The sequence below is a fragment of the Fundulus heteroclitus genome, unplaced genomic scaffold, assembly GCF_011125445.2.
Source record: "Fundulus heteroclitus isolate FHET01 unplaced genomic scaffold, MU-UCD_Fhet_4.1 scaffold_42, whole genome shotgun sequence".
Lineage (NCBI taxonomy): Eukaryota > Metazoa > Chordata > Actinopteri > Cyprinodontiformes > Fundulidae > Fundulus > Fundulus heteroclitus.
In genome coordinates, this window is record NW_023396835.1 from 938,301 (window position 1) to 1,076,085 (window position 137,785).

General features: G+C 41.4%; 2 protein-coding genes across 5 annotated transcripts in view; both read left to right on the forward strand.

Moving 5' to 3' along the window:
- The window catches only part of lrrc6 (leucine rich repeat containing 6), a 58,124-nt gene extending 48,383 nt beyond the window's left edge, over positions 1 to 9,741 (forward strand). For 2 of the 3 annotated variants that reach the window (XM_021310657.2, XM_036131358.1), the window contains exons 10-12: positions 1,385 to 1,480; positions 3,814 to 3,902; positions 9,266 to 9,741. In XM_021310657.2, the coding sequence (XP_021166332.2) occupies positions 1,385 to 1,480; positions 3,814 to 3,902; positions 9,266 to 9,440 (360 nt within the window). In that variant the 3' untranslated portion in view covers positions 9,441 to 9,741. The remainder of the gene's footprint in view (positions 1 to 1,384; positions 1,481 to 3,813; positions 3,903 to 9,265) is intronic. The other variant, XM_021310656.2, reaches the window with a different exon arrangement.
- Positions 9,742 to 26,568: 16,827 nt separating this feature from the next.
- Positions 26,569 to 121,604, forward strand: kcnq3 (potassium voltage-gated channel, KQT-like subfamily, member 3). Of its 2 annotated transcripts, XM_012852639.3 has the most exons (16): positions 26,569 to 26,664; positions 27,034 to 27,474; positions 97,178 to 97,268; positions 97,369 to 97,495; positions 99,797 to 99,969; positions 100,484 to 100,657; positions 101,967 to 102,077; positions 104,681 to 104,776; positions 104,907 to 105,001; positions 106,695 to 106,721; positions 113,612 to 113,811; positions 113,900 to 114,005; positions 118,505 to 118,636; positions 118,723 to 118,818; positions 118,918 to 119,005; positions 120,662 to 121,318. In XM_012852639.3, exons 2-16 carry the CDS (start codon positions 27,155 to 27,157, stop codon positions 121,316 to 121,318), a joined length of 2,493 nt encoding a protein of 830 aa, XP_012708093.2. In that variant the 5' UTR covers positions 26,569 to 26,664; positions 27,034 to 27,154. The 2 variants fall into 2 exon arrangements, with proteins under 2 accessions (XP_012708093.2, XP_035987203.1); XM_036131310.1 differs by lacking the exon at positions 26,569 to 26,664 and having other exon boundaries at positions 27,155 to 27,474; positions 120,662 to 121,604.
- Positions 121,605 to 137,785: the final 16,181 nt, after the last annotated feature.

Here is a 137,785-nt window from a genome sequence, read left to right on the forward strand (position 1 = left end):
GTTAGCCGTTCATTGTAGCTCCGCTGCTCTCACCGTGGACTTTGACCATGGCTGAGAGTCACAAGAAGAAAACTACATTTATGTTTAAACTATATTTTCTAATCTTTTTATTATGTCACCATGAGTTTCTGTTTAGAAACAAAAAATTGAGCTTGAATTAAACCCAAAACAGTCGTCAGTCTATATTTTACATAAAAATAAAGCAGAAGCAGAGGCACAAGTCTGTACATAACCCCTACTGTCCCAATTCTCCAATTTTGCACACTTTATGTGCACACTTCCTAGAGGGGCGTAGTGCGAGTATTGGGACTGGGCTTTAGGCTCCCAACGTTTTTTACTTGAACTGTGTGTCAAACCTGTAAACGCTGCTTTAAGGGCGTAAAGTCCCACTTTTTGTGCCGTGTTTCTGCTGGAAAGTCTGACAGAGCTACATGTTGTCACTACTTTGACCAAAGCTTTGTTCTTTCTAAAAAAATTACCTCCTTTTTTATATGTTATTTTAATTTACTGCAAATAAAATTCACACACGAGCTTCTGCCTAAAGCAGTGCTGGGAGAAGTAGGAAGCCAGAAATCATAATAAAAATAAGATTTTTTACTTCTGGGCTTTTGGACTGGCACATTGAAAACTCTTTAATAAAAAACAAAACTAAATATGAAAAAAAGATGTAATTTCTTTTACATCAGCCGGTGTGCTGCTGGATCCGGCCACGTGTTTCTTGTCTGGTGCTCCTACTCGGCCTCTGCTGCGTTATGACGGAGGACAGCTCATCTCCTCCTGCAGCTTTTAAACCAGCCGCTCCGAGGAAACCTGCTCAACATTTTAATCTCCCACAAACACTCGTCGGTGACCTGTAAGCCTAATCAAATCATCAGAAGCATGGAGAGCGTTTGTTTTCATCCTCTAAGAAGCGTTTCGTCTCGTCGGCCCAGGATTCCTGCAGGTGGGAGTCCTGAATGCCACGGCTCGTCTCTCAGGATTTATGCGTGCGTGTTTTATGCCAGGAATCAGCCTGATTGGACGGGCGGGTTGATTGATGCTGCGATGCATCAACTCCGGCTTTCATAAAGTCTCTCTTTAATGTGAGCTCCTTCTGATGAGCAGGAGGAGGCCACCGTGGAGTTTCCTTCTCCCCCTGCTGCTGTCAGCTCAGATCCCACTAAATCCAGCCTCCCAGTCTGGAATTACTTCCCAGTTCTCTCTGTGCTCCGACAGGAACGCTCTTTAGTTTTCCTACCGCTGCAGAGCTATTCTGGTCCCTCTCACTGCCTTCCTATAAAAAGATCTTCTAATGATTAAAGTCATTTGACACACGAGGACAGCGTCAGCGCCGGGTCGCCGCATTAATCTCACTAATTACTCCTCTGAATAATTTACTTTGCAGATATTTCAGGTGGTTCTTCCCGCCGAGGTGAAGCCCGACAGCTCGACGGCCCAGAGGTCCCAAACCACCGGGCACCTGGTGCTGAGGATGCCCCTGGTACGTAGCGCTGAGTCTACCAACCAGAAACTTCAACATTTAATGCGACAGGAGGACGGAGAGTGATGCACAGCAGGCAGGGAACGACAGATTTTACTAAGAAAGAGCTGAGATACCCATGTTTACTGGGGGATCCAACAGTAAACACCAAAACACCGTGGTGCAGGTGGGGACGGTCACGGCTGCCAGAATAATCCTCAGACTATGGAAATCTTCAACTGTTCCGAATGTTAAAAGCTGGTTGGGATTAATGTTGGAAATGGTGTCATATGAACAAATGCTGGCTAAGCTAAATGATGACTTAGAAAACTTCAAGAAATCTTGGAACTATTTTCTTTCCTGCAATACTGGGACAAGTAAACTTCTTTGATGAACATCTGTTTTGAAAGTATTGTTTACTGTGGATGTTTCTGCTAACATCGAGGATATTTGTAAATGTCAATTTTCTGTGAAACTTATTGATTTGATATGCGCTGGCCTGGTTGCTTTGGTTGTTTTTTGGGGTTTTTGTTTTGTTTTGTGAGGGGGGTTGGGAGGGGTTATATACTTATGTTCTGAAAAATAATAAACACTTTAATAATAAATAAAGAGCTGAGAAGGATTTGGCCAACGTCTCCAGCAGCTTATAGTTCAGGCTCACATGAGATCAAGTCTGCGAACATCAACCTTCAAGTGTTAAGGTCAGGACTTTGACTAGGCCATTCTAACACATGGCTCTGCTTTGATCTAAACCCTTCTGGCTGCACATGTTCAGCTTCCCTCTCTCTGCTGAAGCAACCCCCCCCCCCCCCCCCCCATCATGATGATGCCACAGCCGTGTTTCACCCAGGGGATGCTATGTTCAGGGAAATGGGAACTTTTAGCTCTGACCCTTGATCAGAAAGTTGCATTTTGGTCTCAACTGACCAGAAGCCCAGCTGGTAGAAAGCTGAAAACGGGACTTTTTGTGTTTTTTTTGTCACGACTGTTGCATAAAGACTAGATTTATGGAGCTCACGACTCATAGCTGACCAGCTGAGAGGCTCTGCAGCTCCTCCAGAGGCACCGTGGGCCTCCTGCTTCTCTGATTAATGCTCTCCTTGTCCAGCCTGTCAGTGCAGGTGGACGTCTATCTCTCAGTGATGGGGGATTGATCAGAGCTCTGAGATGTTGTTGTAGAACATGAGCTTGTTTTAAACTGGACCAGAACTTCCTCCCTGACCCGTCTGCTGGCTCCTCTGGTCTTCATGCAGCTGGAAACAGGACAGCAGCATTTAAACTCAGAATAAAGGACACAGACTGGGACTCCTTACTGATCAGGTGACTTCTAGACGTGCTGGACTTTATTTGGGGGTGTCACGGTAAACCTGCACTGCAAAAACAGAACTAAAAATAAGTAAAATCTTCTTGAAATTAGTGCATTTGTCCTTGATTTCAGCAGGTAAATAAGATGATCTGCCAATGGAATGAGTATTTTGACCCCTAAAATAAGATAATTAGATATACTGCACCTGAAATCAGATGATGGAGATGAGTTGCTCCTAATTTAAGTGTAAAAATCTAATTCCATTGGCAAATCATCTTATTTATCTGCTCAAATCAAGGACAATTGCACTAATTTCAAGAAGATTTTTGCAGTGTGGACGACTCCAGATGGAAAGGCCTTTTTTTCAGATTTCATTCATAAATCAACAAATGTGAATCATGTGACCCTTTCTGCATAAATATCCACTAGTCTGTGTTTGTGAATCACAAAACAAGTCCCAGTTAAATACATTAAAGTCTGAGGTGGAATCAAAATGTGGAAAAGAGAGAAAGGAGCAGACAGGCTGGAGCAGCAGGACGGATAAATAAACACCGGGCAGAATTAATGAGACATAAACCTTAACCAGAGGTGCCTGACAGGATAACGTGTTCATTTGAACTAACATCCAGTGTTTTGTTCCCTCCATGGTGCAGAAACGACGGCGCAGACGTTCCTGACAGCAGCAGCTACTTTCTGCATTCTCAGACCCACAGATCTGCTGATGACTCTGGGATTGCTGTTATTGCTGCAGGCCAAATATCGCGTTATTAAGTGAAGATTTCCAAACGTAGGTGGCGGCATCGGAAAAAGAAAAACACCAAAATGCACCTTTTTGTTGTTAAAAGGAAAAACTTCCACACATTTGGTTTGCGACCAGTGACAGTCACTATTTTCCTCTTTCAGCTTCACTCTTTGTCGCGTCTATAAACAGAGGCGAGCGATAAGTGAAGCTGCAGCTATTAATCAGCTGCGTGGCTCCGCTTACGTCCTACAGCTCAGCAGAATAATCAGAGCGTCCCGCTGATCTTTGTCCTCCTCGTTCCTTCAGGCCGGGGGAGAACTCGCCGTGAAGAAGACGACTCCACGTCCGCAGAGACAGAGCCAGCGCTGCAGCGGCTCCGCAGACGACCAGAACCGGTAATCAAGTGTCCGCTGACAGGAAAACTTTTACTTTACCTTCCAAACGAGCTGAACAGAGACTTCCTGAACAAAAGCTGCTCTGACACGGAGCCTCTCGGCTTTCTTGGATAGTTTAATCAGAACTACGAGGCTCCTGAGCGCAGCAGCGGGTCTAAAATGGGTCCGATGCTAAAGTTGCATCTGAGCCTGCAGGTAAAACTTCTTCTCTGTGATTCACTGGCTGCTCCATGGGAACAGGCTCGTTACGCTGCAAAGAGGGAACTAAAACTAAGTGAAATTTACCTGAAATGATTGTATTTTTCCTTGATTTGAGCAGGTAAATAAGATCATTTGCCAATGGAATAAGATTTTTGCACTTAAAATTGAAACAACTCATCTCCATCTCATGTCAAGTGCAGGAAATCTAATAATCTTATTTTAGAGATGAATTGATCCTTAGTGCAAAAATCTCATTCCATTGGCAAATGATCTAATTTACCTGCTCAAATCAAGGAAAAATACAATGATTTCAGGTAAATTTCACTTACTTTTAGTTCCCTTTTTGCAGTGGATGAATCTGTGGACTTAATCCCTGACCTGTCCCTGAACATGCAGGGTAACTTTTCCAGAATTAACTGGACACGCCCAGCTTTCCCTCAACTCACAGTTTATGTTACTTTGATTTATTTCCTTTTCAGAAATAACACGGTGCTTTCAGAAAGTTAAAGGTTACTTTCCCCGAACCTCCCGAGCTGCTTTTACAAAAGATACAGATTCATTTGACAGAAATAATGAATTTTAGTTTACTGTCTCTGATTTTACAAGTTACTGTATAAAAAAAGTCACATTTGATCATTTTAGAAATTACAAGATGCTTTCCACATTCTGGAGTTACAGGTTGTATTTCCAAACATACAGTTTTTCTTAAACAGAGATAATATTAGCCATTCCTCCTTGATGTTTTTTTTTTTATTGTTGGGGGGAGGAGAGAAAGTGACTCTGGCCCTCTGAGCAGAAACCAACAGGCTAAAACAAATTAATCGGTGGAACAACAGCCTGACGGAGCTTCAGAACGTCCTCCGCTCCTCTGGCTGATCCAGCAGCGCTCCGCTTCACTAATAAACCCTGAACACATAACGCTGAAGGTCTGAACATCTCAGGTGGACCTCTCCTCACCTGCAGTCGTCTGGTCAGAGGGCTTCACCTCTCAGCGGCCATTACGGCTCACGCTGCTCCATTCGGGGCCCTCGCCTGGAGAAACCCCCATCATCACGCCATCACCGTTCTCCTTTTATGACAGCCGCTTCCTGTCCTTCAGCCGGCGCCATCAGGCTCAGTGAAGCTGCTGCAAGTGTACGACCTTTGACCCCAGGCTCTGCCGCTGATGCATTTTTCCTGCAGCCGACCACTGAGCTATATTATACACTGGAGTGCTAATCGCTGCCTGTTAGAACGAGTCGCTGTGAAGCCACCAGCCGCCATATTGGTACTCCCTATTTCCCCCCAGTAACTAGGGAATATGTGCGCTACAGCATCAAATAACGAGGATTTTCTCATGTTCAGGGGGGACTTAAGACTTTTAAAATGTCAAATGCCATATACTTTTATGTTATGTTTTAAAACTATCAAGTACTGAGAAAGTCATGTGCTGAAATATTTAGCATTTTATTCATTTAAATATATATGTTTAACATTTATAAATATATAAATAACAATATACAAAAGCATATATTTACATATGTGTATACATATATATATATATACATATACATATACTTATATATATATATATATATATATATATATATATATATATATATATATATATATATATATATATATATATATATTTAATATGAATAACATGTAAAATATTTCAGCACCTAATTTCCTAGTAGTTGATAGTGTTAGTACATCCACTGACTGTAGAATTACCTGTGAAACGTTTTCACTCAGCCAGAAAACTGCTTGTTGTTGCAACCAAATCCTGTGGGATTCTGTGAGAGTAGGGAGTAGCAAGATGGCGGCCAGTGACTTCAGTTTTTCGGCAAAATCAGCACTCCATTGTATTATATAGCTCAGTGCAGCCGACACCAGCGGGACTGGATCTGAAGGACAGGATGAGGCCTGAAGTGGACGATGCAGAGCAAGGAGAGAAGAATAACTGGATATCACACATTATGTCCAACCTGCAGCTTCCTGTCTGTGAAGCTGATCTGTGGGAGTAAAAAAGGAGCCAAATTCAGAGTCCTGATGGTTCGTTTGCCCACAAAACTTAAAAATGGTAAAAAGGAATAAATAAAAGACACTTCCTCAAAGGTCAGAACCGTCCGATAAGTTGTCAGAGCGTCACCGTGGTCCACACACTGCAAAAACAGAATTTAAAATAAGTAAAATGTTCTTAAAATGTGTGTATTTGTCCTTGATTTGAGCAGGTAAATAAGATGGTCTGCCAATGGATTTTTGACCTTAAAATAGGAACAACTCATCTCCATCATCTTATTTCAAGTGCAGGATGTCTAATTATCTTATTTTAGGGGTCAAAATACTCATTCCATTGGCAAATAATCTTATTTACCTGCTTAAATCAAGGACCATTAAGAACATTTAGCTTATTTTTAGATCTGTTTTTGCAGTGCAGAGCAACGTGAGGCTCAATCATCTCAGCTTTCTGCAGATTACTGTACGCCATAAATCTGAGTTATCCTAAAGATTTCTATTTCTGGCTCTAAAAGGTAATTAAGTCCTGTTAGAAGCTCTGCAGCTAAACCACAATGAAACAATTAATCGGTTCTGTTGGTGTCAGCATATCTGTAATTAATGGTAACAACCGTATTTAATTACCTTCCTGACACATTCACTTTCTATTCATGTAAAAACCATTCGTGACGACAGTCTAGTAATGGATTTACTGTTATAGTATAAGTCAGCGCATCGTGAGCACATGCCTGGCATAGAATGCTGGTTTTGGTTCGGGAGTCTGATGAAAAGCTGTGGGTAAACTGTAACTGTGGAGCTCTATGTTCGCAATAATCAGTGGGACAAGATCGTTCTTTAGAGCAATATTGTAAAAAGAAAAATATTCCTTTACCAATCAAATTCTGTGATAAACGTGTCTATATACATAATTTTGCCAGAATACTGACAAGCTCAGTAGCTAAATCCTCTATTAGGGCACCTTGATGTTGGGGCGTTTGTTTAAATGATGAAGATCTGAAGTCGCAGGATGTAACAGATCTCTGGACGTCTCTACAGCTCCAACAATAACGTCACAACAAGCAGAAACTTCTCCTTCTCTCAGGAAGAAAGGTCTCATCCCAAACAACAACAAACTGTGCCAGGACTCCTCCTAAACTCCCCGTCAACTCAAACACAGACTTAAAAAACATTTAAAAGTTCAAACTGAGCGTCAGAATAGAGGACGGGGGTTTAGTTGACTTTTAAGAGCTGCGTGGTTGTTGGTGTTTCATAAACGGCTGAATCTACTGGGATGTTCCCACACAAGGTTCACAGAGGAAATATGGGCACGCTGAGGAAAAGGCCGTGTTGGTGTCCGGGGAGATCGGGCCGCCTGGGTCCAAACAGGAAACCGGATATCGTGGAACCATGAAAAGGGACGGCAGCAGATCTTAGCGCTGCGTGGCTCTCCTGTCAGCTCAGAACAGGAAATCAGGGAGAAATTCACACAGACTCACCAGAACTGAATCAGAGAAAAGACGAGCCGGACAATCTCACATTTTCTGGATCTTCTGAACTTTAAACAACATGAAAGCATGAATCCGTTCTTTGTTGTGTAAACAGCTGCTCCACGATCCCCAGATCTCAGTAACAGAACCTTTAGGACTTTTGCATGTTATTTAAGCCATTATAAGGCCGTTGTTTGGCAATGGTATAAAGCTTGTTACTCCACATTACTCCAGACTTTTTGAATTGAGAAAGCTTCCTGGAGAGGAAGCGAAACGTCTTCAACTACGGAAAACAAGTCCAGTTGCTTTGTTTTTTACTTCTTTTTGGAATGATCATGACCTGGATGACTGAGAATCTTCACCAGCAACCTTTAGGACAGATATTCCTGTGCGGCTGACACACCTGCTGTGGTCCTGATACGTTATTGAAGAACCCAGGAGGTTCTGAAGGGTCTGAGCCATTACCAGCCATCTGGACCTAATGAAGCGGCTGCTTAGCCCAGAACACATCAACAGTTCCTGACCTTCAGGTCGTCACATCGACCTTCTCCCTGTCTGGTTCTTATCTTATCCAACAATCAGATTCCTCCTAAACCCGATCCGCCGTCGATCCGCAGACACTGAACAGAACCCGCCCGTCCCATAACAACTCAATTAGAGTCTCGTTAGCGAAGCTGGAGCGATGACCTCACAGGAGCGCAGACGTCGTCAGCCATGCTGTCTTCTCACACCCCTCTGGGCTTTATTTAGGATTCTGACCGTTGTTCAGGAAGCCGCTGGAGCTAAACGCTCGTTTTAGGTTCTCTCACACCGACAACATTCAGAGCTGCCTCAGTCTGGACAAGAAACGCAGATTTAAAACGGAGCCTGGTCTCTTCTCTATCAGATGAAACCCGTTTCTCTGGTTCAGATGGTAACTTTCCTGCTTTCCTGTGCTTCCCATACAGCTTCTCCTCTGGAAGCTTAATTCCCCTCTTAATAAACAAGCGGCAGAAGGCAATGATGGTTTTCTTCTCCCGCTGCTGTTTGCAGTCAGACGCTGTGCACAGATTATATGAGAAGAGCGCCACGCTTTCAGGAAGATCAGCAACTCTCACTCAGCTTCTCTCAGTCATGATCTTTGTTTTTCACGACCGTCAGTTTAGCGGCGGTTCAGGCTGCAGACGTGCTCCGTGTCTGGAGAAGAGAGGGAAACTGATTTACTGCTGCTGTCTACGGAGCCTCGTTTCTACCACAGCAAATAAGACTAAAACACAGACGTTCCAAAAAAAGTAAAAACAAAGCAACTGGACTTGATTTTCGTAGTTGAAGACGTCGTTAGGGTCGTTATTGGCCTAAAACAACCAATAGGCCAATAATGACCCTAACGACGCCCTGTTACAAAGGAGTGGACCAATTTCTGCTGAATCTGCATGTTATCTAAGTCATTACAAGGCCTTTGTTTTGCAATGGTATAAAGCTTGTTACTCCACATTACTTCAGACTTTTTGAATTATGAAAGCTTCCTGGATAGGAAGCAAAACGTCTTCAAACTTCAGAAAACAAGTCCAGTTGTTTTGTTTTTACTTTTTTTGGAATGACCATGACCTGGATGACTGAGAATCTTCACCAGCATAAAACACAGACGCTTTCACGTTTAGAGTATCAGCATCTAAACTTGTTGTAACAACCCTTTTCCTGTTTTTCACTTGACAGAAAAAATAAACTTCCTGAGAGGCTGGAGGTGGATCCCAGTAAGCGTACCTCTGTTGATATCGCAAACATCGTGCGGAGCAGCGGAGACGGCCCGCTGGAAACGTCCAGGACCGTTCACCCAGACGACCTTTCTGAGGGTTTTTTAGACGACCCTGAGGTCCCTCCACTCATATAAGGTGTTTTAAGGAATAAAAATACACAACTCTAGTTCTGAGCGCCTGAAGAAATGCAAAGGAAAATCTTGATGGAATGTTTCAGGTCTGGTTTAGTGATTTTTTTAAACATTGTCTTACAGCAAAATAAATGTCTAGGAGTAACAAAACTTCATGTGATTCTGTCAGAAAAGTCAGATTTTGTTTTAGGATTTCATTAAAAAATATCTTGTTTTGGAGCATTTCTGGTATTTTACTTTATTTTGTCTAAATAAAAAAAGTACTGAGGCTATGCTTTGCCCCAAGTTGGTAAAACACAGAATAAATGCATGTTTTAAATAGTGTTGCACCGATACCGATACCAGTATGGGACAGGGCCCCGATCCAGCACTAAAATGGTGGTATCGGTATCGGCGAGTACCAACAAATAGAAACCGATACCATTTTGATGTTTGTATGTCACTTGAAAGCAGCCTTCTCTCTCCCGACTAGTATTATACATGTTATATACGTTCATGAAAGTTGCACTATTTTGGCCTTTGAGAGCCAAAAGTTTATTAAACTTATTGTCACCCATTCCAGGTAGGCAATAAAAAGTTCTACTACCCTAAGTAGTATGCAGTTCTTCATATATACACACACATCAATTTCAAACAGATGGTATCGGTATCGTGGCCAAAAAATGGCATCGGCGCAACACTAGTTTTAAATATCAAGACCAGATATAATTGACCCCTCACCAACAGGATGGACATAAATATTACTTAAATCTGCCGTAACATATGGAGAAACATTCAAACCACCCTCACTTTAATTGTTTTTTAACCTTACCTGATGGCCTTTAGTTGCAGTAAATGACTTCTGTATGCCTCCATAAAAAGATGCCATGTTGTCACTTTAATACCGTATTTTTCAAACTATAATTTGCAGTTATTTAGAAAGTTATTTCACTCAATCCACGACTAATAACTGACTTTTAATCTGGTAAACACAGCCGCCTCCTTAATGGGCTGAATGATATGAAACAGGCCTGGGAGGTTGAATGTGGTAAATTAGCTCAACAAGCCACCAACCCAGAAAGTTCTCATTTCAACGTATCAGCCCGTTACGCTGAAAGTTGTCAAACTGAAATTAGACCGTGAGCGTAACGGTGCTACGTGCTAAGCTAACTGTACACCACAGATGTTTCAGAGCAACATAAAGCTCACGTACATCAGAGAAGTTGTAACCCGCCTGAACAACAGAGCTATAAGCTAGCGCTAGCTGCTGTTAGCTTCACAGACAGCCCAGTAACAGGTTCTGTGGCGGTCTGAGTCCTTCAAGCTGCACCACACAACGCTCCGCTGTGTGAATGCAGACTGAGAAACAACATACAAACGTTTGTTCAGTCTTTGTTGCCTATAAGTTAATGTTTCAATTCATTGTTAAGTGTTTTTTATAGGTTTCACAGGCCTAGAGCGCCCTCTTGTGGCTATAGACGGTAATGTTTACTCCTTGGTTCATGCTGGTCAGTATGATGTACCATTTAAAACTAATATATGTCGCATTACTTACATATCAATATACAATATTTCTGTTTATTTTATGTGTTTTGTATTTAAAATCTCTTCATTGGGAGCAAAGTGGAAGAAAAACTTGGCAGTTCGACGTTATTCTGATATTAGATTAAATGTTATCCTAACTCTTAGTTAATAGCTAATTTGACAGTAAAGTCAGCGATTAGCTCGACTGATGAATATTTGTACAGCAGGTAGCTTAAATTCCCCATGAGTAATTATATCTCTCTCTTTTCAAACTAAGATCACTTTAAGAAAAGTCCTACCCTCTGTTTAGGTATGTTTGACTTTGCTGTGAGACCTCAGGTAAAATTATTCCTATCATCATTTCTTCGACTACTAAAATGCTGATGTCTTCTCTTCCCTGATGTTTCTTTTACTTTTAAACTGCAGCTGAAGGAAAATGGCTGACCTGAGCTTTGCCTGTGGCCTGTTTGCTTCTATTTCTTGGCTGCGGTTGTAGATTGCTTTGTTGTTTTCTCCTTGTAACGCTCCCTCCAGCCCCCTCAGATCCAGTCTCTTTGCCAGACTTTGATCAGAACCCTCTCTGTGCCCAGAGGACTTGGGTTTAAACTTATTCTCAAACTCGCTCCCCTACCCTTGAATCTCCTCCGAGGTCTCCTGGGTCTTCACTTTCCTCCGAGTTGTCACCTTAAAACGCTGAGAGGTCACACCTCCTCTTCCTCCTCTTCCTCCCCCTCCTCCTGGTTGGGCCTGCAGGAATCCTTCTGCCATCCTGACAGTTTCACTCTTTTATTACCCAGGCTATATTTGGCCTGTGCTGTATGCACCATACAGGGGATCCAGATGTTTGTGCTTTTACTGCACGCTCCATATACAGCAAACATATTCTCAGCAAATACCAGCGTCTGTTATGAAATTCTGGGTCCTCATATTTTTCCAGCATTCACTGAAAGTCCAAAAAATGACTTTCTTGATTAAATGGACAGTTTGGTTATATCTTTTTCTCCAGTTGTACAGAAGAACATCTTTATTAATTATTTTGACCCAGATCTCAGTAGATAACTGACAGCATAAACGGATCTGTACTTTGCTGGCAGCAGATTTCTGCTCAGCTTCGTTATTTATTGATGAGAAATCTCCTGCTCTGACGTCTGCTGGCAAAGCAATAAATCGTGGCATTCGTCCTGAGCTGGCTGAAATAAAACACATTTGCATCTGCTTTCACATTTTATAGAAAATGAATACGTGTTTTATTTTTAGGCAAAACAAATGTGTTACTCGTCAGCTTCACCTACTGTAAGGGGTAAGAAGAAACAAAAACAACTTCAAGAAAGCAAAGTTCGGATCAGGAACTGTTTATTACGATCAATCGTGATGTGAATTTTATAAAATAAAATAGTTTGGTGTAAAATTAATCAAAGGTTAATGAAATCAGTCAGTGTGGACTAGGGTTGACACAATACTAAAATTTTCAACTCGATATCGATACTCAGCAATATATTCAATACTTGATACCATTTTCGATACCACAAGAATAAAAACAAAGACCCCAAAATGTAACAGAAATATTTTTATTAATAAATAAAATACAAATAAATAAATATATACAATAAACAATAAGAACACTATTTTGAGGTTGTATGCTGTGCACAATATTAAGCAAGCTTGATTAAAAAAAAGTGTTCCTTCCTAGGCTATGCTTTACACACATAACAATGACACTAGCCAAAGCAGTTAACAAACAAAAATAAAAGCTGTATTCTCAGCAGCTGCACCGGTTACAAAAAAAGTCTGAAACTGAAAAGTGCACAGAATTATTCAACCACAGTGTTCAGAAAATGCATTTTCCTCTACTCTGCACTCTAGGTGAATGACTGTTTAGGTGCCACTGGTGGTAGCTTTGGCCTGAATTTTCTTTGCTGCTTGCAGATTTTTTTGCCAAGTCCCCCGCTTCTGGGGGACTTGGCAAAAAAACACCCCCCACACCGCGGTATCGATACTTTTGAAAATGAGTATTGTATCCGGATACAATGTTTTAGTATCGATACTTTTTTGAGTATCGATACTTTTGACAACCCTAGTGTGGACAGTTCTTGTCACTATTAGGACGTCCTAACATATGTAATTTATACCTAAAACATCAGCTATGTTAAAGTCAGTTGTAGGTAAAACAGATTTTTTTTTACCAATTTTAGGAAACATTTGAAACAAAGTCTTTAATTACTGTATTTTTCTTCTGATATTCGTCTTTGAAGCAAGTCCAGTCCAGCCGTGTCTGGTATTCTCCCTCTGCGATAACGCAGCATCACTGTTGGCATCTGAGCCATTGTTTGCACACAAGGCCATAATTTCTCATCAACGCTGGCTGCAGGCAGCTGGGAAACCATCATCGGTAACATTTAACAACTCATTTAACTTGCAGTTATTATGGCACTGGGAGCATTATGTCAACGTGGTTTTGGGCTCAGAGCTCTTTGAGGCTTCGCTCATCCTGACCCGCTGGTCTTTGTGGTCAGATGCTTCATTTCCTTCCAGTTACTCTGCCTGGAAGGTGTGAGCAGCACATCCGCCGTACTCATGTAACGTCTGAAGAAAACGCTCCATTGTTCTTCATACTTTATCTGTTGTCTACATAAGATGAAGCAGGGAAATTTGCGATAGATTTTTTACCAGCGTGACCCACATTTTCAGCGCTGTGTGTTTTATTTCTGACTTAAGGTTTTATGATAAGCGCTCGATCGATGAGACACTGTACACAAACTACTGTTAGCCTCATTTCTACGTGACAGACGCTCCAGCCACATGCATAATTCAGCCTGAGTGTCTGCGGTTGAATCTGCAATCATCCAGGAGGTTCTAAAGGTCAATCCGATGCATTAATAAAAAGTCCAAGCTGTTGATTATGGAATCATAAACCTCTTCCATTGGGGTGATGGGTCCCACATACCTACATGTGCGATCAATCTCAGATATTTGCAGCTTTATTATATTATCACTGCGCCAACACAGCGTGGGAACGCCGCTCTGATGCTTCCAGATCTGTGAAATTCCTGCTGTTAGATTCAGCTGTAAAGATTCTCAGTCCTGAACTTCATCAGACTTTACTTTTCCTGTCCTCCTCTTCTGCTCTCCATCTTTTCTCCTTCTCGCTCCGAGATGAATTATTCAACCTCTCTCCAGCTCCTCCCCCCGTCTTCAACTTTGCTGGGCCAAGGACAGGAGCAGACATACGGCGGGTTTTACTCTGCAGCAGCACCATGAGAAGTAACCAATCAGAGGAAGGCTGTGTCCATATCTGCCCTTACATTAAAAGACTTCACTCTTCACTTTTGACGAGAAAACAAAAGATCAATTATTTTTTTATTAATTAAAAATCGTAGTCTACTTGAAAAATTTAGACTTTACCGTCGCCTAAACAAAGTTTCTTCTAGAACTTGGCTGTAGGTTTGGGAGTTTATTGTCAATCTATCTTCAAGGTCCAGCCAGTTAACTTTACCAATTGACAATAACAGGTCATGCCAGTACCCCCCCCCCCCCCCCACTCCACCTTGCTGTCATCTGAGCTTCTCCATCCCTCTGGTCTGTCAAGAGTCACGTCATCTCATCAGTCCATAAAACCTTAGAAAATCTCTCTTCAGACGTTTCTTGGCCCAGTCTTGGAGATTTAAATTATGTGATTTTTCAGTGATGTTTGCTTCCTGCCATATCTTTACTCGTCTCTGAGCAACTTGTGAAAACGGGCCCTACAGGTTCTGGCTGGAGAACAACGGGTTCCTGGTAGCTTCACGTGCAAACTCAAGGCATGCTAACAGTATGCTAATCCCATTCATGAGTGATGGAAAGATGGAGTGGGAACTAGCAACTGAATGCTAAAGCTAACGTTCACGTCTACTCGTTCAAGATCCAAAAGCTCAACAGTTCTCCAGTCCTGTGGGTCAGATCATTTTCAGACGCTGAAATTATCTGTAAATTATGAGTAAATCCCCTCAGATTTAAAGAGGTATTTTTGCTGCATCCTGTTAGTCTTTATCTCTGCAGAATAAAACGTTAACAATTCCTCAGAACAAATAATAAGACAGCCTCTTTACTCAGTTCCAGCGGCTCTTATTGTTAGCAGACACCATGATCAGAGAGCTGTCTGTGGGAGAGAAAGATGGCAATGTTCAAACTGGGAGAAAATTGAAAATCAATGCTGACTGATCCATAAACATTAGGACTGTCTGGAAGAAGGAAAAAGTCAACAGCGGACCGCTGATTGGAGCACAGAAAACATTTTAAGAGCTTGAGAAAAGTGGAAGCTGCATAGTCGTTTTTGTTTGTTTCTGGGGTTTTTTTTGTTTGTTTTTTTACATTATAAGGAAGTTTTACTCTATATTATTCTTGTTCTCATTGGTTTTTAGTCCATAGAAGGTTAAAAATTCATGAAAACGTCTATGAACGATCATTAGCAAACACTGCCGGTTCCATCCATCTAGTTTTTATTCCACTTATCTGAGATCGGATCAGCGTGGTAACAGGTCCAGGAGGGGAACCCCCCCATAATGGGGTGGAGGATATTTGTGCCTCATGATCCTGAGAACTATGGTGTCCAGAACTTCAGCTTCTGGTGAGGTCTCCCATGGCAAATTGGCCTCGGAGGAGCGGTCCAGTGATTGCGAACAGCCTGGATTGGTGAAACCAGGGAACCCTCAGGCCAGCAGGCCTGGGGGAAAATCTGCGACAAGCGTCTGGTTGTCTAGCCTTTGCTTCTGGGACTCGGCCAGTCGCAGCCTGAACAAGCTGCAGTAACCCTCCTCCACCTGCAGTTAGGGATGTTGGTATGTTAACAACAACAACTGTAACCACAACTGTAATAACTAATGTGCAATAATCCTGAAGTAGTGACTTCTGCTGCTGTCAACACCTAAACATATGTCAGTACACATGTATGCACGTATGTATATGCACATATATACATGTAGGTACGTATGTATGCAGGCGAATAGGTATATGTATATATATGTATATATGTTTATATATATATATATATATATATATATCCATCCATCCATTTTCCAAACCGCTTTATCCCTCATGGGGTCGCGGGGGTTGCTGGTGCCTATCTCCAGCGTTCACCGGGCGAGAGGCGGGGTACACCCTGGACAGGTCGCCAGTCTGTCGCAGGGCAACACAGAGGGACAAACAGGACAAACAACCATTCACGCACACACTCACACCTAAGGACAATTTGGAGAAGCTAATTAACCTAACAGTCATGTTTTTGGACTGTGGGAGGAAGCCGGAGTACCCGGAGAGAACCCATATATATATATATATATATATATATATATATATATATATATATATATATATATATATATATATATATATATATATATATATATAAAAAGATCACTATGAATGTAAAGATCACTATGAATGTAAATGAGACATCATATGCCCATTCCTATTTCTTTTTGTATTTTTTTTGTGTGTGTTCTTTTTGATCCATTGTAGATATGAAGATTCACTGTATATAACTGAATGCACCTTCCCTACTCTGCACCTTCTTGTATGAGCCGACAAGCTGGCCGACAAGCTGGCTCATATTGTGAGATCAATAAAGACCATCTTATGTGGTTCACCATGGAAGCTGGGTGGCAGGCTGGGGGGGTCTCTTAGCATGATTCTTTGGTTTTTGGTGCAGTGTTGCAGAAAAAAAACCCTCAGAATTTCTCTGGACAACAAAGATAAACACCTTTTCTACCTCTAATACTCCTCTGCCAAGGTCCTACCCTGGTGATTGGCTGCCGGTTTCCTAACACTGAAAAAATAACAATCAAGGCCGTAAAATATTTGATCTGAAAGTCAAACTAATCCTCGTTGATTTTCACATTGAAGCAATCAATGTCTCTCAATATGTCCAGAGGTCGACTGTAGCTGTTCAGTAACCCTTTTTTTCAGTTCCATCCCTCAAAGCAGAATCCCTGACGCTCCTGTTAAACTTGAAATCAACATGATGCAGAGCCAAGGGACGCTTACCATAGAAGCTTCACCAGGTAATAAGCAGTAATTTCCCTCTGGGATTATTAAAGTATGTCTGATTCTGATTCCGGTAAAACCTTTTGGCTTCTGGTTTCAGCTCCGGGTTTGTTCACACATGTTTGTGCACCTGTCGTTGTTGTGGGAGGTCCCGTGTTGATTAATGCCACTCAGAGGGAGATTGATGTGTTTATTTCAGCGTTTGTGCTGAATTGTCAGATCTGATCCGGTGTCAGTCCTGCAGCCGCTCCGTCCTCCACAAGACGACAGCTGGACTCATTTTTCATGTCAGCAGCTTGATTCATGGCGGCTCTAAGTCCACGTCCGTCAGATTCACGCAGGAAAATCCACCGTTCATCTCAAGAAGGTCAAGATACACCAGCAATAGCTGCCAACGCATGAATGGATAAATAGTCAATGTATAGTAAAACAGAACAAAGAAATTATGAGGTGCAATCATTAAAAGTAACAACACTACATAACAATATATACAAAATTTATGTAAATGAGTACCAGGCCCACACAAATTAATCAGTAGCATATTAAATTATGTTAATAAGGAAAATTATTTAGTCAATGCCTAATTTAATGTCTCTTTCTACTTTAAACTTTTGATCTAGTATCTAGAGTCTATAAACCTATAAAACAGTGAATTAGTTTTGCTAATGGATAGTTGGTACATCATTAAGCCTTAGCAGTCCTTCAGGTTTCAGTAAATCAGATGCAATAAAACTAGAAAGGCGTGTTTAAATCAGAATTTGGTTCCACTGCAGCTTCATGGGCTTTGGTGCTGTTTTTCTTTCTAAACAGTGAGTAAAGTGACAAATACCAGCCAACAGATCACAGAATTATTCATTAGACCCGATCCCTCATTCATGGTACCAAAGCCTTCAATAACAGGGAAGAAATAAACATTTCAGATGAATGGTCACGTGAATGTTAAGAGAAGTACAAAAAACTAAAGACAAACGAAATAACATTTCAAAATAATCAATAAAAACATAATAAAACAAAAATGAAAACTGATAAAATCCTCTTTAACAATGCTGACACGCTAACAATGCTAACTAGCTAGCACACTAATTAACATGTGGCTTGTATTGTGTTGTTTCGAAATTAGCATGATTATCTAAGACAAAAGCTGCAAATCGTTGTAGTTACTTTAGGAATCCATAATTTCCAGAACCAAAATCAAGATGTGGACCTCAGCATTAACCACAGAAATCTTTTTGGACCTATTAATGATGCACAGAGTCGGGTGAGCATGTGCTCCTGTTACCCTTCTCCTTTGCATGAACACCCAGGTATTGATACACCTCCACTTCCTCCCCCATGGTGGAAAAAGTCGTGACATCCTCCTGATTCTCCTGAAATCTATTAGATGAGACGTTTATTTCCACACTTTGCCACAACGCTGCCGACCAACTCTCTGTACTCGACTTCTGGTCCGTCTCCAATAAACCCGACAGCGGTTAGATTAATGACATTAATTTATCTGTCATAAGTTAATAAACAAAGCAAAGATTTGTTTTATTATTAAACTCTTGCGCGACGACCCAGTTTCTATAGCAACACCAAACTACTTTGCAGCATTGTTTTCTGTGTGTCCTGCCCAAAATGCTAAAGCAGCTGGTTGTGTCACAGTTATGGTTCTGTTTTAGTTTGGTTTTGGACTTAAGAGGATATTTTCTGTTTACCCTGTCACTGTTCAGCCACCAGCAGATAAGCAATCAGTTCAGTCCACCTCATGTCGTCACCACTCTTCCTTACATTAGCTCCACCTGTTACCAGTAATTAGTAATCACCTGTTTAGCCAGCTATTTATATCAGCCTCAGTTTACTCACAGTTGCCAGAACGTCTCACTTCTTCAAGCTTCCTGCTAGGATTGTCATCGCTAGCCTTCCGCTATTCAACACTCTAAATAAACCTTTTAATCGTAACTCAGTGTCTGGTTGAATATCGGGTTCCCCTGCAGTAATCGTTACAGGTTGTGTCTAGTACCCTTGCAATATGTCAGCTTTGCTCCTTTAAAGCTGCTGTAGGTAACTTGTGTATATTTATTTTTAGATGTTTGTTAAAACTCTCACTATGTCTTGACAGTAAAATCTGAGACTGATAATTTGTGGAAGAAAATTTAGCTCCTCTGGCTCCTGTCATTGGCAGAATTACACCGCTCCCGGTCGGAAACAACCAATCAGAGCCTGGCTCTGTGAGATTAGCTCAATCAGAGCCTGGCTCTGATTGGTTGTTTGTCTGATTATAGCAGAGAGCAACGAGGAGAGACCTGTAAGGTATCCTTGTTCAAATTTTCGGGCTACGTCACTGTTTTCTCAGAACGTCTTACTGCAGCTTTAAAGGGGGAAAAAATTGTATGTTTTAAAGTAACATGCCTGTGAAAAGTCTCAGTAAAATATGAGACGGATAATCTGTGAACAAAATCAAGCTCCCCTTGCTCCTCCCAGTGGTCCCACTGCCATTTGCAGAAATACACCGCTCCCGGTAAGAAATAACCAATCAGAGCTTTTCTTATTTTAAAACAAGAAAAAGTGTTGATGTATTGTCCTTTTTTCCAGTTGCTACTTTATTAAAACCCTTCTGTTGTTTTACACTCATACCTGTAAAAATAGACTATTAATACATATAAATCTGTATATGTTCACATATGTGTGTTTGTGCATTTTTTTACCCTCTGCTTTAATATAAAGTGCTGTTCTTTTTTTTCCCACCAGAGAAGGCGATTGGTGGAGGTCGCCTCTGTGTCATAATTCTACAATGAGTCGACATTAACCCCACATCTTCAGCTGTATCTGGGATAACAATAAAAACCCGTAAAAGCCTTTCTCTACACTTTCACTAATGCTCCAATCTGCTGCCTGCAGACCCGCATCCTTAAAATGATTTCACTCTCTGAGATCAGCTCATTCTGACAGCTGTGGGAAGAGTTAGCACAAAGAATAACAAGTAAAGCTTCCCTCTATAAAATCCCTGAATCTAAAAAATAAATTAATCTGAATTTAAGGTTTTTAGAGGAATGGGGAACTTCTCCCAGAAGTATCCAGAATATGCTGCATTTGTTAACCTGTCTCAGCATCGCATATATGCCGATTTAATTACCCCCAATTTAGTAAGAATTAGCAGTTTCACAGACTAGACTGGGCAGGATTTGTATCGACGTCAAGGTTTTCAATTCCAACTCAACTCTGGTTTCACCCTTTTCTTGCTCTCTTGGCTTAGACCCAGTTTTCTGACAATGTTTAGAGTTGTTACTGCTGACCTAATACTACGGAGAGGGAATGCTGTGTAAAATAAAATGATATTCTTATTTCCTTCACCTCTTCCTGAGCTGTTCCTGTCGTTGAGGTCGTCTCCACATGTGCTGTCTTTGTGTCTTTTAACCTCGTGCAGTAAAAGTTGGATGAGGTGAATGAATAAAAGATGCGGGCTGTGCTGCTGAAGAGTCGGCCACATCATGCAGATATAACGCAATGCTGTAATGCCTTCAATTATTCACCAGCTGGATCTCTGACAAAGACCCTGCGACTCCGCAGGAAAGATTCCTCGCTGTCTATGTAAACAGGAAACACTCCAGCACCTGCAGTCAGACCAGTGTGCAGCAGCATGTTGGGAAAACAGTTCTTCAGATTGCTAGAAGGTACAAAATGTTGTGCTGTGATTTTGTTTTATTTTGGTATATGGCATTTTAATTGAGTGTTTGTTTAATGAGGCCCAACTTCTTAGATTGAATCCGTCACATAAATCGTTTTACTGTGAGTCATTTCATCTCATCTTCCACACGATGCGAAAACAACACACCTGTGGTTGTTTTATAACTAATTAACTGCCTTTTACACTTCATCTAAACTAATTTAAAACTATATTTTTAACTCTTATTAGGTCTAGGAATTAAAATCTAATTCACCGCTTTGCTTTGCATAGCAACAGGATCACTTGAGGTAGTTAAGCAACATGGTTCTGACGTCAGGAAAATGGTCAGTAGTTTAAGAAAACGGTCTATTAGCCTAACTTAGTAGCTACTTTAGCATTAAGCAATTGTAGCTTTTTAAAAAGGTAATTGAGCTTAGCCTCACTTAGTCACGGGTTTAGTTATCTTAGCAATATGGTTATTTAATAACAGCTTTCCAATGTGGTAATTTAGCTTAACTTGAGTTAGCAAAAGGGTAATTTAGTTTAGTGAAGCAATAAAGTCAATATATTTAGTTAAGTGATAACATTTCTTTGTTTAGTTTTGCAATATGGTAATTTAGCTTATCCAAGGTTAGTACCAGAGTCAGGTAACTTTGTTTAGTGATAACGTTGTTTAGCTTTGCAATGATGTCAGTTAGCTTAGCTTAGCAGTTAGCTTAGCAACATTTAGCAATGTAACATTTCTTTGTTTATTTTTGTAACATGATCATTTAGCTTATCCAAGATTAACAGGGTCAGGTAACAGCTCAGCAATAATGTCAATAAGCTTAGTTTAGCTTACCCTTTATACATATAAATATACTTAATTATAAATATAAGCTTAAGTCCGAGTTTTAATATACTTCATCTTAGACTTCTTTTCAGCATAAGTTAAATACACTTCACTATAATGTTGTTAAGTATATGAAATATACTTATAAAAAGTAAACTTCAAGTACACTGCCTCATTTTAAGTATGAAATAATAATTATACTTGTAGTACGCTTCAATAAACTACTGTTTGCTAAGAGTAGCTTAGCAATAAGGTGATTTTAGTCAAGGCTAGTTTGTTTAGTTTAAAAATAATGTCTCTTATCTTTCCAATGTGGTGAGTTTGCTTTTTTTAGATGTAGTTTCCATGAATAAAAACACAATGTCGCCTGAAGACGCTAGAGCGTCTATATAAAGCGTTGGTATAAATGAAGATACCACAAACTAAAAGCCAGACTTTTCTGCTGTTCCCAGGTGTTTATTTTTCTTGCCATTTTTCCTGCTGCTTCCATAAACACACTGTTAGTAAGTTTTGAAAGACATGTTTCTATCCTGCTGGGAACTCCTGGTGTGGCATCATCAGCGAGGATCCAACCCGGTCCACTCTGATGTCCACTCTGGAGGCCTCAGAACGCTCCTGTCATTCCGATGTCCAGCTCAGCCTCAAAGTCCTCACCACTCAGCCGTGAACGTTTCAGGAGAGCAGGATAAAACATTCAAAACCTTCTGAAACACCTGTAAGGTGACAAGTCCTGACGTCTGGAAGACCAGGAGAAACCCAGGGGGACACATGAAACTCATTTCAGATCAGGTTGGTTAAAGAACACAATGTCAAGAAATAATATGAATGAAAAAGTGAAATAATTGTAAAATCGTGTGAAGAAATTAGAACATCCTACAACAGTATTTTTTATGTGTTTGACTATGCAGCAATTAAATAATAAATTTAATGGACTATTAAGAATTTCCTGTAAAATGTAATTTTAAAAGGCTATTTCTTGTGAGGACTAAATCAGAACACTCCTAAATTTATTCTTCACTTGAAATGTCTAAAATCACACAGGTATTCCCATGCTGTGATGAAAACATCTGTATTTGGTGTTTTTTAAGGAGGCGTGGCCTATTTAACCCTCATTAAGTTTGGTGCTTCTGACAGCTTCAGTGTTGTGTGGCATTAACGGTAGAGTAAAAGCATAAAGAAATAATTTAACAGAAATACAAATAATGTTTGTATTACTGTATATGCAAGGATGTCTTGGTAAGAATAGTTTTTAAGGATAAAATAATCCACTGAGATGAAAATCTGGATCACAGATCAGGCTGAACTAAAATGCAGTTTCAGTTTCTCTCTGCCCTGTAAAAGTATCGGTGAGTGTGTTTGTGTTCTTGTAGCTGAGCGATACATTTTAGTAAAGTGACTTCTGATCATGAAGTCCTAAAAGAGGTCCTCACTTTTTTATGTGCTAGGGGTTTGGACTAACACTATGGTGTCTTTAAGTGGAAGAAGATTAAAACTGGCCAGGTCTGGCCTTCCAAGCAAGTTTAAGAAGTAATAATCTTTATTTATCATTATAACATACATCACAGCCATTGTTGGCAGGATTTGAACCTGAGTGGGGAGACTAATTTAGCTTCGGCGTCCTGCAGCTTGGACTACAAAATAATGTCAGAAAAAATATAAATGTCGGCTTTGCGAAACTGGTAAGCCTAAAGTCCACGACTTTGTTTATCAGTTCAGAAGCAAATGCTGTGACATAATTGTTCAAAAAAATTTAATAAAGAACAGAAAAAAAACTGAACAGCTTGAAAAATATGACCCCCAAAAAAATATGAAGATATCTACTCAGCTGCCGGACAGAGTACGTTCAGATTTTTGGCACTTTTAGAGACTCTAAGTACACAAAAAGATGCATCATATGTCCCATTTGAATATATAGCTAGTTTAGCAATTTAGTTCAGCATTTAGTTCAGTTTAACAAAATGATCGTCCAGCAAAGTGGTCCCTTGGCTCCGCAGTGTTAGGGTCACTGCAGGTTTATAAATATTACAGTTTAGTTTAATTTAGCAATTTATCTTAGACTGACACAATAGTCACTGATCCTGATTTGAAAAAAAAAATCTCATCTTGTTCAGCAATTAACACAAAAACACTAAAATAAGGAGTCTGGATTTGACCTGATCTATAAAGCAATGAGTCCACAGTCAGCCTGTCTTTATGTTTGTAGGACATGATCTATCACCATGTTTATACATTTTAAACATGGTGATAGATCCAGAAATAAACAGGTTGCATAATCTGTCAGTGTCACGTATAACTGTACAGCCTAATGTTTATAGTGCACGGCGCCACAAGATAAAACTTTTTCATCGCCTGTTTATATAATCCAAAACTACTGAAGACAGGGAAACATCCTCAGCTCTTCACCATTAGGGGGGTTTTGTGGGAAACGAGCCTCCAGAATATATATAAATATATAAAAATTAATAAAAACAATCACTTTAACTTCATTTTAGTCACTTTTTAATTGCCTGGAGTTCATGAGGTGACTTTTCTGGCTCAAAGCTCTTCAGTGGAACCGATTGTCTCTATTTTGTCTTTTAATGCTTCAATCATCCTGAAAGCTGCTCACAGTAGATTCAGCGTAACTTACTGGTGCAACTATTGATGTGAATGTTGTTAATCACCAAGCCGTTTGCACCCACGCACTGACTTAAAGGGAGCTGTTAAGAGTTTTCCTGGACCCTTTACTGTGTGCTAAAGAAACTGGAAGAAAACATACAAGTTTTAAATTACTTTGATTTTTTTTTTTTTCCTGTTCCAGTTATTTTTTGTTTTCAGAATTCAAAAAGATTCCAGGAACTTCAAGGACATATTTAGCAGGTATGAAGGCAGCAGAAAATGCTGCAGTGAAGGCTAAAAAAAGAGAAAGGGCAGCAGGGGGATTGATTTTTATGAGAAGCTGTAAGAAGCAGCTCGGACTCGGACTCCCGGCCGTCCCTGGGAGGCGATTCGGAGCGGCCCTGACTCACCGGATCGTCCTGTGCTGCAGCATCCGCAGACAGTCACAGTCAAATTATTGCTTTTTCAATTACAGACCCGTTCAGCCGTTTCTCAGCCGGATAATTAGACGAATCCACCGACCGGCAGCGTTTAAGTAGAAATACTAAAGGGCAACCAGACGTCCAATCAATCTATTTTAAGATTTCTCTGTTCTGTTCCTCTGGGTAAATCCTGTTAGTGTGCTGATGCAGATGACTTCTTCCTGAAAGACCGGGTTCTGAGTCAGCTCTTTACTCTGGACCATGTCTGGGACTGTTTTTAATCCGGATTTTTACTCCAATTAACGCAGCAATCACTTTGTTTCCATGCTGAAGCATTTTTTAAGCCTAAATAAAGACACAAAGTGGCAGCATGGTGATTAAAATGTGGACATGAAACCTGCGGATGTGATAATCAGCAGGTCACGGGCCCAGAGGATAAAAATCTTCTTATTTTATTAAACTGACATCTATGAACCAGTGTTTTATGTTCCATCATAATGCAGAGCGGCAATATGGCTGCCGCATCAGAACACGATGTAATGTACCCAGTTGCAGCTTATTCTAAATATATCGTAGTTTATGTTTGACCATTTTTCTTTAAACATTTTAATCTTTTTTTTCCATAAACATTTTCACAAGTATATAATTTTTCTTTTGTCTGGATAATCTCTGCATGAAGGCCTCTGTAGAGTTCAGGCAGTGGTGCTCAGTTGTAGCTAATTGCTATTTTTGCTGTATTTGTCTCTGTTGGTTAATCTACACCGACAAATTGTTTAGTTGCTGTATTTACCACATCCAGGACTTGAGGTCAGGGGTCAGGGGTCATGCACAGGGCAGCTAACATCTCTGCAGACCCCACACATCCTGCACACAAACTGTTCAGACTTTTACCTTCAGCTAGCTACAAAAACCAGCAGCTTCCAGCCTGAAGCATGTTGCACAATCACGACCAGCCTTTAAACCATCCCAAGTACAGAAAACTGTGAACATGCATACAGTTTGCTATTGTTTATCAATTATATCACATCCTCCACACTTTGGGTAGTTGTGTCAACCTGGAGCCAAATTCCTTGTTTCTGCACACAGCCTTGGCCAACAAAGCCGATTCTGACGTGCAAAACAGGGGCGGGTCTAGACAGGGGCCGACGGGGGCCAGTGCCACTGTTATGGCCCCTGTACTAAAGACATGACATTAAATACACTTCTTACGATGATATATGCTAACAAAGATATCGTAACTGATTGGTTTCTTGGACCAATTGTATCTTTTACCTTTCCAGTTTTACTCTAACATTAAATTAAGCTGTTTCACGTTTAGCTTGAGCCATACTGAGACCAGGGGTCTGCAACCTGCAGTCCCAGAGCCACTTTGGCTCTTTGGCTCATTTAATATATTAAACGATGAAATATTGACCTGTTTAGCTTTCTTTCACAATCTTTGACTCTCACCCCTCACCCCCTTGCTAAATTTGCTGTAGAACCGCCACTGGTGCCAAGTACTGGCGAGCTGCACCAGGAGAATGAGCCAATGGTTCGTTATGGCGTTTGCTGGCAGACTGACCTGAATTTGTGCTGATTTCAGGTCATTTTGAAAGCAAACTGGATGAAAACAGATGTAAACTCATGCATAATGGTTGGCAGAAAAAGGCTTAATCACGTCAAACTGAAAGCCTTTTACAATCTGATGGTAACTGTTTTAAGAAACATTTCCTTCACAGCGGGGCAGACCAGTTTTCAGACTCGCTGGTTTCATCTTTTCTGTGACTTCTCCAGTTTTTTCCCATGAAACCAACCAGCTTCATCTTTCTCAGCCATCACGTCTCCTCAGAGAAAAGCCCCCCACGCGTGTTTACATCAGAGAGAGCGCGCGCACGTGGACGTGACAATGCGTGGCGAGTCGTCGAGAGCGCGCATCCTCACATCTGCTTCTTCCTCCTCTTTTTTTTTTTTTTTTTTCACAGCCGTGAACGCGTCAAGGTGTGCGCGGCGTTCCTTTCGCGGGCGCACGCACGTCACGTCGTTGCCGGTGCTGATGAAGGCTGGCTCGCCACCTCATCTTCTTCAGTTTCAGCATCGAGCTCCTTCAGGCAGCATCTCCGCTCTGCATCCCCCGGTCTCCACCCTCCTCCTCCTCCTCCTCGGTTCCTCTGCAGGTGGATGGAGGCTGGCAGCCCCGGAGACGCGCACCATGGACGGACGCGGCAGCTGGTAGGACTCGCTGTTTCGCTCTGGTCGCTCTGTGCTGGGGGAGGGAATGGGTGGAGGAGGCTGCACGGAAACCGTAATTATTGTTTAATAATTTCAGGGTTTGGACACACGGAACAGATTAATATGCATGTTGCTGAGATGCGGTGAGTTTATTAGTTTGTGGTGATCTATCGCAGCTCCTCCGACAGTCAGGGCGTGTTTTACGCACAGCTCGGATCTGATTCCCGCTGGCGGCAGATGCCGATGCTTTCTGAAATCGCTGCCTCTCTCTCTCCTCCTCCTCCTCCTCCTCCATCGATCCTCCATCGCTCCGTGTTTTCTGGTCCTGCTCTCTCTCTCATCATTCCTCCATCCCTCTGCCCCCCCCAGGCCCACCGCTGAGGACCTCCCCGCTCCCTGGAGAACTGATGCCGGAACGACCCGCGGCTGAACCCTGGGTGTCTGGTCCGGATCATGGCATGCTGGCCACACCGGCCCTCTCGCACTGACCATGGGGCTCCGGTCCAGGACCGTCGCTAGCGGCTCCGAGGAGCAGAAGAAGACCTCCGGCGCTGCCGCTGCTCCTTCTGGAGACCTGCTGGACCAAAGCGGAGGGGCGGGAGCGGACAAGGATGGGGCTCTGCTGCTTATGGGCCGGGAGGACTTCAAGCGGGGCGCTCAGGGCATCACCATCGGGCTGCTGGCCAAAACCCCCCTGAGCTACACCCGGCCCGTGAAGAGGAATAACATCCGCAGGAGGAAGATCCAGAACCTGATCTATGACGCGCTGGAGAGGCCGAGGGGCTGGGCGCTGCTCTACCACGCGTTCGTGTGAGTACCAGCTGCAGGTCTCTGCAACATGTGCGCTGGCGGAATCCAGTTAGGCTCTAACCCGATACTGGGAATGAATAGCTGCTTACGCAACCGCGCAGCTTGCAGGTGTTTGCTGAACATTTCTCTGCTCTGCTGGTGTGAAGTGAAGCTGCGCGTCCTGAGGAGGACTCCTGTGGGTTCTGTGAAACTTCTGAGCCGCTTTAAAAGCAACAAATGACATAATCTGAGCTGCAGCTGGTGCGCAACCAGTCCGGGTTGGTTCCAGGGGTGGGTGGTCCTGATCAGGCTGGATGCTGGATGCAGTGGCCCCGGCCTCTGATCAGGGGTTTTTTTGGGCTTAAAAGTCAAAGATAAGGATGGAGGCAGGGCGGCAGGATGCCAATAAAACCTGAAAGTAGGATGTTGTTGTTGAATGTCTCCATGCTGGTGTTTTAAGTCACTCTGGCTCCTCTGTGCCGCCTTGGGCTTCAGCATCTGACTAAGATCTGCATCGTTTGGGCTCCAAAGAGCCGTAGAGCCCATCTGACTGATCGGCCTGCAGAGTTTGAACGCATGGAGCTTAAAATATTAAAATCTGGCAAAAACTGCAGTCAAGCAGATATTTTGCTAATTCACAGATTGCAGTAAAAGACTTGATGTGTTTATATGAATCTACTCTTTAAGAAAGTCCTCAAACACTTTGTTTCCTTTAACAGGGAAATGTTTGTCTTACGACGCTGAACCTAAACTTTTTGCGATGAGATACAGAGACGTGCTAAAGTATTCACACCCCTTCAAGTAATTCATATTTAGTGACGTGACAAACTTAGATGTGTTAATTTTGTGATAAAACGTCTCAAAGTGCTGCCTTATAGTGAGGTAGAAGAAAAATCATGGATGGTTTTCAACGTAAACAAAAAAAAAAAACTTAAATCTGAAAAATAAATTAGTATTTTTTTCTCTGATACCCTAAAATCAACCCCCAGCTGTACTGAGAAGTCACTTAATAAGTACATTTTTATTATTAATCCTTTATTTATACAGGTTAGTCCCTTGAGACTGAGTGTCTGGATTTACAACAGCATAAGGTTTAAAATTTCATGACAAAAGCTACAAATGTGTAAATATAACAAGTAGAATTCGCTACAGAGCCTACCTCCAGTCCCGTATGTGACGTAATAATAATAATAATAATAATAATAATAATAATAGTCTAACGGCGGCTGATTGTTGGAGAACGTTAGAGAACACGGACGAAAGAACCCAGCAGACCTGAGCTATAGTCTGGTCTGTGGCATAAAATCCCAACAGCGTCCACGGCGGTGGTGGATTTTAGCTGAACGACCACGTTCATAAAGCGCTGTGTCTGAGTACAAAGACTCGTTTATGACCATGAATTGATGAATTTCTATGGGTCCACGCCGACTGAACAGGTAGAGGAAGCTGTAGAATCTCAGGTTTGGTTGAAAATGAATGCAGCATAACCGTGATGGATGAATCTACAGGGCTGCTTCCTGCAGGTATGGACGGTCTCTGTCAGGTAGCTTTTTGGGTCGGTGCTGAGTCAGCGGTTCATCCCGGCACCTGATGCCTGCATGGCTGACTGGACCGTCTGAAGCAGTCAGTGATTAATGTTCTGTTCCTCGGCGCTGTTGGCCGTTGTTGGACTGGGTTCTGGGCTCTTGAACGCGGCGGGGAAAAGCACTTATTGTAGCCATTAGGTCCTGTTTTTTATTGTTTGTTTAATTCAAAGTTGTTGTCTGTGACTCACAGAGGTGCAAACTCATCGAAGCTCAGAGTGTTCAGCTGAATTTCAGGTGAATTTCCTATCAAAACTGTAAATTCACTGCGTCGTTGACATTTGATCCTGGAAAAAAAAGGCAAAAATGTTTCAGTTTAGCTTTACCAAAAAGCAGTTTGGTCCACTAATTATTCAAAAACATGAATTTATTTAATTTTCTCAATCTTCAATTCAATTCAATTCAACTCAATTTTATTTATATAGCGCCAAATCATGAAACATGTCATCTCGAGGCACTTTACAAAGTCAAGTTCAATCATATTATACAGATTGGGTCAGATTATGCAGATTGGTCAAAAATGTCCTATATAAGGAAACCAGTTGATTGCATCAAAGTCCCGACAAGCAGCATTCACTCCTGGGGAACCGTAGAGCCACAGGGAGAGTCATCTGCATTGTACATGGCTTTGCTGCAATCCCTCATACTGAGCAAGCATGAAGCGACAGTGGGAAGAAAAACCACCCATTAACGGGAAGGAAAAACCTCCAGCAGAACCAGGCTCAGTATGAACGGTCATCTGCCTCGACCGACTGGGGTTACAGAAGACAGAACAGAGACACAACAAGAGAAACAAAAAAGCACAGAAGCACACATTGATCTAGTAATCTGTTCTACATTAGATGGTAGTAGCGGGTGAGCCGTCTTCTCTGGATGATGTCACAGTTAACAGAACGCCAGACCAGGTGTACCTACTATGATACTATCTTACAGGTCGTATAACAGCCGGGTTTCATTTTCCGGTCATTTCTCTGCGGCTGTTTTGGGTCTTTGGTGGAAATGGGTTCATGGTTCAGTTCCTCTCCACTGAAAAGATTAACGGTGAATTATAAAAAAAAACTAATCTACCTCTTTTCATCTTTTTGGGTCTCTTTATCTTTTGCTCTTCGGGTTTTTTTACCCTGATGGATGATTTTGCTCCTACCAGAGGGTTAAAGAAGCCCTCTGGTCTCGTTGTCATGACTGCTCATTTCTTTGCTGCGGGTAACCTTGAATAGAAACGTGGCGCATGTGTTGTTGTCATGTTGCCTTCTGCCTGCTCACCGAGGCGTGCAGCCGCCGGTTTCTCCTCCTGCCTGCTGCCGGGTCCTCATCAAAGTGACCCCATGTGTCGGTTCTGCTGTGAAATCCTCTGGTCTCCACAGGGTGCACCAAACGCACGGCTCCGTTTTCCCTCCCTCTGTGATTTAATCGCCAGCGTGTGGGTTTTTTTACGCTGTGAGGAAAAAAAATCATAAAAATGCATCCAGATATACCCGATTTACTGAAGTTATTCACAGAATATGTTTCCCGCGTGGCACATCGAGGCGTAAGGAGGCGTGACTCAGAAGGCTGAAGGTGTTTGCACCTTCTGTCCTGCTGGGATTCCTGCACCATCTGCACCATCGCTGCAGATCTGCTTTATTGGGGAATACTCTGGTGGGCGGCGATGTCGTCTGGAAGTGTCTCCAGCTTCAGCACAAGACCTACGTTTACATTTATAATGTTGAAACTAAGAGTAGAAGAACCTGCAGGTCCCCAAAGAAAGGATCCAACCAACGCTGACCCCTCACCCGCTATTCACTTAAATAGATTCACTTCTAGATCGTCTCCCCAGAGTTAGATTATCGAACGTGACGTAGGGCTGGGCGATAAATCGATTTAATCGATTAATTCCAATTTACAATTCTTTAAGATTTCATTTTTGGAAAATCTGGATTTTATTTTGCCAATACACTCATTGGGTTTCCGTGAAGAGAACAGCATGTGATGCTGAATATATGTTTAGGCAAATGTATTGTCAAAATATTGTTAAGTGGAAACTTTTTTTTACCATAATACGAGGTACTTCATTTACTTATTTACTTTTTTTTTTAACTTAGTTTGAAGTTCACAAGTGCAGTGAAGCCTGTTCTTAGCTCAATGTGTAATACCACTAGCAGCAAATGTTTTGTTATATTTTCATTGTTTATAATGGCACGGCTGCCATCTTGTTTTACAAGCATGTTTCACAGCTTGTTTTTACAGGGTGCTTGCGCAAGTCTTGAAAGTCTTAATAAGTATGGAATTTTGAAACACTGTTTTCCAGACCTTGAAAAGTCTTGAATTTTGTGTGAAAGTCTTAATAAAGTATGGGGTAGAATTTTACAGTATGCTCAAAGGCATTGTGAAATGAGAAATAGGAAGGTAGGCTATAAAACTATAATTTTACTAACTGGTCACGTACTGTATTAGCCTAATGGAATCAAACACTTGTTTGATGTGAAATTCATGTACTTGTGATTTTCATGTTTTGAAACGTTTTCATCAGTAAAAGCATAATTTACTGTGAATAATGCATTTGTTCATTGAATACTAGCCTATAAAAATAAACATTTCTAATAAACAGTTTGTACAATCTCAACCAATGAAGTAGGCACACAAGTATACAAGTACATAAAGTTAAGGTCTTGGGGAAAAAAAATATCAGTTTTAAAAAAGTCTGGAAAAAGTCTGGAATTTTAATTTGGAAAAAGAGCAAGCACCCTGTTTTAGTTGCACTTTGAATTCAGGTCAACTCCCTGATGAAATGCTTGACATAAAAGCAAGGTTTTAAAATAATTTCCTAAATTTCTTTTTATGAAACAAAAAGGAGGAAAAAATCGATTAATCGGATTTGGTATGATAAAATCGGAGATTTATTTTTTTAATCCATATCGCCCTTCCCTAATGTAACGGCCACCTCGTTCTTTAAGTAACGGTTTAGGGTCATGTTGAAGGTTTTCCTCCTCAGCTGAAGGCAGAAAAACGATCTAAAGCTTCTGAAGGGACGGTGAATAAAGAGTCGTTTCATCTTCTCAGCTGTGGAAGGTGTTCTAGTGCAGAACGGAGGATGTGGCCTCAGGTTCCATCCTCCCAGCACCTTCTCTGCAGACACGCCCCCCCCCCCCCCCCCCACGGCGGGTTTTACGGTAATTAACACCTCGGGACACGAGAACGAGACCAAAAGGTTTGAACCGTCAAGCAACAACGGCACCAACATGGAGCACCATGTTCAGAACCAAAGGAGCCCTTTTTTTGGGTGAGAGGCAAAACGTCTCTGAGGAACAAAGGAAGTCCCGTTGCCTTCCAGTGGAGGAATTGGACCCCTGCATCAGCTTTTAGCTTTAATGTCATGTTTTCCACCTGAATCAGTGACGTCTGAACGGCCCGGTGGTTCCAGCGGGTCAATGCTTGTTGGACCGGTTCCTCTGTGAACATCTGCCAGGTCCTTTTCCAAACGCTCACAATTTTTATTCATTGCTGCTCCAGATCCGGTTCTTTGTTATATTTTATGTCCTCTGGATGCCAAAAAACGTAACCGCTTATTTTTGTTAGCTTGTCAAATGGGAACAAAGAGCCTTAATTCCTCTGTCACTTGCTGGTTTTTATCTTTATCATCCGAAGTGAACGCTGGTTCTGCACCGTTTTCTTTACAATCTTTGACAGCTTTAAGTTGTTTTTTTGTCAGTATCTTGCAAAATGACAATTTTTCTTACATTTATTAAATTTTGAAGAATTGTCTTGAGCTTAAATATTGAAGACTTTATATTAATTTGTAGAACCACACATTTAGAGCTGCTGTCATGATGTGTGATGATGGGCTTTAGTGTGCAGATCTACTCTTGTTGTGCGTTGAGGCTTAATTTTTCTGCCACTTCACCTCCAGAATAGTCTAATGGTGCAAAAACGTATCAAAAATGTGGTTTCTGCTGCCTGAGCTGCTGGACTGAACACCATTCATCGAAATGTACATAGATGACATGCATTAAGTCGCATTCAGAAATTTTAGGGGAAATTGTAAGACTTCGATGTACAGAATTAAATTAAAATTTATTTGCAAAGCGAAACAAATCAGGGAAATGCAAACGATTTATCCCATATACTCAGCCAGGAGCATAATGAAATAATCGGTTTGATCAAAAGTGTGACTGACAGGCATTGTTACAGCATCTGCGGCTTTAAACTGCTGCTCACTGGATGACTTGCTCAAGGGCACTTCAGTGGCTCATTTTTGACAGCAGGAGAAAACATTACTCACGCTCTGCACCCACAGATTATGATGCACACGCAGCACTTCAACATGACTTGTATGAAAACCGAGAGGGAAGTGGGATGCGGATTAAAGCGGAGAAACGGTTCAGCGAGCTGCGATAAGGAAACGCAGAAACATGAAGAGGTGGACAGAGAGAGAGAGAGCAGATATTTCTCACTCTGGTTTGTTTGGCACTGAAAGTCTGATAAAGGGGAGATAAAAATAGCTCATGACCCAAATACAACCAAACATTCTGCAGTTTTCTGTGTTTTTAGATGATCAGGATGCTGAAACCCAATCATCTAGTCTGTAAATCACCGTAACAAGCGTAGCTTTCACCATGCTAACGTTAGCGTTAGCATGCTAACAACAATTTGACTTTGGGCGACTCCCGTTCTGCTTTGGTTCCACTTTGCTCTTAATAAAGACCGTTTTAAATGTAAATATACTGTGTTTGTGCACAGTTTAAGCAAGGAAGACAAGGTTAAATTGGTGCAATATGCATGTAGTCGGTCTAACACTTGTGTTAGCCTGGAAACATTAGCTTTAGCCCCCTACCATTAGCCAAAGCATTAGCTTTAGTATTCTAGGGTTAGTTTTGTAGTTTGCAAAGGTTGGACAAGGTTAGATTTGTGCAATAAGCATTTTATTGATCTGGGCTGTCTTGACTGAGTGTTCCTACGATGGACAGCCTGGGGGGAAGAAACTGTTTCTGTGCAAACAGTCTTCTGTGTTGCCGACGTGGACGTTCACGTCTAGACAACTTGTGTGCAGGATGTGTGGGATCAGCAGAAACGTTAGATGGTTTTCTTCTTGAATTCAGGGGATCTCCAACTGCATAAAGTGAGAAGAGGACCTATCTGAAAGGTTCAGAATGCCGTCTTTAACATGCATCAAACCAGGTCACAATACAAGATGAAGATCTGAATGAAATCTACTTTAATCAAAAATTGAGGCACAATTGTTGGTTGTTTTGTAAGAAATAAGAAATAATGAAATATCCTTGATAGAAACATAACTATATGAGAAGTCAAGAAATATGAAGTGTGCAGCAACGACAGCCCAATAAATGAATATATATAATTTCATGGCAGGTTATTAGCAGGTCAAGTATAAAAAGTTACATTTTATTCTCCTGTTCATCTAATGCATCCAATTAAAAACATTTTTACTATGTAAACACATCAACTATCACAATGTTAGTTTGATAAAAATCTAGTAATGTTTCGACATGTACTGTGTGCTTTGATGCAGAAAACGTTATAAAGTAGCCAAAAGGGAACTTAGATATCTGAAATCAGACTAAAAACCAGTCCAAGCGTCAATGATCCAAAGTTTAATTCTATAAATGGTTCAAAATTAGATCTGAATCCAGGTCTTAGACCTGGTTCTGGCCCAGATTGAATGAACTGAGCTGCTCTGTGTGTAAAGCGGAGCTTCTCTTTTCTGTAGATATAAATCTGTGACCGTCTGCACAGGTACGGCTTCTGTTCAGCAGCTGGCCTCGGTTCCTCTACATCCGCCCGGTGCCAAACCAGCCGCAGGAGGCGGAGCGGTGAGGGGTATTTCAGGTCAGAGTCTGGTACCCAAATACCGGTTTCCATGGCAACGCAGAGACGAGAGCGCTCCGAATCGGCTCGGGTCGGGCGGAGCGAGCGCGCGGGAAAAAGCCGAGGGAGCGGCGGGGAGAGACGGCAGATCTGGGCCGTCAGCAGTTCTGGTGGCAGATCGCTGCTGATCTCTGGCCTCCTGCAGACGTCCAGACACCAGGCTGACAGCAGAGCCGCTTCCCAGAACGAAGCCCCGCATAAATAAATCACCCCCCCACCCCAATGCTGCTTCCTTACTCACAAAAGATGCATCAGCAGTCCAGATTGTCCAGATAAAGCGAAACCATAGATTCAGTCTTTGACAGTGCAGTGCGTGTGTATAATGTAACGCTGCCTGTGACATGGATTAAAAAAAGCAATCTTTAGCTGAACATGTTAAAAAAAAATTTTAATTTCCGTGAGCACAAACTTTTTCCTGTTTGGGATCATCGTTCTGTTCATAACCCGGTTCTGGCCGAACTGTTTTACCTCAGATTATGAGGGGAGATCGTAGTCCATTCATGGCTGCCAGATGCCCTCCACCACCATGTTGGTATGAGGCGCTGGTGCCGATGCGCTGTTTGTTTGCTCTGCTCTGCGTTTTGATCAAACATCCGTCATTAACCTGTAGAAGGCATTCATCCAGAACTCGTTTCATTCAGAAACAGCTCTGCAAACTCCAGTTGTAACTGCTTTGTCTTAATCTAGCTGTTAACGAGCTCTGCTCTGTTTCTCATTTCTCTGAACACTGCAGACTCTGACTGCGTGTCTAAAGTGTTGGTTATCTGTGAATGAGCTTTCTCTCTGTGGAACGATGGAGCCTTAGATGGTTTAGAACCCGCAACCCTTCCAGGAACGGTCAGCAGCGGTTGCTCTAAGGTCCCGGCTGATGGCACTGATGTAGTTTGTAGTTTTTTTGGCGCTCTGTGCTAATGAACGCAGTGAGCAGGATTATCAGGGAGCATCGGGGATCTGCGTGATCTCGTTAAGCGGCAGAAACCACCGTCAGCTCCAGCCACGATGCAGGCGGAGACTTTTTACTGAACAACTTTAATATTCAGATTGAGTAAATGCTGATTTAGGGGAAGGACTTTAAACTCGTTGTAAGCTGAAAGTGTTCTTTCCCTGCATCAGCTGGTTCTTTAATATTTGAAGAGTTTGAGGCAGAAGTTGCAGAAAAAGTGGATTTTCCTCTGAAAACACGTTTAGAAATCTGGACGTTTGTCCTGATAAGAAGAACGTGGAAGCTGCTGATCTCTGGGAAGCTTTAGTCTGACAGTGAGATTTGTCCAAATGAGAGTTATTTGATGCTTTGACGAGTTAAACACTGACTCAGTTTATCCTTGTTTTAGGTCCTTTTTTCTGATTTATTAGGACTTTGCATATTTACCATTATGTGTTTTTTTCTGAGCATCGTAGAGCATTGATTAAAGAGCAGCTCTTTCCACAGCATTGAGCCACGCAGCTCACTCTGAATTTAATGAGTTACTCACCTGAAATAAAAGCTGAAGGCCAACATCACTGACTCTGGAGAACATACCTGCAGCATCCAGTCAGCCCAAAACGCATGCTGCCTTCAGGTACGGCTGGGACACCATGCTGTCTGAAGCTCAAAGCAATTCCTAAGGGATTTAAACGTCTTTATCCAGAAACTCGGCCACAGTCTTATCCAGACATCCTCAACAACCACATTGCTGTAACAATGCCTGTCAGTTCCTTTTTTAGGTTTTAGCACATAATTTAATCAAATTACCTTCAGAACGCAACAAACCAGGATTTTAAAACCTGAAAAACCGTTAAACAAGTAAATATTACCACATTTACTCTGATGATGTCCCAATCTTGGGTTTTAACATCTGAAATAGATTTTAAAAGCCTTCATTTCCACGGTTTTATCTTAGCATGTAATATTTATACATCAGAACATCTAAGTTTTGCTCTGCTGTCGCCTGCTGCTGGAAAAGTTCTGGTTTTTGGTCCGATCCGCTCAGATTACGGCGCATCCTGACCCAAACCTCAACTCTCTAACCTGTGCAGCTCTGAATTCTTAGTTTAATGTCTTTTTTCTCTTCTATCTGTCTGCCTGTGATCTCACGCCTTTATAAATGTCATACATGCATATATATATATTAGGGCTGGGCAACGATTAAAATATTTAATCGCGATTAATCGCACTGATTAATCGCGATTAATCGCGATTAATCGCATTGTATTTACAAACTCCAAGAATGAATTCAAAAGTAGTGTAAAGAGCACTTTTATTTTAATGTTCTGCTGCCATATGAACAAAAGTGTTGTAACATTTGTAGCACTTATCAGTAACACATATTTAGTGTAAAGCTCAACTTAAACATGTAAAACAAAAAATAGCAATAATAATAAATTAAAGCTTATTGCCACTGACAGGGAATTCTCTTTATGGGGAAAAAATCTACCAAAAACAGGCAATTTCTGAGGTAACAGCAGGGAGCAGCATTACCATTTTATGTTCAATACCAAAGTTTAACTTGGCAGTGGTTACAACTAACTTGTTTCTGTCATATTCGTTGCTGGAAGAACTTTAAACTGAAATGCTTGCTAACTCGATATGCTTGCGTTTATTTGACGTTGACACGCGGTTTTTTGTTGTTGCTTTCTCGCGCGCATATAGTGAATGGCAGGGAAAAACAGGCAAAAATACATGGATACTTTGAAACGAGAAGCGACTTCACCGACGGCGTCTAAGCAGACCCCCCCCGCTCCGCTCCGCACAAAAGTTGTTCCGGCCGCCAACTCACCGCCTCGCCTCGCCTCGCCTAAGCTCGCTCGCGGTACCTGCGGGAAACACCGCCTTCCGCATGTCGGCTTTGTTTTTTTCCGGCCAGCACCTTTCTTCCTCTTTGAATCTGAGGCTGGGCTGACAGCGAGGTTATTGGCGCATTATCGCCACTTACTGTTCTGATTCAAACCCCTACGCCGCAGCAACAGACCTTTACAAAATAAAAGCATCTGAGCAACATGCGTTAATGCGCGTTAAAGAAAATATCGCCGTTAATAGTCTAATGAGTTAACGCGAAATTAACGCGTTAACTTGCCCAGCCCTAATATATATATATATATATATATATATATATATATATATATAGTATATATATATGTATATAGAGTATATATATATGTATATATATATATATATATATATATATGTATATATAGTATATATATATGTATATATATATATGTATATATATATGTATATATATATATATGTCTCTATATATATGTATATATATATATATATATCTATCTATATGTCTCTCTATATCTATATATATATATATGTATATATATATATATATATATATATATATATATATATATATATATATATATATATATATATATACAAATAAATATGTAAACTGTTAGACTTACAGAACATGAGAAAATAACTTCACCTGTTGGAAAACAATGAAAGGATGAAGGGATTTCTGCACCAAAGAATAAAGAAATTATACATTTTAAGGGAGTTCCTGGTAAAAAAGCTGCAGATAAGGCTGTGTAAAGACCCTGGTATATCCACTTTAGTCAAAGTTTGTCCATTTGCGTCAAAAGAGCCAAAGTTACATTATTAATATTTATTTTGATTTATTTAACTTTAAATTAAATAAAAGCAGCGGATTTTAAAGACGTTCTTTTGAGTCTGAACGATGTAAAAAAGAATCTGGATGTTGTGACAAATGAAAGCTATTTGACATGAACCAAACCGCTCTGAGGCAGAATTTCTCCCGTTAAGGCGCCACAGCGTCTCTATTTCCTGCAGGAAACCCAGATCCAGTGGTTCTGGTCCTGACCCAGAATCCAGGCTGACGGTGGATGACCTGTTTATGTTTACCAGCTGTGGATCGGGTTCACTAATGGACTCTGTGGTTTGGCCTAATCACATCCGTCCTCCTCAAACATCTCTCCGCTGGGAGAGCCGCCGCGTCGGCACGACCCAAACCCGCCGTCAGGGAAACGTCTCGGTCGGTGCGACACGTTTAAAACCAATAAATTCTATATTTTGTCTCTTATAGCTGAACATCCGCTCAGAGAATGCAGGTGCTGGTCACAGAATGAGAATATCATGAAAAAGTAGATTTATTTTTTACAGTAATTCCACTCAAAAAGTGAAACTTGTATATTATATTAATTCATTAGAGCCAGACTCAAATTGCTCAAAGTGTTTATTTCTTTTAATATTGATGATTATAACTAACAGCAAATGAAATAAAAGGATTTTAGGTAAGCAGAAAATTATGAACATGAAAAGTCTGAGTATGAAATAGGGCTGGACGATATAGAAAAAAAAGCGTATCGATAAAATAGAAATCATATTGATTGATATTGATAATTATCAACAAATTGAATACATATTTTAAGTGCAGCCCTGACCATTTTATGCTGTTGCTTAGCAACCTTTTTTTTTAGATACAGACACACAAACACTGAATTCAAACTCAACCTTTTGTTGAACCAACTTTTTACCAAAACTGCAAGTTTTTAAAAAAGTCAAACGAACACCTGCTCTCTGAACTCTTTGAAGGGGGCGGAGCTTGATGACAGAGCGTTCCTGGGTCTGCGTTGTGATTGGTTGGGAGAATGCAATGACTTCAATATTAACCTACATGATAGGCTAGAATGCAAGAGGAAGGAAAACTGTTATTCTGTTGAACTTTTTATTGACCCTGTTTTTCTATCATCGATATACGTCTATCGATCGATATATATTGTTATTGAATTATCATCAAGCCCTAGCATGAAAAGTCTGAGCATGTGCAGCACTTCTCCTTTTCCCTGGATTCCTGCAGCCATGCAGCGTGGCATGGAGTCCATCAGTCTGCTCAGGTGTTATTAGAGCTCAGGTTGCTCTGATTGTGGTCTTCAGCTCTTCTGCATCGTTAGGTCTGGTCTATCACATCTTCCTCGTGTAACAGGTTTAATTTGTTATGATTCCACTTGTCATTATTTTTCATTCGGCTCACTATATTATGGGGAAACAGCGCCCTCTATTGGTGGTCGGCTACGATAAGAGCAGTGTCTACAGCTACCTCGTTGCCATTATATGCAAGACGGGCACGAGGTGAGTTCTTCGCTGTTAGCACAGTGGTAAAGTATGATGTATTATGAGCCATTGTCAATTGTATGATCCCTGGCGGGATGTATTTATGGCAAATGAGGTACTACATGCATTTTATTATCGTTATAACACTGTGCTACACTGTGTTTGGAAATAACAGCTAGTTTGATGCTAATTGCTAATGCTGTTCCTCGTAGAGGTGCTGTTGCTGCTGTGAAGAGCCTATATGTGACCAGTACATATCCTGTTCCACGCAGGTATTTGTTTTATTTTGCTGCCTTTCTTTTAAATATAAATGTATTATTGTGGCCATTATATGCAAGACGGGCACGAGAGGTGCTGTGACTGCTGTGAAGAGCCTATATGTGACCAGTACATATCCTGTTCCACGCAGATTAAACGCATCATCCCACATCTTCCGTCTCTTGGCCATCTTTAAAACACAACGCGGAGGTATTATACTAGGAAAACAAGACTACTTCTATCTGGACCGAGCTGAACGAACAGACGGCCAAGTTCAGTACGGTTACACTCGTCACAATAACCATATATTTTCTGTGGGGTTGAGGTCAGACGTGTTTGCTGTTTAACGTTCCTCTCCAGGGTGGACCATCCCTGTTGGTTTTACACTTTTTTTCTACCATCTTTTCCTTCGCCTCTATTAATGTGCTTGGCTCTCAGCTCTGTGTCCAAGCTGTTCATTAGTGGGATTACTGAAGTAAATCAGCCTTTTAATGATGTTCTAATTATATGAGCGGCACCTGTCGTCCCGGAGATGATTGGTTCCTTCCTGGGTTAGGCTTCTTTTTATCATCTCCTCAACTCTTTAGGCTGGCTGAGTGACTTTAGGGGCAACTTGAGGGAATGATTAGGTTTTATGTGAGGGTTCTGGGTTCTGGAGCTGCCTGCCATCGCAGGGAACTGAAATCCGGACACCGGTTCCAAACTTCCTGGTTTTCTGCTGCCGTTTCTTCATGTCCTGCTCTGATGGGAGGACGGTACTTCCTGCTGCAGAGAATCGTCCTCCACGATGTCTTAGGGTTACCGGCGGTTAGCGACATGAAGCCCGGGGTTTATTCCTGTAAACGCTGCAGTAAACGCTGCAGGCCTCAGCTCTGAGAATCGAGGCGGTGTTCATCTCTGGGTCCTGATCCGATATGAGCCGCTCGTTTCAGCGCCCCGACCTTTCCGGTCCACGCCGCCGGGGCTTCTGGGAGGTTTCCTCTGGGACTCGGCGTGTTTTATTCGCCCTCTCTGTGATTACACCAAACAGCAGAGGAAATTCAATTGTCCTGCTCTTATCAGTCCGTTCTACCCGGCCTCATTACCTTCCTCTCCGGTTCCCCGCTGAACCCAGACAGCCGTAATGTTCGTGGCGCCCTGAGGCTGCTTTCCTCAGGCTCAGCTCCGGTTCTGCAGAACCTCCGGCCAGTCAGAGTCTCTCGTCTGAGGCCCGGGATGTTGCACTGCAAAAACGGATCTAAAAAATACGTAAAATGTTCTTAAAATTAATGTTTTTGTCCTTGATTTGAGCAGGTAAATAAGATTATCTGCCATTAGAATGAGTATTTTGACCCCTAAAATAAGATAATTAGACATCCTGCACTTGAAATAAGATGATGGAGATGAATTGCTCCTATTTTAAGTGCAAAAATCTTATTCTATTGGCAAATCATCTTATTTACCTGCTCAAATCAAGGAAAATGCACAAATTTTAAGAACATTTTACTTATTTTTAGTTCCCTTTTTGCAGTGTAGAATTAATGATAGCTGGAAACTTTCTTTCATCTGCTGCTTATGTTCAAGTTAAGCTTTTGTTTTGGCTTTATTTCATGAATTACCCTCCAGTCCATCAGTAACAACCAGGTGCATTTGACCGACGTCCAGTTTTTTCCTCTATGTCTCTCCTAAAATACATAAAATATACCATATCGAAAAACATCTGTTGGAACAATCAATACACTACAAAAAGGGGACTAAAAGTGAGTAAAATGTTCTTGAAATTGGTGTATTTTTCTTTGATTTGAGCGGGTAAATAAGGTAACTTGCCAATGAAATTAGCTTTTTGCACTTAAAATAGGAACAGTTCACCTCCATCGTCTTATTTCGATTGCAGGATATCTAATTATCTTATTTTTGGGGTAAAAATACTAATTCCATTGGCAAATAATGTTATTTAGCTGCTCAAATCAATGACAAATACCCTCATTTCAAGACAATTTTACTTACTTTTAGTTCCCTTTTTGCAGTGTGAGGCTGCGGACACGTTTCTCTGTCAAGGAGAGGTTTTCTGCTGAAGCATCTAGAAAACCCGAAGCCTCGGAATTTTCCATACCCGTTGTGTATAAAGTAATCTTTTAAATTTACCATCATGTTTCCTGGGTTTCTGGACGTATTATTAACGTTTTGGTGCGGCCCAGCCCCCAGACTTGAATCTAGTAGAGAGTTTTTGGAGGGAGCTGAAGATTAGGGTGATGGGAAGGAGGCCTTCTGAACTCAGAGACTTGCTGCTCGTCCCTAAACTAAAGTTAGCAGATAAAGTGGAAACCTGCAGTTAAAGCAATAACAGGAAACTTTTCTTTGCTTCAATGCAAATAAAGATGTTTTCCATTGATTAAGAAGTGAATGGACAATAAATAAATAGTTTTTCATTGTTTTATGCTAAAGAGACGACCTGCATAATTTCCTGTCAGAAACAAACTTTGTGGTCGAATGAAAACCATTTTAAATTTATTAAGTTTATAAATAGTTACTTTTTTTCTTTTTGCATGGAATAACTTCTGTTATTATGTTTCTAAGTCCTGTTATTTCTGACCTCTGCTGATGTTTTTGGCTGTTTTTGATTCTTGTTCTGGTCATTTTGGACCCTTTGGAGCCTTTTTCCCTTCTTACTGTTGGACCATCCAGGATTAAAAAGGCACAAAGCTGCAGGTTGAGCCGCTCAGTAAGGAGTAACCGAGCATATTTAGTCTTTAAAGCTTCACTTTTGACATGACTGTATTTATCAAGGTTTGAAGTTCACTCTGCGGCATTATGTGGCATTTCAAAGATGATTTGTCTTTTTGTCCTAAATGCTCATGGCTGCAGCTGTTATCCGTATACCTGGATCGATGGGTGCAGTTGGAGCAGCCGGACCCTGAGGAGGATGCTCTTACTGGGAGGAGAAACCAGATCCTGCCTCTGGAAAGGGACCCTCTGCATAATCCTCCAAACCTCCCCACTTACTCTGCACATGTGTGTTTATGTGGGGGGGTTCACACGATCGGGGTGTGTGTGGAACCATTACCGGCTGTAATTTCAGTCACACCCAAATCTGCCATGTTGGGGATTTTCCGCCCACAGAATCACTCGGCTTCCAGCAACATGGTGGCAGAGACTCTGCCAAACATGCTGGTCTTCAGCCGGCTTGCTGTAAATCATTTGAGACATTTTATGGTTCATGCAGCAGTTATTTTGTCAGGTTTTAGTAAAATCACGTCACCATTTAGCATTTTTAATGCATTTCTGTTCATAATGAATATTGAGAAACATATTTAAGCTATTTTGAGTAATCCTGGTCAGAAACATTTTTCGTTATACTGGGTGAAATGGTCCTTCCATCCTTACAGTAGTCAATGTGTTATGCATTCAGAAATGGGAAGAAAAAAAAAATCCTTCTCTGTGGGAGCTGCAGGTCTGTAAAAACTGACCAATCCCTGCCGCGCAGATCGGACCGTTCGAAGGGCAGTGATTGGTCAGAGTTTTGTTCCTGCTGTCACCCCCCCCCCCCTCTGTCCCTCAAATCTTCATCGTATCTCCTTATTTACTGGTTGTCCAACATGCCATCATTCTGATGCGTTACACACGTAAACATTAGTGACCGTGCTCTTTCCTTCATAGTTTCTGCTTGCTGGCTGCGTATGCGCATTTCTAGTGTTTACGTACCTGGTTAGCTTAGCAACTAGCTTAGCGGTTAGCTTAGCAGTTAGCTTTGGTGTTAGCCGTTCATTGTAGCTTCACTGCGCTCACCGTAGACATGGCTGAGAGTCGCAAGAAGCAAACCTCTGTAGAAAGAAATAAGACCAGAGTGGATTTGGGTGGACTTGTCCATTTCTTACTTACATTTCTGAAAGAAATCGCCGACTCTACCTTTAAAGGTATACTATGCAACCGGGGTTGATTTTCCAGCGAGGCTCCCCCCAGAGGGCGAAAGTAAAAGTGCACTGTTGTAAAGATGCTCAGCTGTTCTGGTTTCTCCATCAAGCCAGGCGCGGTTGTTTTGAGCTTAGCAGACAGGCGAACGCAACGAAACGTGGAAAAAACCCGCAGTACAAACAATGACTAACACAGTGGAAGTATGAACATCAAGCTTCCCGCAGCGCTATCTTGGCAACGCAACCGCCTCGCCAAACTCACGCTACCGCCTCGCCAACATTAAAAAATAAATAAATAAATAAATAAACAAATAATAATAATAAAACTCGATATGCTTGCATGTTTATTTGATGTTAACACGCGGTTCTTTGTTGTTGCTTTTGCGCGTGCATATAGTGAATGGCAGGGCAAAAACACATGGAGTTCTCGCCGTAAAGCAAGACCGACTCTCGCGATGCACGAGACTTCTGAGCCTGTGAGTGCGGGCCGAGAGCTCTTGCAATTGCAAGTACGGTATTTCCCCCACAGACCACCAGGGCGGCCGAGAAAACCTTTGTTCCACCTGAAATGACTCATTTAATCATCCAAAACGGTATGGAACACATTAATTAACTGAAAAATGTTGCATAGTATGCCTTTAAGCGGTTCTCCCCTTTGGTGCGTTTTCGTTTTTATCCGTTATGTATATTTGTATCTATTAATTCCTTCCTGGTATTTTTAGCTCTACCTTTTTCAGCAGCGCTACATCAGATGTAATTACTGGTGTGGTGCTGTGTGTGTGTCGGGGCTCGGGCCACATCACAGGGTGGTGGGACCCTGCCTGGGGGCCAGAGGCTCTCCGATGTGTCGGGTCGACTGTCGGCTGCAGGGATAAACTGAGCTCCGGTGGGAGTCCCTCTCTCTCTGTTACTGGGGCTCACAGGGCGACGGCACGGTCTCCCACCCATGGTACACCTAAGTTCCTGCCACCGCTCGGAGGGGGATTTCTCCTCCTTGGTGCTGGTTCTGCTGCCGGGGGCTTCTCTGCTACCCTGTTGCTCTTCCTTGGCATCAGGCTCTTCTGTGGGGGTGCCCCAGGAGCTGAGACTTCCTGCACACCTGCATCCACCCCTGGAAACACAGGAAACACAATTAGTTCCTGCTATTCTGAATCTTCTGGTATTTTAACAGCTGTTTCTAAATTGGAGCCATTGAAACAGAAACAAACTCTCCAAGGAGAAAACCGTTCAGAGGGAAAAATTTTACCCAGTCCCCCTCGTTCATGCAAAAGCCAAAGAAAAGGTGTCCTCGCTGCATGGATGCGCTCTGCTGATGCCACAAATGAACCGCCGTGGTGAGGAGAACCTCAGACGGATTCCTGTGGCCGTCTTTGGCGTTCCAGTCTGATCTCAGGAGGCGTGAAGACGAACACCCGGTTACTAATCTGCGTTTCTGTCTGCCGGCTGCAGGGCTGCTGAGTCAGAGAGCTGCAGCTCTGTGGACACGTTCAGCCTGGAGTCATTTAACACTCTCTGTTTACATCCTCACCACAGATCAGTGTTATCTTGGAAAGTGCCAGAGCCTACGCGGCAGGGAGGCGGGCTGGTGCTGCAAAACATCTCTGAAGATTTTCCTGCCTTCTCCTGCTCGATGCCGATTCATCTGTAGTGAAATGAACACATTAGCCAATAAATTAGCTTTACAACAGTCTGTAATCCACATTCAGTTGCAGTTTGAGGTTCCGGGCCTCGGGGCGAGACCCAAATGAAGGTTTTATGGTTAGTTTGAGATAAAATCTGCAGGATTTGTTCCAGCGCTGCTGTGTCATGTTGAATATTAACCTGATTTGTGCTCATTTGGCTCCGAGACAACAGCGGTTCTGCTCAGGTCGGGCACCTGGCAGTAAAGAAATCTAACTTATTACCTCATTAAGTCAGTCTGGTGTCGCTCTGGATTAGATCATGGCGCTGTTTGAGAGTCTGGGATGGGAAGTGTCTCTCCACGGCTGGCCGGCGTTGGTTTGATCCAGTCGGAGCGCTCGCAGCTCCATCCCGGTATTAATGAGCTGCTGAGCGTGCTGCAGGGAAGGAAGCCGGCTCTGGCTGTGTGGGAGCTTCTGATACAGTCTGCGTGTTAACAATGAATTTGCACTTAATTATGTGGTGCAGCTGCTTTCTCCTGTAGCTCGGCTTGTGTGTGTTGGTGCACATTAGTGGAGTAATTCCCTAGTTGTGTTGGGTGGGGGTGAATGTGTCTGTATCCGCAGTTGTTAAACACACAAACATTTTTATTCTGATAAACACTGAACAAAAAAACAGTATAAAAGCTGCATTTGTTGTCCCTGGTGTCTTTTTAAGATGCATCTCAGCAGTGTAACGTGTTGCAATCTTGATTTAACGCTCTGAAAGCTTAAAAACGTCATAAACACACAGAAACAGAGACCAGTTGTGAGAGCAACATTAAATCATATCAGGTGAAAACATCATTATGTTGGTCAGCAGCTCTGAACAGGAGGGTTTACAGTCTGATTTAAAGGAACTCAGAGTTTCTGCTGATTTATAGTTTTATGGAAGTTTGTTCCAGATTTGTGGAGCATAGGAACTAAATGTTGCTTCTCCATGTTTGGTTCTGGTTCTACAGATTAGACCAGAACCAGAAGTTCTTAGTGGTCTGCAGGGTTGATGCAGCAACAACAGGTCTATATTGTATTTATGTGCTAAGCTGTTCAGTGATTTATATAAACTAACAGAAGGAATTTAAAGTCTGAGCTACAGGGAGCCAGTGGAGGGACTTTAGAACCGGGTCCATGTTCTATCTTCCTGGTTTTAGTCAGAACGTGAACAGCAGCATTCTGGATCAGCTGCAGTAGATTTTTATGGCAGAACTGTGAAAACACCGTTGCTGTGATTAATGTGACTAAAGATAAACATATGGAGGAGTTTCTCTCATTGGGACGTCAGTTCTTTAATTCTAGAAATGTTCTCCAGGTGGTAGAAGGTCCACTTTGTGACGTCTTTATGTTGCCTAGAAGGTTCAGGTCTGAGTCCATCACTACACCCAGATTTCAGGCCTGATCTCTAGTTTGTAGCTGTAATAACTGAAGCTGCTGCTGACTCTGGTTTGTTCCTCTTTAGGTCCAAAGAGAATAATTTTAGTTTTGTTTCTGTTCAGCTGGAGAACGTTGTGGCTCATCCATGCATTTATTGGTTCTAAGCATCCATTCAGGTCATGGATGGTTCATCATGATGTAGAGCTGAGCATCATCTGCATAGTTATGGTAACTAATCTTGTTTATTGTTATAATCTCAGCTAGTGGGAGCGTATACATATTGAATAGAAGGGGTCCCAGGATTAAACCTTGGTGAACCCCACATGTGACTTTTGTCCACTCAGATGAGAAGTTACCTGTTGACACAGAGAAGTCTTTGTTCTTTAGGTAGGTTTTGAACTTATAGGGTCCCACCTTGTCCACCCATTAAACCCAATCAGTCTCAACCCATCCAGCTTTGCAGCAGAATCAGACGCAAATAACCAAAACATATCCATACACCCTTCAATCCTTCCAAATCTATACATCCAACTCATCTTTACATCCATCCCAGTTGGTCTCCATCCCTCCCTCCCCTAAGCACTTGCTAATCTGACTTTAGATCTCTGAGATGAAGAGTAAAACATCTCCAGTGTAATAAGATCAGAAAAGATAGAACCTCTCACAATCACATGATTTCATCAGTTATTATGCAGATTTGTCGTCATCGGGATTCATTTCAACAAGACTCAGATTTTTAGTCTGTAAAAGTGATCAGCAACAGTTGGTGTTTTCATTTTGTCTGATTTTGTCTTTTTATCTTTTTTTTTTTTTTTTTTAAAGAAGCTTCCATCTGGTCTGTTCACCCCATAATTTATCTAATTTGTCTCCATAGCAGCAAGTCTGAGCCCTGAAATTAAATTATGTGCTCAGATAATGTTGTTTAGCGTCTCCTAAAAGAAGTCTGGTTAAAGAAATGCGACTGATTTTATGTCCATGCGCCAGCAGATTCTCTGCTGCCCACCGCTGCTCTGGTTCTGGGTCAACTTACCTCCTAATCGGACCGGTCCAGCTGCATCCACATAATATTCACACTTTCTCAACACATCCTAATATTATCACGCTGGATTAAACTCTTGTTTGGTGTATTTACTGCAGCGGTTCTCAAACATAGCAGCGGTAAAATGTTTCCAAGGATCTCTTTAGATTCCTGATGCTGATAGTATTTCTTAAACAGCCCTTTGTTCTGTTAAATACATTCAGAATTATGTATGTTTTTAAAAATATATATAAATACACCTAATATTAGAGATTTTGTGGAGATTAGATCCTCATTCTGGATGTAACTGTTGCCATACTTCCTAATTTCAGAAGATTTGGCTTTTACCTTCCTTGATGCAGTGGACAGAGTTAAATTATTGTCCATTTTGTTACTTAGGTCAACCTCGACAACGTGCGTTTCACGGACCCTCAACCCGTGGTTCGCGGACCCCCGGGGGTCCGGGGACCCCAGGTTGAGGGGCCACTGATTTACTGGACGTTATTCGGTTATTTGAAGACATAAATGTTGGGTTAAAGTAAAAATGTTACAGCATGAACTGAAATCCATAATTTTTAAAGGTGCAATGAGACAACGTGGTGGTTGATAAGAGATAAGATAAGATTAGATGGTCTTTATTGATCTCACAATGGAGAAATTCACTCGTCACATCGGCTCATACAAGAAGGTGCACAGTAGAAAAGGTGCATTCAGTTATATACAGTGAATCTTCATATATACAATGGATCAAGAAGAATACCAAAAAATACAAAAAAGGAAATAGGAATGGGCATATGATGTCTCATTTACATTCTTAGTGGTCTATATATATATATATATATATATATATATATATATATATATATATATATATATATATATATATACATATATATATATATATATATATATATATATAAACATATCTATATACTTAAATATATACATATATCTATCCGCCTACATACATACGTACCTACGCATATATATGTGCATATACATTGTATACATTTGTACATACATACATACATACATGTGTACTGACTTATGTTCAGGTGTTGATAGCAGCAGAAGTCACTACATCAGGATTATTGCACGGGTTGTAGTACAGTGTATTAATTAGATTATTGCACATTACTTATTACAGTTATGGTCACAGTTACAGTGCAGCATTGTAAAATCTGATAGCAGCAGGAATGAATGACCTGCAGTATTTCTGATGGTCTCACGATGCAGCTAAGAAGATCCAGTCACGTCATTTATAAGCATGGAAGAACCTCCCTGGGACGTTATTCGCAGCGCAGCTTTTAGGTTCTGAGCTGGACGGCACTGGACCCGATCCTCTGTGGTTCATAATCAAAAATGCACCGACTGGTCAAACCTGAACTGGATTATTCTACCGTTGGATGTTTTATTTATTTCAAACCAGAACCATCATAGGCTGAGGATTCAGATCACAGTTAAACATCTCCTGCATGAATTAAAGCCTCTTTTAATGAATGTTTCCATGTTCTAACCGGATAGTTTCCTCCCCCCTGACTGACTGTGTGCTACGCTGGCCTTTCCTACGCCCTGAATATCAAAGATTAATGCTCTACTACGTCTCTGCTGCCCTGCGCTACGGTTTAGTGTTTCTGTGCTCTCAGATCTGGACCCAGTTCTTGGTTCAGGCCCATTTTTTTTAGGTTTGCAGCGACTGTTTTTTTGCGGCTGCAGCATCGGGTTGCAGAGCTCGCCTACAGCTGACCCTCCTGCAGCTCGCAGAGCACTCAGCTCCCATGTGAACTCTGCTCTCATCATTTATTAATGCCGGCTTTTGCACCAGGAACCATTAGTTCTGTGCGTTCTGCGCCACGCCCCGGACCCTCTTCTTTCTCCGTGCCATAATGGAGGAGCTTCACTCCCGGTCCCCCAGGGGCCCGTCTTGAGGAAACGTCTCTCTTTATGATCCTGCAGGTTCCCTGAGCCTCAGGTGATTGGCCGTGCCGGAGAGTTTGGTCTTCCTCCCTTTCTGCCCTGGAAGTTTTTAAGCCTCGGCTAAAACCCGACAGAACGAGACTCCTGGTGTCTGTAGAGGCTCATCTTGTTTTTTCTCTGAAGCTCTGGGAAGATTCGAGTCAACAGCAGGAGCTGCTCTTCTTGTCGGAGCTGAGAGGTGAAACAGGCACTGGTGCAGACAAGACGCCGAACCCTTGATTTTCCATCATGGACTGCGAGGAACGGCGACTAATGTTGGCATTGGCTTGAAATCATCGCCACTATTAATCCACACGTTTAATTGAGTCAGTCTAATGAAGGCAGATGTCAGATAGGATTACTAAATCTGATTTTATGTGATAAATACCAGACGGAGGAGACAGAGATAGATTTGTTTAGGAAATATTTTTATTAGTCTCTTAATTCAGAAACTTACATGCACTTCCTCTGCATTTGTTAGGATTTCCCTTCAGATGATGTGACTTGTTCACATGTTTTGGCTTTTCCACAAGCTTCTTTATAATTTTGGCCCATTTCTCCTGACAGAACTGCTGTAACCGGGTCAGATCTGCAGCCTGCCTTGCTCACCAACAGCCTGTCAGCCCTGTCCACTCATTTTCTCTGGGACTGAGATCAGGGTTTAAAGATGGCTTCCTCAAAACTTTGACTTTGCTGTCCTCCAGCCACTTTGTAGCTAGTTTCCTGGTGTATTTCAGCTCCTCCTCCGTCTAGCAGACCCAAGCCTTAACCTCCTGACTGATGGTGCTTCAATATTTCCACATAATCTGTTTTGTGACGTCCACCTGTCCCTCCTGCAGCAGCTCACTTCACCATTGGGATTGTGTTAACAGACTCCTCCTTTCGTTCAGTCAAACATAACGACGGACAGAAACGCTCAGGCCACAGGACATGTCTCCACCCTGACTGTAATCTGGCTTCTTTGTAGGTTTTGGAGAAATGGCCTCTTCCTCCCTGAGTGGCTTTTCAGCCCGTGATGGTAAAAGTGTCATAACTGGACCAGGGAATCTAATATTCAAGCCGGTCACCGTGATGTGTTTCCCTAAAAGGTTTATTTAAGGGTGTAAGGTGGTAGCAGGCCAGACAGGCAGATAGTAGCTGGACCGGCTGGTGAAGCCTGATGGCAGGAGCTGACAGAGACCAACGTAAACAGCAGTGTAGTGAGGGCAGGGCGAGCACAGGTCCACAGGACAATTAGGAAAACTCATGCAGGTATGAGAGGCAGGTGTAAACGGGTGGAGCCACAGGTGAAAAGACCTGATGCTGATTGGCAGCAGCAGGTGAAGCAGATCAAGGTGAGAGGAGCGGTGTGTGGGAAGGGGAGAAAACAGCCAATTAGCCCCAAAAAACACCAACAGAGGCCCAAACCGTGACAAAAAGACTTATTTCACTGCGGATATGAGACTTTTTTAATTTGTGCCGCTGTTTTCACGCCGTATAAACTTGTTCTGATGTTGGTGCAGACGTTTTAGACCAAAAACCCGTTCATGTCTGGGACACAGAACCCGTCGCCTTCCTGACTGGTTCAATGTCCGGACATCCAGGCGGAAAAGGCACCTGGACGTTGTTCCCTGTTGAGATGCATGTTTTCATGCATCTTTTAGATATATTTGTACTTCCAACACCGGGAGAAACAAAGAGTGGCAAAACATTTTGGATCAGACGGAGGAGGACATGTGGAGGATATAGTTGTGTTTATAATTTGGATACAAGGATTCCCCAAGACTCTGAAACCTCCAGAGCCTGAACATTTTACTGTATCATATCACAAACATTCTGTTAGTATTCTAATTGTACTTTTTGAAATTAAGATTAAATTTTACAAAAGAGAATAACCCTAAATGATCGTCTCGGTTTAAAGTTTGAGCTTCTTGGTGTAAAATCCAGGATGGTGCGTTCAGGTGCCGCTGTAAACCAGCTGAAAGCTCTCATTATAAATTATGATTAAATAAATTTTTAAAGCTTTTCTCACTCTTCTTGCCTCATTACACTTTCACTGCTGTGTGTCTCGGCTTAAACATCAGGACCTTAATAAGGCAATAGGGGGTCTCAAAGTCTCTTTCTGGGAAAGGTTAGAAATACCAATAATTACTATAATTACTCATCAGTTTGCAAAAGAGATTGAGTTGAGTTCAAAGTGCTTGAAAACTTAGTATATTGGTACATTTTGGAATTTAAAGTAATCTTTTATGATCTTAAAGACCTTTATTTAACTTCTAAAGGGGTCACACAGTTTCTAGCCTTTGAATAATGAGCAAAGAGCTGACAAATCTGGTCCTGATGATCCTTTTTGTCGCCTGCAGATTACCAGCTTTAAGGAATTTTGTGTCTTTCTAGCCGGGAAGGTGAGCTGCTGGACTCAGGAGGAGGTCTGACAATTGTAGCGCGGATAATAAGTGGATCAGCAGCTGCAGGGACGGTACATCCGGTGATATTCCCCACAAACTGAAACCAAATCACCAGCAGGGATCCATACGTGGTGTTTAGAGGACACGGCTGGAGACCGAGGTGGAGATGTTCAGAGACGCTGATGTGACCGCGGGTTCTCTCCCCTTCAGAAAGGACAGGAGCTTTCAATGGCACCTAATTAGGTTTTTCTACCAAATGATTCAAGCATTGAACCGGCGGTACCTTCATCCCTTCAGCAACCCAGCGGTGCATCATCGTGTCACTATGAGGGCTTCATCCTGTGGACTTTGACCCTTCGCCTATTTCTGAGTGTTCGTACAGCATCATAGAGCTTGGAGACAGTTTATCAACACAAAACGCTTAAGTTATTACAAACTAATTGCTTATTAACAGCGTTTTAAACTTCAGGTGGCGTTTGGTGACGTTTATAATCCCCATGCAGGCGATCTCTGGCCTGATCACCAACAGCAGAGAGTTAAACCGCATTAAAATCCTGATTCATCGACACCACCTGGTTATACTTGCTATAGTGGAAAATATCAGCTGTAATTGGAGCTTAAAGCAGAGCTTTGGTGTTTTTGTTTTTCCTGAGTGATTGTTCACTGCAAAAACGGACCTAAAAATAAGTAAAATGTTCTTAAAATTTGTGTTTTTGATCCGTTTTTGCAGTGTTGGATGCAGCAGGAGATGGAGGGACGGATCAAGGCTCGTCTGCCTTAATTAGGACATTTCACTGGTCTGTCTTTGTGAACCTCCGTCTGTGTTTAAGCTCTAAATTAATGTCATAGAGATGGATCTTGGACAAAAGAACATGTTGTTGTTTTTTAGGAGTGATTGAAAGGAGCTCCATCTGTACAGTTTCCAGGCTCTGACATGGAGATGGTGGTAGAACGCTGCAAAAACAGAAACAAAAATAAGTAAAATTTTCTTAAAATTAGTGTATCTGTCCTTGATTTAAGAAGGTAAATAAGATGATCTGCCAATAGAATAAGATTTGTGCCCTTAAAATAGAAACAACTCATCTCAATCATCTTATTTCAAGTGTAGGATGTCTAATTATCTTAATTTACGGTTCAAAATACTCATTCTGTTGGCAAATTATCATATTTACCTGCTCAGATCAAGGACAAAAACACTATGTTTAAGAACATTTTGCTTATTTTTATATCCGTTTTTGCAGTGAAGTTGGGATGGAGATGCTGCTCCTCCCCATCAGAAGCCAGCTAAGTAGGTTTGGGAATCTGATGGGGATTCCTGCCTTATTGCAGGTTCTCCTGGCTTATCTAACTGGAAGGAGACCCAGATCTGACCTGGGAACGCTGTGAAAGGTTGCAGGAGTGAACAGCGTCTGTCATCTCCCTCCTGGACTTAATATCCTGCCCACCTGGGCTTGGACAAGCAGAAGATGATGGATTAATATTTGGTGATCCATGTTGTCTGACAACCATTTTAACAGAAATGTATTATGGAATTGTGCATTGTTTTCAAATTTATGTATTTTTATCTCTAAATAAAAACATGACTTATAGTAATTTTTTTCAGAGACGTGAAAGAATGTCAAACATTTTCATTTTAGTTTAAAAAAGTGTGATTACAGCCGTTTCCTTTCATTAGGAAAAAAGCTAAACTCCTCCCAATTTTGAAGCTTTAAACATATTATTTAAGATCTGGAAAACATCTGGGCTCTGGAACGTGCAGATGTTTTTCCCTGCAGAGCACTAAACAAAAAGATTCACATCTTTCTTAGGATTGTGTCTCATGAGCTCGTGTTTGTCGTTTGGTTTCATGTTGACAATAAAAGCGACAAATGTTAACCTGGATAGAAAAAGCTCAGCAATATTTTTCCTCTTTGAAAACAAAACATTGAGGTTGCTTTGTTATTTTCTGGCTGAGAAAACAGAAGCCAACAAGAAAAGCCAAAGATAGACGGTAATAACCAGGTTGAGTATGTCTTAAACAAAGATGTCAGCCATTTTATCTAATTAAAGCTGCTGCAAGTGTACAAAAAATGCAAAAATGGACTCCAGGAACCAGTTTAAACATATTAGTCGTTTAACTTAAGTCTAAAATGCTCTATGTTCTCAGAAATAAGGCTTATTTTATGATTAAGTATTTTTTATCTGCATTTCCAACTACCACCTAGCAAGAAGAGCTAACTGCGTAATTTAAGACCTTTTAAAGCTGAAATCCGATTAACAGAGAAGCTGGAAGTTGGATGAGGGAATTCTGTCCCTTCAGATTTTGTTCTTTTCTTAAAATAAAAACCCAACAACTGCTGAGATTTGCTAATTGCTTAGCTCTGTGGGTTAGCTAACTGCTGCTAGCCAACTGCTGCTAGCTACCAGCGATGGCTAGCAGCAGTTAGCTACAGCATGTAGTTTACAGCAATAACAATAAACTCCAGTTAAAGATGAATTCTTCTACTTGCCTGCTGCTGGTTATACGTCCTTTATCTGCTTTCTGTCACCCAGTGAAAGCCTGGTGAAATAATTTTATAAATAAATGATGAAATTTTCTCTGGCTGCACCATTCTCTACTGTCCAGTCTTTGCTGTCTGACTCCTCTCATGTTTGCATGTTTATCAGACTTTCACGCTCACTTGTCTCAGCTGCCTGGTGTGTGGCTCACAGGTATCATGAATTAATCTGATTGGATGAAGGATGACACAAAAATCACTGATGTATCGTTTTCTCCCTTCTCTCTCCTCTCTCTTTTTGACCTTTTCTCCTTTTTTCCTCTCCTACCTTCTTGTGTCAGTGTCCATTTAACATGAAATATTCCCTTTATTAATTATAATAAAGCTTCTTGCATATATAAATCAAGCGGAGCACCACGGTGAAAGCAGTAAGGAAAGTCAAATCTGTTGGCCTCTTTTTGGCATTAAGACAACAATGCTTAATGCCACATTGCCAGACAGGACACTATAAAATAAATATATATTTTTACAAAATACCAGAGATCTGGAGCGATGTGGAGCCGACATTTACTGTAAACTACGGCATATTTCACATGAAAAGCTCCACCTCATTTCTAAAGGCGCTGCAGGGGTTCTTCCAGGACACAGGAAAGAGGCCTCCTTCCCTTCTACCTGATAGACCTGAAGCGTGAAGAGGCAGAGCCGGCTGACATTTCCCAGCCGTCCCCGGCTCCTGAATTATTGATCACAGGCCTCACATCTCGGTCTGTTTGCCTCCTCAATCGCTCCATCGGTTGTCCGCCCTGCCGGTGCTGTGGTCTGCCAATCATCCTCTGCTCTGGTGTAATCCACAGGTCCTCCCCAGCTTTTTAATCCTGCTGCGTAAATGTAACGGTGAAGTGGGGAACGCTGCCTGTAAGTCGGCTCCCACTGAACACCTGCTTCTTTTTTTTGTCCGGGTTCTGGTTTGAACTATTTTCTCAGGGTTTGCAGCCGACTCGCTGCTCTTTTATCAGCCTCCTGTCACCGCGCTCTCAGCTCCCCGCCGCCAGCCGTCGCTTATTTCTGCTCCTCTGTTCCTTCCTCGTCCCCCAGCAGCCTTTTATTCCTGCCCCTCGCCCCACTTTGGTTTGGTTTCCTCTTCCAAAGTCTCAACCTCACCTCCGTCTTCTTCTGCTGGCAGCCTTTTTAGGATCAGTTAAAAAAAACCTCCTTTATCTGTATTTTTTGTATCATGCTAGGTAGAGTTTGTAGCAAAGCAAAAGGTATTTTCCTGACTTAAGCAATAACTTTTGTCCTTTTTAAACTTAGAAATGTATAAATATTCTCCTGAAGATAGATAGATAGATAGATAGATAGATAGATAGATAGATAGATAGATAGATATCTTTATTGTCATTTGTATGCACAAAGTGCGTACAGAACGAAATTTCGTTTGCATACAGCTTGAGAAGAATCACTCTGGAAATCACAGTAGATTGCACTATTTTTCAGGATAAAGATGCAGCAGGGATTTATGTAAACAATTTAGATGAAAAAACAATGTAACACTGTAGGCAATAGTCTATTTGTGGCTTCATCAGTTCAGCAGCATGAAGCATGTGTGCAAATGTGTAAATGTGCAGTTATGGGAGTGTGGTGCAGTGTCCATTTTTGGTTTCAGCTGTTCACAGTCCAGCAGGTATTTTATTTATTTTAGGTGAAGCAGGTATTTTCTAAAATGAAGCCATAATTAAACCGTGTTTTTGATTTAGTTGCTGTATTACCTCTATTCTTGCAACTTGAGTTTAATCTATTGACAGTTTTTCACCAAATTTTAGCTTATTTTGCAGGAAGCTAAAGACTCAGCATGACTCTGAAATTAAAAGGCTTCAGCATCTTAATTATGTTGTGAGAGGCTTATTTGGACCAGGGAGGATCTTGGTGACCTCGTTTGCTGTTGTACAGCTTTAAGTCCGACTGCTCACATCTGTAGAGACCAGACTCCTGCCCTGGTTCTGGTTCTGGTCCGGTTAGTCTGGAAGAGGACGAGTAAAAACCAGTAGGTTCACTAACGTTGAGTTTGTGGTTCCCGACCAGAAAAACCTAATTGCTTCCTTAGGTTTGGTGTGAGTTTTTTCCTCAATTACCGTATTTTATATAAGTTTTTATATTTTGGCTGATCCTGCGACTTATAGTCAGATGCGACTTATATGAAATTTAAAAGGTAAATTATACTGACCAAGATGAACCAAGTTGTAAACATTACCGTCTATAGCCTCAACAGGGTGCTCTAGGCCGGTGAAAACTAGATGCTGCTGTTGCGCCACTTAAAAATGTATTAATACATTAACTTATAGACAACAAAGACTGAACACATGTACATATGTTGTTTCTCTGTTTCAGTCTGCATTCACGTAGCAGAGCGTTGCGTGGTGCAGCTCTAAGAACCCAGACCGCAAACAGAACCTGTTATTAGGCTGTCTGTGAAGCTAATAACAGCTAGCGCTAGCTTAAAGCTCCGTTGCCTGGGCGGTTTACAACTTCGATGATTTACGTACTGTTAGCTTAGCATGTAGCGCCGTTACGCTAACTGTCTATTTTAGCAATAATTAGACGGAAATGCTCTGATGAGAACTGTCCAGGCTGGAGGTGGTGGCTTGTTATCCTAATTTACCCCATTCAAACTCCCAGGTATGTTCCACGTTATTCATCTGATTGTGGATGCAGCTGTGTAATTTAATAAGATGCCTTAACAGATTAAATGTGAGTTTTAAATCTTGGATTATGTGAAATAAAATTCTAAATAAATGCGACTCATAGTCCGGAAAATCCGGTACTAGGGATCCCAGAGAGGGGGATCCTAAGAGTGTCCTGGTGGAGAAAGGAAAGTCCTGGTTTCCCTTTAAATCCTGTTATGTGCCTCAGATTAATGGAAGAGGATCATGCAAAGATGGTTCAGATACCACAAAGTTACGTCTACTGAGACAATGCGATAACTTCCTCTCAGATGAACATGGGAGAAGTCTGAGTGCCGTTGTTGTGGTGTGGAGATCTGCTGAGTGGGCTGGGAATATTTACACCTTGACTTGTGTTGTTACATTTTAACGCTGTTGTTGAAAGCGGTAGAAGTGATGCAGGTGGAAAAGCTGCCTGTCTGGGTTGATCTGGGCTTTTTATCACCAGAAGCTTCTCATCAGCTTGGTTGTCCAACCTGAGACGGTCCAGACGTGACGGCCCAGCGTCAGAGTGCAGACACGGTGTTTTTCTAAACAATCATCTCACTGCAGAGAGAACTCGCCTCTTAATGAGTTCAGCTATCCTGGGGATGCTTTATTTTCCCAGTAAACCGTTTCTTTCGTGCTTTGAAGTCTCTAGAAACTGAAAACCTGCAGGATGATGGGTTGTTTTTGTCCAGATTACAGTTCTTTGATCCCAGCTGAGGTTTTATTTTTCTATCAGCAGCAGTTCTGCTTTCTTTTTTTTCCTCCCACCTGTGAGCGGCTGATAAGTCCGTCTTCATCCCCAGTCAACCTTTCTGGCCCTGTTATTTCCCCATTACCGCAGCCGCCGCCGCTGCTATTTGGACCCGTTGCAGCGGTTGCTGGGCACAAACGCGCCTCTGCAGAGCGATCAAACCGCCGTGTTTCTGTAAACACAGTGCAGGAACGGCATTAAACAGAACCCTGCGACCCGATGCGTTCCCCTGACACCGGTTTGCTGACTGCATCGATGCCTGCCTATATTTAGCAGGTCGGTGGGTGTGAGGGCTCGGATCAAGACGTGTGTGTTTGCCTGTAACCAGCGTGTTTTTTTTGTGATGATGACACAGCCGTGTTCAGCAGAGTCCCAGTTCCTAGGCAACCCTGGCTGGAAACACTCGGCGGCGTGCGCTGCAGCAGCTTGGAGTGCTGCAGAGGATCACTTTCAGTCCTGACAGCAGAGCCGGAAAATCTGAAAACAACATTTGGTTTAACACTCAGTTTATCAGTCAGGTCGGGATTTAATTACACAGCGTGACGCTGCAGAATTACCGCAGAGGGGGCTTTATTATCTAGAATGCACCGGCCCATGCACACAAAGGAAAACTCTGAACCAGGAAGTCAGTGATTTAAAATCTGGATGATGAAGTTAAAGTTTAATGTCGCTGAGGGAAAAGAGAGCGAACATCTGGAGCGACTGCAGCTGCTGCGTTTGAGCTCATTTAGCCACAGCGTACAGAAGAAACAGCTTGTTTCTGCAGTTCCCACCACTGCAGTTCAATCTGAACTTTGACTAGGCCACTGCAGCAGTTTCTGGGTAAGGAGCAGTCACAAGGTACCGATCATCCAATCAGAAGCTTTCTTGGAGAAATGTGAGAGCTCTGTCACCCTGGATGGCCAATAAAAACAGATTTTATTTTAAAACAAACCTCAAAGTACCAGAAAGCTATCACTTTAGAAAAAGCAGTAATGTGAAAACATGTCAGAGGTTAAAATGTTTAATTCACAATTAAAACCATCAAAATTTAAATGAATGATTTATGGGATACTTCTAAAGCTTATTTGGATTTCTAAATAACAAATTATGATTATTAACTGTAATTGGACGGTTTCTGTAGCCCAGTCTATGGAAATCGAATCGAATCGAACTTTGCATAGAAACACACATTGTTTACATTGTACAACCGGTACGGCGAACCAGGATATATATGCATGTTTTCCGGGATGTTCTTTCACAAACCAAATCTGCGGATCCACGTCTACTTTGAGCAAGCGCTTATAAAAAATATCGCCGAACTAATTGCAAGATAAAATGCCTTCTAGGTGCGTAGTTGGTGGCTGTAGTGCAGACCGCGGTGAAGTTGGTTTGACATTGGACATTCAAGCTCCGCGGAGTCGCTGACGCCGCGGAGCTTGAATGTCCAATGTCAAACCAACTTCACCGCGGTCTAGTGCCGGCCAGAAAGTAGCGCTACATACTTGGCCCTAAGGATTAAAAGGTCCGAAAGAAATGGGATAAATTCGTAAAATAAACGTGAAAGGACTGGATTGCCGGCAGTGACTAAAGTGTTTTATGCAATTCACACTTCACGAGCGAGGAAAGTCATAGTGTTAGCAGACAATGTTATTGCCGGATGCGCGGTACTCGTTCTGTGTGTGACGTCATATACCGGATCGGCCGATTGAAGAATGTTCGGGCTCATTCGCATGTAAAGCAAGTTTTATCGAAATTACTTCCAAACGGTGCACATAATTCACATATAATATACATTTCTTTACTCTGGTGACTATTTGAATGCATCTGCGTTAAAATACATTTTACGTGCGACTTAGACTTTAAAAGCTGCCTTGCATTTACAAAAGCCGATAATAACAACCAGGAATTCATAAAATCACTTTTTAAAAGGTTTGTATTGGTTAAACATTTTAGGAAGAAAAACAGAAAAGCAGTTTTTGTGGGGAAAGATTTTAAGCACATTTTGTCCATTGTTGTAGTCAGAAAGTTGACATTTTTCCAGTTTTTAGAAACAGAAAACACAAACTCCTCTATTTAGCCAAGTTTTCGTCTGATATTTTCCACGTTAAACGTCCTTATGGCTCCGGCTCTATGAGGCCTTCCTGTTCTTTCTCCTCTCTGGTGTCCCTGAGTTAAAGCCGAGCCGAGCAGAGGTCAGTGGCCGCGGTTCAAGCTGACCTTTGACCCTGAAAACTTTCCAGTTTTTTTTCTGCGCTGCGGCCGACGCCCTGCTGAGGAAATAGTCGGACGCCAACAACCTCGGTTAATTAAATTAAAAGCAACTCAGGAAACGCTTGTTCAGAGCTGCAGAACGCTGATGTGGCTCCTCCTGTTAAAATGATTTGATCATCGTCATCTGCTTTACATGTTAAAGAGCATTTTAAGGTGCACATGAAGCAGTGAAGGCCTGATTCCAGTTAAAGAAGCTTAAAGCCAGATTTATTCACATAAAGGCAAAGGTGTCTCAGTCGCCCTTCCGGTTTGAGCTTTGAAAAGGAGTGAAGGATTTCCAGGAGGGCAGGACTGCTGGCGAGGAGACGGCGACTCTGAGCCAGCAGAAGGATCTCCGGATTAATTAAGCCTCAGACCTCAGGTGGTATCCCAGAGGTTAAAATACTGCTGCTTCTGGAAGTTTGCAGAATCCAGACTTTATCTGCCCACTCGGTGGAAAGTGAATTTTCACCAAAAGGACGACTGAAAAGGCCGAGTGCAGTCACACAGGAGGGATGAAGATGTGTGAAAATCAATTAAAAGAGAATAAAACCAGCTTTCAGGGTTTACTGAAATTATAACACAGCATTAAATTTAACTTCTGTTAGTTTTCTAGAGCAGATCTTCTTACTTTTCCACGGTTAGATTGTCTTTACTTACACTAGACCCGGCTTCCTTTGAGCACAGCTTGTGGTCTTTATTTAGTTTGAAATATAATAAAAATATAGTTTCAGGGCTTTTTTCTTTTAAACCAGACCCAGTTTGAGAACCACAGGTCCAGTTTAAATCTCCAGTCTTACTTTTAGTTCAAAAGAGTCGTGATTATGTCATTTTATTCTATTAGTTTGTGTTTCTCTGGTTCTTTTTCTGTATCTTAAATACTAATAAGGATGAAAAAATAAACATGGTGTGTTGTGGAAACAGAAATCAGTGTGAAAAGCCCAAAACTTGCTCAATATCGCTGATTTCTTTCTCTCACATAATGGAATAAGGAATAAAGTGTTAAAAACACAAATATTTTCCTTCTCTCCTGGTTTTGGCTCCTGGAATGACCTGAAAAGGAAGGAAGTTTGTCTTTTGTTCACTTTATTTACTTTGTTGGAGCGACAGTAGTTCTTAGTAAGAAAATGTGCTACTGTTGTTAGACCTGTTTATTTCCCTTTACATTTGTAATTAAAACACATTTGTTGGCCTGTTGCAATGACAAGTTTTGCTGTTTTCTAAAAATTATTGCGACAAATCATATTATTGTCGTATGGAACCATTTATCCCTGCAATCCATAAAAGTATTAAACTACAAGAAGCTGACACCCAAAAGTGGTTTGAGGGCAAACAGAAGGAAATCTGCTAATAATGATAATTTAATCAGCAGCTCTGGAACAGCAAAGGACGCCATAATTCATATTTTTTACACGTTTCTCTGACTTATTGCTGAAAAACACACCAGACTCGTTTTATTTTAGGGTGATAGTCACTAAAGGCCGCTAGTATTTATCTTTTTGTGCATGTTTCTCCAGAGCTGATCAGATCACCGTTATAAAAAAACAGAAATGAACCTTCACCTGCGGCTCCGTCTCCTCGTCAGCCGGACCCGGGGCGTCTGTGGAGAACCCGGGCCCGGCTCAGCATCGCTGCACGGATAGAAGCGCTGCTCCTGGATGGGAGGAGAGGCGACAGAAGCTGCCGGTGGCGTCACGCTGGCCGCCCCTCTGAGGCTTCAAGCTGCCAAAATGTGGCCCAGATAATGAGCAGTTTTATCTCAAACTGTCCTGCAATCTTCGCTCTAAATAGCCGATGAAACCTGCAGCGTTCTGACTGAGACGGGAACCACAAAAATACGTTTATTTGCTCGTTTTTGGGCAGAAGACACACATTTATCTCTGAAAGAACAATGGCGGTAGGTTTAATTACATGTAATTACGCTTTTGATATAAAAACCCAGATGATACTTTCACAGCTGCGTGAAATATGAACTCAGCGCTGAGTTAATATTAATATGAGCGGCACTTCTTCATCACCTGATGAGCTGCAGCTGTGTTTACCTGCAGGCTCTGGAGACTTAATCTGAATTATTTTGCCATTAAAAGCAAAACAAATCCAAACTAGGATTTTTGCACTGCAAAAAGGGAACTAAAAGTAAGTGAAATTTTCTTGAAATCATTGTATTTTTCCTTGATTTGAGCAGCTAAATAAGACTATTTGCCAATGGAATAAGATTTATGCACTTAAAATAGGAACGATTCATTTTTAAAATAAGATAATTAGATTTCCTGCACTTGAAATAAGAAGATGGAGATGAATTGTTCCTATTTTAATTGCAAAAATCTTATTCCATTGGCAAATAGTCTTATTTAGCTGCTTAAATCAAGGAAAAATACAATGATTTCAAGAAAATTTCACTTACTTTTAGTTCCCTTTTTGCAGTGTGTTTTGTTCATCACACGTGTAGCTTCTCATATTTGGGACGTTATTTAGCTTTAGGAACATTCAGTGGACATATTAAAGGTTAGGATCCACTCCTGAAGATTCGGAGCCAGTTGTCGTGTTTCAGTGTTTTCCTCAAAGCTGAGTCAGCAGTCAGGTCTCAGGAGTCTCACGCTCAACTTTTAACGTGTCTCTACTTCAGATCAATCGCATAATCAGGTAATTAGCTGGACCCGGTGGAACCTGATGGCTTCTTCAGGAGGTAATCCTGTCGGCTCATCCAGGTTTGGGCTTCAGGCCGTGGTTTAGAACATTTAGGCAGGATCACAGATTATTATTTACACTTTGGTGATTTGGGCTTTTGCTGTAACACATCTAAGGGTTTCCAAGCATCCAAGTGTCACATTATGCTGGTGAAGATTCTCAGTCATCCAGGTCATGGTCATTCCAAAAAAAGTAAAAAACAAAACAACTGGACTTGTTTTCCGTAGTTGAAGCTTCTCTCCAGGAAGCTTTCTCAATTCAAAAAGTCTGGAGTAATGTGGAGTACCAAGCTTTATACTACAGCCTAACAAAGGCCTTGTAATGGCTTAGATAACATGCAAATTCAACAGAAACAGGTCCACCCCTTAGTAATGGTAATATAAATAGTATAAATAGTAATATCATCTTTATTGTCATTGAAACATACATTGAAATATACATTACAACGAAATTTGTTCTCTGCATCTTAACCCATCCCTTGCACTGCAAAAATGGAACTTAAAATGAGTAAAATGTTCTTAAAATGATTGTATTTGTCCTTGATTTGAATAAGATTATTTGCCAATGGAATAAGATTTTTGCACTTAAAATAGGAATAACTCATCTCCATCACCTTATTTCAAGTGCAGGATGTCTAATTATCTTATTTTGGGGGTGAAAATACTCATTCCATTGGCAGATAGTCTTTTTTACCTGCTCAAATCAAGGACAAATACACTAACTTTAACAACATTTTACTTATGTTTAGACCCGTTTTTGCAGTGTGGGGAGCAACCTGGGGTTAAGGGTCTTGCTCAGGGACCCAGAATGCTGGGACCGGGAATCAAACCGGGTACTTGCAACCTTCTCTGACTGCAAGCGTGCTGCTCTAACCACTCGGCCACGACCCCTCCAGACTTTTTGAATTGAGAAAGCTTCCTGGAGAGGAAGCGAAACGTCTTCAAACTACAGAAAACAAGTCCAGTTGCTTTGTTTTTTACTTTTTTGAAAGTGTTACATTAATGTGTGTCCAGTCCTGGAGAGCTACTATCCTGCAACCTTTAAATGCATCCTGAATGAAATGGCTGCAGCGTTTTTTAGCTATCCAGTTGAGCAGAGGCCCGGTAACGAGCCGTTCACTTGATTGAGGTCTGCTGGGGGAAAGATGCTCCTAGAAGCTGCAGGAAAGCGGTTCTCCAGGAGCGGACTGAGGCGGTCCTGCTGAACACAGACACTTAGAGCGACGGTAGCGAGGGGAACGGCGTCCTGTCAGCCGAGCTGTCCGTGTGATGAGGCTCCGCTCTCCTTCAGCCTGACAGCCATCTGGGTCAGGCCTGAACACGGCAGCCTGCTGCTAGAGCGCCGCTCGTTAAACTACGATCTGCAAAACAGAGCCTCTGATTTATGAAGCAGGAGACAAACGGCACCGCTGGCAGAACATGAGCTCAATTATCAACTAGAGAAACTGTGTTTCCTGCGAAAATGAAACGTGAATCCTGCAAGTTGAGTTCTGCAGCGGAGAACTGCTGAGCGCTGCAAGAAGGGAACGACATGCCAGTGACATTTTCCAGAAATGAGTGAATTTGTCCTTGATTCGAGCAGCAAGTTCAAATGATCTGCCAATGTAAGAGTTTTGCACTTAAAATAGGAACAACTCATCCCCATCATCTTATTTGAAGTGATATTTATCTAATTATCTTATTTTAGGCATCAAATACACTCATTTCAAGAAGATTTAAATTACTTTTAATTCCTTTTTGCAGTGAAGAAGCTGAAATCAACCGAAGAAAACCTGCTGAAACGTAACAAAAGACCATAAACATCAGGAAAAATGTCAGTTGAACAGCTCTGAACAAGCTTAACTCAACGCCTGGCCACCCATCCGTAGTTTGAATGTTGATTTTAGGTGAGGAAATATTTAGGTTTCAACAATCTCCAGGTTACAGCAGCATTTCAAGCACCTCTCTGTTCGGTTTAATCGGGCCTTGAAGCGTGAGATTGTTTCAAAAGAGTAAAAGTTATGATAAGACGTACATGTGCTGGGATAGCAGGAGGGATAAATGGTTGAAATGACATTAAAAGAAGGAGGAGGAGTTTACAGCTTTCACAACATGTCTTATTAAAAACAAGTGTTTAATGCTAACGTCAGCATCCTCCCTCAGCAGGAGGAGACGCACGCCTGCACTGCAAAAACTGATCTAAAAATAAGTAAAATGTTGCTAAAGTTAGTGTATTTATTCCTTATTTGGGCAGGTAAATAAGATGATCTGCCAATGGAATGAGTATTTTGACCCCTAAAATAAGATAATTAGACATCCTGCACTTGAAATAAGATGATGGGGATGAATTGTTCCTATTTTAAGTGCAAAAATTCTTATTCCATTGGCAAATCATCTTATTTACCTGCTCAAATCAAGGACAAATACACCGATTTTAAGAACATTTTACTTATTTCTAGTTCCGTTTTTGCAGTGTGCAGAAAACCTTCTGGTAGATGACTGATTTAGATGTAAATAAGAGGACTTTAAGCGCTGTTAGAACAATGCAGTGGTGGCACTCGGTCCACGACCAGAAATCTAGTGTTTTTAAAGTTACAGCCTCCTTTAGAAAACACTTCAAGGAGAAGCAATGGGCCTTTTTACCGTCTCTGCGTGTTTGGTGAGAAGACCGATGTGTTTAGGAGGGTTGAAGTCGGCCCACCGTCTCCCTCCCCCTGATGAACGGCCCACAGCCCTGCGTCGGCTGACCTGTGAGGAGGCGAGCCGATGTTCAGTCAGTGAGGCGTAAACCTGTCAGAGGAGCAAACCGGTAGGTGATTGTTAGATCTCTGTTAGTTAGTCTGGACTATTTTATTGAAACAACTTATGTTTGTGAAGCTCTGTGCTGATGCTGCTTGTTAAAAAATACAATTTATGAAGGAGAATGCCTTGTTGATCTTTGCATATTTAATCTCTATCTGTCTGTGTGGAGGTGCTTAACGCTAATTCAGTTAAATTACATTTAATTTATATAGCGCCAATTCATGATACATGTCATCTCAAGGTTCTTTCCAAAGTCAGACTCCATCAGATCCTCTAGGTTGGTGAGAAAGTTTCCTCTCTAAGGAAACCCAGCAGGTTGCATCAAGTCTCTCCAAGCAGCATTCACTCCTCCTGAAAGAGCGTAGAGCCACAGTGGACAGTCGTCTGCATTGTTGATGGCTTTGCAGCAATCCCTCATACTGAGCATGCATGAAGCGACAGTGGAGAGGAAAACTCCCCTTTAACAGGGAGGAGAACCTCCAGCAGAACCAGAACCAGGCTCAGTGTGAACGCTCATCTGCCTCGACCCACTGGGGCTTAGAGAAGACAGAGCAGAGACACAGAAAGCTCAGAAACACACATTGACCCAGGAGTACTTTCTATGTTAGATTGTAATAGAGGATGATCTGCCTCCCCTGATGATGTCACAGCTAACAGAACGCCAGACCAGGTGTACCTTCTATGAAGAGAAAAATTACTTATTAACAGGTTAAAAAAATAAGACAACTGGACTTCTGTTCTGAAGCTGAAGACGTTTAGCTTCCCATCCAGGAGTGAGGAGCTCCACACTTTGAAACGTCTTCAGCTTCAATATAGGAGTCCAGTTGAACCGTCAGAACACCGGTTTCATGGGTGGTGAGACCCGCCGGCCTGCAGCAGGATCTACAGGCATGAACAGGAATTTTTAGCAATTAAATATGAAGTCTGCAGGTCGTGGCTAAATGGGTTCAAAGATGTTAGAAAATATTTCTTTCAGACAGATGGACATCATTGAAAGACTGAAACAATGTTGGTCAAATCATCAGCTGGGAGGTTTAAATATCATGCAGGGTATTATTTGTGCGGTTCTGTATTGTTGCACTGTGAGGCTGAGAAGTTAATTATCTGCTCTGACTGCAACTCTGCTGGTTGATTTTACTGGTAGAGGCACAAGAAGCCTTGAAGTTTGATGCTAACGTTTGATTCAACACCTAAGAATCAAACGGAGAGGAGATCATGTTGTCTTTTTTATCCTTATTGTTCTCATTTAGCTGCAGCAACAGGTGGGGGAGGGGGAGCTCTGTGCTAAATGCTTCATCCATCTTTTTTTTTTTGCTTATGACTAGTCAGCGGCTGCGAAGAGACGACCCACAGCGGTTCTCTGTAACTCATAGCTTCAGAATAGACCCACAGGCTCGTGTGTGACTTACAGCCAGACATGGGATGCTTTCTGATCAAAGGGACGGACATCCTGTTTGGTTTCAGTTGACTAAAGTGGTTTAAAATCACCCAAAGAGCCACAACTAAACCCGGAAGCTGCTTCTGTGTCAGGTTTAACATGTCTGCACTGAATCTATCCGAACTCTAAGGCCCGAGACCCAAAGATCCTTCCAACAGGATCAGCCGTCGCGATCAATTCAGGTGACAGGAAGTCAATTTAACGAGCTCCGCCAGAGCCCCGCCGCTAAGACCTGCTGCGCTGCGGCTCATTTACGACTAAAATAACGGCCCAGCATTGGTGCGTAGAGAAGAAGAAACCAAATGTTGCGTCTCTGAGCAGCTGTAGCCTCCTCCTCCGTTCTGCAGGGGCAATAAAGTCAGGCCACGGTGAAATACAGCCTGCAGCACAACACTAGCAGGACAGCAGCACCTGAAACGGTTCAATGATTCAGTCTCTGACGGTTCAATGATTCAGTCTCTGACAGTTCAATGATTCAGTCTCTGACGGTTAAATGATCCAGTCTCTGACAGTTCAATGATTCAGTCTCTGACAGCTTTAAAAGCCTCCAGATGTGCCGGCGAGTCCCGGACTGTTTGTTCTGACCCGGTTCCTGTCTGCCCAGACACGTCTGGAGCCTGAACCTGGTCTCAGAGTCTTCAGAGTCATGAAGGAGTGAGCCAGAGAATCTATGGAGGGAGTCATAATGCTGGTTTTCAGGGGTTTGTTTGCATATAAAGAACTAAAACGTTTTTTTTTTATGTTTGGAAAATCTTTCTGCTGAAAGAAAACGTGAGTTTAATTTATATAGCGTCTTATGATTTAGCATTAAACTGTTTCAGCTACACTAAAGACATCCAAAAAAGTTCAGGGTTTTATTTCTTTTGTTTAATTTTATTAAGTGTGGATTTTTGGATCCAAATTAAAAATAAACCCAGGTTCTCCTTAAATAGACTGACTTTGACTAAGGCCCCAGGGTCAGCTTCAGTGCTGTAAAGACAGAAGTTTACCTTTATGCGTGTAGATGATGTAGATAGATAGATAGATATATAGATAGATAGATAGATAGATAGATAGATAGATAGCTTTATTTGTCATTTTGTATGCACAAAGTGCGTACAGAACGACATTTCGTTTGCATACAGCTTGAAAAATCACAGTAGATTGCACTAATTTTCAGGATAAAGATGCAGCAGCGATCTATGTAAACAATAGAAATGTAAAACAATGTAACAACGTAGACAATGCATGGGAAATAGACAGTGTGCTATTCACGTATCCAGGAGAGTATGTGTATGAATAGTTATGTCTGTGTGTGTTTTTATGATTTTGAATACCTGAAAGCTTGGTTTTATCATTTTTAAGTCATAATTTCATGTTGGAGCAGGTAAATGTGGGCAGAGTGGGGAAAGACCAGGATGTCACGCACCAATGAATCATTACTGATCATAAAGGGATGTAACTGTATGACTTGTTTCTGAACTCTATAATTACTTGTGATCTGCTCTCAGCAGAACTTGTAATCCTGTCCAGAAGCCGTCGGTGAGGATCTTTATCCTCTCTCAGGGCTTTTAGTCACTAAATTTAAGTTCTTGAGTTACTTTTGTCTCCATCCTCAGTGTGTTGTTGATAATAAACCTCATTCTGATCACAGGATTCATCCACCTTTAACAGGCTGCAGCTGAAGCCTCAGGTTAGGATTAAAGCTGCAGGTCTGAGAAATTTAGCTGAGCTACAAGTTTTCACAAGGAAATACAACTTCCTGCTTTACTGCAGCTACCATAGCAGTAGCTACTAATTTGATGGAGGGAGGATGGATGGATGGTTGGATGATAGATAGATTGATGGATGGATGGATGATGGATGAATGGATGGATGGTGGAAGGATGGATGATGGATAGATTGATGGATGGATGGATGATGGATGAATGGATGGATGGTGGAAGGATGGTGGAAGGATGGATGATGGATAGATGGATGGATGGATGAATGGATGATGAATGCATGATGGATGGATGAATGATGGATGGATGATGGATGGATGATAAATGAATGGGTAGATTGATGGATGGTGGAAGGATGGTCGATGGATGAATGATGATTGATGGATGATGGATGAATGATGGATGGAGGATGGATGAATGATGGATGGAGGATGAATGGATGATGGATGGATAGATGAATGGATGGATGGATGAATGGATGGATGATGGATGGATTAATGGATGGATGGATGGATGGATGGATGATGGATGGATGAATGATGGATGAATGGATGGATGGATGGATGAATGATGGATGGATGATGGATGAATGATGGAAGGATGGATGAATGGATGGATGGATGAATGGATGGATGATGGATGGATTAATGGATGGATGGATGGATGGATGATGGATGGATAGATGAATGGATGGATGGATGAATGGATGGATGATGGATGGATTAATGGATGGATGGATGATGGATGAATGATGGAAGGATGGATGGATGGATGGATGGATGAATGATGGATGGATGATGGATGAATGATGGATGGATGGATGAATGGATGGATGGATGAATGATGGATGGATGATGGATGAATGATGAATGATGGATGAATGGATGGATGGATGGATGAATGATGGATGGATGATGGATGAATTGATGAATGGATGGATGGATGAATGGATGGATGATGGATGGATTAATGGATGGATGGATGATGGATGGATAGATGAATGGATGGATGGATGAATGGATGGATGATGGATGGATGATGGAAGGATGGATGGATGGATGGATGGATGGATGGATGATAGATGGATTAATGGATGGATGGATGGATGGATGGATGGATGGATGATGGATGGATAGATGAATGGATGGATAGATGGATGGATGGATGGATGGATGATGGATGGATTAATGGATGGATGGATGGATGGATGATGGATGGATTAATGGATGGATGGATGGATGGATGATGGATGGATGATGGATGAATGATGGAAGGATGGATGGATGATGGATGGATGGATGATGGATGGATGATATCTGATGCTTTAGTTTCTCTACGTCTCTTCATGGCTGCTGATGCTGTTTCTTTCCGTACCACCAGAGGAAGGAGAAGCTCTTCTTCTTCTGTGGTGAGAGGAGAGAAGGATAAGCTCTTCTTCTTCTGTGGTCAGAGGAGAGAAGGAGAAGCTCTTCTTCTTCTGTGGTGAGAGGAGAGAAGGATAAGCTCTTCTTCTTCTGTGGTCAGAGGAGAGAAGGAGAAGCTCTTCTTCTTCTGTGGTGAGAGGAGAGAAGGATAAGCTCTTCTTCTTCTGTGGTCAGAGGAGACTCCAGCCCCCAGAGACCAACAGCTAACTGAGGACTTTAAGGGTTTCCCCGCTCTGCTAGCAGAGCCCAGCATCAGTCTGATTACCATGTTTACTCCCTGCATGGGGAGCAGATCCAGAAATGATGCATGATGGGAGGAAGGCTTTCCAGTCGCCATGGAAACTAAAATACTAAACGCAGCAGTGCATCGTTCTGTAGGATGCTGGGAAAAAATAAGCAAACGGGCTGATTAGATGATGGTGTGTCCGCGCAACAGCACTGATCATCATCATCATCATCATCATCATCATCATCATCATCATCATCATCAGGGTTTTATCTGTGATGCAGCAAGTTAACCAGCTGAAGCATCATCATCATCATCATCATCATCATCATCATGATCAGCATCATCACATGATCATCATCATCATCATCGTCATCGTCATCATCATCATCATCATCATCATCATCATCATCATCATAATGATGCTAATGATGATGATGATGATGATCATCATCAGCAGCAGCAGCAGCATCTTCATCATCATCATCATCATTAGCATCATTATGATCATCATTATCATCAGTATCATCATCATCATCATCATCATCATCATCATCATCATCAGCAGCAGCAGCAGCATCTTCATCATTAGCATCATCATCATGATCACCATCATCATCTTCATCATTAGCATCATCATCATCATCATCAAAGTGGCTGAGAATCTTTAATCAGTGACCTAAAAGCCATTTTTCTATTGCAGAGACTTTCAGCCATTGCTGAAAGGATTTTGATGTTGAAACTCCTCCGTGGGTGTTGACACAGTACTCGACCCGAGTGATTTAAATTTCCTGGTCCTGGTCTGGGTGTAGAGCTTTCAGAGAACACCGGAGATTGTTGAGGGGAAATGTTATATGTGCTGAGCAACAATAATATTTACAACAGTATTAGAACAGTAGCTGCGTGTTGTTGCTGTTTTTTACTAATCCTATCTAAAGGAACTTGTTTAGGTCTAGAATGGACCAAAGGAGGCACACAAGTTGTGCATTTTCCATCTTACTTTGTGAACAAATGGTGCAATTCTCAGTCGGGCTTTGTTTGTTTGACCTTTGGTTTCTAACTACCGCCACCCGCTGGACTGGAGGTGTAATGCAGTTTTCCTAACATGCCCATATGTCTTTCAGAGCAGTGAAAACAGTACGCTCTCTAATTACCTGTATTTGTCAGTGTGTTTTCCATATTCAAAAGTAAATAAATAGGCAGTATAATCCCGGTTATTTTGATAATTCTTGGGAGTGCCGGCCTGGTGGTTGGAGAGCTGGCTGTTTGCGTGTTGAAAAGGCCCCAAAGGTCTGCGGTTCAAAAGCAGCTGCCACTCTGTGTCCCTGAGCAAGACCACAGATTGGTCCCCCGGCGCCTCTCAGTGTGGCAGCGCTCTGCTCCCTGAGGGTTGGGTTAATTTCCCCTCTGCGGGACTGGACTGTTATTAGTAACAATAAGATGTCTCTAATGTTAGGCTCTCTCACTCTACCCCTGAAACTCCTGAGCAGGGTGGGTGGCTCTGGTGTCTCTCCACTAGGAGTTACTATTCCTATTCCAGGCTCTTTCTAGTTCTTCATTTCCTCTGTTTTCCTGATGTTTCCATAGTTCTCCTCTGCTGCTTATCAATGATCACCATGTATGGAGGATTCTTAGCCTTTCTCCACCACCTTAGCTCCAGGTTTGACCAACCTACTACTGTCTGTGCTCTTCAAGACCTGCTGTTCTCCCTTCTGATCCACTAATGGATCACATATATATGTTAGAGAGAGAGAGAGAGAGAGAGAGAGAGAGAGAGAGAGAGAGAGAGAGAGAGAGAGAGAGAGAGAGAGAGAGAGAGAGAGAGAGAGAGAGAGAGAGAGAGAGAGAGAGAGCGAGCTTTGGAGGTCGTCAGGACCAGTTAAAGCGTTATACCATTTACCATTTTACCATTTATGTGTTATGAATATGAAAATCAGTTGGTCTAAACTGATTTTAGACCAACTGATTTTCAGTACAGACTTTTTGGGGGAGCACAGGAGAATAAAGTAAAAAAAAATAACAAAAGAGGTAATATTATGAGAAAAACGTCATATTATGAGAATTAAGGGGGAACATTTCCACAATAGTCACAGTTTGCAGAACTATTTCAGTCCTGGAGTGATAGGGCCAGGTTAGATTCTTATAATTATTTTTATTCATGACGAAAATAAACTCGTAATATTACACAAATAAAAATATTACGAATATATAGTATATTCTGAGATTAAAGTCCCTCTTCTTCTTCTGTGGTCAGAGGAGACTCCGGCCCTCAGAGTCACAATCATAGCCGACCAACAACAAACTGACGACTTTAATGCCCTCCGCCATGATGGCTGGCAGGTTATCTGTTGTCTGCCATTATAATGTTCAGTGAACATTGTGCCTGTTCTGCTCTGGGTTATGTGTTATGCACATTTCCTCCTTATGTGGTCCTTTTCTTTACATGTGAATCACATTAATCTAAAGGATCACTAGTGCTGTATATCAGCCTTCAGTGACGGCCTCATCTAATCCCATATTCAGTTCTTCTGGAGGATGTTAATTCATACATATGTCATCATTTATGTGACTTAATGTTGTATATACCCCATATGTGGGATTCAAACCCCCGATCTCCCACAGCTGCCATATATGTGTGTGTTTTCATACATAGAATACTTCAGTGACATTCTTTTTACTGTTTTGTTGTCAGTCAGAGGTCTGAGGTGAGGAGAAATTGATCAGAATCAGATTTTTCAGGCTTCACATCCACAAAGTTTCAGCTGTTTACTGTGAGCAGAAGATGCTCATCGTTCTTACGCAGGCGAAGGAACGAGGAGAGGAAAGACGCTCTGCGGCTGTAGCTGCAGACGAGACGCAGTACCACAGATAAAACCCATATTTATTTTAAAGACATCTGCTGTCCCTCACACAGGAGCTAAATGAAGATGTTGTTGTGTGAGTGAGGAGGGACGCAGCTGTGACTTGGAGCTAATTAAAGGCCTTAATAACATCCTGGAGGATCGGAGGAAAACTCCTCAGACTGCTGGGATGCACTCCTTTAATTACATTTAATATAAAACTTTTCATGTCCTTTAAACCGAGAGGACCATATTGGAGGAAGAACCAGAAACTTTCTTTAGAGTTAGACCTTTTAAACATCTTTTAATGAGTGCTTGTTGATGATTAAAGGCTTGTCCCTGCGCTCTGCAGCGCCCCCAGGGGGCGTAAAAACGTCCGAGCAGCATGACAAGCTGTGAGAAGTCACCTCCAGGGCCTTGTTATTCATCTCTAATTCATATATTTCCATATTGGAGGTCAGCTGTGGCTCTGCACGCGTGAATCAGATCCAGTGTGCAGAACACCTGCTGATCTTTGGAAACGTGACGACCTGGGACGGTTCGTGTGGTTTGTGATTCAGGGAGTGAAGCCTGAGAGGGAAAATTACTGTAAATGGGTGAGGGAACGTTGGCAGTGACTGAGGTTTGGAACGGAGAACCATCTGGGTGCATCATGCTCAACGTTTAGCATTATGAAGATGGACGAGTTGACCCTGAAGCTAGATCTGAGCGGACCAGCTCTCCTTGGAACTGACCATCTTCTTCTCGTCTAAAATGACCGAGCTGTGGGAGACGTTTTTATTTTATTATATTGAATATCTGGTGAAACCAACGAGCCAGAGGCAGACTCAACTCTTTGACCCGGTGTTTCAGTCTTTTCTCCACTTCAGACCCGTTTGTTCTGACTGCCTGGATCATCTGGAGGGTCTTCATGGCTCTCCATCGTCCAGATGCCGTCCTCCTCGTCTCCACCTGGGAACGCGTTCCACAGCAGGAAGTAAATCTGCCGCTCCAAGCAGGAGGAGGCGGTGAATTGCTTCAGCCGCCGCAGGAACCTGCTGATTCCCCCCCGCAGGTCACGTGTAATACTTAGAAATACGACCGTTAAAGGCATACTATGCAACATTTTTCAGTTAATTAATGTGTTCCATACTGTTTTGGATGATTAAATGAGTCATTTCAGGTCGAACAAAGGTTTTCTCGGCCGCCCTGGTGGTCTGTGGGGGAAATACCGCACTTGCAATTGCAGGAGCCCTCGGCCCGCACCCACAGAAGTCTCGCTTTACGGCGAGAACTCCATGTGTTTTTGCCCTGCCATTCACTATATGCACGCGCGAAATGAGATAATTAGATATTCTGCCCTCTAAATAAGATGATGGAGATGAATCGTTCCTATTTTAAGTGCAAACATGTCATTCCATTGGCAGATAATCTTATTTACCTGCGCAAATCAAGAACAAATTCACTAATTTCAAGAAAATCTGACTTATTTTTAGTCTCGTTTTTGCAGTGGATCCTGGTGATCTCCAGGTTGTCTCCATCTCTGGCAGGGCTTCCACAGCAGAGCTTCTCCATGCTCTGTGACTTTGTCGTGACGAGGAGCCCCGGAGGTGCGTCCCCGTCTGCTGACGTCAGCGCCGGCGCTCCCGGCGGAGAACAAGACTCCTGCATTAGGAAGCGGAGCTCAGTCAGCCGCGTCTGATCGGGGATAACGGCTCAGAGAGCTGCGTCGCTAATGGACCGCCCGTCTAATCTGTGAAGAGCCTGCAGCAGGTTTAAGCATCGATTTAAAGAACACAACGAGGTCCAGACGGCGATAAAGAGGTGGAGTCCAGAGTTCTGGAGCAAAGCAGCAAACCTTTGAACCTTCAACACGGTGACTCCACGCTGTACGCCAGCGAGGATGAAGATGAAGAGTCCAGATGAAGGTCCAGATCTGCCTCCCCAGGATGCTAGTCCACCCGCTGACCTGTCAGACGCACAGAACAGCGTTTAGGAAAACGTCCTGATGTGTAAAATCATAATAAGTTCATTCAGGTGAACAATAAGCTGATTATTTAACAGCAGCTCCCTAAATAAAAAAGGATTTTAAAGCGTTCTGGTTCTCACCTTTTCTGGAAATCTTAAAAACGAAATAAAAGTGCTATGATTTTTTTAAATGAATATGCAGATTGCACCTTTTCTTCTGCCTGGCCCACAGGACCGAGGAATGAGAAGTGCTGGTTTGACCGTGTTTGGGTTTGTTACCTTGCAGAAGGACCCATTTTATTTAAATAGATTTACTTTTTGTCAGGATCTGGGCTTGGGTTTGGTTTATTAGTTAATATTGTTCAGTTAGTTCTCTCCTCTGCCTCAGGGTTTATTTCTGTTCTGGTTTCTGTCTTGTTTTGGATTCTTTTATAGCCTTTGTACGGTTTTAGTTTATTTCGTCATGTCTTTAGTTTTAGTTCTTAGCAGTTATTTTCTGTAATCAGTCAGGTTTTCTGTATCTGCATTAGTTCTGGTTTTTATCATGTGATTTGTGTTCTGCTCAGCCTTAGCTTTTGTTTTCCATCCAGGTTTTAGTGATTACTTTGGTTCGGTATTTTGTCTAGTTCAGTTATCTCCCGTTTCACCTTATCCTGTCACTCCCTTGATTATTCTCACCTGCTTTTGGTTAATTAGTCTCCCTGCTGGCTGAATACCGGGTTCATATCCTCCCCATTCATAACACTTTTAAAGTGTGCTGACAGCGTCACACACCCTTCATCATACTTTAACGGGGGCATGAGGAGCGTTTGCACGTGTTCCTCCTTTCACTCCAGACCCACCTGCTGAAACGCTCCGTCTCATCTGACCTCACGGTTCTGCTTAAAGTCCCAGAAGAAGTTTATTTCCCATCTGTATTGCTGCTGGTTCTCAGGTCACCGCTCTGGAAAATGTTTGCCTTGTTGTGGTGGGAAAAGAAAATCAGATTTTCACACTTTTATTTTGTCATGAATGGACGGCTGGTGTTTGTTAGCCGCTACCACAAAGTCACCTGAACATAAATCATCTTCCATTGCTGATCATGTGAAGGGATGCAGGTCTTCCCTTCTTCTTCCTGCTGTTCTCATTCAGCGTGTTTCACTTAATCTGAAATACTGAGACTGATCAGAAACGAACCAGATAATTCAACTAGCTTCATAGTTGTTTAATTTATCTGTGCAAACACAAATAAAGGAGCTTTCCTGGCATTGGAAACGTCTTAGAATGGGATAAAAAGACGTCTGGAGCAGGCAAACCTGGATTGGGTTGTTTAACACAGATTACCTTTGCTCTGCAGGAATAAATGATTTTCAGCATCCTATCAGTCTGTTGCTATCCTGCCTTGCAGCAGGAAGGTCCTGGGTTTGAAGCCGGGGATCTTTCTGCATGTGTTAACTGGTCTCCCTCAGGTGTGACTGAGTGTCTGTCCCACGTGTCTCTGTGATGGACGGCCCACCTGTCCAGGTCGGACCTGGAGGCGGAGGCTGTAATTAAATACAAAGCTGCAGTTCTGCTGGAGGATCGGGTAAATGTTGCTGGCAGAACCAAAGCCAGCTCCGGGTCCTGTTGGTGCAGCGCAGACGTTCTGCTGGTCCACGGCTCAGAACCTTTACGACCCGCAGAGCCACTTTACCCTCCGTCCAGATAAACTAATTCTGTTTAGAGCCACAAAAGTTACACATCCCTTTGAAAGAAGAGCTCGTTTTTATAGTATACTATAGGAAATTTGTTTCCATTTTTTTAATTTAAAGATCAACAGTTTTTATTATTCAACCAACAGTATTTTTATATTTAGGTTTAATACATTTTCTTCATTTGGACATTTGATTTTTATAGGAAATGGCATCAATATGATGAAAAATCAAGTCGTTTGCAACCTATTAACAAAAATATACCTCATTTATCTATAGTAAAATATTCTATACACCATTAGTTTCTTTCTTTGTGGAAATGTTTTGCATATACTGCAGAAATAATGCATCCTAAAGCTAGCAATTTTAAATTACCTTTACATTTAGAAATCTCTTAAGAGTTTTTTTAAGAGTTTATAAGAGCCAAAGCTGAAGGTGTAAAGATTCACATGCGGCTCTGGAGCCACAGTTTGCTGACTCCTGGTCTAGTCGAGCGTTTCCGTTGATTTATGGAGGAGACGTTATGCCTCATGTCTGAGGACGGCAGGTTAGGTGGAGCAACCTGACGGAAACGCAGAGGAGCGCTGAGATTTACCGGGCGGCGCTCGACCTGCAGACAGTTCTGACTTCAGGACTTCAGCCGTGTTGGTTCTCTGGTCTCTACTTTATTATAGGTCTTTTTTTTTATCATTGCTGGTTTAAAAAAATACTAACAGGGCAGTTAAACAGGGCATGTAGAACTTTGACATAAAGAGCTCCTGAAAGATGTTCAGATGTTTTATCTGAGCAGAAGACAAACATTCATGCATGTTTGATTGGGCTCCAGTTTTTATGTTACAGCAGAGAAGGTAAAAAAAAAAAAAAACACAATTTAACCCAACAGGAGCTTTTACTGCCGTTCTGGGACTGATTCTGAGTTCAGTAAAAGTTCTGTTCTGCTCTGAGAAAGCTTCAGGTTGGTCATGATGATATAACATCATTATAATACAGTGATATTAATCAGTGAATCATTTAGGCCTCGTGTTCAGGAGTATTTAATAAGACAGTGTTAAATTAATAGACGGTTTGAGCTGCTTTTGTCCTCAGACCGATTTGACCTTCCTGTCTGTGAGGGCAATCTTCCAGCCAGCTGTTCAGCAGTGCACAGCGGACGAAGTAGGGATTGCCATGAAGCAATGAGGCAACGAGGGATTGCTGCAAAGCCATCAACAATGCAGACGACTGTCCACTGTGGCTCTACGCTCTTTCAGGAGGAGTGAATGCTGCTTGGAGAGACTTGATGCAACCTGCTGGGTTTCCTTAGAGAGGAAACTTTCTCACCAATCTGGAGGATCTGATGGAGTCTGACTTTGGAAAGAGATGTAGGGCTGGACGATATAGAAAAAAAAGCGTATCGATAAAATCAAAATCATATTGATCGATATTGATAACTATCAACAAATTGAATACATATTTTAAGTGCAGCCCTGACCATTTTATGCTGTTGCTTAGCGACCTATTTTTAGATACAGACACAATCACTGAATTCAAACGGAACCTTTTATTGAACTAACTTTTTACCAAAACTGCAAGTTTTTAAAAAAGTCAAACAAACACCTGCTCTATGAACTCTTTGAAGGGGGCGGAGCTTGATGACAGAGCGTTCCTGGGTCTGCGTTGTGATTGGTTGGGAGAATGAAATGACTTCAATATTAACCTACATGATAGGCTACAATGCTATTGAACTTTTTATTGACCCTGTTTTTCTATCATCGATATACGTCTATCGATCGATATATATTGTTATTGAATTATCGTCCAGCCCTATTGAGATGACGTGTTTCATGAATTGGCGCTATATAAATAAAATGTAATTGAATTGACCGGTGACCTGTTCATGCCTCAGCTGGAACGCTGCTTAAACGTTGGGATGAAGCGTTGGCTCAGACCTGCTCTCCATCAGCTGAGTCCCTAAAGCTTCAGCTCCGTTCTGGGAGACGGGTTTTAACCGCAGCAAAATCAGACTTTGAAAGCGTCACAGAGTTCAAACCTAACTCACAACTAAAACCTTGCTTCTGCAGGTGTAGATTGTTTGGATGGTGCTGATCAGCCACAGGGGCGATGAGGACGAGCCGCCGGTGATGGGCTTTAGATGTGGCCGGTAAACCGTCACCGTGGATCTGCTAAAGGCTTTGAGCTCCAGGTGTTCCGCTTCCAGCTGTTCCTGGTGCGGAGCCCTGCACAGTTTCTCCAACCACTAACCTCCATGGTTTTTATTGAGATAGACCAAAACAGAGTAGTGCCTCATTAAAGGGAAGGAAGAGTGATGATTATGCATGGATTAAAATCTGAGAAGTAGTTAAACTTTGGAGTTTGGTCATCAGCGGTGAACTGCAAAAGTTACATTTTCTTGAAATGAGTGTATTTGTCCTTGATTTGAGCAGGTAAATAAGATGATTTGCCAATGGAATGAGATTTTTGCACTTAAAATAGGAACAATTCATCTCCAATATCTTATTTAGAGGGTAGAATATCTAAATATCTTATTTTAGGGGTCAAAACACTAATTCCATTGACAGATCATGTTATTTTCCTGCTTAAACTGAACTTTATGGACATTTTTCATTATTTTGCACTGCCAACGCTGCTGAATTTTTACAATCTATTTAAATTTAAAAGTACACAACTGAATGTTTGCTGCATTTTTGCACCATTATTATTATTATTATTATTATTATTATTATTATTATTATTATTATTATTATTATTATTATTATTATTTTGCACTGCCAACACTGAACTTTTCGAATTAATGCCTTTTTTTTTGCACCATTATCTTTGCACTATAGACATGGTTGAACATTATTCTGTACACTTTTTTAAAAACTGTTTTTCTCCTGTACTGTTACATTCTTATCACTGCTGCACTCTATATTGTAATGTTATTTTATCTCAATTGCAATCTCATTACATTGTCGTAAGCTGTATGCTATGAGTTTGTACTCTGTGCATACAAAATGACAATAAAGTCTGTCTAAGTCTTAAATCAGGGACAAACACACTCATTTAAACAAAATGTGACTTATTTTAGTTCCCTTTTTGCAGTGTGATGTGCAGCTCCTGTGCTCTCATGTCCAAAGTGGCGTCAGGTCACTGTGATTTTAGGATAATAATCCAATAACAGGTATCTATGATTTCTATGAGGTCTTGTTATAATTGAACGGCAAACACTGAATTATCACGTTGCACCTCTGGATGCTTCAGTCAAACGTAGAAACGCATCACTGACTGTTTATAGGTTTAATATTTCTACGTTTGTCTTTATTATTCTCCATGAAGCCGCTCTAACACGGCATCATGTGACCAGACGCTCCTTTTGCTCGCGGTCGCTTCTGTTTTCTGTTTTTCTCGCTCTGATGTCGGCCAATCACGTCCCGCCGCCAAACCGTACCACTGGTCTGCCATGGAAACACCGACAGCGGAGGCCTAACCGGTGTTCCCTGGCGGCGCCGACGGACGGCGGGGAGGTGTCGCCATGGTGATGGAGAGAGAGGGATGCTCCAGTGAGCAGCTGTTGCCACGGTGATACACAAAGCATCTCGTGGAGGGGAGGAGAAGGAGAAAACAGGGCAGCTCGTTAACCACGGAGGGAAAAACAGGAAGCTGAGAAAGGTTGACCTGATGTTTGACCAGGAAACACCTGACAGCTTTTATGTTTTAACTCTTTTTTTATTTCATGAAGCCAAAATATAAAGAAAAATCTAAGAATGTGTTATTTCTATTCCTTTTTTTCCAGTTTTTCCTTTTATTCTTCTTCTGTTTTTTATTTTTTAGATAAATTTGCTCTGCAGAGATAGGTGCTCAAGTCTAGACCATGCGAACGGACAGCAGGTGGCGCTGTTGACAACCCGCTGCAACGATGCATTAATAGTAATAAACGCTTGTTGTGAGAGTTTTAATGGTGGGTTTGTTTCCATTAGAAACGTCCTGAGCTGTTAACCATGATTCCATTTTAAAAGCTTAAACCGGTTGATCGCTGCTGTTGGTTCCAGTCAGTAAAAACTGTTTGTTCACTGCAACAATACGATGAGCCTGATGTTCGTTAGAGGCCCAAATAGATCAATGCTCGGTGGAAAACGGGTAAACATCTGCCGTGCTGCAGCTAATTGGAGGTTCCTTGTTTATCTTTCTGAGAGAGTCTGGCCTTCAGCTCTTCCTGTGTTCTCTGTTATCAGAATCAGACATACTTTAATAATTACTTTACCTGGTAAAACCCAGGTAGACCTGCTGCGTTCCTGTCCAGCTCCGCATCGCCGTTGTTTGACTCCACCACTGGTGCTGTCATTCTGATTTTACAGCTTGACGTGGGGAAACTGTTGGGATGTTTTCCTGCCGGCCTCACTGTGCCCTTCAGACGACAGTCGACACGACGTTTTAGTTGCGATGAAGCTCTCAGTTTTAATGCTTTAATGCTTTTAGTGCAGGTCTTTCATTGTATCAATAAGCGGTACGCATGGGGCGGACTGTAGATACTACAGCAGACAGCCAGAGCCTGTATTTAACACCAGACCCAGTATGTACTCTGTAAGCTCCTGTAAAAACACAACAGAGACTCCAAAAGCATCTCATAGCCACATCTACCCACTGATTAACCCCCAACCACCCTGTAAGGACCCTCATAGGGACCCTTAGAGGACCCAATGTTAAATATAACTAATCCAGTGATGCTCAGTAGTTATACTATATAGAGGGGAGTGTAGTTTAGGCACTCTTTGATTGGTTATTTTACTACAAACATTGTATCACATAGTTATTCCACTACCTTGTAGGTATCCTATAAGTACTCTGTAATTACCCTGTGAATATCCTATTATACTGCCAGTGATCTGTAAATACTCCACAGGTATTCTGCATGGAGCACCAACAAAAAATCCCCAATATTATCCCATCAGTGTCCAGTTTAACACGCAGGTACCTGGTAATTACTTTATAGGCAGCCTGTAAGTTCAGGGGATACTGATGATGGGATACTCTGTAACCCACCATCATCCAGCCTTTTATTCTGCCTCCAGCATCCTGTGAGGAACCCCATTATCCTGGTATCTCACACGTCAGCTCGGTGGTCACTGGTAATTACCTGAGACCCTCTGTGTGTGAGCCCCGGGGTACCAGCTTCTACTGCACTGCAAAAACGGAACTTGAAATAAGTAAAATGTTCTTAAAATGAGTGTATCTGTCCTTGATTTGAGCAGGTAAATAAGATGTTTTGCCAATGGAATAAGATTTTTTCACTTAAAATAGGAACAACTCATCTCCATCATCTTATTTCAAGTGCAGGATGTCTAATTATCTTATTTTAGGGGTCAAAATACTCATTCCATTGGCAAATAATCTTATTTACCTGCTCAAATCAAGGACAAATACACTAACTTTAAGAACATTTTACTTATTTTTAGATCCGTTTTTGCAGTGTGCCACATGGTCTGCTCTTAGGCAAGGCACTTAACCCAGGTTGCCTTCCATGGTTAATTTACTTATAGTGTGGCTGGGTAGTTTAAAAGCCTGTTGAGTGGTTGGTAGCGCCACCAGGTTGAAGAACCGTGCATTCTGTGAATCTTCAGACTATAATTATCTCATTATTATGGTTTGATCTAGTTGCTCATCCAAACTTTATTGGGCAACAGAAATGGAGACTCTCTGCTTCTCCTGACTTTCTGCAGCCAGTCACCCGACGATGAAAAGGCTTTGGGTGAAAATTATTTTCTTAAAAGACTCGTTTTAAGTCTGATGACCCAGAATGAAAGCGCACCACTCCGTCCTGGAGTCCCGGCGTTGACCTTTTAGTCTCGCCGCTGCAGACTAAACGAGCTGCCAAACGTGACAAAGCAAAGCGGTTTCCATCAGCCCAGACAGAGGGACGAGGCGACAGACTTCAGAGTCAGTGAGGCGAGAGCAGTGTGTGTGCTAATGAACAGCTCTGCTGGACGCCTGACACTGATTGCTGACACCTCCTCCTGCCAAGGCAGTAATGGCTGCCCCGGCCGCGAGGGGCCCTCAGGTGACAAATCCCAGCCTTTGGCAGGCGAAGCCTCCGGAAACTCCGGTCCGGTCGGGAGTTTGAAGCTGAATTAAGCAGCTGTGGATGGTGGAAGATACAAACTGTAGCCAGACTCTTATCTAAATACTGTTATTATAGAACAGAAGAATAAAAATGTGCTTCATGTCCCTGAGGGAAACTCAGGCGTACCAGAGGATGAAAGCAAGCAGATACACAGGAGTAAAAAAAAAATCTGAAAACAACAAAGAAATAAAGATAAGAGATATTTACAACATCAGAATAAATGCTGTACAGTTATTAAAAAAAGCATACTCAGATTAAAGAGAGTAGAGCGATTTTAATCTTTTACATGTTAACAGACCTGCAAGTAATGAAAGAAACTTTCCAAACAACATGAATTTAAACCTTTGTGAGTTTTTAGGAGCAGTGGTGATTATAAAGTGTAACTCTATAACTCCTAATGTGTCGTTTTTGATACAAATATTTCTGAAACCTCTTCAACAAAGTCAGTATTTTTCTGAACATACAAATTAATATATTTTACACACCCTATACAAAAATGCAGAAAACATGAGGACAATTGATTTTTTTTGGTTTAAACCAGGGGTGTCAAACTCATTCTGGTTTAGGGGCCGCATTCAGCTTAATCTGATCTCAAGAGGGCCACACGAGTAAACTCATTGCAAGATTAAATAGAACTAATAAAAGTAGACTTGTTGATTTTTATATTAAATGAATTTCACTTTTACACAATATATTATGAATAACCTCAGCGTTTTTAAGAAAAGTATGTGCAATTTCAACAATACTTTTACTCAGTTAAACATTTACTTGTGCATTATGCATAAGAACTGATCACAGTGATTGTACAATGTTGAAAAACATTTATTCACATTTTTTTGGAACTTAAAAACACTGTCCTGCATGACAAAATACACCAAACAGATAAAAATTAAGAAATGATTTAAAATCAATTTTCCACATCTGAAGCTCAGTGCTACCATCTGCTGATTAAAACACAGCGCCCCTCGTGGACAATACAGGAACTGCATATTTTCAATTAAACAAAGTACATGTTTTTTTCAATAATTGTTTTATCATCCTCTTCCTTTTATCTCCTCTTTCTTTCACCTTTTCTTTTGATCTTCTTGTTCTTCCTTTCCTCTCCTACTTTCCCATTGTAGTGTCCATATCATTTGAGATATTCCCCGCATGAATCATAATAAAACTATTCACATTCATAAATCAAGCTGAGCACTATGGCAAAAGCAGTACTGCTCCACTTGTGAAAGTCAAATCTGATGAGCTCTTTTTGGCATTAAGACAACAATTCTTATTGCCACATTGCCAGACAGGACACTGGGGAAAAGAAAAAATAAATAAATAATGCATTTAGCCACCGGGCCGGACTAAATTGTTCGGCGGGCCGTATGTTTGAAATCCCTGGTTTAAAATATGTTGCTTTTTTTTAAAGCAACCAAAAATATAAAATTTTAAATGTGAAGTTTCCTCACAGTTACCTAGTATCAGGTTTTAAAAGGTTAACAGCTGCTGGGAGGAAGGATCTGCAAAAACGCTCCTTTGTGCACCGAGGATGCAGCGTCCAGCTCTGCAGCAGCTGCATGCATGGCGTGGGAGACGCTGTCCAAGAGTAGAGAGTGAGAGAGAGGGAGACTCTGTCCAGGATTGAAAGGGGAGGACACTGTCCATCAGTGGATAGAGAGACTTTGTCCAGATACACTGAAGCGAGTTTTCTTGTGATGTGAAAAGCAGACCTTTGGCTGTGATTTCTCCTGATTTCTCCTGTTTGCTGTACCGATACCAAACGTGACCTCCTTCTCGCGTTATTAAAGTCTGAGGCTGTAGCTTCACATCTATTTTAAATGCGTGGCTCTCTCTCCCTCAGACACTGCCTGAAAACCGGGTCATCTCGTCTGATTTCATCTGTTCTGTAAACAGAGACAGACGCTCGTTAAAACAGGAGCCAGACTGAGATCCTCTCATGAGACTTTTAACCAGTGTGATTTTTCATCATCTCGACTTTGGTTCTGTTAATAACTTCAGAGTTAGACGTGCGCGCTCGGCTGATTGATGGATGAGCTCAGAGACGGACGAACGCTGTTGATTGATGAGCGAGGGATGCCCTCTGGGAGCGATTGATCAGACTGAACACCCACAACAGCCGAGGTGAAACATAATGTTTCAGGAGTCTGCTGGCTGATTGTCCTGCTTTTCTCTGAAGTATGGCCATCACTGACATGTTTGAAGCCGTATGGATCTTCATTTTCTTTTAAATGACCCCAAATGTATAAACCAGAAGATGTAAGTTTATGTATCAGAGTCTGTGTGTCGGTTTCTCCTGCAGAGGAAAAAGGAGGGGAGGTGTTATTTTAAACAGCAGATGGATCTGCAGGGGTTCCTCTCAAACTCTGCTTTGTGAAAGTAAACTGTGCAGTGTAGGTGGGGAAGATAAAATACTTTTTTAAGGAGCTATAAGTCAGATATTTACTGTAAAATCATCCTAAATTATTCTCATTTCTCTGCCAGGATGGAAGTAACATTCCCTATAAACAGTCGTTCCTCTCCATCAAACGTTTTTCTCCTTCCAAACCTAGAGGTACGGTCTGGTTCAGAGTGTAGCCTGTATTTACTCCCTGGTTCCTCAGCCAATCATGTGAGTTTTTACAGGGTTCCTAAAGCAGAGCGCAGCATTTAGTATTTTATCATGACAAAAGAGCAGCAGCCTGCAGACATGGAAGCCAGAACCAGAACAGAAAACATCATCATGTACCCATCATCCTGCGGAAGTAAACATTCACAACAGCAACACACAATTTAAAAACGGCATGTTAGATTGTTGTGACAGCAAGCTGTAGTACCGATTTAAGCCACAAGGTGTCAGTGTTACTTATATCTCCTTTAAAGTTTATGGCCCTGCTGTCTCTTCAGCTCTGTGGTGTTCAGCGTTTAATGGACAGTTTTCATCTTATTAAGACCAGATGATTCCAGATGTTCAGGCACAAAAAAACCTGATATGAAGATTTTAGGGAGTAACAAAGTTTAAACTTGCCTGCAAGCTGACTTCTGACGGTATTTGTGTATTCACAAACACACGATAATAAAGAAAGGTATTTTATTTGTCATTATACTTACAAGATATATACACTGAAATTCCGTAGATCAGATGGAAGGTTAGCCTAAGCTGCTGCCACTGTGTTTCCTGTAACCTAAAGTGATGCCAGTAGGTGGCAGGAGAGAGCACCCTGGGAATGTCTATTCACCTTATGAGGAACTAAAGCACTTAAGCCTACCAATATCTAGACAGCGGTAAAGTCGGGCCGTGTTCTGCTACTTGAACAACAGGAACATATTCTTCTCAAAGCCAGTTGTTTCCAAGTCAAACCAGTACATCCTCTCACTTGGCCTGGGTGTTGGTGACAGTGGGGACTGTGGGGATACTCCCGTTTTGTTGGGTTGGGACGGTCATGCGCTACTGGGCTGAAGTTTCCTTAAAATCAGTAAAATTTTATTTTTTTATTATTTAAAGCTTAGGGTTTTGTTTTTGGTTTAAAAGAGTTCAGAGAAAGTGACGAACAGTGAAGGTGCCTCCTTGAGTTGGCATAGACCTGGTACGTTTGGACTCGGTCCTCCACCAGGCTGTAACAAGGCAACACTATCACAGCAAATAATAAATATAATAATTACATTAAATAAATGTGAAAAATAACCACTATGGGTTTGATTCCTGACCTTGGGACCTTGTCTCCTCTCTTGTCTCACCTCGTGTCTCCTCACTGCCCGTCCATTACTATGAATTAAGTAAAGTAGTGCCCTTTAGGAGGGCCTGGGGTTTGTGCGTTCTCCTTGTGCATGCATGGGTTCTCTCTGGGTACTCTGGATTGCCCCCCCCCCCCCCCCCCACCCACTATCCTGCACATATGAGGGGATGTAGACGATGGATGGATGGATGGATGGATGGGTGGAAGGATGATGTTAGAACGGAGGTGGACTGTGTGACACAGTTCAGGCCTACCATTAATAACGGCAGTCACTGCGTTTTCTTCATCATGAAAAATCATTTCTTTTAAAAAGTGAGCTGCACAGACTGCGAGTTTTATCATAACCCAGAGCAACTACAGGCCGGCCTGCTGCATAATAAAAGTCATATATAATAAAAACAGATGGGACAAACACACTCAAAGCAATGAAAAAAGCTGATTTTTCATTGCTTTTTGTTCACAGTAGCACACAATGCATGTTGTCTACTGAACCTTTAAATAATTTATTTTCTCAGGTCGGTAAATGTGCCGACTGAGGATGAACATGAGAAGCATCAGCCTTCTGCAGCACTTGGACAAACAAAGTGAAAGACAAACGGTTCAGGGGAGCGTCTGAGAGGCTTTGTCCCGACGAGGCTTTGATCAGAACCAGGTTTCTGCCTGGAAGCCGAACGTTGTTCACATCAGAGGACAGCGCTGAACTGCTGTAAAGCTTTCTGTTTAACAGACGGATTAAACCTCCGTGCCATCGATCCGCTCCAGCTCCGGCTGCAGGGTGACTTCATGAAGGCGCAGAGACACCGTGTAACTCAGGACCAGGACAGATTTACACCCCGGTCCCCGAGTCACGCTCAGAGGTGGCGTTTCCTGTCTAATTAACAAACGTTCCATGTTTGGCCATAATTAACCAACCAAAATTACTTCTTAATATTCCGTTTTTTCATGACTCCTCTCATAGCACAAAAATTTGTCATATTAGTCCGTTTGCTAGGGAAGGTTTTGACAATATTGAGTGAAATAAAACTGACGTTTGTCAGAAAGAATGGAGACAAAAACCAGGACATTTGGAATGATTTTAAAAACAGATGAGTCTGAAATGTAATTTTCTAACACTAGAATAGAGTCCATGTTTGGCTTTGGTCAATATTCCAGGTAGAGAAGCACAAACCGACGGTCCAGAGGCTACATGCTGGTCCAGGAGGGGCTTGATGCAACCTGCTGGGTTTCCTTAGACAGAAAGATTTTTAACCAACCTGACTGGATAATTTGATTAACTTTGACTTAGTAAAGCACCTTGGGATGATTTAAATTGTGAATTGGTGCTATAAAGATAAACTGAAATGAACCTAAACTGAGTTATAGACGAATTTCGGCTGATGAAGCCTCATAGCTCCGTTATATATTTGATACTAAAGGATGGAGCAGTTTTACACAAATATTAAGAAATCAGAATCGGCTTTGTTGGCCAAGTTAGTGCACAAAATCAAAGAAAGACTTAGACTTAGAGTCTTTCTTTGACTTGTCTAAGTCTAAGTCTAAAAAAGAGGGTTCTGTTAGAGCAAATGTGCAGGTCTGGCTACTTTGTCACATATTCATCAGAGCGACTAACCTGACTCTAGCCGTATGTATTTCGCTCCGCCTAGCTCCACTCACATACATCTGGGACCTCTCCATAGGAATTGCCTTTATTGAAGGCTGGGCCTTATCAAAAATCCTTGCATATGATTGGATAAGCCACTTGTCTGTCATCTTTATCGACGTGCTATTTCAACCACTCACACCGAAGCTAACCCGTGACGCTGATGAGAATGACGCAGGAAAAATAAAACTTTTTTTTTGATGTGTTTGCGGTTCTAGTGGCATGTGTTTTATTGACAGTGAGCTGACAGGAAGAGGGGGGAAGACGGGCAGCAAAGCGCCGCGGGTCGGAGTCGATTCCGGGCCGACCGCGTTGAGGACTAAAGACCTCCTAACATAGTTTGCGCTAACCGCTAACCGCTGCAGACGCGCCCCGGAAAACAAAACTTGCCAAATCCGGTGGGGAGCAGGGCGAAAACATGGTTTCCACCAACAAAAGCCTTCAGAGGCGTTCTCTGATGTTCTTTTAATGAAACAATATTAGGTAGATTGGACAACACAGAAGAAATAGCAGCATCAATGTTAACGCTTGCTTCCTCGTCGAGCCGCCATTGCTATCAAAACAGTCTCACGTCACGGTCGCGTCTCCACTACGTCACATCTATGAAACTCCAGCCCTGCGTCCTGATTGGCTGGACAATAAAATTGGTTGGAGAAATCACTTTCAATGGGCGATGTCCCAGATGTATGTGAGTGGAGCTAGGCGGAGCGACATACGTCTGGCTAGAGTCAGGTTATAGAGCGACAGCCTGAGGGAAGAAGCTGTCTCTGTGGCGGCTGCTTTTTACAAATAGCGCCGCCCTGAAGGACGACGTCTGAACAGTCTGTGTGCAGGACGTCTGCTGCTCTGCAGAGATGTCAGCCGCCCTTCTCTTGACCCTGGAGCTGATGAAGACAGAGGGGACGCCAGCCGTGCCGATCCTCCCCGAACACCTCAGTGATGGAGTAGCATCAAACAGACCGAATGACGGCAGAGTAGGAGATGAGCAGCAGCTCCGGCTAGTTCTATGCAGGACCTTCGCCTGAACGAGTCTGTGTGTGAGGACCCTCTCAGTTGGTGACATTATTGTCCTGCAGCAAGAAGGTCCTGGGTTCAAATCCCAGCCTGCATGGAGTCTTCATGTTCTCCATGGGCATGCTGGGCTCTCTCTGGGTACTCCGGCTTCCACAGTGCAGAAAACACGCCTGTTAGGTTAACTGGACATTAAATGGCCCTTAGGTGTGGGTGTGTGCACGTTGTCCTGTTCAGGGAGGACCTCTCCTCTCCTCTATAGACACCAGCCTCCCTGTAGCCCTGTTGGATGAGTGGGTGTAGATAATGAATAGCTGGATTGAAACGTTTCTCCTTTCAGCATGGAGGCCGGGGAACAGGACCAATCAGACTGAAGCAACACTGCAAAAACGGAACTAGAAATAAGCAAAATGTTTTCAAAATTTGTGTATATGTCCTTGATTTGAGCAGGTAAATAAGATGATTTGCCAATGGAATAAGAATTTTGCACTTAGAATAGGAACAATTCATCTCCATCATCTTATTTCAAGTGCAGCATGTCAAAATTCTTATTCCATTGGCAGATAATCTTATTTACCTGCTCAAATCAAGGATAAATACACTAACTTTAAGAACATTTTACTTATTTTTAGATCAGTTTTTGCAGTGCAGGGGGTCTCTGCAGGGCCGCCTTGGTGAATCTGAAAGCTGCTGCAAACGATGAACAACACAAATATGCCCAGTTTAACTAAATCCACAAGCAGTGGGTTGTTTTGGCTTTAACACCTCAGGCTTTACGGTTTATTTTTAGCCTTAGCCGTGCTGTGAAACGTCTATAAAAGATTTGGAGGAAATTTATTACAGCCGAAGGATGATGAAAATGATCCGAGGAGGGGCGAAGTTGATGAAATATACAACATTCGATATTTTTTGTTGGCATCTGCAAAGCAATAAGTCAGAGGAAATGAGACTCCGGGTTTGATGGCGTCTTTAATGACGGCCTGAAGTGCCGAGCCTCCGAGCCGCTTCTGCTTCGTGACTCAGCAGCAGTTTGTATCCCGTCGGGATTTTACGTCCCGCTATGAGGGATGCCTTTCACTTCCACACCCACGGCCCGTCCACAAGTCTGCTGCAACTATCCTGCAGCGTCAGCAAATCCACGGCCACGCCGCCGCTGAGCTGTCGCCGCCAAGAGGGGCTTCCTGTTGGCGTCCGCTCAGAGAGCTGCGTATCCGGCCTGCTGTCGGCGTCGGACTCTGTGCGAAAAACCGCCACGGATTCCCGACAGGGCAGCGAGCTGAGCGCTGAGCGGCACAAAGCAGGAGCGCTAAATAATTAATCAGCTGAGTCGTCTATAAGGGCGAAGCCTGTGCTGCTGCGACGGCGTCCATCAGACTGACCAACAGGAGGCCTTTTCTTTCCAGACGTGAAGCTTAAATTCAGGAAACGGATTTAAAGAATCATATTTTTCCTCATATTATAAAAAAATAAAAGAATCCCTGACATCATAAATGTTTGCACTCTGGGCTGGTATCCAAACCGTCTTTATAAACGCAGTAAATGTGGAGATATGTGAAGGTTTTGACCTTGTCAGTTTCATTATTCCACACACTCTGGACATTTGAGAAAAAACATGATTTGTCTGATGTAAGCAGCAGGATTTGCTGACAAAGCATGGTGTGATTTATTATTTATTTTTTCTTCCTGATCTGCTTCGTTCCAGAGCGTCAGAGTGGTTCTAAAAACCTCTGAGAGATGCGAGCTTTAATAAAGGTCACGCTCTAATCTGGTCCTTCTGTCTGCAGTCATTAACGCCGTGCTGCTCTGCCACCTTTCTCACCGCTGTTTGCATATAGCCGAGCCATTTCACCGTCAGAAACGCAGCGTCTGCACTCGCTTTATTGAATCTCGCCGTTAAATTGGTTGTTAGGAATCCTCCAGGGACGTATCGGCGCCGGGGAGCCCCATCAGGACCGGGCCTCCGTGGGTCCAAAGGCAGTAAAGTGAATTAAAGAGGATCATTAATGTCCTCCGCCCTGCAGAGGCAGTTAAAGCGTGTGAAGCTATAGGATAATTCACGTTTTCAGTCTGTTTTTATTTAATTTTTTTAAAAAGCAGAACATACCGGCGTAGTTATGGTGCAAATTGAAGTGTAAGGAGCCTAAAAAAATTCAATAATTAAATTTTTTTTTTTTAAAAACGGAGAAAAATTATAATAGAATAGATAAAAGAAAAATAATGACTAAAATAAAAAGCTACTAGACATTATTACTTCCAGTTGAAGGCAAGTCTACCTTAAGCCGGGCGCACACGATCCGATTATTTTCAATCGTTGCTCAAACTGTACCATGAAACCTCAGGGTTTAATGGGTTGAGTAGTTGTCTGGCAATCAGAAGGTTGTGGGTTCGATTCCAGCTTCCCCTTGCCACATGTTGATGCACTCTGGATCCCTGAGCAAGACCTTTAACCTCCCCAAGGGTGATGGGTTAAAAGCAGAGAACACATTTTGTTGTAATGTCTGTTTCAATGACAATAAAGATGATATTACGATTACTAAAAACCACGTCGGACTCAGACCCGTAGAGAGATGGCGCTACTCGGACTCGTCTACCTGGAAGCCAAACGTAAACAGTAGAAGAAGAAAAAGGAGGAAGTGTCGATTCTCTCTGTTAAAGGTATACTATGCAACCGGGGTTGATTTTCCAGCGAGGCTCCCCCCAGAGGGTGAAAGTAAAAGTGCACTGTCATAAAGATGCTCAGCTGTTCTGGTTTCTCAATCAAGCCAGGCGCGGTTGTTTTGAGCTTAGCAGACAGGCGAACGCAACGAAAAGTGGAAAAAACGGCAGTACAAACAATGACTAACACAGTGAAGGTATGAACATCAAGCTTCCTGCAGCGCTATCTTGGCTTCCCGCCGTGGCCGCCTCGCCAGTTTTATTATTATTAGGGCCTCGCCAAGCGGCGGCCGCCGTGGTAGCGTCTCGCCAAAATAATAAAAAAAAAATAAATAAATAATAATAATAATAATAATAATAATAAAACTCGATATGCTTGCATGTTTATTTGACGTTAACACGCGGCTCTTTGTTGTTGCTTTCGCGTGTGCATATAGTGAATGGCAGGGCAAAAATACATGGAGTTCTCGTCGTAAAGCAAGACTTCTGTGTGTGCGGGCCGTGAGCTCTTGCAATTGCAAGTGCGGTATTTCCCCCACAGACCCCCAGGGCGGCCGAGAAAACCTTTGTTCAACCTGAAATGACTCATTTAATCATCCAAAACGGTATGGAACACATTAATTAACTGAAAAATGTTGCATAGTATGCCTTTAAACATGAGGCTCACTAGAACAAATAGCGCTGCCTTGGCAATGAGTTGCTCCTCCGTAGTTTTAGTCCATGTCACACGCACCGCCGCCATGCTTCTCTCCACTCCTATGTTTTCCTCTGAGAAGAAAAAGAAGAAATCCCATGTTTGCACATGCTAAGTGCGCGAGGTTGGGGGAAATCGGCTCGTAGCTCTGCTTCACCAGCAGGAGGCGCTCACTTTCACCTCAGGAGGGCCGACTGAATTTCAAACATGTTTGATTTTCATCCGACCGTATGATTCTTGATGGGGAGGTGGTCATAAGAGGCTAATCGTTACTTCCTGTATACGACACGACACAGGACGCACAATGCCGCTGAAACTCGGCCTGGTCCAAAAAATTCTTGCATGACTGAAGAATTTGGCCGAAAAAGGGCAAAAAGATCATACAGTGTATGCTGGTTTAAGAAGGTCAGAGCGTAGATCAGATAGTCCATCAGGGGTTGCCAAAGCTTATATTCTGACTAATATAAGCTTCTTTTTTTTAAAAAAGGAACGTTTTAAGCCTAGTCTTAACAGTAGTTGGTAGGAATGTTTGGGATATGATGATGAAAGAGCAGCTCAAGTACAAAGAGAAACTTCAGAAAACCTTGAGAACCGCAGTATTAGTTAGTCACATCTCAAAAAATAAGTAACTTTGGAGTTTAAATATCTTTATATTTGTTAATAACATCTACTGTGACTGCAGCACTGACTACAGTAGATTTTCCAGTCTTTGTCAGGCCTGTAATGACGTAGTGAGCTGAGACTGGTGGACATTTTTCTCTCGCCGGGATAAAAACCATCCTTCCACCTCTGTTGTCACAATAACCGACAGAAGCTGTTGTCCCAGCGAGTGTCTGTGTTCTGACTGGAGGTGTTTGTCTCCTGCTTGGAGAAAGAGCTTCATTACCTCCAGGGTTCAGAAGAAGATAGATTTCCCCTTTTTGTTGTCCTGGTGGCCGTTTCTCTGCAGGAAAGCCTTGATTGCCAATCACAGCCCAGACGGGACGCTGCGCTCCATTTATCTGTCCGACAGGCCGGTGATGGAGCGCCACAGAGAGACCTCAGCGTTACACATTCACAGCTTTGGTCGCTTCGGCTAATGCCGACAACAGATCCAGGTGTAACTGAGGAGCTGTTGTCAATTTAAGCGTTTTAACATTGATATTTTTGTATTTCTAATCCAGACTAAACATGGCAGTTCATGTTTGAAACATTGGTTCTATGTTTTATGATTACTATAAAACTGGTTTTGGCCCCATAGGTAAACCCTTAATCCTGTCCAGGCTGAAACATGTAAAGTCTTAACATCCTGATAAATTATTAAAGATATCACTTTTATTGCTCCTCATGTGTTGCATTTCCTGGGCGTCCCTGTAGCTCTCCGTCTAACAGAACAAACCTTTGGAGGCTGGATTATATCTGCTGATCGTCTCAAGTAAAGATCGATTATTCTCGCCAACTCCAGGGTTATCTCTGGAGGAAAAAAGCTGTTTCACGTTAAGAAAGCAAATACACCAAATTCCTCTGTTCAGCACTTAAAATACCACAAAGTCTTAGTTAATCCCACCACGCGTACACTGCAAAAACGGATCTAAAAATAAGTAAAATGTTCTTAAAGTTAGTGTATTTGTCCTTGATTTGAGCAGGTAAATAAGATTTGTTGCCAATGGAATGAGTATTTTTACCCCTAAAATAAGATAATTAGACATCCAGCACTTGAAATAAGATGATGGAGATGAATTGTTCCTATTTTAAGTGCAAAAATCTTATTCCATTGGCAAATCTTCTTATTTACCTACTCAAATCAAGGACAAATACACTAATTTTAAGAACGTTTTACTTATTTTAAGTTCCGTTTTTGCAGTGTAGCAGTTGTAGTTGTCCCACCTCGATGCGTCTCGACATATTTTATTGTGCTGAAGACATCCAGTTGACTAAAAGTTTTATACTCGTTCAAACCAAAGTAGGAATGTTGAATCTGACTGACGGACCAGGCAGCCAGAGGAGAGCATGTCGGAGGCTTGGTGAGAACTTGGGGCAGAGTGGAGCAGGAAGGGTGACCAGTAGGTTGGTGTGGTATCCACTAATGTAGGTTTGCTGCTTGGTGAGGGAGAACACGGCTGAAAGATCAAGGTTTCACTTTACCTGCTGGTCTTGGGTTCAGCTCTCCAGGGGGGCTAACTTCTCCTGGTGGCTGTTGAAAGGGAATTTTCCTTTTTACTTGCAACTAGGTAATGGCTTGATACAACCTACTGTCCACTGTCGCCACGTGCTTGTCCAGGAGGAGCGATTGCTCAGGGTCAGTGACTCAGTGCAACCAGCAGGGTTTCTGCTAATTGAAAAGTTATGACTTTATAGCACATAAACTGATCTTAAGATAAGATAAGATAAGATAGTCTTTATTGATCTCACATTGGAGAAATTCACTTGTCACATCGGCTCAATAGTCAGTCAATAGTCAGGAGAAGAAAAAAGTGCTTCAGTTATATGCAGTGTATGTTCCTATATACAGTGGATCAAAAAGAAAATGAGAAAAAAAATAAAAATACAAAAGAAATCGGAGTAGGCAGACGATGTCATGTGTTCTTCCCGGTTATATACACACACACACACACACACACATATATATATATATATAATATATATATATAATATATATATATATATAATTATATATATATACACCGACACACATATACCACATATATATACACACACATATACACATATATATATATACACACATATACACACACATATACACATATATATATATACACGACATATACACACACATATATAATATATATATATATATATATATAGATATATATACATATATATACATATACTATATATATATATATATATATATATATATATATATACACATATATATATATATACCCATATATATATATATATTATATATATATCATATATATATATATATATATATATATATATATTATTATAGTATATGATAGATATATATATATGCCTACATATATACTGTATGTACTGACATATATTCACTTGGTGATAGTAGTAGAAGTTCTTCCGGATCATTGCACAGGTTATAGCACAGTGTATTAAATAGATTATTGCACATTAGTTATTGCCCAAAGTTATAACAGTTGTGGTACAGTTATTGATAGCAGCAGGAGTCACTTCTTTCAGGATTATTGCACGGGTTATTGCACAGTGAATTAGATTGATTTTTGCACGTTGGTTATTGCACATTAGTTATTACAGTTATGGTTACAGTTACACTGCAGCATTGTATAATCTGATAGATTAAAGTTTTAGAACTACGATCGTACTGACTAATGAAACCAATGTGCTGACCCTGATCTGATTGGATTTAATTACCTATATACGTAAAAGCATTCGCCTCCGTTGTTTTGCTGCGTTTCAACCTGTAATTTAACCTGTAATTTAAATATTTTCTTTTTATGTGATGGATCTGCAAAAAAAAAAAAAAGCCTTAGTTGGTGAAGTTCAATGACCTTTACCAGTGTTTAATGTTGATAGGCACTAATAAAACAAAATAAACAGGATATTATCAACATTATTATGGGTTTCAGTGTTTGTAGTTGACTGTATTTTGTTTGGGAGAGATGAGTGAAACACAATAATGGGTGATTTATTTATTTTTTTACTTCATTTTTGGACCAACAAATGACACTAAGCCTGATATGAGTTTAAAGACCTGCCTGTGAATATTCAAGAGACCGATTAAATGTACACTATTTGGTTTTTATTTAAGTAAACAAGCCAAAACCAGACTCTAACTGTAGTCTCTGATCAGACCTATCTAGTGTAAGAGGAAACAGCGCCCTCTAGTGGCAGTAGCAACGCATTTACTGTTGTCCTGCATTCTTGCTCTTTCCCTGATGATTTTTCCTACAAATATTAGTCATTATTCTCTTGTGGTCTGTGTTGTGAATCAGTGGAAAGCTGTCTCTGCTTTGGTCTGAACGGTTGTTTCTGTGTCTCTGCAGGTTTCTGATCGTTCTGGGATGCTTGATCCTGGCCATTCTGACTACATTCAGGGAACACGAGAAGGATTCTGCACACTGGCTGGTTATACTGGTGAGAATGACCCCTCTTCAGAAAAATGCAACTAAAAAAAAACACCTTACAGCCACAAAAAACACGCGCACCGAGTTAATGGGCCGGTTTCCCTCTGCAGGAAACCTTTGCCATCTTCATATTCGGAGCAGAGTTTGCACTGAGAATCTGGGCGGCTGGCTGCTGCTGTCGCTACAAAGGATGGAGAGGGAGGCTGAAGTTCGCCCGCAAGCCACTGTGCATCCTGGGTAAGGAGCTGGAATCTTAAATATCTTAAGTCCTGCGATGAAATTTAAATGCTCCCTGCAGGTCGTACTCAATAAGTAATTTGTGAAACTGAAAGAAACACACTGAAGCATAAAGAAAGGTAAAAATAGCTGAAATATGCGGGGGGGAGCTATTTCTAGAAAATAATGATGATTATATCACAGAAGTAGATTTCATCTGAAAACATGCATCAACTAAAGTATTAAAAGCCAGAACTACAAAAAAAAAAAAAAAAAAAAAAAAAAAAAAAAAAAAAAAGCCAGAACTACCCACACTGCAAAAAGAGAACTGAAAATAAGTGAAATTTTCTTAAAATGAATGTATTTGCCCTTGATTTGAGCAGGTAAATAACATTATTTGCCAATGGAATGAGTATTTTTACCCCTAAAGTAAGATTATTAGATATATTTCATTTGAAATAAGATGATGGAGACGAACTGTTCATTTTTTAAGTGCAAAAGTCTTATTCCATTGGCAAATAGTCCTATTTACCTGCTCAAATCAAGGAAAAATACTTTAATTTCAAGAGGAATTTTCTTATTTTTATTTTTATTTTTGCAGTGCAGGCAGGAGGAGTTATTCTGACATCGGATCTCATTTAGCTCTGTCAGTTGCCCCGAACAAACCAGCAGCTGTTCAGAATACATTTCCAGTAATTGGCCAGAAAGCATCCCCTGGAAAAGGCTGTCCTTCAGTTCCTGTGACAGCCAGGACTTCTAAAAGCTGCTGGAGGCGCTAAACATCCTCGGTTTGTCTGGATTTAGAACCGTTTTCAGCCCTGAAAACTCCCACTGAAGCACTGAGGACGCCTGCTTTGTCCGTCCTCACAGAGCGGAGCAGCTCCATGTAAATGTCCCTGCAGCGCTGGCTGATCAATCATGGTCTAATTATAAGAGTTCACACAAAACCTCAACATGCGACACAAGCCCTTTCATGATGCACGTATTTACACATTGACAGAATCATCAATTTAAGATAATTTATGACTTTTTTATGACTCTTCTTCCTGTTTTTGAAAAATAAAATAAAAAACACCCCAAATGTGGGAACCATTGCCACTTTGAGCGTCTTCCTTTTGTCAGTACCGTCGAACGATGTCACACACCCCAGATTTTAATGCTGTGAAATGTTCACAGCCTTTTCAATTTAAACTAGGATTAGTATTTCTAACAATGAGATTTAGACACTCTGTAGACCAGGGGTGTCAAACTCATTTTGGTTTAGGGGCCGCCTACAGCTTAATCTGATCTCAAGAGGGCCACACGAGATAACTCATTGCAAGATTAAATAGAACTAATAAATGTGGACTTGTTGTTGATTTTTTTATTAAATTAATTTCACTTTTACACAATATATTATGAATAACCTCAGCATTTTTAAGAAAAGTATGTGCAATTTCAACAATACTTTTACTCAGTTAAACATTTACTTGTGCATTATGCATAAGAACTGATCACAGTGATTATACACTGTTGAAAAACATTTATTCACATTTTTTGGAACTTAAAAACACTGTCCTGCATGAGAAAATACATCAAACAGATAAAATTAAGAAATTATTTAAATTTTTCCACACCTGAAGCTTAATCTGCTGATTAAAACACAGCGCCCCCCGTGGACAATATAGGAACTGCAGATTTTCAATTAAACGAAGTACACGTTTTTTTCAATAATTGTTTTATCATTCTCTTCCTTTTATCTCCTCTTTCTTTCACCTTTTGTTTTTTTTCTTCTTGTTCTTCCTTTCCTCTCCTACTTTCCCATTGTAGTGTCCATATCATTTGAGATAATCCCCGCATGAATCATAATAAAACTATTCACATTCATAAATCAAGCGGAGCACTATGGCAGAAGCAGTACTGCTCCACTTGTGAAAGTCAAATCTGATGAGCTCTTTTTGTCATTAAGACAAAATTTCTTATTGCCACATTGCCAGACAGGACACTGGGAAATTTTTTAAATTTTTTTTAATAATGATACTGCATTTAGCCACAGGGCCGGACTAAATTGTTCGGCGGGCCGGATGCGGCCCGCGGGCCGTATGTTTGACACCCTTGCTGTAGACCTACGCTAATTTTGTCTTGTGAAGATCTTTGTAGAGAAGTGTTCTTATACTTGTTCTTGATTTAATCCAACAAAATCTTGTTAATGTTATTTAGTTGTTCTTTTTTAAAGTCTTGTCTTAGAAAATGTCTCTTTTCCTCCCACAAAGACGTCTTGCCGTTTGAGTCGGGTCAATCAGAGAAAGCTTCCTCTCACAGCTTCTCCTCGTTCTGCCTCAGACATCTTCGTGCTGATCGCCTCGGTGCCGGTGGTGGCGGTGCGTAATCAGGGCAACGTCTTGGCCACGTCCCTCCGCAGCTTGCGCTTCCTGCAGATCCTGCGGATGCTACGCATGGACCGGAGAGGAGGCACGTGGAAACTCCTGGGCTCTGCCATCTACGCACACAGTAAGGTAAGGCGGAGGAGAAATGGACGGGAGAGACGACATAGGCAAACATGGGACTGGCCAAATAATCCTATTAACGAATGCTTCCAGGAATTACAACAGTTCTTTATCATTAATTATTTTCTTTTGGTTATAGCCGTCTTTTACATATAATATTTCTTAAAAAGCCACAAGGACACAAAGAATGGTGTCTGGAAGGTGCCGTGTTTTAGGAGGTGATTATTTTTTAAATGGAGAGTTAATCCCTGTTATTGAGTTATTGATTTAAATGCTGATCTCTGCAGACCTTAAGCCTCTGCTGCCACTGTGTGTATCTGTTATAACTTCCTGAAGATGTGGCTCAGAGTTACCTGTCCCTCTAGGAGAGTTTAATCAATGCTCTCAGGGCAAAATGGTCAATAGAGGAGAGAATGCATTTGACTTGATCCATCCGTGAAGAATAGCCTATATTCTAGATATAAAGAGTGGAGGTTTTACCAGTTGAGAGGTTTCACAGTTGTGGATTTTGGTTTGTTTCCAGGAGCTGATCACGGCCTGGTATATCGGCTTCCTGTCTCTGATCTTGGCATCTTTCCTGGTCTACTTGGTGGAGAAGGACGACGGCTCGGTCAATGTCTCTGACCAGGAAAACCCCACGGTGCAGACCCAGCAGCAGGACTTTGACACGTATGCCGACGCGCTGTGGTGGGGGCTGGTAGGTAGCTGTTTGCACGTTAACGTCGGCTATGCATCAACGCGGAACAGCTCAGCAAAATGTCTGTGTGTGTTGTGTGGTTTGGATAAACAGGTGGAAATCTAATGGATTAAAACGTGAAATAAATAAATCACGTGCTATGCTGATGACATCCTGATTTATTTTTAAGTTAAGCAGGAGATGAGTAACCAGCTGTCATGGTAGCAGACATTTCTCAGGGACGTTGTAACTTGCAGTATTTAATTGTTCATCCAGGTATTGAGTAAACAGAGATTGGGTTCTTTAGTTTCAATCATAACCTTTTTGATGGTAAAATTTGATATCTAGTGCTTCTCACAGGAGCCATAAACTGCTAATGACTAAAACCTGGTTTTATTTATGTATTAATTACTAAAGGTGAAGACTTATTTTCCACCCTTGAATTTGGGGATAGCCTTGGTCATTCTCTTTGGCCTTAAAGATCTCAAAATTTCAGTATCAGACTTATTTTCTTTGGCATAAACTTGCTGTCTTGTGCTAAAGCACGGAACCATACAGTCATTGTTAACTAAGATTTTAATTCTTATATCAAACTGGACTTGATGTTGGATTTATTTCCTCCATGCTTTTCTAGCAAGATCTGCTGAACAGTTTGTCTTGAAATAATCAAATAGGCAAATATTTTCCTCTAAGGAACGAATCAAGTTTTCTAACGTGTGGTTTGGTATGTGGTCAGACTGTGAAACATCTGCGTAATTTTATTTTTACTTCCCAATTTTGTACCCAAAAAAAAAAAAAATACCAGAAACAACTACTCAGATGTTGGCTTTCCTTTAAGCAATAAGAGGTTTTGTTAGATTATGTTGTGGTTAAATAAAATCGACTTCCTTGAAGTGACGGCATTTTGTCTTATTTGGTGGCTTCTAAGTCCAACAGTCTTATGTTAAAAAGTGAAACATCATATATGTGACAGAGAACAGCTTCATTTAAGATATTGGCTACACTGAAATAAACAATTTTATGACACTTAACGGACAAAGAGTTCCTCTCCCCATTCAAAAGTATCTGTAAAAAAAAGGAAAGTCAAACATCCACAATATGATCGACTTTATGCAGTAATGAACGCCTCTGGTTTCATAAACACGAGGTCATTTTTTCCACATTAAATCCGTCGTCTTTCAACCCAAAGGACGTTTGTTCAGGTTTCCTGACAGCTGTGTGTCTGGTCTGCCAAAGTAGGATGCTCAGCTGTCATCGCCGTTGTTATAAAGGTGATGATGTGACTGACAGAGGTGAAAGAGTTCAGGTATTGATGATGTCTCTGCTGCAGATCACGCTGACCACCATCGGTTACGGGGACAAAACCCCGAAGACCTGGGCTGGAAGACTGTTAGCCGGCACTTTTGCTCTGATCGGAGTCTCCTTCTTTGCTTTACCTGCTGTGAGTATGTGGCTTAATTTTCAGTTATTGTTGTAAACTGGCGTGATGCATTGCTGCAGATAATAAAGCATATATATATAAAAACAAAGGTGAATCACAAAAGAATTTTGTTTTCTGATGGATTTAAAGACAAATTACAGCAAACCAGTGGTAAAGAATTTAATCTGGTCAACACCATTATTGACAGTGAGAATGAGACTATTTTTGATTTGTAGCTGCATCCAATGACTCTGTGGTGATTGCTGGTATTTTTCACAGATCATTGGTGGACAGTAGGAGCTCATCAACTGTCTTCTCTCTCATTTTCTGTAACAATGCTGCACCTGGAGCTGCAGGAGTGAACACAGCTCGCCTAATGTTCACAGAAACTCACAATAATACTGACAGCAATAACTTCACCTGCAGCTCTGAGTCTGAGTGGGCCGCCCTGTGTCTGCACATCAGCTGACAATCTGGTTTAATGTGCTGCAGACCCTGCAGCCTTGATGGAAAAGTTAAAGAAACATCCTGTTAGTTTCCAAATGGTTGAAGCATCAATGAAACATCTGATTTCAGCCGTCTGCAGTGTCTTAGAGGAGATCTTTATTCATCAGTTCAGTAAGAACTGAAATCCTGATTCTTGTTACTCATTCCTATAAACTGGATCTAAAACTTAAATTTGAAGTATTGAATAACAATAAATATAAATCTGTACATAAACATGTGTTATGAAGAAGAAGACATGGTTGGATTGGTGCAAACATGAATGGTTTGGATCTGGGTGTTCTGACGGTGGAGTGTCGATCAGAGAGACAGCCTGAGGGAAAAACTGTCTCTATTTTTTCTAAACAGCGCTCTGTAGTACTGCCCTGAAGGAAAAAGTCTAAACAGGTTGTATGCAGGATGTGTGAGGTCTGCAGAGATGTTAGCTGCCCTTCTCCTGTACCTACCTGTACAGGTCCTAGAAGGAGGGAAGCTCAGTCCTGAAGATCCTCTCTGCAGACCTGATTGTTTGTTGTGGTCTGGACCGGTTCTGTTTTGTGAATGAGCCAAACCCCACGGTGATGGACGAACAGACGCTGTCCTGATTTGGGCTTTTTGTCCACCTCTCCGCCACACTCTCACTGACCATAATTAGCTACACCTGCTGCAGAGTAATCAGCTTCACGTTAATCCACCTGGGACCTCATGTTCTGCCTGCATGTCAGCGCCTCAGCGTTTGTGTGCTCCCACCCTGTTGTTCCTACGCTCGCCTCGCCCTCGCTGGGTCCAGGTTCTGGTTCAATTCAATTCAATTCAATTTTATTTATATAGCGCCAATTCATGAAACATGTCATCTCAAGGCTCTTTACAAAGTGGTGCTGTGTTCTCTGCCAGATGTTGGATTTCCTTTAGGGATAGTGCCCGCTGATAATCTGGTCACATACATGTCTCTGTCCTCTGTCTCTGGTCGGTCCTGAAACAAACATTTTAAAACCCAAACACTGTGTCCGGCTAGAATATCGGGTTCCCAGAGCTCCGCGCATTACAGGCTTGATGACGGCAGTGGACAAGATGAAGGCTGGACATCTTGAGGTGCTGCTGGCAGTCCTGTCTCTGCTGTCTGTTCTTCTGAACAGTGTCTATGTTTGAGGACCATCTGAGGACCCGAGAAAGTTCCTAGGAACCGGAAGAGGTCCACGTTAGACACAAAGTTGTTGAGGATGGTGAGGAGAGGCAGGGAGGGGTTCTCCTGAAGTCCACTGTCATCTCTACTGCCTTGAGCACCCAGTTCCAGGACCGATCCACTTCCTGTCTGCATGCCGATTCTTCCCCATCCTGGATCAGACCACTGACAGCGGCATCATCTGCAAACTTCAGGAGTTTCACAGCCGGGTCCACTGAAGTGCAGTCGTTAGTGTACAGAGAGAAGTGGAGAGGGCAGAGAACACGACCCTGGGGGATGCTGGTGCTGACGGTTCCTGGGTGGGAGAAGATGCTCCCCAGAAAGCTGGAGATGCAATGATTGATGGAAGATGGCACTGTGAACTCTGGGTTGTTGGTGTGGAGCTGAAGTCCACAAACAGGAGGGGGGATCCAGGCTGACTGCATCCTCTACCGACCTCTTTGTCCAGTAAGCAAGTTGCAGGGTGTCCATCAGGGGGCCTGTGGTCTCCTTCAGATGTTTCAACACCAGTCAAAGGATTTCATGACCACAGACATCAGGGTGACAGGCCGGTCATAATTTAACCATGTGATTGTCTATTTTTTGTGGAGTGCGATGATGGTGGATCATTTGGAGCACAGAGAAAACTAAAGAGACCTGAACCAAATGAATGACTCGTTACCAGGCCTCGGCTCAACTTGACTCTATGCTTATGAAGGTAATGGGTCAATTGGTTCATGTGTGTTGGAGAATGGATGCAGGCAGCAGCGTACTCCTGGTCGCTCTCCAGGAGTCCCTCTGTTACAGGATGTGGCCGACCGGGCTGCTTGACTTGTTAAAAACCAAGATGAACATGGTCATTGTGAACAGACCAAAGAGCGATCTGACAGAACGGGTCCTTTACCAGGAGGTTGGCTCTTTTTTAAACTATATTTTTAGGGTAACAGACTGAGCCGTGTCTTTGGTTTTTCGACTGCAGGGGATTCTGGGTTCCGGCTTGGCTCTGAAGGTCCAGGAGCAGCACAGACAGAAGCACTTTGAGAAGCGGCGACACCCGGCAGCCGGTCTTATCCAGGTGAGACACGACACCTTGAGTCAGAACCGTACGTGTGTGCGCTGTTTGGTTGCCGTGTGCGGGATCAGACCGCATCCTGGTTCAAATATCGATCCAGTTACCTGACCTTATCTTGTGTTCATGAATCCAGTCTGCCTGGCGGTATTATTCCACCAATCCAATCAGGGAAGATCTTATTGCCACGTGGAGATTTTATGAAACAATCATCTCTCTTCCCTGTTTCAGGTACGTGGATCTATTCGTCCTCCATGCATAGAACAAAAAAAAACATTTATTCAGGTTTCCTGCATGCCAGAGCCTCTAACAAAACCTTTTTCACGTTTTCCTCTCAAGAAACCAGATTTTTTGACATATATTTTAAAGTTTTCTAGATCAGTAGTCCTTCATTTCCTTATGCGTTTACAACCTTATATGAGATGTTTGTGACCCTCAGCCAAAAAAAGGGCTTTATGTGACTTTAAAGGGAACATATACAAAATCAGTGGAGGTGGGTTTCAGTACGAGGCAGCAGCTGTTCTATGGCAATACCATTAACATTTAATCAGCATTACTGTTAACTGCAACATAATTTTGCCTAATCAAAATTCTTATTCAAAAAATCTGTAATTATATTTTGACTAGTAAAAACTTTAATTACAGATGTCTGTAATTAAGTTTTACCTAGGAAGATTCAATCTATTTTGCCATTCCTGTGTCGTTTCTTATCACATATATCTGTAATTTAGTTTTGACTAGTCAGAATGACATTAGTAATATCAAAATTTATACTGCTAGTAATGTCACAAAGAGTAACATTATGTCAAAATGAAGTTATATATATAAGATAATAATGGTAATTTCAGGATAGTGATTCAATTTTAAAACGTTTTGCCAGTTTCTCCTATTACATCACAAAAACCTTTGAATAATTATTCGAAATTCACCGTTTAACCCAATGACGGTACCACTCTGACGATTTTAGGAAAAAAAGCAGGATTTCAACAAATATCCACTAATTTGTCAAAAATACTGACCAAGATATGTAAGTAGTACTATAAGACAACCATGTTAACAGTTTATTGTTAAGAAATAGTTGATTTGGGGGTGAGTTGCCCTTTAAATACGTTTTGCTTATGCCTGGAAAGTTGATTGTGGTCTCTTCAGGTGCTGCATAGATATCTTTATATTCTGGCAGTTTTCTCTGTCCTCTATTATATTCTTTGAATGATTACTTCACAGTTTTTACTGCAGAAATTTTAAACATGATCTGGACTTCTGTCTTACCAGTTTTGTGAATCTGCCATTTTCTCTTTTTTTTTTTTTTTGGCTGTGATTTTGTAGTCCAAGCTAAAGGATTCGGAAACTAGAAGTGGAGAAGTGAAAATGTTTGGTTGGCGGGTGTATTAACTCACACAATTCACTACACCGTCCCACAAAAATGGCCGAACGGGCTGGAGAGGGTCGGGGTGTGAAGTGTCTCCTTTAAATTTAAAGAGACGGCACCAAAACGAGTTGTTCTCAGACTAAACCACAGATCTCTGGTAAAACAGGGGCTGTAGGGCAACAATAATGAGGAATTCAGACCAAAAGATTACAGTTCCATTTTATATAGACCACAACTGAAGGATTTAAACGTGAAAAGGAAGGCATTTAAAAGCATGATAAGTCCCCTTTAAGCTTAACTACAACAGCAGAAAAGACATCTCCAAGATAACTTCCTGAACCCGACAGGAGCCTGATCCAGCTACAGATTCAACCTCCACATGCAGGTGCAGAGAAAAAAAAAAGGCTTAGTACCGCCTTAAAACACCAGAGGCTTTGCAAGAGTGTAGGTTTTGCATTTATGGCTGTGTAGATAAATGTCAGAGTTTGAATAATCGCTGAGGTTCGTGTAAGTATGTGACTTTTTGTCCTTTCTCTCCCTGTGTGTGTATGAAAGGAAGGACACCTTGGAGGCAATGGTGAGGTAAGTCACTGAGCTCCTGCAGAGATGCTGTAAATTACAGAGCCGTGCCTGCCGTAAAGACTTTATGATGTGTTTAATTAGTCCTACAAACTGCAGAGAGGGAATAATGAACATTTCCTAAAATACACCACCCAGTCTGTCTCTAAATAGCTTCACATATCAACGCATCGGTCCATGACACGGATGAACGACTGGCTAAGATCCTGAACGCCCACTGTTCTGCAGTCTCCCACTCTGACATTAACACCGTTTAGGAGGAGGATAGTTTTTTTTGAAAACTTATTAGTGAGTCCATCAGTCCTGACCGAATTATGAGTGACAGTTTAGGTCCATTAATTGGAGCCGGAGACGAGCAGACGGGGTCTGAGGGGAGATGGATTTCCACGTTATCACTCAGCTCAGTGACAGTAATGAGTTTCTACAGTCCATCAAAATGTGCGATTACACTGAAAATATTGGGTGTAAATTTAAAAAAAAAACCTCATCTTTTTTATCACTTTCGGTCTACTGAGCTCATTATGGGACTTCTGCCCTTACAACACCCACCTTATATATGGCCACCCCTGGTAAAGATGAGTGAAAAGTGTTTTACCGCAGTGCTGTTCACCAAGGTTCTGTACTGGAAATATCCCAAAGTACAAGACAAACACAGCTCGGAGGATAAAAGGAGGAAAAAACAACACAGAAGATATCTTTAAAGGTGTAAAAATGTGGATCAGTAGCTTTAACCTTACTGAAAAAAAAAAAACCTGAGCTGAATCTGATCTTCAGGCATTTCTGCTGAAGATCTGCTGATGTTCTGGATCATCGTCCTGCAGATGTTTGTGCAAACCTCTTGGATTTCTTTCTGTGAGGACGTTGCGATCTAAAGCCTGAATCTGGAGGGATGCACTGCAAAAATTAAACTAAAAATAAGTTGAATTTTCTTAAAATGAGTGCATTTGTCCTTGATTTGAGCAGGAAAATAAGATGATTTGCCAATGGAATAAGATTTTTGCACTTAAAATAGGAACAATTTATCTCCATCATCTTACTTCAAGAGCAATATATCTAATTATCTTATTTTAGGGGTCAAAATACTCCATTGGCAGATAATCTTATTTACCTGCTCAAATCAAGGACAAATACACTAAGTTCAAGAAAATCTGACTTATTTTTAGTTCCGTTTTTGCAGTGTGTCGACACCTGTGAAGATCAGCAGCTCTTAAATGTTTTAAACCAGTGATTAATCGTTTTCTCCATGGAACAACTGACTTTGGTTCTGGACCCTATTAACGCTTCCCAGACTGGGGAGCAGGAACAGCTGCTTCTGTAATACCAGGTTCAGGATAATTAGCTCAATTTTTGCCCCAATCTTCCTCTTCCGACATGTCCCGATTATCTGAATGGCTCTTAAGATAATCTCAAGAGATATTCCTGCCGAATGTGGAGTGACGTTGGACCACTCCAACCTCAAAACGGGAATATTCAACATGTTGGATTGTCTTGTCCCGATATCCTAGTGTGTGTGTGGTGTCCCCCTGAGGACAGACGAGCAGACAGCCTGCTCGTTTTAAAAAAAACAACAACAACTCACCTGTATATATCATAATGCAGCTAACGTAAGGCGCAGTTTGCGCCGTCTCTTTTTGTAATGTTTTTATCTGTTTAAATTAGTTTATAAACTTTGGCCATTGTTCTTCCTTCTTTAGGTTTTTTTCTGTGGTTAGCGACCAATTTAAAGGAGCATTACCGCCACCTAGTGTTCTGGAGTATGCCGTGTTTATTTACCTTGAACTCATGTTTGATCCTGAGAGGTTTTCTGATTTCCCTAATGAAATCAGTTTGTGTGTGATATGTTGTGCTTTCCGTTTGACCCGAGCAAACCTGTTATATCGACAATTTTTGTTTTTATCTTCATGTGTGGCATCTCTCAGGTTTTGAAAATCAGCCGTCAATTTTAAAGTCTTGCCGTGTGGACCAGGCTTAAGGCCTCTGGTGATATATTTCCACCCGGGCATCGCGTTGAGAGACACTATCTCTGCTTCAAACTACCAGGTCACTCTGGTGATGATTAGTTCATCAGTCGGTACATTTAATGAGCCAAATTGAACTTGGCTTTTCCCATGAATGTGGCTGCAGAAGGAGCGGCCACTTTATTAGACACGCCTTGCTGCTGCCAAGTTGGACCCCGTTTTGTCTTCAGTCACTGCTTTTATTCTCCGTGGCACAGATGCAACACGGTGTCAGAAACATTTCTGAGATTTTGATCCATAACACCACCACCATTGTTCCAAGTCAGGACGGATCCAGATTTTCATGCCGTTTCCTCCACATTCTGACCCGGCCATCTGGATGTTGTAGCTGAAATACAGACTTATCAGACCAGACATTGATCCAATCTGTCATTATCCTGCTTTGGTGAATCTGCAGCCTCAGTTTCCTGTTCTCAGCTGAAGGGAGCAGCAGCCGGTGCGGTCCTCTGCTGCTGTAGCTCCTCAGCTTCAAGGTCGACAGGCTGTGTGTTAAAACATGATTCTCAGCATACCTTAGTGAATATTTAAGCTTCTTTCCTTTTCATCTCTTGCAGATCACTGGATATTTTCTCTCTCATGGCTGTAAAGAATAATTTGTTACCAGTACATATTCAGGGTCTGTTTTTGATCAGGGACAGTGCTTATGATCTTAGAGGGTATAAAATGTTCAGAAAACCAAAAGCAAGAACGAATATAAAACAACATTGTGTTTCTTTTGTTGGGGCTGATGTAGGGAGCAAATTAGATCAGGAGCTAAAAGACCGTACAACATTAATAAGGTTTAAAAACATATTTAAGAATAATGTGATTATGAATCGTGTGAATGCAATTAACATCAGTAAGATATTGGGTGCATTACATTTTTTTTCAAAATGTTATTGTAGAATAATTATTTTCCTAAAATTATATTTTGGTATGTATTATAAAATGTAGCCATCTTTTTCTTTCTAGTCTAATGTAAATTGGTTTTGGAGGGTGAGCATTATAAGCTTACTGCTTCTGCCAATACACCCTTTTCTGTTTTAATTTATGTTACATGGACATATACTGTCATTTATTATATACTTGTGTGTCTGAAATAAATACCTATGTAGAATAAAATAGAATAGAATTCAACTTTATACAAAGCAACGAAATGTGGTTTGCATCTATCCAGAAATGCTATACAGGATATAAATATTATTTATAAGTGTATGTATAAGTAAAAAGTAATAGTATGGGACTATAAAATGTTGTGTATAAATATAAATATGGGAGCTATATGCACAGATTTTACAGAATATACAGGAATGTTAGGAGAAGGATTATATATGTATTAACGGGTTTATAATACAAGATAAATAATGGCAGATAAGCTTTACAGAATCTATGCAGATTGTATACAATCTGCATAGTCTGGTATGTAAACCAGAGAGTTGGTTGTAGGTGAAAATCCCAGTGGATCTGGCACCAGCATCAATACCACCCTCAAAGTTTCATAAATCTCCTTTCTTCCCCGCTCTGGCGCGCAGTTTAAACTTCAGTAAGTCGTTTTCACCACGTCTGACTAAAGAAAGCAACTGAATGGGTGTTCTTGAATAAATTGACCAGTTAGCGTAGGTTAATTTGAAAGTCTCAGCGTATTAGGTGTAGGTCCTTGTTTATTACCACCAACTGCTTCTCAGTTCTCATGGTTTCATTTCTTCTCTCAGCTCCTCGTTAAGCTATCAGGGTTGTTGTTTTTTTTTCCTCTGTGGAGCTCAGATTATCATTTTCTATCAAACCGCCTGTGATTCTCTTCAGAAAACAATGAAACCATGTGCGATCCTGAAGGAGGGAGCGAAACAAAGACCCAGAGACGGTTCTGAGTCCTTTAGAATCAGCAGCTGGGAAAAAAGGGAGTCGGACTTTATCTCGTTGCTTTGAGGGGAAGAAGGTGGACTTCTGCCAGGAACCGCAACAACATTGGGAGCTCGGACAAAAGCCTGATGAGCCATGTTCTGTGCTTTGTGAAATTAGACCTTTTATCAACAATTTCATGGCTAATCTGGGATCTTTCCCCTGCAACACAAACAGAAAACGATCCTCCGTCTGAGAGGTGATTTACTCGGTGGATGGGCGTTTTGTTGATGCTGCCAGAAGGCCCTTTCAGATCTTCTACTCCCGCTTTATTGTGATCCCTTTTATCTCAACAAAGTTTCATTTTGTCGCTTGATATAACTACAAGAAATTCACTTGCAAAGCACTCTTTGAACAACAGATTTGTGCAGCCTCAGTGAACTTTGGGTCGTGAGCTATCGGAGCGCTTGTAGATAAGATGTGTATTTATTTATTTTTTTCCCTCCCTGTTTTGTCGACTCGTTTAGAGACGGATCCGCAGGATAATCACATCTCATTTTCTGCTCTTTATTCGCCGTGGAGCGTTCAGAAAGAAGATTCTCTCCTCCTTTAAAGCCTCCCCTTTCTGCAGCCTCTCACCGCCGTAATCTGCCGTCCCTATTCTGCCGTGGGGCCACATAGAGGCTCATATTGTGTCCTCTGTGGGAGCAAAGTTGCTGAGAACACTCCACGTTTCAGAGGCCTCGTTTGGGCCGGTGTCGGCTCCGGTTACTCCCCCCCCTCACCCCCCCCACCTCCCTGCCTCTTCCGAGGGACACAGGAGTCTTATTTTACCCAGGGAGCTGCGTCTTTGTGCTGCCAAATATTGTCACAAGACCAATCTCCTTGGGCTCTTTGATGCTTCCTTCTGCCTGATGGGAAGCTCTGATATGTAGAACCAGCAGAGCATGAAGAAGTTCTCCCAGTACGTAAAGCAAAAACCTCCCTCCTCTCCGTAGATATTCCAGCTAAAGGTCCAGAAATTCTTAAAGGTATGTCTGATATTGCGAAGAAGTTCATTTCAGAAAGTCAACTCATATATAGGTTCATTACACCTGTAGTGAAATATTTCAAACCTTTCATTTCCTGTAATTTTGAGGATTATGGTTTACAGATAATTAAAACTCAAAATTCAGTGTCTCAGCTGAAATAGAATATTGCATAGGATCAACAAAAGGTGGATATTTTAAACAGAAACGTTCAATTCTTGGTCTGGGCTCCTTTTGCATGAATCGCTGCATCGATGCGGCGTGGCATGGAGGAGATCAGCCTGAGGTTCTGCTGAGGTGTTCAGGAACCCAGAGCTTCGTAAATAGTGGCCTTCAGGTTAGCTGCACTGTGGCCATAGTCTGTTAAATCCAGCAGGAAAATGAAATCAGGACCTTCTGTCAGCTGAGGGAATCATGAAAGGCTTTAAAACTTCCTGGTAGATGTCTGAGCTGACTGTGGACTTCAGAAAACCCAGTGGACCAAAACCTCAGATGGCATCTCAAATCATCACTGACTGTGGAAACCTTGGACTTCAAGCAGCGTGGACTCTGGTCCCCTCCACTCTTCCTCCAGACTCTGACCTGATTTAAAAGTGAAATGTAAACTTTTACTTTCATCTGAAAAGAGGACGTTGGACCACTGAGTGACAGTCCTGACGCTTCTGGTGTCTCTGGTTCAGAAGAGGTTTGAAACGAGGAATGCAACATTTACAGCCCATGTTTAGGATCTTTGTCTGTGCATAGCGTCTCTTGATGACTCCTGACTCAGTCTGCTCCTTGTGAAGTTCCCCAAATCCCTGAATGGATTTCACTTGGCCATCCTCTGACGGCTGTGGTTCCCCCTGCTGCTGGTGCACCTTACCTTTTCCTACCAGACTGCGTCCCTCTTACCAACCTTTAATGATACAGAACCGTGAATGACCAGCTTTTTCTGCAATGACCTTTTGTAGCTTCCCCTCCCTCTGGAGGATGCCAAGGACTGTCTTCTGGACATCTGTCCAATCAGCAGTCTTCCCCTGTGATTGTGTCGCCCATTGGCCCAGACTGAGAGACCGTTAAAACGGCCCAGAAAACCTAAAAAACTAAATGCTGTCATGTTGGCAAAATGGAGGATATAGACGATGTCAAGAGCAGGGGTGCCAATGGGAGGGCCAGGTTTATTCAATTCAATTCAATTCAATTTTATTTATATAGCGCCAAATCATGAAACATGTCATCTCAAGGCACTTTACAAAGTCAAATTCAATCATTTTATACAGATTGGTCAAAAATGTCCTATATAAGGAAACCAGTTGATTGCATCAAGTCTCTCCAAGCAGCATTCACTCCTGGAGAACCGTAGAGCCACAGGGAGAGTCGTCTGCATTGTACATGGCTTTGCTGCAATCCCTCATACTGAGCAAGCATGAAGCGACAGTGGGAAGAAAAACTCCCCATTAACAGGAAGGAAAACCTCCAGCAGAACCGGGCTCAGTATGAACGGTCATCTGCCTCGACCGACTGGGGTTACAGAAGACAGAACAGAGACACAACAAGACAGACAAAAAAGCACAGAAGCACACATTGATCTAGTAATCTGTTCTACATTATTACAATGAAAAGGTTTGTCAGGGAAACTGTAACTTTTGACAAAGGTTCTCCCTCAGACTCTTTGTTCAATCTGTCCCAAAGTGAGCAGAGAAGTCACTGATTAGAGTGAATTGTGTTGATTTAACATTGACCTGGGTGGGGATATCCATTTTACGGCCAGGTTTTATTGACAGCAGAGGGGAGTTAAAGTAAGGTTCAGTGGTTGGTAGATCTAAAAATTTGGACCAGATTATTTTATATATATTTACTGTAACCCTAATGGAAATGTTTCCACACTCTGTTTCATCTTTTAGTTGCAATCCCAGCCTTAATTTGTGTGTGAAAGCCCTGATTCCCCTATTTCTGCAATCAGTGAAGCAATCCATATCAATAAGACAGGATGTTAGTTCAAAGGTTGGTTTTATCAGTGAGGTCCTGTGCCTTTCCTCTTCCACTCCAGTCAGAAAGTCAGTTTGCTGGAGCGGGTTCGCCAGTCCAACGCGAGGCCGTCAGTGGTGATGGCCAAGAGGCCGATGGTTAACGCCGAATGCATCGAGGAGAGTCCGTCCAAGGAGCCCAAACCGGCCGGCTTCAGTAACCGCGAACGCTTCCGCACCGCCTTCCGCATGAAGGCTTACACCCTGCGCCAGAGCTCTGAGGGTAAGAACCCAAAAAACCCGAGAGTGGATCACCTCTGGTGGTCGGTGTGCATCTGTTGAGTTTGTGTTTTCTGGTGTTTGTCGTCCAGATGCTGGAGCTCTTGCAGACCCAGTCTTAGAGGACCGGGGCTTCCCTCCAGAGATCCTCCTGGAGGAGATGATCCCGACACTGAAACTGGTCATCAGGGCAGTCAGGTCAGAAGCTGCCGGTGCTGAGGGTTGTTCTGCAGTATAGAGTAATCTACCACGTTCAGTTTACAGTTATATTGAACTGTAAGCTTGAAACTAATGCGAAATCTAAAGAAGCATTTTTGAAAGATCCTTAAGAAGCATGAATGGAGATGATTCAAGACCACATTTACCCCGTTTACACTACCCTTTTTTAACCGAGCCGAGACCAGTCCGAGCTCAGTAACCGAGATAACTCTCGTGTGTAAATGGTCAGCAGACTGAACTAAACCGAGCTAAACATAACCAGACCTCACTAAATGCAGACCAGATTCTCAGCAGGTCTCGGCCTGGTTTTTTTTATCCCGGTTATCTGATAAAGAGCGCATGAGCAGACCGCGTCATGCCCTTACAGTCAGCTGACAGTCCGCGGGTTTTCCGGCGTGTCTGGCTGCACGTCCCGATTCACACTCCATTCAGACAAATTTCAGACGTTCATAATAATACTAGCTTCCTTACCGTGCAACACAATTTCCAGAGATGATTCTGCTTAGCAGTGTGATGAACCTCAGTGTCTGTCGTTGTTTCCTGCGTCTGTAAATCCTTAATAGACGTTCATTTGTCTTATCCACGTCCCAAAAGCCGACTCTGTCTAACCATAACATCCTGAATGTTACGGGCGCCGCCATTTTGATTTGCTTTGTCCCGCCTTCAATCCCAGAGAGCAGCAGTACCGCAGATCGTCACTAGGAGGCGAGGAGCAACCAAGGAACCGTGATAGCGTGGTGTGTAAACGGTCGTCAGAACGAGGCTCGGCTCGGTTAACTGATCCAAGCTCGGACTGGTCTCGACTCGGATCGGTTTAAAGGCATACTATGCAACATTTTTCAGTTAATTAATGTGTTCCATACCGTTTTGGATGATTAAATGAATCATTTCAGGTGGAACAAAGGTTTTCTCGGCCGCCCTGGGGGTCTGTGGGGGAAATACCGTACTTGCAATTGCAAGAGCCCTCGGCCCGCACACACAGGCTCAGAAGTCTCGCTTTACGGCGAGAACTTTATGTGTTTTTGCCCTGCTATTCACTATATGCACACGCGAAAACAACAACAAACAACCGCGTGTTAACGTCAAATAAACATGCAAGCATATCAAGTTTTTTTAATTATTATTATTATTTATTTATTTTATTTTTTTATGTTGGCGAGGCGGCCGATAGCGCTGCGGGAAACCCTGATGTTTATACTTTCACTGTGTTAGTCATTGTTTTTACTGCCGTTTTTTCGACTTTTCGTTGCGTTCGCCTGTCTGCTAAGCTCAAAACAACAACGCCTGGCTTGACGGAGAAACCAGAACAGCTGAGCATCTTTACGACAGTGCACTTTTACTTTCGCCCTCTGGGGGGAGCCTCGCTGGAAAATCAACCCCGGTTGCATAGTATACCTTTAACAAGGGTAGTGTAAACGGGGCTTTAATAGGATTATAGGAAGGTATGACTGGTGGGAGGAAAATTTCAGAGTCATCCGTCCAGGGTCATTAACAATAATGATTCATGTAGGGTTGTGAGGGTTCTGGTCTTTATCTCCAGTGGTCACTGGACGAGAGGCAGGGTACACCTTGGCAAGGTCGCCAGTCCATCACAGGAGAGAGACACACAACCATGCACACACACTCACACCCAAGTCCTCTGGGAGGAAGTTGGAGTACCCAGAAACAACCCACTCATGGACAGTGAAAACATTCAAACACAGAGCAGAAAGACCCAAGACCCGGGTTCCAACAGAGTCGTGAAAGTGCTCAAGAAGTGAAATCTGCCTCTCTAAGTCTAAGAGTTTCATCTTGGACAAATGAACAAGGACTTCCTGGTTTATAAAGCATGTGGTCACCCAAGGAGCCCAGAATGATTAGCGTTTCACTTTAGAAAACCACCATGATGGGTCTTAGTTCTGAGATAAAATTATATCTCAAAATGTCTCATGTACTTGGTTCTACTTTGCTGACGTTTTGTTGTTGTTGTTTTTATTTTTGCCCTTGGTGTCTTGCACTAATAAATCAGGATTATATTGGTTCCTCTACAGTATATCAGTGGTGCGAACTGCTCTCAGTTCTACGTGGAACACTATAATTAGCCCTCGGGTTCCAGCTTGTGTGCGCAGTATAACCTTTCTTTTTAGCAGGACAAAGTTAAATGTATCAACAGCAGTGATGTAAACCAGAGCTCACACACGTTAACAGTGTGCTGATACATCTATAGGCCACACAGCTGACATAATGCAGGAATTTAATCTAGCATGAAGACCTGTGAGATGAGTGATTAACCCTGTGAAAGCACTTCTTCCCTCCAGCCCATTATGTCGGGCCTGAATAGCGCCCTGAAAGGGAAGCTCAGACACGAAGGGTTTTAGTTTCAAGGCCCCCAAGACTTTGTGCCAAACACTGGAGCTCCTGCAGCAGCAGCCATGGACTCTGGGAAGAGCTGAAGATAACGGCTCAGTGGGTGGAGAAAGAGGTCTGAAGGACGAGAGCATTTCAAAGAACTGACGGATGATGCTCAAAGAACTGACGGGTTACCGTCAACGGAGTTCCCCCCTGTGTTGGTGGCAGGGTTCCACAGGTCCTTGAAAGCCTTGAAAGTTTGTGAATCTGAAAAAATAAATTCAAGGCCCTTGAAAGTTTTTTAAAACAGCCAAAAAAAACCACCTTGTCCTTGAAAGTCCTTGAATTTTTTTGTGGGGTTGAAAGTTCACACGGATGACGACTCGTGTCATTATTTTACTGCCACACGATCTTTTAAAATTATGCTGATTCCGCAGACTTTTAATTTGCAAAAGTACGTTCGCTCTTCTTCGTTAGTTGGTAGGCTACGGTTTAGGCCTACGTGCGTCCAACAGGTTATATTCACGCAGTGTTGCCAACTCAGCAACTTTGTCGCTATATTTAGCGACTTTTCAGAGTCAAAGTCAAAAACTAGCTTAATCAAAGATGAAAATAAATTGATATAATTCTGAACATCTCAATGCTGCACTTTTTTCCATAAAATTCCATGAAACGGTAGACTAATGTACATCTTATATGTAATGTAGTATGGTATAGCCATGTACTGTGGATATAAATGTAGGCTATGAATATGATCAATATCAATGTAGGCTATAAATTAAGTCCACTTTCTTGCATTGCTTGTGACCCAACAACTTCTATGCCGTTTAGTCTTTTATTGAATTTGCATTGTATTAAAATATGATAACCTATTCAGCGGTCACAGTAGGTAAATGCCGCCACGTGTGGTCCTTGAATTTGAGGAAATTGGTCCTGGAAAGTCCTTGAAAGGTCCTTGAATTTGATGTTCACCAAGGTGTGGGAACCCTGTGGTGGGCAGTTTACCTGTAATGAAGGGTTCGAATATGTAGCTCCTGTCAGGTGACTCTGTTCTGTAAAATTAATTTTACCAGACCGGACATAAGTCAAAGCCTAAATGAAAGCATTTCTGCACCAAGACTGGCCAAGTTGGCATTGAAGCGTCTGAAAAGAGCTCGTTCCATACGGGGAAAGGGTTCGGACCCACAACTTTGCCAAGTTTTATTCATCTAATGGTTTAGACATCTGATTGGGATGCCTCTCTGACATCTTCTGCTGAATGCTGCTGAGAAGAGAAGTGTCTGGGTTTTCCACCAGGACTTTTAATCTCATCAAACCATCCTTCATTTACTCTGGATAGCTCCCCCGCGACGTTAAGTGGGTATAGACACTGAGCTATATTATACACTGGAGTGCTGATTTTGCCGAAAAACTGAAGTCACTGGCCGCCATCTTGCTACTCCCTACTCTCACAGAATCCCATAGGATTTGGTTGCAACAACAAGCAGTTTTCTGGCTGTGTGAAAACGTTTCACAGGTAATTCTACAGTCAGTGGATGTACTAACACTATCAACTACTAGTAAATTAGGTGCTGAAATATTTTACATGTTATTCATATTAGATATACATATATGTATATATACATTTTTGTACATGTATATATGTATATATATGTATACATATATGTAAATATGTGTTTTTGTATATTGTTATTTATATATTTATAAATGTTATATGTATATTTAAATGAATAAAATGCAAAATATTTCAGCACATGACTTTCTCAGTACTTGATAGTTTTAGAACATAACATAAAAGTATATGGCATTTGACATTTTAAAAGTTTTAAGGCCCCCTGAACATGAGAAAATCCTCGTTATTCGATGCTGTAGCGCACATATTCCCTAGTTACTGGGGGGAAATAGGGAGTACCAATATGGCGGATGGTGGCTTCAAAGCGACTCATTCTAACAGACGGTGATTAGCACTCCAGTGTATAATATAGCTCAGTGGGTATAGACAATGGATGGATTAGCTGTTTGCCCCTTCTAAAGTTCTTTATGAATCCTCCCACCATTTAGGGAAAGTACAGTGGGCTAAACTCTGAGATGTTGAAGTCATGCAGTCATGTTCCACATTGAAACCCTTGATCTTTGGCTTTGCTTCACAGGATCATGCAATTTCTCTTGAACAAGAAGAGGTTTAAGGAAACTCTGAGGCCTTACGATGTCAAAGATGTGATCGAGCAGTACTCTGCTGGACATCTAGACATGCTCTGCAGAATTAAATACCTCCAGACAAGGTGAGCAGACACAATACAGATGTTGAGGGGATAAATTTAGTTAAATGCCTCATATCTGCTTTGCTCAACACGTTCCTTCTTTAAAGGATCGACATGATTCTTGCCCCTGGACCTCCCCTCACCCCCAAAAGCAAGAAGCCCCAGAAAACGCCCTTTAACTACCCATCTAGTCAGTCACCCAGGTACTGTTACACCACTCTTCATCACTAATACTGAAGTCTGTGATGCATGCTAATGCCTGTAAAAAAGTCTTCATATACCTGATTTTTTCTTTCTTTCAGGCATGAGTCCTACTTAGCCAAAGCCACGTCCATGCCAGATACTGAAGACCAAAGCATGATGGGTAGATTTGTCAGGGTGGAAAGACAGGTGAGAATTCAACGTTAAAATGGGTCATACACTACTTATACACATATTTATGTTTTATTACAAATAAGAATACTGTACATATGCCTAAGCCAACAGAGGACTTTGCCTTGCGATGAGACAGGCGGTAAAACTTACTTACTTACTGACCAACATTTGTAAATAGTTTTACGTTAAATGGAGCAATGGGTGACAATTCTCTGGAAGGCAGTGCGTAACTATAAATGTGTGTTTTAAAAAAGAAAAAGTTCAAACGGCCGTATTAAAGAGATAAAAGAGGTTTTCTCACCTTCATCTATCATACACAGCTGACTGACAGCTTGGAGCGACAGGTTTGGAGGATTCAGAAAAGTTTAAAAGTCAGGATCGAGATAGGCAAGGCAAGGCAAGGCAAATTTATTTATATAGCACAATTCAGTACAAAGACAACGCAAAGTGCTTTACATGATTAAAATATAGCAAAATAAAACAGAATAAAAGCAAGTAGGAATAAAATTTAGATAGAAAAAAAGAACAAAAAAGTGGTGATTCGGTTAACTAGAACAGTTGAAGGCAATCTTAAACAGATGTGTTTATAATCTTGATTTAAAGTAACTCAGGCTTTCAGCACTTTTACAATTTTCTGGAAGTTTGTTCCAGATAAATGGAGCATAGGAACTAAATGCTGATTCTCATAGCAGGAAACATTTGGCAGCTTTGAACTTCTCCTGGAAAACCAGAAATTTTCTTTTTTAATTCTTCAGTACTGGGAAATTTGGTAGATTTGCAGATTAAATGTCTTTCAGAAATCCTGATTAATTACTATTTAAACTTTTAGTCTTAGTTTGATTGGCCAATGCCCTGTTTTCCAGTTTGAAAGCAGCTGAACAGCTGTACCTAATAAATTGGCCAGTTAGTTTTTTTATTTTTATTTATTTGACAGGGACAGTACAATTAAACATTGCAACCAAACAGGTGGCCGATGTCCAAGTACATAAGGCTTGTAGCCATGGGCTAATTTGCAGCCTTCGTCCCTCGTTAGGCTTTTAAAAGGTGTAAGCATTAAGAGGGAAGGAAGGTTAGTAAAGACACACAAATGCATACAAAACAAGAGAAGTTAAAACAAACAATACAGTACAAGCCAGTTTAGTGTTCACACTTTTGATTGTCTTTGAGCCATTTTTTCAATCTTGCGGAGAAAAGTTGAATCTAAATTATAATAATAATATTATTTATTATCTATGCAACGTACATTTGAATGAAACTTGTTCTCTGCATTTAACCCATCCCCTTTGGGAGCAGTGGGCGGCCGGGGAGCAAACTGGGATTAAGGGTCTTGCTCAGGGACCCAGAGTCTGTGGGAGTTCAACCCAGAACCTCCTGGACACAAGCACAATGCTGTAACCACTAGGCTATAATCTCCAAACTAAGTTTTAAACATTGATTAGTAGGTTACTGACTTTTCTTTGGATTAAACAAAATGGATGTAACTCTTTTCTGTAAAAAAGAAGCTTTTTATCTTCTCTAGGCCTGAGAAATTCAGAATAACCAAGTACTAAATTTATTCAAAGTTAATTTCTTCTCTAGAACCATGTAGAAAACGTCTCCCTGTTCTCAACCTGGATAGTAAATGGCTGAGCTTGGACTAATTTGGGAGCTGGATGAATGTGTGTCTCTCAGGTGGAGGACATGGAGAAGAAGCTGGACTTCCTGGTGGACATGCACATCCAGCACACCGAGCACCTGCAGGTGGACTCGGCCGGCGACGCCCGGATGACCCTGGAGGCCTGCCACCCGACCGCCAACGGTGAGATCCGGCGGGTTTTCCTCAACTACTCCGAGGTGTTCCCACAGATGTCCTACCAGGTGCCCGTGAGCAAAGGGAATCCAACCTGCAGCAGGGGGCGGGGCGGCAGGCCGGGGCTCAGGATGGCGGGGGCAGCCGACCCGCCAGCAGCCATCCCCACGTACACAGAGCGCCCGACCGTGTTGCCCATCAGCTCCCTGCAGGACCTGTCGGCGGGGCCGGGCAGGACCACAGGGGGGCGGGGGGCCGACTCGCCGCTCTCGCTGCTGTCGGTGAACCACGAGGAGCTGGAGCGCTCGCCCAGCGGCTTCAGCATCTCCGGGGAGCGGGAGGGCGAGGCCGGGTTCGATCTGTCCATGGGGGCCGCCGTGGCGTCCGGGGAGAACAACTGGACGAGACCCAGGCCGAGCTACTTGGCCGAGGGGGAAACGGACACGGACACGGACCCCTTCACGCCAAGCGGGGGGGCCCTGCCTCTCTCCTCCACCGGGGAGGGGTTCGGGGACGCCGAGTGGAACACGCCGCCCTGAAACACATCGGTCGCCGCAACTCTGAGACCTTAAATCCAACCCATGCCTCTAAGCCCAAACCCAGCGGGCCAAAGCCACGCCTTTGGGCTGAAGCTTTGGGACGACGGTGCGTCTTATCCGCCTCGATGCTGCACGTTCTAAACGAACGGTCATCGACCATTAGACCACCACCAGGCAGAGCCATGGCAATGGGTCCTCCTCAAGAACAAAACAAACAAAAAAGGTAAAATAGACGGTTTGTAAAGAAAAAGACTCTGTACAGCGCACTCTTCACAAAAAAAAAAAACTAGCTAAAAAAGAGCATTATACATACTATATACACCCAAAAGCTTTACTGCTGCAAAGCCAACCGCACTGCATGTAACGCATGCGTTTTTTAGTGTAGACACTGCAAATTTCAGGATATATCAGGAAAAAAAAAAAAAAGAACAGAGATTGAATGGAAACATGTACCTGCTATGCCATTTTGTAACACTTATTTTTTTATATGAAGACATCGTTGTTTTTTGCATGGTTTGCATGATGCTGCACCATTCTTGGGGGTGATAATTAGAGGGCGATACTGGAACCAAAAGTCTCCTGTCTGTTTTATTTGTTCCTCACCAACCATCTGTGTGGGAGTCTGTTGTTTGCTCCGACGGTCTTTATGTTTGTTCTGACTTATTGTTTTTTTTGCTGGAACTCATCTGACAGATTTACCAACTAATACAGTTAGAAAATATTTGAAACACTAAATTTCTGGTGCTTTGGTGGCACATGAATTCAGGGATATAAACTGCCTGCATATCTTTCACTTTAAAAAGATTCCAGACTTTGTCCAGGTTAAATGTTGGCTAATATTTATAATAGAAAAGACATATAAAACCTAGGGTCCCACCAGAAAGTATTCACGCGCTTTTTCTGCGTTTGCGTCGTGACGTTTGAGTCTAAACCTGCCGTGAGCAGTTTCCTTACAGATAAAAATCCACACAAATCAGCCCATAATGACAAAGTGAAAACATGTTTTCAGAGACCTTTGGAATAAATAAAAAATAATGAAACAAACTAGGTACAGTACATTAGTTTTCACACTATTTGCTTTGGCCCTAAATATTAACCGAAGTGCAAAGGAGCGGTAAATTCAGCTAACTGGACATGACTCCAAACCACCAGGACCCTTTCTAGATACGATCCCATGACCAAAAAAAAGAGCCTCGGTCTGAAAGGGGACACAGAAGGCAATGGGGATGAAGGTCCAGTGTTACCATGTGGGGGAAGGACACCCTTCCAGAAGGTCAGCCATTGCTAATGCACCGAACCAATAAGACTTTTATGGTACACTGGCTAAATTAATGCCATTCACTACAATGTGCATGCTAGCTTTATTTAGTTCTTTAGAGACTGAATATCAGAGATCATCAGGAAACGGAAACAGAAGTCTCTGTTCTGATAAGACCAAAACAAACTATTAGGGAACTCCTGGGGAACAACTGGCTCTGGCTCACCTGGCTAACACTGTCTCCATTGTAAAGCACGGTGGTGGCTGCATCATGTATGTATTTCTGCTGCAGAAACCAGGACGACTAGTACCCACAGCAACGGACAGAGTGCAAAGCCCGCTGTCTGAGAAATGCTGTCTGAGTCTCAACATGTCCTTAGCAAACCTGATTGGAGTTTATTTCTTATTTGGTTACTTTTCATCCCAACAAAGGCTGGTTTTATCCTGCAGTCAGGTTGAATATGAGCTGCCTTCCTAGATTTTTGTAAAGGTTTGCTCTTAAGCCATTAATAAACATTGTGATCAACACAACCTAATGATCAGAGATTCTACTAGAAATCCCTGATCCAGAGCGCTCTGGAACGGCAATAATTCATCCCCCAAACTAACTATTGCCCAAAGCCCAGAGGGATGGTGGCAACTCACAGCTCCATAAATCTATTTCTATAACTTCAGAAACCCTAAATAATTTAATCTGAAGCATTTTTTTAACATAATTTTAGGACATGAAAGTTCCCTACAATAGTCAATTATATTATTGCCATTTCGTTTTTCCTGCTAAAGACAAAGTGCAAAAGTGTTAACACACTCCTTTAACTTTTGACCCTTTTTTCACGCAACAACTACTGAGTTCGATGTATTTTACTGGGATTTTATGATGGAGCAACACAAAGTAGTGCGTAGATGGAAGTGGAAGGAAAGCAATGCTTGTTTTTCAATTCTTTTCAACAGATAAACAATAATCTGAAAAGTGAGGTAAGCTTCAGTATTCAATCACCCCCACAATAAAGCATGGTGGTGGCACCATCATGCTGTGGGGACAATTAAGATGGATAAAGTTAAATACAGTTCAATACTGGAAGAAAACCTGCAGGACAAACACTAAGAAGCTTGGACAGTAGGGAAAGTGGCTCTGCAAAGTATTGCCTCCAGAAAACAAAATGATACCACATTTTTAGATTTATGTTTGTAAAAAAAATTAAAACCCATTTATGTTAACCATTTTCTTCCACTTTTAGATTTATATGCTACTTTGCATTTATAAATCACATAAAATCCCAATAAAATATTAGGAGGTTTTGGGTTGTAACTCCCTAAATTCTAAAAAAAAAAAAAAAAAAAATTAATAAAAAATATTAAGTATGAATTACTCAGCAATGCATTGTAATAGCTGCCTATAGGGGAATAAAAACATTGAATTATAAAAGCTGCACATCACTTTTACAAATCAGTAAGTTGTACATTTTCTGTTCTTAGCTGGTGTTTTAAACTTTGTTTAATCATCTTAAAATCTTTACTATCGTTCAATGAAAATAATTGATCAAGAAACATCTTTTTCAAAACAGTTCAAAATTAAACTTATTATACACGAAAATAAAGGAATATTTAGCTACAATCATACTCATTTTGCAACTTTACAATTTTAACCTTTTGGGATTGCTCTAAAAGCAGAAGAAAATATTATTAGAACCATTTCACCAGTTTAAATATATACTAGGTCTTTTAATAAGGAATAATCTAATATAGCATTGTAAAAAAATATATTATTTATCCTACCTTGCAATAAGACACTTATATACATTTATTTTTTATAATTATATCAATAAAGCAAACTTTGATCTTGTTCCATTGTTTACTGCATAATTTTGAAATCTGGATGTCCTGTAATAAACAGACTGGAGACATAAAGCTGAGAGGTGTCAGTAGTTAGACCTGAGCAACAACTTGATGATCACATAAGGGCCTAAACTGCTTTTACTACTTTAGACATAGAACTACACAGATTGTGATGTAATACCTTACAAATACCTTTATCTGAATACTTGAATTATCACTTACGGCAAGTTGAAGCAGTTACACTGAAAATACTACAAAGAAGCTTTCACACCAAGCCTCTGCTATGCTTTTATGACTTTTACTATAAACTGCATTTAATAGTCCTACTCTGTGTAGCAGGATTCATATTTTCTAAGAGCTATAGATCTTTAGTGTGAACGTTTGCAAAGAAAATGTAGCAAGTCTAACAGGGAAAAGAAAAACTTCAGGCTGTCAGTAAAACGTGGCCTACTGAGACGAGTTGGAGATTAATTAAAAAGTGGAGACGGTTGTGTTGTGAGGCATTACAAAATATCCTGTAACTTAAAGGGAATAATTTGAATTTAATGAGCTTGTGTGAAGTAGTTCTAAGTAGTCAGATTTTATGGAGGAGTTTTCACCTGCTGGACAGAAGTCGTCTCGGTTTGAAGTTTGAACTCTCAAGCTAGCAGCCATGCTTGCTTGTCAGGGATGCTGGTAACGGTGCGGCTAATGATTGAGCTAACTGACAAGCTAACAGTTATGCTAACTGTGACAATAAGAGCAAAGCCAACTCTCAAACTGGCTTTCAAGATAATAAATGTACTGATTGTCGGGCTATTTGTCAAGCTAACAGTTGAGCTAATAATAGCCTACCAACTGTTGTGAGTGGGAACACAGACCTGAAATAAGGTCCCTCCCATTTCAACTGTGTACCAGTTTCAAGTTTAAAAACCTTTACAATTTGCTTGTTGTTGCGCTCAGGGATCAGGCTAACTACTACAAGCAATACAAGCTAACAGAGATGCATTTCATTGCATTTTATGTATTTATAGAGTAAAGGAATATGTTCACAATTAGACTTTCCACAGCAGGATTTGTGACGGATTTTAGCAAGACACAGAAGGACAAAGAAACTGTAAATTACTAGAATGTTTGCCAAGGTTGCACAGAGACCTCTGCCTTTCCAAATCACAACTCTGACTGCATTTGGCCTTCCAAAGAACATTTTTTTCCCAATTTGAACTTAGATTTTTACTTTTGAGTGCAAATTAAATGCACAGTAACTGTCCAACTAACAGTTCAGCATACTCTTAATCAGGAGCAAGATGACTGTCAACAAGCAGCTGTGTTGAGATGACAGTTTATCTATCATGTTTTCAGTGGATCTATAGGCCTATAAATGTTTTGCAAGAGCATGTATTTGGAAGTTCCTGCCTCTTGTTCTTGAGACATGTTCAAGGCAGAAGTTCTTTCAAAGTAGAAATCACAGCTTTGCATCTCTGAAGGATTAAGTTTGCCCTCCTACCCCCTGAAGCTGTCCTGTGGTCTAGAGGTGCTGCGTTTGCAATCCAAAGCTAATGGCTTGGCTAACAGCTTGGCTAGCTGTAGCGCTAACAGAGTGCTAAGTGTCAAACCTTCAAACTCAAGGTCAAGTTAGTCAAACTAATTATTAAGCTGACTGTCATGCTAACAAGCAAGATGCCTGTCAAGCTAACCGTTGGGCTAACTTTTAGGTTAACAGTTAATCTGTCATGCCAACGCTCATTCTAAATGTCAAGCTAACTGTTGATGTTTTATGCTAGCCATCAACCTTACTCTCGAGCTTACAGTCTATTCATCAAGCTGTAAGCAAAATGGTTGACCTAAATATTAAGCCTTCTACATACTCTACATACATTTTTGTTCTTAACGTTTCAAGAACAAGAACAAAGCTAGTTTTGGCTCTGACTAGTCATACTTCACAAAAAAGTCAGCTGCCAAACTCCTAGAAAGTCCCACCTATTGTAGCAAGTGTCACACAGGCTGTAAGATTGTGGAAATATGACAGACAATACAACAACCCTCCAATCGCTGAGGGCAGTTTTTGGATTGATGAAGGAAAAGGAGGAAGAGCGCAAAATGTTTGAAACAGAAGAGGAAGAAGATTCCTTGTTTTTATTAGTGATTACTTAAGAAATGGGGAAAACAAGTGAATGCAGGTGGCATGTTCGGCCACTCGTTATCACCGGATTTGAACAGGACAAATTCTGTGCGACAGATAAGTTAAACAGAACCACGCCCATCCAAATCCTGACCAATCACACAACAGTTGTTGGACACCCATTGAGAAAACAATTCTGCCATGATGATGTTTTGAGAACAAGCAGCCCAAAGCAGGACTGTGAGATCAAAATGACACCATCCTATTTTGGCATCTGTGGGAGTGGGAACTAATTTCTCGTGTCCTACAGAGTAAGCTTTGTAACAGCCTTGAAGCTATAAGCAAAGTAACTGTTATGCTTACAAATGATCTGCCATGCTAACAGGGCTTTAGACAGGCAGGGCTTACAGTTGATCTAACTATTGACTTCACTGTTGAGCTATAAGCAAGATAACGGTCAAGCTAACAAGCAAGATACCGGTAAAGCTAACAATCAGGATAAAAGACAACCAATCAGATTGACTGCATACATGATTGTGAAGCTAACATTTGGTGTAACTGATGAACTGCTGACAGTCAAGCTAACAGCCAACGTAGTCTTGTAGCTAGCTGCAAATAAAACAGGCAAAAATAACGTTGATCTTCAGACAAAATATAAATGTAAATGTTTCCTGTGCAAAAGTAATATGCTCACTCGTAAATGATTTAGTTGGGAACAGGCAGGAACTTTAACAACCAGTGGGGGTTTGGACCAAAAAACAATAAGTCCCCCAGAGAAACAAAGTTACCATATTAACAAAAGACTGACCCAAGATATGAACGATATATTAACTTCTTATAGTTATATCAGATAAACGCCCGTTGTGAAAGGGAAAGCTGTAGATGCTGCATAAATTCTGGCAGGTTACTTGAAAGTCTGGTTTGCAGGCAACTGCAGCCAAATGGGTAAGAACTACTATTACTCTAACCTTTTCAATCTACTGTACAACAAATATATTCTGTTGCGCTAAGCCATTCACTTATATAATGTAACTCAAAATGTTGTAGTATTAGTTTTCACAACCCAGATAAAATAATCTAGTGATGTATATATCCCTGTAGAAATTCATTCATTGTGCCTCAAGCACCATCAAGAATCACGCATTCGTTCACGATTTAGTGTTTCAGACACTTCATTTCACCACATGCCTAAAAAAACACCACACAGGATTTATGAATGTGAAATTTCCTCAGAAGTGTAAAGTTTGTATTATTGATCTATTTCTGTTCCTGTTCTGGCTTAAAGTTTCAATGTTTTGATGTGTATAATTGTTTGCTATAATACTTTAAAATTATTTGCACAACATTGTCATTGCCTTGCACTTCAGCTTTGATTTAAAAAATACATCTTTAAAAACATATTTCTTCCATCTAAAGTTTAACATATGGCTTCCTTTCAAAATTGACCAACTTGCATCTATAAATGAATCACACTTGAAAGCATTGATGTACATGTAAGTACACAGCAAATCACTGTTAAAATGATTAATTTATTTTTTTAATTAGATATTATGTGTCTTCCATGACAAGGGAACGAACTGCAGAAAAAGTATTGCTACCTAAAGCAGTCAATTATAAAACAGTAATTATTTTCAATATGTTTGTCCGAAAAAATTCACAAGAACCACAAGGAAAGTTTGAGTAAAAGCATTTTTGAGAGGAAAAGCTAGTATTACGTTTTGCAGTGAAAAATTATGTCACTTTAATTTATTCTCCACATGAATTACATGGATTATGAGTTTTCATTCCGACAAACTTTCCATTTTGTTGCTTTGCCATTTTATTTATTTGTGACTGCATGTCTTTTCATTTTGTCTGACATGTAGGAACTAAAGAAATAAATCATGAATTCAAATAATTTAGTGCAAACTACCCTTATATTTTTTGGCAAATTTTTCTATTTTTCTATAAAGTTGAAAGTGGAATTCGCCACTTCTCAAACTAGTCTTGTTTGCATCTAAAAAAAATCTAAACTAGAAATGAAAAGATGCAAAAACATGCATAATGCTTCTGATAATTGGCTGTAGAATGAAGGATGGCAAGTTCAGAATTCCAAGTTTTAATTTAAAGCAGCACTAAGTAACGTTTTTAACTTCATGTTTCCTATTCTAAGTCCCTGGGACGATAATCTAAGTGTTAATCAGACGATTAAAACTCAGTCTGTCATCTTCTCCTACTCGGCCATCTACTGTCATCTACTCCTAGCCAGCCAAAAAAGGCAAAGAAACCCATCGTCTGAAGACGGAAAGGAGGATAAAATCGAATCGAATCAGGACAGGGGTCACAGAAGAGTGAATTTGGACAAGGCGTTTACTCCATGTAGAGACCTCAAACAACAAGAAGCATGCAAAGCTGATGCAGAACTGACAATGTTGTTATTGGACTTGTAAGTACCGTATGTGCCAACCTCTGTTAGCGTTACTATTGCGACTTAAGAGCGACCGTTTTCACAATGAACAATGAAAAACTGTTTACTCAAGGGGCAGACTTACACCTCACTGACTTGCACAAAAGTAACAATTTGCTGTGAAAAGGCTACTTTACACCAGTTTACATTTTATATATGATGCTGCCCACTTCTTCAGATACTTTAGCATGATATGCTTCTTCCAGCTGCTTTGAGAGTAACGGTGGGCTATAGCCGTGGGGTGGAGGGTACGCCGAGGGCGGCCAGAGTTTACGGCAGTGCTATTTTCAAAATGTCCTGTAGGGGGAGCACCACTCAAAAATGACTTAGTGCTGCTTTAATTTGATCACTTTGAAATTGAAAAAGGCCAACAGCCAACATGACCAGTTACACAGAGTCAAGCTAATGCTTGATCAACTTAAAAGTCAAGATACCAATTGAGCTAACAGAATAAATTGCCAATTAAAATCCCAGTGAACCTGTTGGAAAAAAGTTTCTTTTTAAAGAAACAACTCTTACTAAAATACTATTTTCTGAGTTTTGCTCAATTACTTTGATCTTAACAAAGAAGTAAAAATACAATTTCATGGATTTTATCTTAATATTTATTTCTGTATTCAAACTTATTTCCTAGTGTAAACTTTCTCCTAATAAAGTTTATTAGATGTATTGCTATCGCTGTGGCATTCCAGGATTGCATAAAAGCTTCTCAGATCTTCCTTGAGAGAAGACGGGCTTGAAATTAAATTGTTGGCAGTTATTCCAACCATTAATTGGAGGTTTAAAAGTGATGTTAGGAACCAATCTTCACCTATTATTTTACAAATCAATATGATATATGTACATTATTATTTTAATGACTAATGTCATTTGATTTTTGAAAAATGACATACCGTTATTTGTTCATTTAGTATCCCCCCCCCCCCCAGTTTTCTTAAACTAATGAGCTGCCCTGTACACTTTCAGGTGTACTAAATAGGTTTTCATATTTTAATAAAAATAAAAAATTGTAAAATAAAAAATTGTAAAACCGATAGTAATTTCTACTTTTCAGTCATTAATTATCTTTTTTTTATTGTGTAATTTTCAGAACTTCTTGGTCTTTGTGCCACCCTCAGACTGTACATAAGAATTGGATCAATATGCTATACCTGCATCAATAACTTTGCAATCTTTCATTTCAAGGTTTCACTTTTGCCTATTTGGTATTGTTTTTGTTTTTTAAACCAAAATAATATTAAAGGGTAGGAGGAGTTTTCCATGCATGCCTATGAATCTTACAAACCTAATTTTAGGTTTAGGTTTAGGTTAAGTGCCAACTTATTCTTTAAATAGAAAAAGTATAGCAACTCAGCCATTTTGTGGTGGTCGTGTTGCAATTTTAACTGCTATCGTCAGATGAAATTGACCAAAATAGAAGTTGTGAGGCCTGAGCTGCAAAAGGTGCTAAATGTTGCTGAAGTTAATAACCTAATGTTAGCATGCTAATATGAACCTCAATGTACTGTAACTTTAAAACTTCTTGAAAAATCAAGGACCGTGATTCTGTAGAATTGTAACTGTTAAGCGTATATTTCCTCCTTCAGGCTGTAACAGGATGTCAGAGATTATAAGGATTGTTTTCTACCAAATCTGTTGTATTAACAGTAAAGGTCAGCAGGCTAAAGCTAAAGTTAAAGCACTTCTTACGCTATTTATTATGAGCTAATGAGCAAGCCAGTGATTCTTTTCAGATTAATTCAAAATGCATTAGCACAACAGAATCTCTAGATGGGCTGCTACACTGCCAAAGAAAATGAAGATGAAATAAAAATACTAGCAAAAGTGTGCTAAAGCTACTCAATTGCTAGCTTTGTCACGTTAAGGCGTGTTCACATTGGAAATAGCAGATATACTTACCACAAATATTCTGTGTAAAATTAAGTTACATCACATTTATTTACCGTTCAAAATCCATAATGGCTTGTTATCCATACAGACGAGTTGTCTTTGTAAGGAGTGAAAATTAAAGCTTTATCGTTTGTGTTTTAACTTTCGATTGATTTATTTTTAATGGAAAATGTATGTTGAGTAGAATTGCGATTAAGGGGCCATGTTGATCTTTTATGTACAGTCTGTGGTGCCAGACCTGCATAGTTTCTACCTTATCCAGAGAACAATTTTTTAACAATCTTTGTTACTTTTTGTAACAAACATTGTTCAAACTTTAGCGTTTTTTTGAAACTCACATCTGGTGCCAATACCTGCATCGTTCTGCAAAGGACAAATTGCTAAAAGATTTGGATACACGGCTCTCATGAATTGGGAGTTGTGTCTAAAATTACTGCTGTTCATATTTTCGTTCCACTTGTTGTCGAGTTTTTATTTTTGGTGAGTAGTTTCAGGAAACTTAAAGCCTGGCCCACTCTAACACATAATAATAATATTAAAAAAACATGGTTGCATTACATTCTAAATGTTTTCACTGTTTCATAACCATAATCTGAAGCATGCATCATCTGCAGCGAGTTAAAACTCACGCTGTGTCATTTTCTTTGTGTTAAATGATTTTGAATGAAAAAGGAGCACTTTATGGCATCCATGTAGTTAAGAAGGCAATACTGCTAGATATATTTTTGTTTTTATGAATGGTGTTTTTTCACTGTAACTACATACCAAGCAATGCACTGATCGGCACATTCTACACACATAACCTGCAATGCTAATGGACATTTTGATTGCTACGAATTATTTGTGCCTTGGCCTTTTACAGCTATGATTTTATCTCCTGCTTTCCTCCCTGAGGCTGTCAAACTCCGAACACAAACCTGTCTGTGGTATCTGGGCAGGTGTTTAATTCCTCTCCATGGTGAAAGGATTGAAGGAAATGTGACGCGGCTTTCCACAAAGGTTAGGTGGTAAAACAGTGAGAAGATGTCCTGGTGCAGCCTTTTATCTCATATTTTCAGACAGCTTTGTGTAAGCTCCAAGACAGCAGCTTTTTACTTTTACGTTGTTCAGAAACATTTACTTTTAGGTTTAATTTAAGGAATGTTTGGACAATTTTACACTAGTGGCCTTCAGAGCTGTGCATCAATTCATTATTTTCACTTTCTAATTTGAAAAAAATAAAAGAGCTTTCTGTTTTGATTCTGTCTTATTCCACTTTGGATATTTTGTTTTTATGATATAATATGCAAATGTATTCTTACTTGATTTTATTTTTTATTTTTTTGTCTTTTCAATTGCACCAGTTATTAATAAAGTAATAAACTGAACATTATATGTGTTGTTCTGTTTTCACTATTTGGATATATTATTTATTTTGTTGTGAAACAGATTAACTTTAATTTAGGTAATAATACTCAATACAGCTTTCAGAAAACCTATAGGTTATTTTCCTAACAATACATGAAACGTAGCGGTTACTTTTCCTGAACTTGCAGGATATTCTCCTAAATTCCCAGGTTTCCAGAAAAAGGTCACTTCCCCAGAATTTATACCTTTTCAGAAACACACACGTGTAAAAAGAGGGAAAAAAAGAAGAAGAAAAAATAAGGAAAAAAGGGGGAAAAAAAGAAAAAAAGAAGGAAAAAAGAGAGAAAAAAAGAGAGAGAAAAAAAGAAACACACAGGCTGCGTTGTGAAACCTTCCTAGAACAGTTTGATTTGCAGGTAAGTTGATTTAGTGGAGTTTCCAGGTTAATTCACCAGTAGGTAAAAAAATAGCAGCAGTTACAGATTGCTTTGAAGAACTCACCCAGGAATTACAAGTTATATTCAATTTATGTATCATTAACTCGCTGCTTTCGGTTCACTTTCAGAAGCTCATGGGTTAATTTTTAAATCATATCTGGAACTTACTGGCAGTACCAGAACCTGCAAGTTAGAAGTTAAGCTCAAAGGTTCTGGATCCTGCAGCTCAAGGTTCTGCTGTTTTGCTTTTATATTTTGGTAATTCAGGTTTTGTCTTAAGAGTTATAACGCAATCTTAAAAAGTCTGGGGATGTATGGCGTTTGCTTGGAGAATTTTCCCGGCTTGCAAAAATGTGGACAAGGTAAATATGAAATAGGAGGCAAGATGTTTTAGCTCCTGGACCTTCATGAAATTAAAACACAAACTTTTTTAAGACAAAACATTGAAAAATGCACATTGCCAAATGTTAGATAGCAACACATTTTAAATGCAACATTATAACACTTCATGGAGACTGAAAATTGTATTTTATATTTACTGCAGGGTTGTAGGAAATATTTGAACAATGGAACATTATGACATTATAAATGGACGATGCGCAGCAGCACCTGTGTAGTTTGTATTTGTTTGGGTCAGTTAAAATCCTGTAGTGTGGATCTGAGTGCTAACTCTTTCATCCTTTTATTATTTGTGTTGATGTGCTGCATCTTTGTTTGTTCCTAGTTGTCTTTTGGTTTGGTTTTTGTTTTGTTTAGATTTAGTCCAGAAAAGTCTGGAACTAAAGACTTGCCTGCTGACAAGGATGGAAACTCTAAATTAATCCTTGGCCCACATTTCTGTCCCAGTAAAACCGGTTCTGTTTACCTGTGGTCAGTGTTTTCCAATGTGTTCCTCTCCTTGTCTATGATTTTTATACTTCTAGTTTTTACCTCTTGGCCTAGCTGCACACACATCGTGTCTATCTGGGTCCAGTTTGACAGAAACAACTCTAAACCTTTACAGGCCTTTATCGCTTCATGCATCATCTTGTCTTTACGTAATTTCCTTGAACACCGCCCGTTTCCTCCGGAGGAATCTGTTCCCAGGCCCTCTGCAGCCTGTTTCCTCCTCGGCGTACCTGAATTAGCTGACATGAATGCCAAGTGTCCACCGATCCTCTGCCACTAAAGACTCACTTTGCTCGTCTCATTCACTGATCTTCCCTGAGGCTCGTATGTCAGCTCAGCAGCTCATTACGGCCATTTAACTACACTGTAAAAAGTTCCACCTCACTAAATATCCCTTCTCTCACGGTAGAAAATATTCAGGGTTTTGTAATTTTCCTAAAATATTTTAGCTTATATAAGGGGAAAAACAAAGACCGAAGAATGAAAGTTTGATTTACATTTTTGTTTTTCACACTTAAGTCCTTCTAAACATGCAGAGCTGCTGTTTTGTCTCAGCACTGAGGATGAATATCTCAGTCTAGACTCAGTCTAAGTTAGTTTCACATCCAGTTCAGCCTGAATCCTCCTCCAGGCTCCCGAGTTCACATGTACGATGCAAACGGATCCAATTTAAATGGGTTCAGCCAGAAATGAACCTGCAGATTTCATTTAAACCTTCATTTCTCTGCTATCTGCATCCTGAGCAAGCACAGGGCTACAGTGGAACGAAACACCAGATTCAGCAGCAAAGGGGATAAAAAAATGGAAGAAATATGTCTCCTTTCATCAGGTTTTTGTTAATATAGAGGGAAAAAATCCTGCAACATCCCATCTGCATAAATTTTTATGTGCAGAGCCTAAAACAGCTTTTTTGTTTGAGTTCATGACCATGCTACATCTTGACAATACTTGCCCATGCTGGCTTCTTTTTGGGTTAAAACTGACTCGTATTTAGAAATGTTCACAATTTTCTTTTAGCGAAATGTTGAATTTCACAAAAAGGTATCCTCAGATCATGATGCTGCCACTACCGTGCTTCCCTGTAAGTATATTGCTCTGACATGGGCTCAGAATCAGAGTCAGAAATACTTTAATAATCCCAGAGGGAAATTACAGTTCCAGTACAACCATCCGTCACAGGATGGTTTTTAACCAGGCCTTCTCTGGATGAAAATGCTTCTGTATTATACCGCTCAGACTAGACATATGAGGACACAGGAGGTAGTTGTTAGATGGAGAAAATCACCAGAAGTAACCAGATGTTTCTGCAGTTTCCTTGCTGTCAGCCTCAGTTTCTGCCCATTATCAGTTATGGAGAAACACTTGGTTATATTAATGTCACCATTCTTCCATACCCTGTGCCACTGACTGTCATGGTGCTTAAATCACGCTGTAGCTTTTCTGAAACCATCAGCCTAACTGATACCTTTGCACTTTGAGATAATTTTAATCCTTTGTAACCTCTCTGCAAACATTGGCTTTTGCTAAAAAGATGAAAATGTCACAGCTAAAATTTAACTGAATTGTATTTCAAGAGGAGGGGGGTGAACTCGAGAAGACCGGTCGCTGGAATTGAATCAATATCAAAAATCAAGAATGTACAGGAAAAAAGAGTACCATGACATGACATTGCAATGCAAATTGTAGATGACAATAAATAAAATTGATTGGTTGATTGATTGAATTCACAACAGATTTATTATTTACAGGTTTTTTCTGCACACATTACAGCAGGCAAAGGATTAAAAAGTACGTAGCAGAGTCTGAGAGCTCTGATATCAGTCCCTTAGAGAGTGATATGAGCCGTGATTCATAAAGTCCGTCCTTCATGAATCTCATTGAGTTAATGAGGTAATTTTTGTTCAGTGATCTTGAAGCTTCACTTACAAAAAAGTGCAATTTGCAGATTACAGATTAACTAAATATCAAGGGTGTCAATATTTATTCAACCTGGTTGTTACAGCCTTCCTCCAGCAGTTCTGCTTGTTTTTTACTTGAATAATACGTTAAATGTGGGAGAAAAAGGTGTTTTATCTTGGCATCAGTTATTGCATTAAAATTGGCATTTTAACAAGACTTTTTTATGTCCCCTTTATATTTTCAACAATAAAAACAAGGCTGTAAAAGACATTCTTCTCCTCTCTGTCCTTGTGTGTATAAATCCCAGTTGAATGGGACATCATGAAAACTGTTGAATTGAAAGCTGGACGCATTTCAGATAAGCAGAGAACTACGCTTTATGGAAAAGATGCTGCAGGCGAGGCCAGTAGATGGCGCTAAAGCAGCTCCACAGACACCAGCTGGCTTCTGGGAAAAAAGATGACTTTTAAAAACAGGTGTGAAAGAAAACTGCAACCAGACCAGCGCAGAGGTGGGATTTTATCTGCAGGTAAGAAAATGGTCCTGCTTTTAAAACACTTAAAGTTCCTTAATGTGTTTCTCATTTACTTCTCACATTCTTCAAAGAAAAAAAAGGCTTTCTATGGAAAGAAATCACATGTAATAAAATCCATTTCCAAACTTTAAAATCCATTTAAATTTTTTAATTTACCTACTTTCGCACCCCTTATTTAAATACATAATTGTATTTAAATTTAAATAAGTGTGGTAAGTAAAATTATTGCCAGAGCCTCAAATGTCCCCCGGGCCACACTTTGGACAGCCCATGAATTACAGGCAGCAGATGAACATGAAGAGCTGCTGTAAATTTACTGTAAAATTAACCTAAATCCTTCTAATTTCTCACATGGGACTGAAGTAACATTCCCTATAACCAACCTGTCCTCTCCATCAACAATATCTTAATCAAAATGTTCTCCTTTCAAACCTAGAGCTACGGTCCAGAACTACTTCGGTTCAGAGTGTAGCCCGTGTTTACTTCCTGGTTCCTGAGCCAATCAGAGGAGAGTTCCCAGGGTTCCCCACACAGAGCGCAGTATTTGGTATTTTATCTTCACAAAAGAGCAGCAGCCTGCAGACATGGAAGCCAGTAAGAGAAGCGGAGATGAAGTAGAACAGAATACATCATAGACCTGTCCTGTGGAAGTAAAAATTCAGAAGGGTTTCACAGCGTTTAAAAACGGCACATTAGATTGTTGTGATTGGCAAGCTGTTGTGCCGATTTGAGCCACCAGGTGTCAGTATTACTTAAAGTGCCTTTAAAAAGGACATCAGCATCTGAGAGACAGTATAAATAATCATGATCGGATCATAACGCGTGCAGCCATCAGCAGGTTTGTCAAGAGTTATTGAGTCTGTTGTGAGCAGCAGAGATTATAAAGTCTAACAGCAGCTGGGAGGAACAACTGATGGAAACGCTCCTTAGAGCATCTGAGATGCAGCAGTCTGTCACTGAAAGAGCTCTGCAGCTCTGCAGCAGCTCCATGCATGGAGGGGGAGACATTGTCCATCAGTGATGGGATTTTCCTTCCAGTCCTGCTGTCTCCACCACCTGCACTGGGATCCAGCAGGCAGCCCAGGACAGAGCTGCCCGTCCTGATGAGTTTATCGGCTAGAGATCAGCTGCTGCTCCAACAAACCACACCACAGAGGATGGCAGATGCCACCACAGAGTTAAAGAGATAATGGACTTAAACACAAAAGATAATACCAAGCTTCAGTTAAATATCGAATATTGTAAACATTTCGGAAAAGCAATGATTTTTAATGGATTTGATTGTAGTTTTGGGCCCATTTTTTAAATTCAGTTTAAGGAAAAAGCTAGCTCCAATAATAATTGATCTCGTACTTCTGGACCTAAACTGTTAGCATGGTGGTTTTCCAGCGTGGATGGTGTCATTGATAACATGTTGCTGGGATAACCCGCTAAACTATTCCTCAGCAGATTGTTTGAAAGTCTTGTGATGGGATTATGACGTTTCCTTTGGACAGAAATTATGTTTTAGTCTAAAGTCAAGAAAATAAATGACTTAATAAACCCTCAATAGAATCTCTGGACCACAAGGTGGTTAAAAATGGGGAGGATACCACTGAGCATCTTCTAAAACGCTGGCTAAAGCTAAATAATAAACCCTTTTTAAAACTATTTTTCCATTACAAATGATTTTAAGATGTATTTTAAATGTGTTTTTTTATTTTTTTTGTGTTATTATAATTTAAATTTACTCTGTGGCAGAAATAATCACAGGTAAACTTGTGAGACACATGGCAGGCTAAGTCGCTAACTATTCAACATGCTAACTTGTAAAGTATTATTTTGTACAGT

Coding starts and splice junctions, on each gene's coding strand:
- kcnq3 (XM_012852639.3), top strand. CDS start 27,155: ATGGGGCTCCGGTCCAGGACCGTCGCTAGCGGCTCCGAGGAGCAGAAG. Junction 113,812..113,899: donor CCTGCGCCAGAGCTCTGAGG/GTAAGAACCCAA, acceptor TTTGTCGTCCAG/ATGCTGGAGCTCTTGCAGAC. Junction 118,637..118,722: donor ATTAAATACCTCCAGACAAG/GTGAGCAGACAC, acceptor CCTTCTTTAAAG/GATCGACATGATTCTTGCCC.